General features: G+C 44.8%; 1 protein-coding gene across 1 annotated transcript; it reads left to right on the top strand.

The window, feature by feature from the left end:
* The first annotated feature begins 40624 nt into the window (after positions 1–40624).
* Positions 40625–99363, top strand: SLC27A6 (solute carrier family 27 member 6). The gene is made up of 10 exons (XM_083151551.1): positions 40625–41509; positions 47738–47947; positions 49360–49518; positions 55771–55895; positions 69146–69340; positions 71625–71715; positions 78341–78539; positions 86044–86141; positions 89903–90033; positions 95142–99363. The coding sequence occupies exons 1-10, from the start codon at positions 41029–41031 to the stop codon at positions 95316–95318; spliced, it is 1866 nt and encodes a 621-aa protein (XP_083007677.1). The 5' UTR covers positions 40625–41028; the 3' UTR covers positions 95319–99363.
* The last annotated feature ends 44816 nt before the right edge of the window (positions 99364–144179 follow it).

The raw sequence follows: 144179 nt of genomic DNA, 5'->3' as shown, positions 1-144179 counted from the left end.
CCCTGGTAGTGTAGTCAGCAGTTTATTCTCCCATCAGGGTCACGCCAACGCGTTTCAACCAAAGGTCTGGTCTTTATCAAGGCTCCTGAGTGGTTTGTGTGCTGTCTCCAGTGGGGTTTAAATACCCACTGTCTGAATCTTACTTCCGTTTCAAACGTGGGACCGGAAGTTTACAGTTACCATAGTTACCGTCTTTAACTATGGGAACCCTCCACCCCCTCCCCAAAATACAAAAAAGGGGAAGTATCTTGACTTATTTATGTTTTGAAGCGCTGGTGAAGGGTACTCTGCCTGCTTTTGTGTATAAAAAAACTAATACTGCCATAAATACTGTATAGTACCTACAGTACATGTCATTTATTCTTCATCATTCACTTTGCTCTATTTCTCCAATCCTTCTGTAAGGGATGAACCATGCATCTTGTATTTCACAGATTACTATCAGTTCACTGTTCTGTCATTTTATTAATGAATTATATATTAGTTAAACCACAAGTTTTTCCATTTGGTCATTTTCAGCAATCGGATTAGAGTGCAGGATGTTCCCTGTACAGTATTTGTCCTTTAGGAGGCTTGCCACCTAACAACAGCAGGTGTGTTAGGCAGCAAGTGTCCTGGAAATGCTGAGACAAGGGGAATGAATTTGCACTTTTCCTTCCATAGAGCGGAGAAAGCCAGCACGCATGCGGGTTCTGTGGATACTGTCAGGTTCTGGGTCTGCTGTGTTCCCGACCCTGACCGTGGTGGACCAGTGGAGGGCGCTGTGTAGCGGAAGGCCGGAGGCCTGATGAATGACATGCACAGAGGCACTGCCTTGCGTACCAGAGTGTTGGCTGGAACCAGAAACAGAGGCGCGGAGTCTAACCTGCCAGCGGTATTCACCAGAGACCCCCGCAAGGGGATATGGACTTCGCTGCGTCTGACAGGCAGGTCGCGGCCCTCTGCCCTGGTCCTCTGGACGTAGGCGGAGAGTGGTAGTGATATTGGAGACACTGGGAATAGGAATAGTCTCTGGAGGGCACAGTGTGAAAGTGTCAACACTGATGTCGACAGCAGGGTCGATGAGATCACTCAACTGCACGATGGTTATTTTGCAGGAGGCTTCTGGAGATGGTATGCCAGGTAAAGATGGTAACAGGAGTAATACTCGACTGCAGAGTGGAATGGCAGGAGTCTTCTGGAGATGACAAACCAGGTAGTATGCAGGAAACTGCGAGAGGTACACGGGGAGACCGGATAACCAGGAGCCTTTGGAAACAGCTGAACACAGGAGGGACTGAGGTCAGATGAACACATATTCAAGGCGATGACTGTGAGTTAGAAGCCGGAATATATCCCCCTTGCTGCGCACTGATTGGTTAGCGTCAGCAGCACCAATCAGTCCAGGGAAAGAGTGAGTACACCTGAGAGGTGTGCAGGTGTGTGGGTCAGAGGTCACCCTGGCTGGACCGTGGGATTGGACCCTCTGGTCAGCTGAGCGCATGTGTCATGGCGGCGCCCATGACGCGCGGGCTCCAGCGTGCCGGCATGTCGATTGCACGGGTCAACACCAGCCAAACATGGGACATCTCGCCAGGCGCTGACAGCTACCAGAGGCCTTACTCTCACCGCGGACCACCGGGAAGGTAATGGACGTGGTCTCAGACGGGGCTGAGACCCACGGTTTGTGACAGTACCCCCCCCTTTTAGGGTGGGCACCGAACACCCTTTAGGCTTGGACGGGTTCTCTTCGTGAAATGCTTTGATTAGTCGGGGGGCATGTACATCTTCTGCATCTGCCCAACTCCTCTCCTCAGGACCATATCCTCTCCAATCAACGAGATATTGGAGATGCCCATACCTCCGACGAGAATCAACAATTTTGTTAATCTCGAATTCTACTCCCCTGCTGGTTTGAACTTTGGGTAGTGAGGGTGAGGAAGCATGGAAGCGATTCAGGATGAGAGGACGTAACAAAGAGATGTGAAATGAGTTGGGGATGCGTAAAGATTTGGGCAACTTCAGTTTGTATGCGACAGGATTGATCCTTTGTAGAACCGTATAGGGACCGATGAATCTGGGAGCAAATTTCATAGAGGGAACTCTCAGTCTGAGATTCCGTGTGGAAAGCCACTCTCTATCTCCTGGGTGCAACTCAGGAACAGCTCTTCTCTTGCGATCTGCAAAGAATTTATACCTTGTTGAGGCTTTCGTGATGTTGGAATGAACCTCTCGCCAGATTTGAGAGAAATGGTTAATGGCTGCTGCGGCTGCAGGTACCTCTATCGCTGGTAACATCTCAAAATTGGGGGCACGGGGGTTTTGTCCATAGACTATAAAGAAAGGGGAATGACCAGTGGTTGTGTGGTACCTGAAATTATGAGCAAATTCTGCCCACGGGAGGAGTCTCGACCAGTCATCTTGCGAGGATGATATATATAGACGAAGGAAGGTCTCCAGATCTTGGTTCACCCTTTCTGTCTGACCTTTGGACTGGGGATGATAGCCTGAAGAAAACTTTAATTTGATTTGGAATGCGTTAGACAGGGCTCTCCAGAACCGTGCCACAAATTGTACCCCCCGATCGGACACAATTTCGCTAGGCAAGCCATGACTTCTGAAGATATGCTGTACAAACAGCTGAGCCAGAGTGGGAGCGGACGGTAGCCCGGGTAATGGGATGAATCGGGCCATCTTGGAAAACCTGTCAACTATTACCCATATGGTGTTGTACTCTTGGGATTTGGGTAAGTCACAGATAAAGTCCATTGAGATGTGAGTCCAGGGACGAGATGGAACGGACAGAGGATGGAGCTGGCCGGCTGGGGCTTGTCGGGATACTTTGTGCTGTGCACATTCTGGACATGATGCCACGAACTCTTTTACTTCTTTGCCAATCTGCGGCCACCAGTAGGATCTCTGAAGAATTTTTAATGTCCCTTGAGCGCCAGGATGCCCAGAGAATAATGACTTGTGAGCCCACGAAAGAAGCTTCTGACGTAATTCAGTGGGAACGAAGATTTTACCAGGAGGAGGCACAGGCGACACCTGAGTGGGAGCAAAGGCCATGGGGTCCAGAATGGGCCGATTTTCCTGCAAGTCGGAATCTTCTTGCATGGAACGTGACAAGGCATCTGCTTTCACATTCTGAGTGCCTGGACGGTATAACAACTTGAAAGAGAAACGAGAGAAAAACGAGGACCAACGAGCCTGTCGGGGGTTCATACACTGGGCAGACTGGAGGTACAGGAGGTTTTTATGATCTGTGAAGATCGTTACAGGAAACTTAGCACCTTCTAAAAGATATCTCCATTCTTCGAGAGCTAATTTGATGGCCAGTAATTCTTGGTCTCCAATGGAGTAATTTCTTTCTGCTGGAAGAAACTTGCGAGAGAAGAACCCACAGGGGTGGAGTTTTTCATCACTGTTCTTTTGAGATAGTACAGCACCGACTCCTATGTGAGAGGCATCTACCTCAAGAAAAAAGGGTTTGTCGACATCAGGCTGGGACAGGATAGGAGCAGTGACAAAAGCTTGTTTTAAAAACTGGAAGGCTGCGATGGCTTCAGAGGGCCAGTTGGCTGGATTAGCCCCTTTTTTTGTGAGTGCGGTGATGGGTGCAATCAGCGTGGAGAAGCCTCGAATGAATTTCCTGTAGTAGTTGGAAAACCCTATAAAGCGTTGGACTGCTTTGAGGGAAGTGGGTTGTGACCACCCATTAATAGCCTCTAATTTCTCTGGATCCATACGTAGGTCGAACCCAGAAATGATGTATCCGAGGAAGGGCACAGAAGGGACTTCGAAAGTACACTTGGAAATTTTGCCATACAGTTTGTTTCTGCGAAGACGAGACAATACTTCCTTGACCTGAGTTCGATGAGAGGATAAGTCTTTTGAAAAAATGAGGATGTCATCGAGGTATACCACAAGGCAAACGTAGAGCATGTCCCTAAAGACCTCGTTTACAAATTGCTGGAATACTGCTGGGGCATTACAAAGACCGAAAGGCATTACCAGGTACTCGTAATGACCATCCCGGGTGTTAAATGCGGTCTTCCACTCGTCACCTTCACGGATTCTTATTAAGTTGTATGCCCCACGGAGATCCAATTTGGTGAAGACTTGGGCACCACGCACTCGGTCAAAAAGTTCTGTAATAAGAGGAAGCGGGTAACTGTTCTTGACTGTGATACTGTTTAAACCCCGGTAATCGATGCACGGGCGGAGGCCTCCATCTTTTTTCTTTACAAAAAAGAAACCTGCGCCTGCTGGTGAACTTGAGTGCCGGATGAAACCTTTCTGAAGATTCTCTTGTATGTATGCCGACATGGCTTGTGTCTCAGGAACGGACAATGGGTAAGTTCGACCTTTAGGGGGGAATTTCTCTGAGAGAAGGTCAATTTTACAGTCCCAATCACGATGAGGAGGAAGCGTATCAGCGGACTGCTCGCAGAACACATCAGCGAATTCACTATAGACTTCAGGGAGACCAGGAAGAACTTTTACATTGGCTGAACGAGTGGGCACCACTGACTTGATACACTGCTGTTGGCAATGAGAACTCCATTGCTCGATCTGTAGCGTCTTCCAATTGATGTTTGGGTTATGAAGACGAAACCAGGGAAGACCAAGGACGATGTCATAAGAAGATTTGGGAATAACGAGGAATTTGATCTGTTCCTGGTGCAGCATGCCGACTCTGAGGGTGAGGAGACTGGTACAGAAGCGAACCTCACTGCCTGGGATTCTGCTGCCGTCAACTGCTGTCACAGCTAGGTGTGGAACTAATGGTTCCATTGGAATCTTCAGTTTAGTAACCAGGTCTTGAGAAATAAAGTTCCCGGCCGAGCCGGAGTCTGCCAGGGCGGTACTGGAATGGGTACCAGTAGGGGTATCCAAGGATACGGGTAAGACAAAGTCATATTCTGGAGGAGATTTTGCCACTTGACCCAACCTGACTCCTCCCTTGCAGGTTAGGCCCGGTCGTTTCCCGAACGCTCGGGACAGTGGTTAATGAAATGGCTGGGAGCAGCACAATATATGCACAGGCGATTGCGCTGCCTACGGGTGCGTTCTTCGGGAGTCAGTCGTGATCTACCCACTTGCATTGGTTCTTCACGCGTAGGAGACTCAGAACGAATCTTGGGAGAAACTTTGGGAATTAACTTCTTGTGTTTTTCTAGTCCTCTTTCACGAAGACGTAGATCAATCTTGACACATAGAGATATGAGATCTTCCAAGGGGGTAGGAAGGTCGCGAGATGCCAGCTCATCTTTGATCCGGTCAGAAACTCCTAACCAGAAGGCAGCTGACAGGGCTTCATTGTTCCACTGTAATTCAGACGCGAGAGTTTGAAAGTGGATTACATACTGCCCCATGGGGCGGGACCCTTGCTTAACCTGGAGGATGTCGGTAGCTGCTGACACGGGTCGACCTGGCAAGTCGAATATGCGGCGGAAGGTCAGGAGGAATTGGTCATAATCTGTCAGCAGAGGATCTGCTTTTTCCCATAAGGGTGATACCCACTTCAGGGCCGAGCCAGTTAATAATGACACCATGTATGCGATTTTAATTCTGGCCGTAGGAAAGTTATGAGGAACCAATTCGAACTGAATTTGGCACTGGTTGATAAACCCTCTGCAGGTCTTGGGGTCACCATCGTATTTGGTGGGTGCTGGCAGGTGGAGACGGGATGATAAAGCTGGTGTTGCTGATCTTACGGTAGTGGTTGACACAGAAGTCGACAGGGACTGTTGCAGGGTGTCCAACCGACTGGACACATCTTGTAAGAATTTAATCACCTGTTGCTGAGTAGCTTCTTGGGTCTCCATTCTGGCAGCAACATTTTGAAGAACCGCTGGTCCCACACTTGGGTCTTGGGCCGAGTCCATCGGCCTTGAATATACTGTCAGGTTCTGGGTCTGCTGTGTTCCCGACCCTGACCGTGGTGGACCAGTGGAGGGCGCTGTGTAGCGGAAGGCCGGAGGCCTGATGAATGACATGCACAGAGGCACTGCCTTGCGTACCAGAGTGTTGGCTGGAACCAGAAACAGAGGCGCGGAGTCTAACCTGCCAGCGGTATTCACCAGAGACCCCCGCAAGGGGATATGGACTTCGCTGCGTCTGACAGGCAGGTCGCGGCCCTCTGCCCTGGTCCTCTGGACGTAGGCGGAGAGTGGTAGTGATATTGGAGACACTGGGAATAGGAATAGTCTCTGGAGGGCACAGTGTGAAAGTGTCAACACTGATGTCGACAGCAGGGTCGATGAGATCACTCAACTGCACGATGGTTATTTTGCAGGAGGCTTCTGGAGATGGTATGCCAGGTAAAGATGGTAACAGGAGTAATACTCGACTGCAGAGTGGAATGGCAGGAGTCTTCTGGAGATGACAAACCAGGTAGTATGCAGGAAACTGCGAGAGGTACACGGGGAGACCGGATAACCAGGAGCCTTTGGAAACAGCTGAACACAGGAGGGACTGAGGTCAGATGAACACATATTCAAGGCGATGACTGTGAGTTAGAAGCCGGAATATATCCCCCTTGCTGCGCACTGATTGGTTAGCGTCAGCAGCACCAATCAGTCCAGGGAAAGAGTGAGTACACCTGAGAGGTGTGCAGGTGTGTGGGTCAGAGGTCACCCTGGCTGGACCGTGGGATTGGACCCTCTGGTCAGCTGAGCGCATGTGTCATGGCGGCGCCCATGACGCGCGGGCTCCAGCGTGCCGGCATGTCGATTGCACGGGTCAACACCAGCCAAACATGGGACATCTCGCCAGGCGCTGACAGCTACCAGAGGCCTTACTCTCACCGCGGACCACCGGGAAGGTAATGGACGTGGTCTCAGACGGGGCTGAGACCCACGGTTTGTGACAGATACTATGTCAGGTGGACACCCATGGGTCACGTGCATGCCTGCGATATGTGGGCGTGTGCCAGAATGCCACTGGTCTAATTTTTTTTGTCAGTGCAGGATAGGGGACACCATTTCTCTCACAGGGGTAAATTTACCTCACATGCCCCTTTCAGACCGAACTTTTTACCCGTTATTTTGCCGTATTTTTTACCATTTTAAAACGGCAATTTGTGCAGTCTGAAAGGTGCAGAGTGAATTTACTGGTTCTATTGAACTGGTATTTCTAAACGGTAATAAAGCAGGGCCGTTTCAGACCCATTTTTTTCATCCACTGTTTTCTATGTGTTAAAACGGGTTCCAGGGGCAAACGCAGGATTTTCAGAAGGGGGTTTCCAGAGGGGCGGAGCAAAGCATGGAAATGGACACTTAGGTGACCCAGTATATGTCAGGTCAGTTAAAGTATTATAGATAAACCAAATGTATATAAATAATAATAATAATTAAAAGAAAAATAATAATAATAATAATAAAAAAATATATATATATATATATATATATATATACACACATACATATATATATATATATATATATATATATATATATATATATTATATATATACATACATACATACATACATACATACAGGGGCATCAACAGCAGTGTGGGCCCCTGGGCATAACAATGTATTGGGGCCGTTACCGATCCTCCAGCGGTAGGGGTGGGGGAAGCTTTGATGTCCCGCAGGTGGTAGGGGTTATTATATCAACCGCCCAGCATTTAGGGCCTGGATTAGTAATTTCCACTAATTACCCCTTTACTGCACAGATGGTGGGAAAAGGGGGCATTGGGCTGAATGAAGGGGCCCTGATAAATAACTTCCAGGGTGGTAGAAGATGTTTAATATGCAGAGGAGGGGTGTATAGTGGAGTGGGCTTATTATTCATAATTTTCGGGTGGGAGGACAGCTTGCTTGACTGCAGATATCTCCAGTTCCTGGAAATAGATTTCTTAGATTTTAATGGAATTAAAAACTAGAGAATCCCACCTACCAAATGATATTGGGGACTAGGGGATCAGAGTTTAGGAGGCAGAACAATCTGCCAAAAAGCATATAAAACTACATACCAGGTGTGTGGAGCTGGAGCAGTAACCAGCTGCTGGAAGGTTGATATCTCTGGTTCTGGGAACAGAAGAGACAAACTACTAGTGTCCATCAAATGAGGAGAGTCCCAACTTTTCCTCAGAAAAACTCTAAATCAGATAGAACCTGAAATATCTGACTGGGAAGAGCAATTAATAGGCTTGGATGGGGACCACTGCTTTGAAGTCAGATATCTCCGGTTCCCAAAGGCCGGTTTTTACAATTCTTATACCCATGGAAAGAGGGGACCCTCAGCTTTGGGCCTAGGGTCCTAAAGGCCCCCATACACTATGCGATTTTTGGCCGATTTCACCCGATTTCGGCCCTTTGTGCCGATAAATCGGGTGAAATCGGCCGAAAATCGCAGGTGTTTGACATCTGATCTGATGCGCGGTCCCGCGCACATCGGATCGGATCACGGCGTCGGACCTGCTGAACATCATATCGGAATCTGACCCATCATGGGTGCTTTTTAGCACCCACGATGTTCAGATCCGATATATCTGTGGGTACCTGGGGGGCGGCAGGCGAGGACCGCAGGCGGCGCAGATGGAGACCGGGGGCGCGGCGGGAGAATAGGAAGAAATCCTATTCAAAAGATCGGGCGGCCGCTGATTGGCTGAGCTGTCAGCCAATCAGCGGCCGCCCGGTCTTTTGAATAAGATTTCTTTATGTTCTCCCGCCGCGCCCCCGGTCTCCATCTGCTCCGCCAGGTAGCCGTCAATGCAGGTGGGGGGGACGCTGCGAGGCGGCTGGGGGGACGGACGCTGCGGGGACGGATGCTGCGGGGGACACAGAGGCGGCAATTACTTACAGCTGAGCCGGGCAGGGGGAGCCAGGAGCTGTCACTGTCAGTACGGAAGGGGAAAAAAAGCCCATACAATGAATGAGCAGCCTGTGATTGGCTGAGCGCTCTCTCAGACAGTCAGCAATTGGCTGAGAGAGCGCTCAGCAGCCAATCACAGGCTGCCCATTCATTGTATGGGCTTTTTTTTTTTCCTTCAGTACAGACAGCTCCCGGCTCCCCCTGCCCGGCTCAGCTGTAAGTAATTGCCGCCTCTGTGTCCCCCGCAGCGTCCGTCCCCCCAGCCGCCTCAATGGCCCCCTGCCCCCTGCTCCCTTCACATTGCAGCTCCCCGGGAGTTGCAAATGATACATCGCATGCGATGTATCATTTGCAAAACTTGGCACATCAAGTGCCAAATCGTGTGTCCCCCTCCCGGGGAGCTGCAGGGGGGAATCAGGTCCGACTTGTCCTTAGGACAAGTCGGACTAATGTATGGGGGCCTTTAGACTCCTGGGGGGTTTCTGGGTACTCAGAACCCCCCCTGCATGCGCTACTGGGTTCAGTGTTGTGAAGGAACAAAAACTGCATTGAAATACCGTTTAAGGACTGAAATACAGTTTAAAGACATGCGGTGTGAAAGTGGTTTTAACTGGCAGACCCATTTTTAGAAACGGTTTAAAATACCTGGTCAAAGCCAGTTTTGTGGTCTGAAAGCAGCAACAGAGACAGGTTCTCGCAACAAATTCTCTGCTGTTTGCTCACAAAAGCTGGAAAATGGACAAAAACCCATACATAAATTGTTTGAATCAAAAGGATTAAACCAGTTTGGGTACTTGTTTAGTTTCACGGCGGCAGCGGCCGTGCGTCTGGGTCCCCTTGCGGGGCTCGCTTCGCTCGCCCACGCTGCGGGCTCGGTGGCTCGCTACGCTTGCCACGCTACGCTCGCCACGCTATCTAAAATCAACTCTATGCCAACGTGGATAGTAGGGGTATGAACTATGTACGTTGCCATAGAGTTAATTTCCTTTATTTTAGATAGTTTGGTGAGCGCCGCACCCGGAAGTTCACGGCGGCCATGCTGCCGCCGTGAAACTAAACAAGTGCCCCAGTTTGTCTGGAAGACCATATACTTTATGTCTGTTTTCCATTTTTGGGAGCAGTCAATTGACATTTGCTCACAGAAATTACCAAATTTTCATTCTAACTAGTCAGATTGGAAACATAATCTTATAGTGAGATTGGAAACATAATCTTATAGTGAGATTGGAAACATAATTTTATAGTGAGATTGGAAACATAATCTTATAGTTTGTATCCAGTTTAACTCTCATAATAGTTCAAACATTTTGTTCATATTGGGGCAGTATGGATGGTGTAATGGTTAGCATTAAGCCTCACAGCACTGAGGTCATGGGTTTGATTCCCACCATGGCTCTAACTGTGCGGAGTTTGTATATTCTCCCCGTACTTGTGTGGGTTTCCTCTGGGTACTCTGATTTCCTCCCACAATCCAAAATATACTGGTAGGTTATTTGGCTCCTAACAAAAATTAACCCTAGGATGTCTGTGTGTGTGTACATGTGGTAGGGAATATAGAATATAAGCTCCACTGGGGCAGGGACTGATGTGAATGTTCAAATATTCTCTGTAAAGCTCTGCGGAATATGTACAGTAGGAAACTGTTTATAATAATAATAATATTACCAATACCCACAGGTTAACTTGGCTGACAGTAAATTTTTTTTGGACCATAGTTTTTGTCGGTCAAAACATGGCATGAAGTCCGAAAATCCTTCTCAGACCTCCTAAAAAGGAATGAGCATTTTAAAATGCCCTAGAAAGGCGTTATGCACAGATGTAATGATGCCCCATGAGGATCAGCCTCAAAGCATAATGCCGCTGGAAGAGGCCACAGCTGTAATCCTTGCTGTAAAGCACCTGTATTGCAAAAATTGCATATTAGTAAAAATACTCTCTAGAATCTTAGGTAACATATGACAGGGTTACCGACTTTTCAGCTCTCCGGGAGAGGGCAGCCAGCTCAATCAAGTAGGGGGCGGGCCCGGCAGGCATGACACAAAAGGGGGCGTGATTAACCGAATTAAATTGCAAGCGGTACTCACCGCTGCCGCTCCAGCTGCTCCCACTCTCCTCTCCCTGCTGCCAGTCTCTGCGGCAGCTGTAATCTAAAAGGACAGCGACGCCGGGCGCTGCTGACACCTACCCCCGGCACTCTACTTTATCAGCAAGAAGGCTGAAAAACCGGGAGGATCCCAGGACCTTCCGGGGGACCAGGAGAAAGAGTCAAAACGCGGGAGACTCCCGCTAAAAGCGGGAGACTCCCAATAAAAGCGGGAGGGTAGGCAACTATGACATATGATAATACTGTACCTCATTGCAAAACTAAGAGTTCATGTACAGTATTAACCAGTGAAAACAGTGAATAAGTTGCCCATACCACTATAGCAGCTGTGCAATAGTTGACTTAGTGGTTATGAAGATATGTCCCACAATGAACCTGTCTCTTTAAAACATATTATTCAGATGAAGGTGAAAAAGGGCAAAAACTGTGTAGGGAGACATGGATACACCTTTGACTTTTCTAATCAATAGGAAACATCAATAAAACAGGTCTGATGAGTAGTCATTCCCAGAGTATATAAAATATTCCTCATGCCACTGACCAGTTTTTATGTTACTGGTACAGGATGAAGCACAATCTATGTATCAGCTTAAAGAACATTTCTGCATGCCTGATTCAACGAGACATCTTGAAAACAAGTGCAAAACATACTGTAGTTGCCCAGACAATGATTTTTTTAGATCATCTTCCCATTTGAGTTGAGTGAGACATTTATAATACAAATAGGTGTGATTGGAACTAGTTGTGCAATAAATTGGAAAAAGCAGCCTTTAATTCCATCTGTCAAGGAATACCTTCTATGTATTCAATAGAAGGAGTAGGAGAAAACAATGGATATATATATTGCTAAATACAGAAAGTATGTGTTCAATACATAACCTTATTACCCAAAATGCAATAGGATATAAAACATGGCTCATACCCATGTAGATGTGCAGATGTGTAACAGGCTGAATTCCAGATGCCCAGTCTGTATAGCAGCATAAACAGTCACATGCATACAAAACAAAGATTTTTTCTGAACCTAGCACTGTGCAGCAGGTCTCCTTAAATAGGGTTAACGCCCAACCCAAACATACATGTTTACAGAAAAAAGGTTTAAGGAGCCTTGCGCTTTGAGAAATCCTAATGAAAGGCTTCTCACAGAGGATGAATCAAAGTATTTAAAAATTGATGATCCATCTGTCCCTGTGATATATGTGCTACCTAAAGTGCATAAAAGCACTATTAATCCTCCAGGGTGCCCCATTGTGGCCGGAGTGGGGTCCATAACTTCCAATTTGTCCCACTTTTTGGACCATAAAATACAACCCTTGGTCAAACTGACCCAATCTTACACTAAAGACACGGCTGCAGTAATTAATAAACTTGCGGACTTAAAATGGGAAGAGGGAGACTTATTGGTCACCGCAGATGTTAGGGCACTTTATACTATAATTCAACATGAACATGGTATCGCAGCCACTGAGTATCATCTTATTAAAGCCCATATGGAGGAAAAAGAGAGGGAATTTGTGCTGGAAAGGATTTCCATGATCCTCAATTATAATTTTTTCTGGTATGAGGGGGACTTCTACCTCCAGACGGCAGGCACTGCTATGGGCACAAGGCTGGCACCCAGTTACGCCAACTTATTCATGGCAAGGTGGGAGGACCAACATGTTTGGTCCGAACACCCCTGGAGTGCCAGCCTGGTGCTATGGATCAGGTATATAGATGATCTCCTGTTCGTCTGGAGGGGAGGAGAAAAGACCCTTGAAGAATTCTGCCTATACCTCAATAAAAATGATCAGAATATTGAGTTAACATACACAATAAGCCCCACCTCTGTAAATTTCCTAGATGTCACTATTCTTTGTTGAAAATCAAAAAGTGTGCACTAAAAATTATTCGAAACCTACTGATTGCTGCTCCTATATCAGTAGAGAGAGCAATCACCATATAAACTGGATTAAAAGCATACCGTCCAGCCAGTTTTATAGATTACGCAGGAATTGTACTCATATTGAAGACTATAAAGTTCAAGCAGAAGATATGAAAGACAATTTTAATCAGAAGGGCTATAATCAGGAGTGGGTAGAAGAAGCCTATACGAGGAACCTATGTGAGACCATCTCTAATGCTGGGTACACACCAGGACGACTAGGGCCCGATTCGCACAATCTAGATCCAATTCCGATCAATTGGATGTAGATTGTGTGCTGATTGGGCCCTTTTCTGACCTGGTGTGGACCGATACCGATCCGATGCGCGGTCCCGCGGGTCGGTCGGTCGTTATTGAGATCCTACCTGCTGCAGGTAGGATCTCAATGACGACCATACAGCCGGGTGCGGGTCGCCATCGGATCGGACCCGCTCACGGTGCACATCGTGAGCGGGTCGTGCCCCACCGCGTCATCGTGAGCGGGTCGGACGAGACACTGACGACCCGCTCACGATGTGCATCGTGAGCGGGTCGTCCTGGTGTGTACCCCGCATAAGAGAGGGGATACAAAAGAGAAAAAAAAGATGGAGGAAGTCCTCTTTATAACGAAGTATACCTCACAACACAAACAATTAGAGAACCTCATTAGTAAACATTGGGGGATACTTGTAAAAGACCCCCTTCTAAAAGAATATGTGGGCCCACGTCCTAGATTTGTATAACGCAAGGCGGACAACCTCAGCAATATTCTTGTGAGGAGTGCCCAGGTGGTACCTAAAAGAACCACAAGAATAGTGTCTAAGGGGTTTTACCGCTGCGGGGTATGCCCTATGTGCCGTGCATGTAAAACTGCACAAACAATAACGGAATACAAATCCAATGTCAATCAGGAAAGTTTTCCCATCAGGGAATTTATGACTTGCAACTCAAAAAATGTCATATATTTATTAGAGTACCATTGTGGGGAACAATATGTAGGGCGCACAAGCAGACATCTAAAAGACCGCTTAGCGGAGCATGCCCGTAACATTAAAAAAGGGTATGAGATGCATAATGTTTCCCTACATTTTAAAACTAAGCACTCATGTGACCTAAAAGGACTAAAATCTTTTTGTGGCCTTATGACATGTAAATCTGATTGGAGGAAACATAATGTTGAAGAGAGATTAGCAACAATGGAGATGAAAATGATTTTTACCCTACACACATTGACTCCTAAGGGGTTGAATGCTGATTATGAATATAAGTGGTTGATATAAATCTTTCCCATTTTTTATATTCTTAACATGTTTTATCTCTCTCCTTTTCTCTCTGCCCGGCTTCATATGAGTTTATTATAATTACTATATGGAATAGCTTTGCTGTGTATGAATTATGTTTAAGTGCATACTATGTATTTTAAATGTGATAAATTATTTTAAATGTTTTAAATTGTTTTTTAATTTGTTTTTAAACATTGTGGATTTTTAACAGTGTTGTATATAGGATGTTAGCTTTTATCAATTGTTGCAATGTTCCTTTAATATGTAACATATGGGAGAGTGCAATAGAGGGTTAATTGCTCTACTATTAAAAGCCGGGCATAGGTGAAAATCTATAGGCCAACGGGAACCCATGTGACCCTGCCGGCTACCGTTAAATAATCCACAAGTAAAGAGGCGGATCACCTTGAAAAAGGATACAGACGATATCCGAAACGCGTTGATGACCACTGAACACGGACCGCCGCACAGCTTGAAGTGACAGAGGAGACCAGCGTCCCGTCTACATAACATCTGACGGAAGCGAGCGCGGCTGCTTCCCAGCTGCTCCTTGCCTGTATCTACGTGTCTGCAGCACAGAGATTGCAGGTGGCTGGAAACCTGTTCACCTGTACCTTTCATTTGGCTTTTATATCCTGCTTTTTCTACACCGCTGACTCTTGATTGGTGGATAAAGAAACTGTCACATGGGCCCTTATTCTGATCGGTGCGGCCGGATCCGAATATGCGGCCAGGACCGTGCGTGCGAAACCCCGCCTTCCATACGGATCGCCAACTCCGTCCGTACGCGGTAAGAAGCTGTCCGAACGGACCACACGTGTATTTTTCATGGAATACGCCTCCTCCATCTCAGGGAACCTCCCCCATCATTCGATGGTCTCAGAACATCGAATGCAGGACCGAGTGGCCCACCAGCTCCCGCAACCTCAAACCACACGGACATTTTTCCGTGCAAAAGCAGGGATCTGGGCGGGCAGCTGACATCCGGCGATGTCATATGTCCGCCCCCTACACGTGCGTCACGGCCGCATTACCATACGTACGCCCAGCGTTTGCATGGGAACGCCCATGAAACGCGGGGCGTACGCATATGGTAATGAGCCCAAATAGCCCTTCACGCCCCTCTCCACCCCCTGTTCGGAGTGTTCACATTTCATGCGGGATTTGGCCGTACGCCCTGCTCGCACATGCGCAGAGACGCCTCTGCACATGCGCAGACACAAAACATCGGCGGCACGAACGCACGCGGATATTACCGCACCAACCAGAATAAGGGCCATGATCACATGTCTTTCCTGTCAGGAGTCACAACACCAGGCTCCATGTGTGACCTCCTCTCATGTGGGGAAGAGTTCAGCATGTAGTAGCTACTGCCCATCATACAGAGGACTGAAAACTCCTCCCCCACTTGAGCTGCCAGTACATGGAGCGATGACAGTAATAGCTTTCCAGCAGGAAGCCATTGTGTGCACATCACCAGAGCTACGGTGCTTCTATGGGCTGCTGCCTGTGCAGCCCAGCAGAAGCAAATCCTCTGCAGTGAGCATGCCCAGACTTCAGTGAGTCACTCATACCCCTTTTACACCAAAATCCCTGGTCGGACCCTGGTCTTTGAACATGGAAGTTTCCAGGCTTGGACCCTGCTTCATACCCCATTTACACAGCACTGTGACCCAGGTCGGACCCAGGTCTGCACCGTTTACACTAAACCTGGGTCAGCACTGCTTTTCCCTATGGATGACATTAGAAATGTCCATTTTAGGATAAACTGCCATCCAACTTTCCCTCAATTATTTAAAATAAAAATGAAAAGAAATGACAAGTTAGCTTTGAAAAATGTTGGTTTGTTTATTTAGTAAAATATTTTTCAAAAAGTTTTATTCACTGCTCAAGCACACATAGCGGTATAAAAGTGCAGCATCATCCATGAGCTCTCCCCAGCCCCTTCCCCTGCAGCCGCAGACCGAATCTCCCATGTGCTCCCCCAGCCCCCCCAAAAAAATATAAAAATAATAATAATAATAATAATAATAATATAAATTATACTGCATCCAATTATCCAATTATGATTTATGTGTGCACTGCCCGTATCCTTCCTGGCTGCTGTCTTTTGCCACTGCAGCGCACTGTGGAAAGGCGTCCAGCACTTCTGGTATCTTTTCAGCACTACCCTGATGTCCCTGGGACCATTTACACCACCCACGACCCAGGTCCAACCAGTGTTGAACCCTGGTCAGGACCTGGGTAGGAGACCAGTGTTACTGAACCTGGGTTGACCCATTTTACACCAACGCGGACCTGGGTCCGACCTGGGTCCAACCTGGGTTATTCCTTGGTGTAAAAGGGGTATTAGTGTGATGCAGCTGAAGGAAGGTATGCATTGCACCAGAGAGGTGCATGGAAGTTTTTGTTATTTTTATAATATTTCAGCCTCTGTGAATAATAATTATTTAAACTATTATTTGTGTGTAGATCTTTAATAGGAGTATAATTTTCTGTACTTTAATTAATATTTATTCAAAGTGTGTAATTTGCTCTGTACCTGTGTTTGTGTGCATATGGGTACAGAGCAATCACAATCAAGGTTACTTTATTCCATAGTTTAAGGTGATTTAAAGTAGATTACCTCTATGTTGTGTTATGTTTGCAATGAGCAGTACCCAGGCAATTGCAGCCCCCCTTAAGTCTAAAGGAAGGAGCCGCCACTGGTTGTATGTGTTTGGAGTTTTTAACTGCCATGCCACTATAGTGACTTAAACCACCCTCAAGGAATTTAATATATGAGAGCAATTACATATTGGGATCAGAGGCATCACTGGGTCCGGTGACACCTGATACACACTCCTTATATTTCACAGCGCATCTCAGGCACGCGCAACAACCGAAAAGAGGGCATGGACTAACGTAAACAGGCATCATGGAAATTCCTAGTGCACCCCTCTGAGGGCTTGGCCAACATACCCAGAGGTGCTAGGCTGCCCCTTGGAGACTAGTGCCAGCACTGTGCTCTGTGACAGGGGCGAGAGTGCTGCAGGAGAATGTTGCACTGCAGCCCATGACTTCTGTCAGAGAAGATAGCATTTTGGTGTTACCCCATCTAAGGGTAACCGACATGTGGTGACAGGCGGTATTTCATGCCCTACCATCCACTAGGGTGTGGTGGGAGAATAAAATAGTGTGTCAAGCATAGCGAGGAACCATGCCTGAAGCATGGCGAGCACAGTGAGCCATGTGAGGGGACGCAGTGCTACATTTCAGTGTCCATGTCAACGGTGTCGACATTCAGGACAAAAAAAAGTGAAAAACCCCATATCAACCTTTTGACTGTTGACCACCCCCATGTTGATCTAATACTTGTCGACCTAATGACCCTTTCGACCTAACCCGTGTCGACCTTCATGCATGTCGTCCTTCAGTCATGTCGACCTTCATGCATGTTGACCTAGTTGCTGTTTTTCCAATGATCCATACCCTTTGATCTTTATGTTGTGTAGCAGGTGACAGCATACCAGATGAATTACATAAGCGTAGTTACAGGCAGCAGCATACAGGTAATCACAGCATAAACAGACTCTTGCAAATGCTCCATTGGTCCATTGGTCCCTACCATATCCCACACCCTGGCCTATCCACCATAGAGAGAATTTGCACCCTGCCCTGGAAACACCTATATCAGGAAATCACAGGTGCTGCTGATTACACACCGGGTTTCCGCTACTGCTCCAAAACCTGGTCTGGATCCTCCACATTACTCTCATGTCGAGATATGCTGTCTCTGCCACAGTATTATCTTCTAGCAGGTGGTGCTAAAAAAAAATAAGAAATAGATTCTTGCCCATAGCAACATCCCATGTGAAATAAAATTCCATGTTAGTAAATTTCCCCCGTAGTGTCTGAAATCACATACAGATGGGTCAGGTCCCATCTTTGCAGGGGATGGCGCTGGCGTCGCCAGCCGCCATCCCCCGCCAGCGCCATGGCGATGGTGAGAAGGGGACGCGCGCGCACGAGCGGCGCGCGCGTCCCCTTCCGACGGCGCTTCGATCCGTTCCCCCGGGTCCCCGCCGGCTTGCCGGCGGTAACCCGGGGTCCCCGCCGCCTGCCCACACCCCCCCCTAACCCCCCCTAACCCTGTCCGTCTCCCTGAGGCGGAGACGGACAGGGTTTCCGTCGCGCCAGCGACGGAGACTGAGACGCGTGTGCGTGTGAGACGCACGCGCGTCTCAGTCTCCTCGCTGGCGAGGCTGCTGGCGGGTCGCCAGCGCGTACGTTCTGGCGACCCGCCAGCAAGGATGTATACAGTAACATACTGTATGCAGATATTATTATATACCGTATTCAATACAAAATTATTTTACTTACACAGAAAGTCATAAACCAAACTACACCAACATACATATCTTCTCTTATCTCAAAGTATCTTCCAACCCGACCTCTACGCTCCTCACAAGATCTGCGTCTATCATACACACTTATTACTCGCTCCCATTCCCGATTGCAGGACTTTCTTCGGGCTGCACCCACTCTGTGGAATGCCCTCCCAAGCACAATAAGACTCTCCCCGTCTCCAAACCTACAAGCGTTCCCTGAAAACTCATCTCTTCAGGCAAGCTTATCATATTCCAGAACCAGTCACAGAACCTTGCATTCTGGTGGAATTGATGCAATAAAGAATACAGTATCTATCCTTATGTATCAATGCCTATTTCCCTATAGATTGTAAGCTTGGGAGCAGGACCCTCATACCTTTTGACTGTCTGTAAATACCTTGTTTGTTGTATCACTGTCTCCTTTTGTAAACCGCAACAGAATATGCTGCGCTATATAAGAAACTGCTAATAAATAAATAAATAAATAATACCTCAAAAAATGCTAACTTAAATAATAGGGTTGGGACTAACAAAAATAACTGTGATTTTATTTAGGTGTTTCTAGCACCTTGGTGATCAGGTGAGTCTCCATATTTTAGTTGGCTTGTAGGGATGTACCCTTTAACCCCTTCCTGACAGAGCCAGTTTTTGCGTTCCTGACAGAGCCCTTTTTTTCAAATCTGACATGTCTCACTTAAGTGGGGATAACTTTTTTTTGCTTTTACTTATCCCAGTGATTTTGAGATTGTTTTTTCGTGACACATTGTACTTCAAATTAGTGGTAAATTTGGGTCGATACAGTCTGTGTTTTTTTGTGAAAAATACCAAAATGTCGTAAAAAAATTGAAAATTTAGCAATTTGCAAAATGTTAAATTTTCTGCTTGTGAGACAAATAATCATACCACTCAAAATAGTTAATAACTAACATAGACCATATGTCTACTTTATGTTTCTATCATTATTTCAACTTCCTTTTAATTTTTTTGGACACTAGGAGGCTTACAATATGAATAGCAAATTCTCAAATTTTCAAGAAAATTTCAAACACTGATTTTTTTAGGGACCAGTTCAGTTCTGATGTGACTTTGAGGGACTTGTATGTGAGACACCCCCATAAATGATACCATTTCAAAAACTGCACCCCTCACAGTATTCAAAACAGCATTTTGGAAGTTTGTTAACCCTTTAGGTGTTTCACAGGAATTAAAACAAAGTGTAGGTGAAATTTCAAAATTTCATTTTTTTTGCAGATTTGCAATTTTAATACATTTTTCTAAGGAACACAGTACATTTTACTAGAGAAATGTGACTAAAAATTGATTCCCCCAATTCTTTTGTTTTCATAAATATCCTATATGTGGCCCTAGTGTGCACGTTGACCAAATCACAGGCTTCATAATAGAAGGAGCACCTACTTGATTTTGGAGCCTCCTTTTTATGAGATTATTTTTTAGGCACCATGTAGGTTTCTAGGCACCATAAGATGCTAAAATTTAGGAACCCCCCCCACAAGTGACCCCATTTTGCAAACTACACCCATCAGGGAATTCATCTAGGGGTATAGTGTACATTTCAAACCCCCAGGGGTTTCACCAATTGTGGTACAACTGGGCAGTGAAAATGAAAAATTAAATTTTTTTACACAAAAATGCAGTTCTGGCTCAAAATTTTTCATTTTCAGAAGGTATGAAGGAGAAAAAGCACCCCAAAATCTGTGCCCCAATTTCTCCCGAGTACAGCAATGCCTCACATGTGACCAAAAAATACCAGTTGGGTGCATGGCAGGACTCAGAAGGGAAGGAGTGATTTTTGGATTTTGCAGCACAGATTTTGGTGGAATGAATGGTGGGTGCTATGTTGCACCAATACAGTGGAACCCCCCCACAAGTCACCCCATTTTGCAAAGTACACCCCTCAGGGAATTCATCTAGGGGTATAGTGTACATTTCAAACCCCCAGGGGTTTCACCAATTTTGATACAAGTGGGCAGTGAAAATGAAAAATTACATTTTTTTACACAAAAATGCAGTTCTGGCTCAAAATTTTACATTTTCAGAAGGAATGAAGGAGACAAAGCACCCCAAAATCTGTGCCCCAATTTCTCCCGAGTACGGCAATGCCTCACATGTGACCAAAAAATACCATTTGGGTGCATGGCAGGACTCAGAAGGGAAGGAGTGATTTTTGGATTTTGCAGCTCAGATTCTGGTGGAATTTTGGTGGGTGCTATGTCGCATTAGCAAGACCCCCCAAGCACCAATACAGTGGAACCCCCCCACAAGTGACCCCATTTTGCAAACTACACCCCTCAGGGAATTCATCTAGGGGTATAGTGTACATTTCTAACCCCCAGGGGTTTCACCAATTTTGATACAACTGGGCAGTGAAAATGAAAAATTACATTTTTTTACACAAAAATGCAGTTCTGGCTCAAAATGTTTAATTTTCAGAAGGTATGAAGGAGACAAAGCACCCCAAAATCTGTGCCCCAATTTCTCCCGAGTACGGCAATGCCTCACATGTGACCAAAAAATACCATTTGGGTGCATGGCAGGACTCAGAAGGGAAGGAGTGATTTTTGGATTTTGCAGCTCAGATTCTGGTGGAATTTTGGTGGGTGCTATGTCGCATTAGCAAGACCCCCCAAGCACCAATACAGTGGAACCCCCCCACAAGTGACCCCATTTTGCAAACTACACCCCTCAGGGAATTCATCTAGGGGTATAGTGTACATTTCTAACCCCCAGGGGTTTCACCAATTTTGATACAACTGGGCAGTGAAAATGAAAAATTACATTTTTTTACACAAAAATGCAGTTCTGGCTCAAAATTTTTCATTTTCAGAAGGTATGAAGGAGAAAAAGCACCCCAAAATCTGTGCCCCAATTTCTCCCGAGTACGGCAATGCCTCACATGTGACCAAAAAATACCAGTTGGGTGCATGGCAGGACTCAGAAGGGAAGGAGTGATTTTTGGATTTTGCAGCACAGATTTTGGTGGAATGAATGGTGGGTGCTATGTTGCACCAATACAGTGGAACCCCCCCACAAGTCACCCCATTTTGCAAAGTACACCCCTCAGGGAATTCATCTAGGGGTATAGTGTACATTTCAAACCCCCAGGGGTTTCACCAATTTTGATACAAGTGGGCAGTGAAAATGAAAAATTACATTTTTTTACACAAAAATGCAGTTCTGGCTCAAAATTTTTCATTTTCAGAAGGAATGAAGGAGACAAAGCACCCCAAAATCTGTGCCCCAATTTCTCCCGAGTACGGCAATGCCTCACATGTGACCAAAAAATACCATTTGGGTGCATGGCAGGACTCAGAAGGGAAGGAGTGATTTTTGGATTTTGCAGCTCAGATTCTGGTGGAATTTTGGTGGGTGCTATGTCGCATTAGCAAGACCCCCCAAGCACCAATACAGTGGAACCCCCCCACAAGTGACCCCATTTTGCAAACTACACCCCTCAGGGAATTCATCTAGGGGTATAGTGTACATTTCTAACCCCCAGGGGTTTTACCAATTTTGATACAACTGGGCAGTGAAAATGAAAAATTACATTTTTTTACACAAAAATGCAGTTCTGGCTCAAAATGTTTAATTTTCAGAAGGTATGAAGGAGACAAAGCACCCCAAAATCTGTGCCCCAATTTCTCCCGAGTACGGCAATGCCTCACATGTGACCAAAAAATACCATTTGGGTGCATGGCAGGACTCAGAAGGGAAGGAGTGATTTTTGGATTTTGCAGCTCAGATTCTGGTGGAATTTTGGTGGGTGCTATGTCGCATTAGCAAGACCCCCCAAGCACCAATACAGTGGAACCCCCCCACAAGTGACCCCATTTTGCAAACTACACCCCTCAGGGAATTCATCTAGGGGTATAGTGTACATTTCTAACCCCCAGGGGTTTCACCAATTTTGATACAACTGGGCAGTGAAAATGAAAAATTAAATTTTTTTACACAAAAATGCAGTTCTGGCTCAAAATTTTTCATTTTCAGAAGGTATGAAGGAGAAAAAGCACCCCAAAATCTGTGCCCCAATTTCTCCCGAGTACGGCAATGCCTCACATGTGACCAAAAAATACCAGTTGGGTGCATGGCAGGACTCAGAAGGGAAGGAGTGATTTTTGGATTTTGCAGCACAGATTTTGGTGGAATGAATGGTGGGTGCTATGTTGCACCAATACAGTGGAACCCCCCCACAAGTCACCCCATTTTGCAAAGTACACCCCTCAGGGAATTCATCTAGGGGTATAGTGTACATTTCAAACCCCCAGGGGTTTCACCAATTTTGATACAAGTGGGCAGTGAAAATGAAAAATTACATTTTTTTACACAAAAATGCAGTTCTGGCTCAAAATTTTTCATTTTCAGAAGGAATGAAGGAGACAAAGCACCCCAAAATCTGTGCCCCAATTTCTCCCGAGTACGGCAATGCCTCACATGTGACCAAAAAATACCATTTGGGTGCATGGCAGGACTCAGAAGGGAAGGAGTGATTTTTGGATTTTGCAGCTCAGATTCTGGTGGAATTTTGGTGGGTGCTATGTCGCATTAGCAAGACCCCCCAAGCACCAATACAGTGGAACCCCCCCACAAGTGACCCCATTTTGCAAACTACACCCCTCAGGGAATTCATCTAGGGGTATAGTGTACATTTCTAACCCCCAGGGGTTTCACCAATTTTGATACAACTGGGCAGTGAAAATGAAAAATTACATTTTTTTACACAAAAATGCAGTTCTGGCTCAAAATTTTTCATTTTCAGAAGGTATGAAGGAGACAAAGCACCCCAAAATCTGTGCCCCAATTTCTCCCGAGTACGGCAATGCCTCACATGTGACCAAAAAATACCATTTGGGTGCATGGCAGGACTCAGAAGGGAAGGAGTGATTTTTGGATTTTGCAGCTCAGATTCTGGTGGAATTTTGGTGGGTGCTATGTCGCATTAGCAAGACCCCCCAAGCACCAATACAGTGGAACCCCCCCACAAGTGACCCCATTTTGCAAACTACACCCCTCAGGGAATTCATCTAGGGGTATAGTGTACATTTCTAACCCCCAGGGGTTTCACCAATTTTGATACAACTGGGCAGTGAAAATGAAAAATTACATTTTTTTACACAAAAATGCAGTTCTGGCTCAAAATTTTTCATTTTCAGAAGGTATGAAGGAGAAAAAGCACCCCAAAATCTGTGCCCCAATTTCTCCCGAGTACGGCAATGCCTCACATGTGACCAAAAAATACCAGTTGGGTGCATGGCAGGACTCAGAAGGGAAGGAGTGATTTTTGGATTTTGCAGCACAGATTTTGGTGGAATGAATGGTGGGTGCTATGTTGCACCAATACAGTGGAACCCCCCCACAAGTCACCCCATTTTGCAAAGTACACCCCTCAGGGAATTCATCTAGGGGTATAGTGTACATTTCAAACCCCCAGGGGTTTCACCAATTTTGATACAAGTGGGCAGTGAAAATGAAAAATTACATTTTTTTACACAAAAATGCAGTTCTGGCTCAAAATTTTTCATTTTCAGAAGGAATGAAGGAGACAAAGCACCCCAAAATCTGTGCCCCAATTTCTCCCGAGTACGGCAATGCCTCACATGTGACCAAAAAATACCATTTGGGTGCATGGCAGGACTCAGAAGGGAAGGAGTGATTTTTGGATTTTGCAGCTCAGATTCTGGTGGAATTTTGGTGGGTGCTATGTCGCATTAGCAAGACCCCCCAAGCACCAATACAGTGGAACCCCCCCACAAGTGACCCCATTTTGCAAACTACACCCCTCAGGGAATTCATCTAGGGGTATAGTGTACATTTCTAACCCCCAGGGGTTTCACCAATTTTGATACAACTGGGCAGTGAAAATGAAAAATTACATTTTTTTACACAAAAATGCAGTTCTGGCTCAAAATTTTTCATTTTCAGAAGGTATGAAGGAGACAAAGCACCCCAAAATCTGTGCCCCAATTTCTCCCGAGTACGGCAATGCCTCACATGTGACCAAAAAATACCATTTGGGTGCATGGCAGGACTCAGAAGGGAAGGAGTGATTTTTGGATTTTGCAGCTCAGATTCTGGTGGAATTTTGGTGGGTGCTATGTCGCATTAGCAAGACCCCCCAAGCACCAATACAGTGGAACCCCCCCACAAGTGACCCCATTTTGCAAACTACACCCCTCAGGGAATTCATCTAGGGGTATAGTGTACATTTCTAACCCCCAGGGGTTTCACCAATTTTGATACAACTGGGCAGTGAAAATGAAAAATTACATTTTTTTACACAAAAATGCAGTTCTGGCTCAAAATTTTTCATTTTCAGAAGGTATGAAGGAGAAAAAGCACCCCAAAATCTGTGCCCCAATTTCTCCCGAGTACGGCAATGCCTCACATGTGACCAAAAAATACCATTTGGGTGCATGGCAGGACTCAGAAGGGAAGGAGTGATTTTTGGATTTTGCAGCTCAGATTCTGGTGGAATTTTGGTGGGTGCTATGTCGCATTAGCAAGACCCCCCAAGCACCAATACAGTGGAACCCCCCCACAAGTGACCCCATTTTGCAAACTACACCCCTCAGGGAATTCATCTAGGGGTATAGTGTACATTTCTAACCCCCAGGGGTTTCACCAATTTTGATACAACTGGGCAGTGAAAATGAAAAATTACATTTTTTTACACAAAAATGCAGTTCTGGCTCAAAATTTTTCATTTTCAGAAGGTATGAAGGAGAAAAAGCACCCCAAAATCTGTGCCCCAATTTCTCCCGAGTACGGCAATGCCTCACATGTGACCAAAAAATACCAGTTGGGTGCATGGCAGGACTCAGAAGGGAAGGAGTGATTTTTGGATTTTGCAGCACAGATTTTGGTGGAATGAATGGTGGGTGCTATGTTGCACCAATACAGTGGAACCCCCCCACAAGTCACCCCATTTTGCAAAGTACACCCCTCAGGGAATTCATCTAGGGGTATAGTGTACATTTCAAACCCCCAGGGGTTTCACCAATTTTGATACAAGTGGGCAGTGAAAATGAAAAATTACATTTTTTTACACAAAAATGCAGTTCTGGCTCAAAATTTTTCATTTTCAGAAGGAATGAAGGAGACAAAGCACCCCAAAATCTGTGCCCCAATTTCTCCCGAGTACGGCAATGCCTCACATGTGACCAAAAAATACCATTTGGGTGCATGGCAGGACTCAGAAGGGAAGGAGTGATTTTTGGATTTTGCAGCTCAGATTCTGGTGGAATTTTGGTGGGTGCTATGTCGCATTAGCAAGACCCCCCAAGCACCAATACAGTGGAACCCCCCCACAAGTGACCCCATTTTGCAAACTACACCCCTCAGGGAATTCATCTAGGGGTATAGTGTACATTTCTAACCCCCAGGGGTTTCACCAATTTTGATACAACTGGGCAGTGAAAATGAAAAATTACATTTTTTTACACAAAAATGCAGTTCTGGCTCAAAATTTTTAATTTTCAGAAGGTATGAAGGAGACAAAGCACCCCAAAATCTGTGCCCCAATTTCTCCCGAGTACGGCAATGCCTCACATGTGACCAAAAAATACCATTTGGGTGCATGGCAGGACTCAGAAGGAAAGGAGTGATTTTTGGATTTTGCAGCTCAGATTCTGGTGGAATTTTGGTGGGTGCTATGTCGCATTAGCAAGACCCCCCAAGCACCAATACAGTGGAACCCCCCCACAAGTGACCCCATTTTGCAAACTACACCCCTCAGGGAATTCATCTAGGGGTATAGTGTACATTTCTAACCCCCAGGGGTTTCACCAATTTTGATACAACTGGGCAGTGAAAATGAAAAATTACATTTTTTTACACAAAAATGCAGTTCTGGCTCAAAATTTTTCATTTTCAGAAGGTATGAAGGAGAAAAAGCACCCCAAAATCTGTGCCGCAATTTTTCCCGAGTACGGCAATGCCTCAAATGTGACCAAAAAATACCAGTTGGGTGCATGGCAGGACTCAGAAGGGAAGGAGTGATTTTTGGATTTTGCAGCACAGATTTTGGTGGAATGAATGGTGGGTGCTATGTTGCACCAATACAGTGGAACCCCCCCACAAGTCACCCCATTTTGCAAAGTACACCCCTCAGGGAATTCATCTAGGGGTATAGTGTACATTTCAAACCCCCAGGGGTTTCACCAATTTTGATACAAGTGGGCAGTGAAAATGAAAAATTACATTTTTTTACACAAAAATGCAGTTCTGGCTCAAAATTTTTCATTTTCAGAAGGAATGAAGGAGACAAAGCACCCCAAAATCTGTGCCCCAATTTCTCCCGAGTACGGCAATGCCTCACATGTGACCAAAAAATACCATTTGGGTGCATGGCAGGACTCAGAAGGGAAGGAGTGATTTTTGGATTTTGCAGCTCAGATTCTGGTGGAATTTTGGTGGGTGCTATGTCGCATTAGCAAGACCCCCCAAGCACCAATACAGTGGAACCCCCCCACAAGTGACCCCATTTTGCAAACTACACCCCTCAGGGAATTCATCTAGGGGTATAGTGTACATTTCTAACCCCCAGGGGTTTCACCAATTTTGATACAACTGGGCAGTGAAAATTAAAAATTACATTTTTTTACACAAAAATGCAGTTCTGGCTCAAAATTTTTAATTTTCAGAAGGTATGAAGGAGACAAAGCACCCCAAAATCTGTGCCCCAATTTCTCCCGAGTACGGCAATGCCTCACATGTGACCAAAAAATACCATTTGGGTGCATGGCAGGACTCAGAAGGGAAGGAGTGATTTTTGGATTTTGCAGCTCAGATTCTGGTGGAATTTTGGTGGGTGCTATGTCGCATTAGCAAGACCCCCCAAGCACCAATACAGTGGAACCCCCCCACAAGTGACCCCATTTTGCAAACTACACCCCTCAGGGAATTCATCTAGGGGTATAGTGTACATTTCTAACCCCCAGGGGTTTCACCAATTTTGATACAACTGGGCAGTGAAAATGAAAAATTACATTTTTTTACACAAAAATGCAGTTCTGGCTCAAAATTTTTCATTTTCAGAAGGTATGAAGGAGAAAAAGCACCCCAAAATCTGTGCCCCAATTTCTCCCGAGTACGGCAATGCCTCACATGTGACCAAAAAATACCAGTTGGGTGCATGGCAGGACTCAGAAGGGAAGGAGTGATTTTTGGATTTTGCAGCACAGATTTTGGTGGAATGAATGGTGGGTGCTATGTTGCACCAATACAGTGGAACCCCCCCACAAGTCACCCCATTTTGCAAAGTACACCCCTCAGGGAATTCATCTAGGGGTATAGTGTACATTTCAAACCCCCAGGGGTTTCACCAATTTTGATACAAGTGGGCAGTGAAAATGAAAAATTACATTTTTTTACACAAAAATGCAGTTCTGGCTCAAAATTTTTCATTTTCAGAAGGAATGAAGGAGACAAAGCACCCCAAAATCTGTGCCCCAATTTCTCCCGAGTACGGCAATGCCTCACATGTGACCAAAAAATACCATTTGGGTGCATGGCAGGACTCAGAAGGGAAGGAGTGATTTTTGGATTTTGCAGCTCAGATTCTGGTGGAATTTTGGTGGGTGCTATGTCGCATTAGCAAGACCCCCCAAGCACCAATACAGTGGAACCCCCCCACAAGTGACCCCATTTTGCAAACTACACCCCTCAGGGAATTCATCTAGGGGTATAGTGTACATTTCTAACCCCCAGGGGTTTCACCAATTTTGATACAACTGGGCAGTGAAAATGAAAAATTACATTTTTTTACACAAAAATGCAGTTCTGGCTCAAAATTTTTAATTTTCAGAAGGTATGAAGGAGACAAAGCACCCCAAAATCTGTGCCCCAATTTCTCCCGAGTACGGCAATGCCTCACATGTGACCAAAAAATACCATTTGGGTGCATGGCAGGACTCAGAAGGGAAGGAGTGATTTTTGGATTTTGCAGCTCAGATTCTGGTGGAATTTTGGTGGGTGCTATGTCGCATTAGCAAGACCCCCCAAGCACCAATACAGTGGAACCCCCCCCACAAGTGACCCCATTTTGCAAACTACACCCCTCAGGGAATTCATCTAGGGGTATAGTGTACATTTCTAACCCCCAGGGGTTTCACCAATTTTGATACAACTGGGCAGTGAAAATGAAAAATTACATTTTTTTACACAAAAATGCAGTTCTGGCTCAAAATTTTTCATTTTCAGAAGGAATGAAGGAGACAAAGCACCCCAAAATCTGTGCCCCAATTTCTCCCGAGTACGGCAATGCCTCACATGTGACCAAAAAATACCATTTGGGTGCATGGCAGGACTCAGAAGGGAAGGAGTGATTTTTGGATTTTGCAGCTCAGATTCTGGTGGAATTTTGGTGGGTGCTATGTCGCATTAGCAAGACCCCCCAAGCACCAATACAGTGGAACCCCCCCACAAGTGACCCCATTTTGCAAACTACACCCCTCAGGGAATTCATCTAGGGGTATAGTGTACATTTCTAACCCCCAGGGGTTTCACCAATTTTGATACAAGTGGGCAGTGAAAATGAAAAATTACATTTTTTTACACAAAAATGCAGTTCTGGCTCAAAATTTTTCATTTTCAGAAGGAATGAAGGAGACAAAGCACCCCAAAATCTGTGCCCCAATTTCTCCCGAGTACGGCAATGCCTCACATGTGACCAAAAAATACCATTTGGGTGCATGGCAGGACTCAGAAGGGAAGGAGTGATTTTTGGATTTTGCAGCTCAGATTCTGGTGGAATTTTGGTGGGTGCTATGTCGCATTAGCAAGACCCCCCAAGCACCAATACAGTGGAACCCCCCCACAAGTGACCCCATTTTGCAAACTACACCCCTCAGGGAATTCATCTAGGGGTATAGTGTACATTTCTAACCCCCAGGGGTTTCACCAATTTTGATACAACTGGGCAGTGAAAATGAAAAATTACATTTTTTTACACAAAAATGCAGTTCTGGCTCAAAATTTTTAATTTTCAGAAGGTATGAAGGAGACAAAGCACCCCAAAATCTGTGCCCCAATTTCTCCCGAGTACGGCAATGCCTCACATGTGACCAAAAAATACCATTTGGGTGCATGGCAGGACTCAGAAGGGAAGGAGTGATTTTTGGATTTTGCAGCTCAGATTCTGGTGGAATTTTGGTGGGTGCTATGTCGCATTAGCAAGACCCCCCAAGCACCAATACAGTGGAACCCCCCCACAAGTGACCCCATTTTGCAAACTACACCCCTCAGGGAATTCATCTAGGGGTATAGTGTACATTTCTAACCCCCAGGGGTTTCACCAATTTTGATACAACTGGGCAGTGAAAATGAAAAATTACATTTTTTTACACAAAAATGCAGTTCTGGCTCAAAATTTTTCATTTTCAGAAGGAATGAAGGAGACAAAGCACCCCAAAATCTGTGCCCCAATTTCTCCCGAGTACGGCAATGCCTCACATGTGACCAAAAAATACCATTTGGGTGCATGGCAGGACTCAGAAGGGAAGGAGTGATTTTTGGATTTTGCAGCTCAGATTCTGGTGGAATTTTGGTGGGTGCTATGTCGCATTAGCAAGACCCCCCAAGCACCAATACAGTGGAACCCCCCCACAAGTGACCCCATTTTGCAAACTACACCCCTCAGGGAATTCATCTAGGGGTATAGTGTACATTTCTAACCCCCAGGGGTTTCACCAATTTTGATACAACTGGGCAGTGAAAATGAAAAATTACATTTTTTTACACAAAAATGCAGTTCTGGCTCAAAATTTTTAATTTTCAGAAGGTATGAAGGAGACAAAGCACCCCAAAATCTGTGCCCCAATTTCTCCCGAGTACGGCAATGCCTCACATGTGACCAAAAAATACCATTTGGGTGCATGGCAGGACTCAGAAGGGAAGGAGTGATTTTTGGATTTTGCAGCTCAGATTCTGGTGGAATTTTGGTGGGTGCTATGTCGCATTAGCAAGACCCCCCAAGCACCAATACAGTGGAACCCCCCCACAAGTGACCCCATTTTGCAAACTACACCCCTCAGGGAATTCATCTAGGGGTATAGTGTACATTTCTAACCCCCAGGGGTTTCACCAATTTTGATACAACTGGGCAGTGAAAATGAAAAATTACATTTTTTTACACAAAAATGCAGTTCTGGCTCAAAATTTTTCATTTTCAGAAGGTATGAAGGAGAAAAAGCACCCCAAAATCTGTGCCCCAATTTCTCCCGAGTACGGCAATGCCTCACATGTGACCAAAAAATACCAGTTGGGTGCATGGCAGGACTCAGAAGGGAAGGAGTGATTTTTGGATTTTGCAGCACAGATTTTGGTGGAATGAATGGTGGGTGCTATGTTGCACCAATACAGTGGAACCCCCCCACAAGTCACCCCATTTTGCAAAGTACACCCCTCAGGGAATTCATCTAGGGGTATAGTGTACATTTCAAACCCCCAGGGGTTTCACCAATTTTGATACAAGTGGGCAGTGAAAATGAAAAATTACATTTTTTTACACAAAAATGCAGTTCTGGCTCAAAATTTTTCATTTTCAGAAGGAATGAAGGAGACAAACCACCCCAAAATCTGTGCCCCAATTTCTCCCGAGTACGGCAATGCCTTATGTGTGACCAAAAAGTGGCAGGACTCAGAAGGGAAGGAGTGATATTTGGATTTTGCAGCACAAATTCTGGTGGAATGATGGTGGGTGCTATGTCGCATTAGCAAGACCCCCAAAGCACCAATACAGTGGAACCCCCCCACAAGTGACCCCATTTTGCAAAGTACACCCCTCAGGGAATTCATCTAGGTGTATAGTGTACATTTCAAACCCCCAGGGGTTTCACCAATTTTGATACAACTGGGCTGTGCAAATGCAAAATTACATTTTTTACTCAAAAATGCAGTTCTGGCTCAAACTTTTTCATTTTCACAAGGAATGAAGGAGACAAAGCACCCCAAAATCTGTGCCCCAATTTCTCCCGAGTACGGCAATGCCTCACATGTGACCAAAAAATACCAGTTGGGTGCATGGCAGGACTCAGAAGGGAAGGAGTGATTTTTGGATTTTGCGGCTCAGATTCTGGTGGAATGAATGGTGGGTGCTATGTGGCATTAGCAAGACCCCCGAAGCACGGTGAAATTATGAACCTAATAATCCATAGATGTGTGGTATATTTTAAAACACTCCTTTATACATAGGCCGGGTTTGTCGGGGCAAGTGTCACACTGGAAAATAGTTTGCTTTCTTATTCCCTTTTTATAGCAAACTTTGCACCTTTTTTGTGTCCTGCCCTTTTTTCCAGTGGAGGGGATTTCATCAGGAAAATGCTGCCCTGGTACAATACGGGGGCCAGTACTAGAAGTACTGGGGCCCTCTGCCTGCTGGTTCCCAAATATTAGGCCCTTTATGACTTCCTCTTGAAAGTGCATAAATGTCCCCCTCTGGCCGGTAGAACGGAATAGCATGTAAGCGTTATACAGTGCCATCTGGATGATATACACGGCCAGCTTCTTGTACCAGATTTTTGTTTTCCGCAGGGCACTGTACGGCTTCAGTACCTGATCTGAAAGATCCACTCCGCCCATGTACCTATTGTAATCCAGGATACAATTAGGTTTTGAGGTGTGGGTACTGGTACCTCGTACAGGGACGGAGGTGGTACTGTCTCCGTGAATTGTTGTCAGTATAAGGACATCCCTCTTGTCCTTATATTTGACCAACAACATATTTTCGGTGCATATTCCCCTGCTTTCACCCCTTCTCATTACTTGGGCAATGTGCGTTTTTGGGAGGCCTCTTTGGTTCTTGCGCACAGTACCGCAAGCTGCTGTACCTCTTGAACCAAGGGCCTTAAACAGGGGGATGCTAGTGTAAAAGTTATCCACATAGAGGTGATAACCTTTATCCAGGAAGGGGTGCACGAAATCCCAGACAATTTTTCCACTAACACCTACGAGGGAGGGGGGGCATTCTGGCGGTTCAATTCTTGAATCCTTCCCTTCATATACCCTAAACCTGTGAGTGTACCCTGAGGTGCTTTCACACAGCTTATACATTTTTATGCCATACCTTGCCCTCTTACTGGGAAGGTACTGGCGGAATTTAACCCTTCCTTTAAAATGTATAAGGGACTCGTCTATGCAAATGAATTTATCTGGGATGTACATGTCTTCAAATTTGGCACTGAAATGATCAATGACCGGCCTGACTTTGAATAGCCGGTCAAAGGTGGGATCATCTCTGGGTGGGCACTGTGCATTATCGTTGTAATGCAAAAATTTAAGGATCGTCTCAAATCGAGCCCGGGGCATGGCCATACGGTAAAATGGGGTGCTGTACAGAACATCTGTACTCCAATATTGCCTAATTTCTGGCTTTTTTACTATGCCCATATGAAACACCAGACCCCAAAACGTCATCATCTCTACTGCATCTACAGGGGTCCACCTAGCAAATGATGATGTGGGGTTTTGAGCAATAAACTGCTGGGCATATAAATTAGTTTGGTCCACCATTAAATTTATAAAATCATCAGAGAAAAATAATTTGAAAAAGTCAATTTCTCTGAGACCTGTGGAATCAAATTGGATTCCTGGCATGGCCAAAAACTCAGGAACCTGGGGCTCAAAATTGTCTGGTGGTGGGGTCCATACGAGATCAATTATTGGGGGGGGGGTCTCAGCTGCTCTACGGGGGCGTCTTTGAGGGGGTCCCTCATCACCAGAGGAGGAAGAGGTGCTTAAGACGAATCCTTCAAATTCCCTGCTTGCCTCACTGGCTGTGTCAGAGTCAGAGGCAAGCATGGCATATGCCTCCTCCACTGAATACATTCTTCTGGATGACTGGGACTACATTTGGGATGACATTTGGGATGCCATTTTTATTTTTGTGTTACTGGTAGTGAAATGTTTCAACACGTGTATAGTGTAGGGGGGGGGGGGTACAAACTTTATTTCAATACGGGGGGTATGTAGTGTGTAGTGTGTATGTAGTGCAGAAAAAAAAAATACTTTATACAAAAAAAAAAAAATTGAAGGGGTTAAAAAAAAAAAATTGAAGGGGTTAAAAAAAAAAAATTGAAGGGGTTAAAAAAAAAAAATTGAGCACAGATGTTGGTCAGTAACGTCCGTCACTGAACAGCGCTCAAAGGCAACAGGAATTTGATAAAAAAAAAAAAAAAATAGATCAACCCTGTGCCGAAAAAGCTGATCAGTGATGTACGTCACTTATCAGCGCACAGTGGCCACAGGACACCCACAAAATCACAGTGTGTGTAAAATTTTTTTTTAAAAAAGACCCCACAGCACCCACAAAAAAAAAGGTGATCAGTGATGCGACACTGATTACCAGTGAGGGGCAGCAGGTGCACAACCTTTGGTGCAACTGACAGTGCAACTGGCAGCAACTGACAGGTATATATAAAAAAAAAAACCTCTGCACCCCCAAAAAGTTGCTGATCACCTCAGATATAGTGATCAGCACAAAAGGCGGGGGCAGCAGACACAAAATTTAGCACTCTCTATCACTCTCTATCACTCTCTGTCACTATCTCTCTCTATCTCTCACTATCTATCACTCTATGACACTGCAGCAGCAGCAGTGACAGGTATATATATATATAAAAAAAACCTGCGCCCCCAAAAAGTTGCTGATCAGTTAATTTATACTGATCAGCACAAAAGGGGGGGCAGCAGTCAGTTATATAAAAAATATATAGCACAATCTGTCACTATCTCTATCTCTCTCTCTATCTCTCTCTATCTCTCTATCTATAACTATCACACTGCAGCAGCACCAAATATAGCACTCTCTGTCACTAGGCCTCTCTATCTCTCGCTATCTCTCTCTATCTCTCTCTCTCTATCTCTCTCTATCTCTCTCTCTCTATCTCTCTATCTATAACTATATCACACTGCAGCAGCACAAAATATAGCACTCTCTGACACTATCTCTCTCTATCTCTATCTCTCTATCTCTCTCTATCTAACGCTATTACACTGCAGCAGCACAAGTTCACAGGACGTCACAAGTAACAGGATCCAGGAAGCAACCAGCACACTACAAGCAGGATCCAGGAAGCATCCAGCACACTACAAGCAGTGATCAGGCAAGGTATTTTCAAGGATCAGGTAAGTATTTGGCAAGGTTCAGGTCAGTATACTGCGGCAGCTAGGCACGGTGACCGCACTGCACGCAATTCCAGACCGGAATGGCGTCTGCAGTGCAGTCACCGTTAGTTTAAATCCCCCTCCTTGGCTGTGATTGGTCCGTCGGTCCGACGAACCAATCACGGCCTTTGGGGGCGGGCGGGGTGAGGTGGGGTGACACCAGTGTCACCCTTACACCCCGCGGTGATTGGTGCTGTACTTTACAGCACCAATCACCTCCGATCCCGTGTCACCGGCGAACGTTATTCGCCGGTGACACAGGAAAACGCTGTGAATGGCTGTTCACACTGAACAGCCAATCACAGCGATCGCCGACGGGGGGGCGGCATCGCAGCCCCCCCTGGGCATGCACGGACATGTCTGCTGTCAGGGACAGCAGACATGTTGAAACTGTCACCGCGTCTATAGACGCGGTGACAGTTACAAGCCATGACGTACATTTACGCCATGTGTCGGGAAGTACTTCCCGACCATGACGTAAATGTACGTCAATTGTCGGGAAGGGGTTAAAAACAACATACCACTATGGTGAGTACCTCAAGTCACCAGCAGATAGCATCAGAGACATTGGGCGGTATTCAATGAGCCTGATTCGCCATGTTTTTATGGCGAATTTGTGCTGTTTGGCGAATTTCTGACTAAAACGGTGAATCACCCTATTCAATGACCACATGGCGAATACATTTCAAGGTTTTTTTCACCATGATTCACCGAGTAGCAATCGCTATCTTTTTATGGTGAAGTGGAATGTGAACTTTTAAAATAAAGTGTTTTGTTTTTTACATTTGGTGTAAAAAAATCAGGAATTTTATTCTGAGGAGGGGCATGCTATTTTTATTCATGTGCTGTAAGCACATGAATATATATTTAATGAAAAATTTTTTTTTTTATTTTTTTTTACACAGCATCCAGCAGGGGGCGCCGGAGCCGAGCCGCTCATTACATATTCATATATTCACTGCACCCGATCGTTACGATCGTGTGTAGTGAATATACGCTCCCCTGCTGGCACCCCCGGGGGGGCAGCCTGTGCTGCCTGGCACCCGGGGAGCCCACCTACCCCCCACAAAGTTCTGGGGCAGGCAGAGAGACTACCATCTCTCTGCCTGGCACCGTCCTCAGGCTCCCTGCGGCAATCGCCGCAGGAGCTCATATTCGCCAGTCAGGGGCAGCGAGCCCCTGACACGTTGAATACCGGAGCCCGCCGGCTCCGGAACGTGGCGAATGTGCAGCGAATCCTAAAAAGGATTCGCTGCACCTCGCAGGTATTCTCATTGAATACCGCCCATTGACTTTATACAAACTTTAATAGACAGAACTAGTATTGTCCTATCTAGGCTAGGGATGACCATCGCCATTGCCATCAATAGTTGCCATCAATGTCAATAGTGCAACTGCCATCGATAGTATTAAAATATGCAATTAATGACCATCAATATTTTTTACTATTGATGGTCATCCATTGTGTTTGCCTAATTGGCCTGTGGGCCAATTAAAACACCGGGCAGGGCTTCGCAGGTATCAGGAAAAAAAAAGAAGCAAAACATAATTTTTCTGTGCCATCGATGGAGGGAAACCATCTGGTTCTCCCCCATCGATGGCAAAAGTATTAAACATCGGCCAATGTTTTTGAATCATCAAGGTTAATGGCCATCACTAATCCAGGCTAACTTGTTTACTGGAAGAGCACTATATCACAGCCCTCATTCAGGCCATTTCGGTATCCCCCAGGTTTCTTGCCCTGCCAGTTTGTTTAAAAGGTCACCTTTCCTTTCATCCAACATCACATGTTCAATGCCTTTGAAATAATTTTAAAGTTCTTTAAACCTGAGTTTTGTCATACAGAAAAATGCTGTGTGACACGCGATACGCCGCAGCAGTGTTTGGCCATCCAATCCCCCTTGAGCTACCCGGGACCTCGTATGCAGATCTTTTACATGTGATGTATCGCATGCGACCCTGTTCCCCATCACAGAGTGGGGGGCCAATTCAGAGGTCAGACGGGAAGCAGGTCTGACCTCCGGTTCTGATCAAATGTGCACGGACCGCGCATTGGATTGGTTGTCATACACATGTGGTTTGGGACGATTTCACACGGTTTTTTGTCCGATCTGTCAGAATCGGGTGAAATCGGGCCTTTAGATGCAGATCTTTATTAAGTATACTTCTTTTGTGTTCCAAAACATGTACATTAGTTTTATATGCCTCAGTTTTTCCAATATATTTAGTACCGCATTGGCAAACTATCATATACTGTATTTTACATTACATGTTTGGCAATCTTTCATTATTATTCTAAATGACATCCTTTTCTTGCTTACAAACTGACAGAACATTTATTGAATGGTATATTTAGCCATATTTCGTCACTGACAGTCATAGGAAGAAGACTTGGGGCCTGATTCAGGCTAGTGAGCAAGCAAGCGCCACCCCTACCAACCCACCCCCCCCCCCCCCGCCACCTGAATCACTAACATGCGTGGGAACAGAGGCGTAACTAGATATCAGTAGCACCCATAGCAAAAGTTTGTAAGGGCCCCCATTTACCAACTGATGGTGATAAATGTATGGAAAACATTAATTAGACAGTAAAGATGGGCCCCCCTCAGCTCTGGGCCCCATAGCAGCTGCACCCCTTGCACCTATGGTAGTTAGGCCCTTGCGTGGGGATGTGCTTGCTAACACATGTAGTGGCACCATCACGTGTGTGCATACTGAGCCTTGGGGGAGTGGTTGGTGATGCCGTTCATGGAGTTATTGTCTGACTGCTTACAGTCACACAGAACAACTTCCAGAACCAGAATCAGAATCAACTTTATTGGCCATGTGTCCTTGCACACACTAGGATTTTTTTGTGGATATGCAGTGCAGCATCAAGCAGGGATGAAGGGGGGGGGGGGCATTACATACATTACGTTGAGACATTACATGTGGGGAAAACATACCCGCCGAGCTGCACAGCGCCTAGGCAGCCATCAGTGGAGCCACTAGTCAATGCAGCAGCCAGGTAAGTAACAGTATGGGCAAAGACATTGCAGTTAAACAGAGACAGTACAGTTAACACACAGGGGACACAAGATTACATATGGCTGAGTGCAGCCATTTGCGGTGCCAACTTCCTGTAGGAGAACCACAGTAGCAGAAGGGCTCAACAGCACACAGCAGGATGGATCCTTAGGTTGTAGGGGGGGGGGGGGCTGGCTGGACCTGCAGCTGGGAGGGGAGAGCCAGCGTGCAGGGAGAGGCATACCTCCCAACTTCAGTGATGATGAAATAGGGACACTAGCGCCCAAAAAGGGGGCGGGTGTATGCAAATGAGGACGCGGCTTATGCTAATTAGCCGCAACCTCATTTTCATACGGGAATAGACGCTGTGCACGTGCGCACAGCGTCTATTCTATTAGATTGGGGGGTCTCCCAACTGCCACCCCCCGCAGCGGGACAATGCCTGCCGCGGGTGGGACAGCGGGACAGGACCCGAAAATCGGGACTGTCCCGCTGTAATCGTGACAGTTGGGAGGTATGGAGAGGGGGTATTCAGAGAGAGTCAGTGAGGCTGGAGCTTGGGATGGAGTCCATTGCTGGGCACTGTGTGTTTGCGGCCTGGAAGCACGGTGGGGGTGTGTGTTTCATGGTGTCTGTATTGTGGGGGGGGGCATTGCGGCCTGCGCCGGGGGGGCATCCTCCTCCCTCCTCCGTCTCACCCCACCTCTGGCTAAAGTGTCTTCCGGTCGAATGCAGTGGGGGCAGCATCCTGCCGTTGCCAATGGGGGGGGGGGGCGCATCCTCGTCCTGCACTGGGGGCCGCAGTTGCGTTTACGCCGGGGGGGGGCGCAGCTGCATCCTTGCCAGTGGGCCTCCTCGGATCTTGAGCTGTGGCTGGGGGCCTCCTCCGACCTCCTCTACTGCCGATCTCTGCTCTATCTGCGGTCCCCTATCTTCTTGCGCCACGGCCGGTGGCCTCCTCCGGACTCTCCTCCTGCCGCTCGCTCACCACTCTCTGCGTTCTCCGGATCTCTGGGTGGCCGGGGATATGGGCTTCGGGTGATGGAAGCCGGGAGCCACCCAAGTGCGTGGGCATCCCCGGCCTTCACCGGAAGCAATAAGGCTCTTTCCAATGTGGCTCTTTGCCCCATAGCTCTTTTTGGAGGCTGATAAGCACATATTTGTTTGCCCCTTAATTGCCTGAATGATATCTAGCAGGTGCATATCAAGATTATTGGCCATTCTGTTCTGGTGCCCTGGTTCACTCTGGTGACATTTGTTTACTGTCTAAGTCAGTGCGCTCGCCGTGCTTCGGACATGGTGCCTCGCTACACTCGGCACACTATTCTATTGTCCCTCCACGCCCTAGTGGATGGTAGGGCATGAAATGCCACCTGTCGGCTCAAAAAAAAGGTTTTAACTATCGACCTAGCCATTGTCGACCTAATGCTTGTGTCGACCTTCCAACCCTATCGACTTAGCCATATCAACCTATTTTATCTGTCGACCTAAGCCATGTCGACCTTCAGTGGTCGACCCAATGCATGTCGACCTAATATGTTTCGACCTAACGACCGTATACCGCTGGTAGTGCAGCCTTAAGTTTATCGTTGCTGAATTTAAATAAACCTGTTATTCTGTTGTGTTCATTGATCTTTTTGTCAGAGCAAACAATTATAGTAGCTGCCATTGATAGTGAGAACATTTGTAGTCAACCCTATACTTACAGTATAATCAAATCCAGTAACTCAGACAACGGGATGGAAGGAACTGGGAATTTTGGAATCTGGGGCAGTGGACTTTTGTTTTATTATTAAAAGTATGCTGAATGTAGTGATACTGTATGGGTGCCAATCTCTCAGGGTTCATTATACCTGTACTCAGGGCTATTTTTCTGCAGGCTCCAGAAGGAACTGTGGCCCTTATTCTAGTTCACTCTTTCTGACAAAATATTTCTTAGATGGACAAAACCATGTGCACTGCAGGTGAGGCAGGTGTTACTTGTGCAGAGATAATTAGATTTGGGTGGGGTTTTACACCTGCCTCACCTGCAGTGCACATGGTTTTGTCCATCTAATGGAGCCCACACACGCACCGAACCCAGCGTGCGTTGTGGGCTTAACTAGCATACATAGCATCGCATCGTATGCCTTGTGCATACGATGTGCATGCGATGCGATGCGATGCTATGCTAGAAAAGGCTAGTACAAAAAGTATGTGCAGCACATACTTTTTGTACTGTATGATGAGGTGCCGCGGGAGTGCGCACCCCACCGTACAGCATCGCACCGCCGGCAACGGTGCGTGTGTGGGCTCCTTAAGAAATTTTTTGTCAGAAAGAGTGAACTAGAATAAGGGCCACAGTTCCTGCTGGAGCCTGCAGAAAAATAGCTGTGCCTGTACTACACCCCCTCACCCTCCGCAAAGGACTGACACCTGCTGAACATCATTTATCATTTATTAAATCAATGCAATTAAGAATATAATTTCTCGTTCTACTGGGGAACACCTTGCAAAGTATTGTAAAAGCCAAACGAATGTGACATGTAAATAGGGTTAAACATGGCACTCACTTCATTACGGTACAGATTGTATACCGCATTTGCATGTTTTTTTTTCCCTTTGTTGTGCTTTTCGCAATGTTCTTTTCAATACAGTTTATCCTTTAACATTAGTCTTTGTAAGTAAATGAAAGCTATAAGTAATCAGCTTATTTCCTCTTATTAAAGCCTGAGACCTCATATGTCCTGCACAGTTACCACAATGAGAAAAAAAATATATGTGTGAGAGTTCATTGTATAACATGCAACAGCACTTCCCCTGTGTGTTCAGCTCAGCCCCCCCCTCCCAGGCTGCCTTCCTCAGCAGCAGCAGCCTCCTAGCCGGCTCTGACTGATGGAGGCGTTTATAGGGGTGTTATCTAAGCTTGGCCTGTAAACAAGTAGGCGGTGGTTACAGATTCCTAACTCATCATCTCGGGACCCATCCCCTTTTCTTTTGAAAGAAATAAGCCCATAATGCTTTCCTCTTTCGGGCTGAGTATAGGATAGTTTGCAGCTCTACAGTGCACACTTGCAGGCAGAAACATGACAAGAACAACGTGTTCTACTATCAAGATCTGTATATGACCAGCCCTGGTAGAAGAGAGAGACCTACAGAGACAGTAAAAGTGCACGTGACTTGGATGGATTTCTCTAGACTCAGATCCACAAAGATTACTTTATTACAGGTTACACTTTTGCAGGAAACTCCTGTCATAGTTGTATTTACAGCTGCTGCTATGGCTCCCAGTGGATACACCTGGGTTTCCTCTTTGTGTAAATAGTTTGTGTATTATTATTAGTTTTTCTTTGATCATTCATTTTATGCTTTACTCATTTTGTCTTGTGTGATAACCATGGCTTTAGGCTGGATAACCGGGATAGTGTCAGGCTTGGCAGCGCTGAATTTCCTACAGAAGAGATTTTTCCCGTACTTCTGGCTGGACCTGATTTACTTGTTGAAAGTAATCCGCTATGGCCTCCTAATTGAGAAGTATAAGAGGACAGGTAGTGTCGTGACTGTTGTGGACCGTTTTGTACAACAAGCCCAGCGGCTACCTGATAAGGCCTTTATAATATTTCATGGACAGGTTCACACTTACCGTGATGTGGACAGGAGAAGCAATCAGGTGGGCCAAGTTTTCATGAAATACTCGTCGTTGAAGAAGAAGGACACGGTGGCGATGCTTATGAACAATGAGCCGGATTTCATCAATGTCTGGTTTGGTTTGGCTAAAATTGGCTGCCTAGTGGCGTTTCTTAACTATAACATCCGATCCAGGTCCTTGTTGCATTGCTTTCATAGCTGTGGGGCGAAGATCCTAATTGTGGGAGCAGGTAATGTCATCTTATGTGCTTTATTATACAGAATTATGAAATACAACCTTGAACCTTTTCTAAAATATACCACTAAACGTGTCATTGTGTGTCGGAATCCACGAATGGCCGCAAAATGTATTGCCTTTCAACTTTTTTTTTTTTTTTCTTCAGCCACAAAAGTATCCCCAACAAGTCAGGTTTTCAGGATTTCTGTCTGAAAGCAGGTGGGAAAATTACTGACCAAGCAAATAAATGAAGTCACATGTGCATCATTAAAGAAATTCTTAAAACATGACATGTTGGAGATACTTGAGGTTTGGCATTGAAAACTCTGGTGGATTACAGGTGCTCAAAATCGGTCCTCAGGACCCCTCACAGTGCATGTTTTGCAGGTCTCCTCACAGAATCACAAACTAAATAATTAGCTCCACCTTTTAAAATGTGTCAATGAGTAATGAATGCACGTGTGCACCTGCCGGGTGACCTGGAAAACGTGAACTGTGTGGGACCGAGTTTGTGGATCCCTGCATAGATTGCGTCCATAATAACATATAGGCCATATGTAATTGAATAGCTCCAGCAGACCAATTAGCCTGCAGCTAATTGAATCTGGCTTAATGCATTCATTTGGATGCCAACAAGACCTTTGTGAAATTCTGACTTCTGGCATCCCAAATGCAAGAATGCTGGGCGACATAGCGATAGTCCGGGGGGGATAGGTAATGGTGGGGACTTAGGGTTAGGCTCTGGGAGGGATATGGTCATTAAGTCTACACGATTAAGGTATACTTCCCTACCTGACCCTCTCCATGAGGGAGAAATGCTCTGTTCCTGGCCTTCCCTGGTAATGTAGGATTGTCAGCACCTGTGGTGAGCTAGTTAATTGATAAGAAAGGTGTTTCACCACAGGTGATGGCAATCTTACATTACCAGGGAAGTCCAGGAACAGTATGTATTACAGTCGACATACTGTTGACTTAACGCTTGTGTCGACCTGTTGACCCAACCAGGCATGTGGAGGGGTTAGGGTAAGGCGGGGGGGGGGGGGGGGGGTGTGTGTGTGTGTGTGGTTAGGTTGAAGGAGTGGAGAGTTAGGCTGGTTTCACACACTCCGGCTCCTGCCGGACGGTGAAATCCCGCACGGCCAGGAAGCCGTGCCGCACACATTAGTTGTGAATGGACACTATTGTGTCCATTCACACGGGACGGCCACGACCCGGCCGCACGGTTGCAGCCGGATCCAGCCACTGGAAGGGACGGCTGCCGGGCTGTGGCCATCCCCTCCATGATAAACTACTGTGTGCGGCACGGCTCCCTGGCCGTGCGGGATTTCACCGTCTGGCAGGAGCCGGAGTGTGTGAAACCAGCCTTAGGGTTTGCGGGGGCAGGGAGAAGGTAAGAATAATTACGGGACCCCTGTTAGGCTTCTCTCTATTGGGATGCCAGCATCGGTATTCCAACTGTCTGCATCCCCACCGCAGGTCGTCCGTATGTATTCCATTCATTTTTATCTAGGAGTACATTTTGGTGGGGGACCGCTCTCCGGTTCTGCCACAATTATCAAATTTCATCCTCTTTCTCATCAGTGGCACACAGGAGTGGATATAAGTGGCAGTGAGGAATAGGTGGGAGGTTCAAACACCTGCTCACAGAGTCATATTATCAACAGGCGCCCCTTCCCCCCCCCCCCCCAAGATAAATTACCTACGCAGGGGTACAAATGAGATGTATGTGTGGCATAATAAGAAGTTTGGCCACTACAGTGTGTGTATAATACCTGTGTGGTGCTGGGAGTACTTACACATACTATTTAGTAACATCACTATTGACACTTGTATGGATGCAGCTTGTGACTGGGGGCTGATGCTTTCTGCAATTGTGTTGGTTACGCACTTGGGGTGGGTTACGTGAGGTCATACAGATCTGACAGTTCTTCCCAACACTGTGGGCTGATGGATACATTCCAGTAACAGTGGGGATCTGGGTGAGGGACATCAATGAAGGATTAAATTGGGGCATATGCTTAACTATCTGTGATTGTATAATATGCCTTAAAGTGTATGGAAGTGAAAATAGAGTACGTAACATCACCAAGATTACAACAGCTAATTACTGAGCAGGCTGGGCAATGTAGTTCATCTACGACTGGGGAGCACCTGAGTTATGTCATATCGGATCCTGGCCCAGGGCTTCACAATGTTCCACAGAAATCTTTATCCCTGCACAATTGCCAGCTGCTGTATATTAACCTTATGGTCCACTTGCAGAACACTTTGTAACCGCACACTAATCACTATTACTGACAGACAAAGCTGGACATGATGGCTGGATGACATTGGAGGTTTAGCTGAGCACGCTAGTCCGTCATACATGGTTAAATGCATTGTATTCTGGTCCAACAACCTTTTGTATAAGCAATCCAGGAAATGTTATGTAAAACCTCCTTTGTTTGTTATGGTCACCAGTGTAAGAAAATACTGTGTTAGGCAGAAACATGCCTTTTAATGAAGAAACCTAATATATTATTACATGCATTATACAACATAGTGCAGAAATATGTTTGTTTCCAAGTAAGCACCACAAGCTGATGTGAGGGGTTAATTCACAGTACTGCAGGGCCCCAGCCTGGGGACGCCCTGTTCCTGTGCTCACTGCCATGTGTTTCTTCGGCTATGAATCCCATGCACTGTATGAGAGAACAAAAAACGACTGCACACACGTGCACAGAGAGCGGAGTAGAATTTGGCAGACATGGACCTCTGATACACTGGTGTAGGGATTTCTAAACGCTATCCTCAATGCACCCCAGCAGTCCAAGTTTTAGGGATATCCATGCTTGTGCACAGATGGGATAATCAAACTGGCAAATGTACTAAAGTCACATGTGTTAAAGCATGAATGCTGTGTCTTTAAAACCTGGACTGTTGGGTGACAGGAGAACATAGTTTGGGAACTACTGCACTAGTGTAATAAAGGAGAGTTATGAAACATATAATATTAGTTCCGACCTCAGCAATCTGTATGAAGTTCTGTGGCTATTACCTTTAACGGCATGCATACAGCAGTGATGTAACCATGATGCTTCAGATCATGGTTATACCACTGATGTAGCACATAAGCACATTGTAGAGAACTTGCTTACTTGCCATCTGGGGTTAAAATTTACTAAAGCTTCAAAAGTATAAAGAGGTGCTGTTGTCTATAGCAACTAACCATGTTCTGTCTGTCATTTTATAGGATGCAATAGAGCAGTGGTTCTCAAAGTCAGTCCTCAGGACCCCACACAGTTCACGTTTTCCAGGTCACCCGACAGGTGCACTCATTACTGACTGACACGTTTAAAAAGATTCACAGGTGGAGCTAATTAATTCACATGATTATGCGAGGAGACCTGCAAAACCTGACTTTGAGAACATGTGTACAGGTTCTCAAAGTCGGTCCTCAGGACCGCACACAGTGCATGTTTTGCAGGTCTCCTCACAGAATCAAGTGAAATAATTAGCTCCACCTGTGTATCTTCTAAAATGTGTCAGTCAGTAATGAGTGCACTTGTCGAGTGACCTGGAAAATGTGAACTGTGGGGTCCTGAGGAACGAATTTGAGAACCACTGCTTTAATACATTTACCCCATTTGTCTGTTTACTAGAAGGCTGTTTATGTAATAGTGTTAACATTATTTTTCATGTAACCATATAAATAAAGGTAGATGCCATTACATCTTTATGACATAGTTCCTGTACAAAGGAAAATTAGCATTCAAATAATAGCCTGTGCTTCAGATGGGATCCAGTGTTTTGTGATGACAGTGACAAAGATCTGTAAGAATAGGTAATTGTCTACAGAGATTTCATCCAAGTGCAAACGTAGATCCACTTCAAGCTGACTATACAGTTGCACCATTGTAAAACCAAGGTGTTTGGGGGTATTCAGCATTATACATGGGGCTCCCAGTGTACACATTTCCTGTCCTTTTTGGTACAATATGTACAAATGAAAGTAATACACAGTAGGCCCCTTTTACCAATCAAAGAACCCTCTGCTCCTCCTCAGTGGCATGATGCTTCTGATGCCAGCTTTCTGGAATCGGCATGATTTCACTGATACCCCTTTCACACTAGAAAAAGCCTGCAAGCCGGGTACAAAATCCCTGGTGCGACCCGGCTTGCAATTGCTTTTACACTAGCCATCCTACCCGGGATAAAGCCAGGTGGGTAGTGTAATCAAGAGAGATGTCATCATTTTCCAGGGACGTCTTCAAAGTGCACAGAATCGGACCCGGGTTGCAATGACCTAGATTACCCGTTCACACTGCCCCTGAACCCGCAAGTGTTCCGAGTCCAACCTTGTCAAGATCCGGGTTGAAATCCTGGAATGTTGGACCCGGGACAGTCTCTCATGACCCTTTCACACTGCACGTTCATGTGCAATAACCCAGGAAATCTTTGTCAGTGTGACAGTGGTAGTAGTAAGTGGAGACACACCGATATCACTGCAATATAAACTCAGTACAAAGTGTCTGATCCTGAGTCACATCTTATCTGCCATCCAGAAAAGAACACAGGCACTCTAGCAATTGCATCTTTCCATATCTCCGGGCAAGTCTTAGCCAGATTAATCTCTGCCGGTTCTCTCAGTACTGTACGTGTTTCTGAATGTGTACCTTGCAGCAACTTGGTGGATGCAAGGAATAGAACCACCATGTGATAACGTCATGGGCATATAGCCAATGTTGTGTCCTATTAGCAGTCGTGTGTATGTTTGCCTATTTCAGAAAATTTTCTTGAACTCAGCATAGGGTACTAATGGTTATGGATTCACTAGTTAATGGTAAAAAGTGGGGCAACATTCTGTCAGCAAATTTGCCCTCCTTCATACGCGGCTACATAAGAAGCTGCATGTGAATCTGAACCAGACCCAATAGTTGCAGACACCGTAGTGTAACATATCAAAATGACAACCCAGTAAACTTGTATAAATTTTAGCTGAGTTGATGACATTGATGTCACCATTGTAAACTGTTGTTAGATAAACAAGTGTGTACATAGGAGGTCCAGGATTCAGGGGTGAATTTATGAAGCTTGGAGAAGTGTTATCTATCCCCATAAAGAACATTATGAGCAAGGTGATAATGGTTCAGCCAATCAGCTATTACCTGTCAATTTACATATTGTAGCTGATTGGCTGAACCATTATCACCTTGCTCATAATGTTCTTTATGGGGATAGATAACACTTCTCCAAGCTTCATAAATTCACACCTCAGTTACATTGACAGGAGTGGTGTGCACTAATGCTGCTAATCGGGAAATGCAACACCTCCTGCAGGTACAATTTACCAATTACTGTCAAACAAAAGAGTTTCCTTCATGATTTGTAACAATCAGGAAGCAAATTATGGGAGGCAATGGATGCATTGAGGATTTAAATAGTTAGTTATTAATAAATAGCTGCAAACACTGGTGCAGCTGGATCCAGAGTGATCGGGAACAAATGTACTGGAACTAGAAAGTAGGGAGTCAGAATCTGCCATGCTGCCATGTTATTAGGGATGCCAATCCAGGGGCATTTTTTATTTCAATCCCGGAATCCGGGATTAAAAAAATACTAAAACCCTCCCCGACCGCCCTGCATATTTACTAACATGTGCGGTGCGGATGGGCTTTGGAGCCGAGCTGGCAGGCGGTTGAATCATGCAGCCAGGGCGGGAGGGTAGCGTAGGATGTGGCGGTTGTGTGACCTCTGACATCGTCAAGCTGTGCAGAGCCGCACTGCCTGGGACGGGAGAACCCGGGCAGCGTCAGAGTACCCTCTCAGATGCTGCCCGGCATTAGTCTAATCCCAAAATCTCGATATTGGAAACCCCAATCTCGGGATGGAAATCCCTGCATTTTAGCGGCCAAATCCCAGGATCCCGCCAATTCAGCAGGCAACTGTCTAAGGATCAGCGGCACTGGTGTTGACTGGGGCTGGCAGCTGGGCGCAGCTGCTTGAGAAGGGGGTGCTGGCAGCCGTGTGGGGATATAGCTGCCCTACTCTCTGTCAGAGCAGCCGGACCCGGGACAGTTGTCCCCATAGCAACCCCCTGATGGTGGCCCTGGCCTTAATGCATTACTGTATTGTTGTCACTAAAGACTTTCAACTTTTATTTACAATTACTACCAGGTAAATATGTGATTAATGTGAAATGTTTAGTATTGTTAATAATGTATAATTAAAAAAAAACACTTTTTTTTTTTTTTTTTTCAAGACATGCTTGACTCATTGGAAGAAATTCTACCAAGCCTACAGGAAGACAGCATTGCAGTTTGGGTAATGGCGAAGGAAACCACTCTCCCAGGTGTAAATACTGTTCTAGACAAACTGGAGACTGTGCCTGATGAACCTGTTCCACAACACCTACGCTTTGTCAGTAGCACAAATGCTGCAACTTTGTTCATCTTCACTTCAGGGACTACAGGTAAGACTTCGTACTAGGCACAAGTGGCCAATGTATTAGTATGCAGCGGCTGTGCTAAAATACTATAACGCCACTGGAGACTTCTTGTGCAATTCGTTGCATTTTATTGGCTTCCATAATCCACTGCTGCGTCTGAGGACAAATCATTTGATCATCTGCATGAACATCTAAGTAATCCAAAGGTTACTTGGGATGACCTGGGAATTTACACTGTAGCCAGTGAAGCTACATCCACCATTGGCTTCTACAGGTCCAGAAAACAGCGGACATGCCTCTGTGTTCTGTAACGCTGGCCATAAACGCCTCAGCCCCAAACAACAGCAGCATGCCAATCAATGTGCAGCTTACGACACACTGCAAAAAGCATCACAAATGCAACTTGCTCAGTGCATGATTAACCAATAGGCTAATTAGGCTGCAGCCTAGTGTGCCAGGATTGGGGGGTGCCTTGCAGGTGACAGCCGAGGAATATTCCAGGCTTGTTAACTATCACCTGTTCTGATGTACTGTGTGTGTGTGTGTGGGGGGGGGGGTAAAGTTTTTAAGGTGACTTCCAGATGGCTGTGCCAATGTAACTTACTGATAAAAACATGACTTGACACTTGTGCGATCGGATTTGATGCGACATCGAAGTGCGATGTCCATCGAACCCAATCGCATCTTGTGGTGCTAAAGTGCCCCCTTTACAGCACCCAATGTCACATGCCATCTTGAGAAGGCACATCGATTGCGCTATCGGGTGGCGGAGATCAGTCAGCGGTGGCGGCAGAAGTGTTTAAACACTGGGCAGCCCTCTGATTGGCTGATATAGCCACAAATATTAAGTATCGCCCCAATGTATGTAGGAGGAACCACTGCTGGAATCTCTAATCCCTGATGTGATCCCTCCTGTACCGACGCCGGCCGCCTCCCCATAGGTTTGTATGGGGGATGTGAAGCTGCCTGATATATCAACATCGTGCAGCAGCGCATCGCATCCCCAGGCTGCTGCCATTCTGAGATGGTGGTAGCCTATGGGCTACACACCGTACTGCTGCCGGGGCAGTGCGATCAGCAGGGTCGGCAGGGGGTGAGTGCTTACCGCTCATGCCCAGACCCCCCCAGTGCCCCGGCTCAGCACATCGCAGGGACTGGCTCCTTTCAGAGCCCTGTCCCTGCGTGTCAGGGATGATACATCTCGCCGTTAGGATAGCATTTTACAATGGGCGGTAATATTCCTCCCAGATTGCAGTGTAAATGCGATCCATGATAAATGGGCCCCGAAGTGAGCATGCTTTACATTGACTAAGAGAAGTAGTGTAGGGAGCAGTGGATCACCTAGATCTGAAGAGCAATGCAAAGATGATCTTTCAATGTAGCACAATAAATGGTAGCTGTATTATTGACTTTATGTAATATTTTTTTCTCTGCAGGCCTCCCAAAAGCAGCAGTTATCAGTCAGCTCCAAGCACTTCGCGGTGCTGCTGGATTGTGGGCCTTTGGTGGCAAGCCCGATGATGTGTTATATGTCACTCTCCCTTTGTACCACAGTGCGGCGTCTCTCATCGGGATTGGTGGATGTGTTTATCTAGGTATGTCTGGATTATCACACTCAGTTATGTTCCTCTTATGTAACTATTACCGGTTTAAAGTTGTATCTGTTGCATATTTTGTTAAACCCACACCCAAGGGAGTGTCATTTACCAGTGAGTAGCACTAGCTGAGATTAGAACGTCAAGGCATACAGTACAGGTTCTACATGAGCCAATTTAGTGCACATGTCAGAAGTGACAAACCTTTATAACTACTGTACGCTAGACTTTGATGAATCAATGTAAACGGAAAGCAGAGTAGCCAATAAAACAATAGATAACAATGACATGACCATTATCTTATGAAGACAACATTTCTGTTTGCTCGATTAGATGACAATACTTCCTTTATGTTCTCTCAGGCTTCAGGGTCCATTCAATTACCAGTAAATTAGGTTATCCACGGTACTAGCGTTAATAATTTGATGGGATGGGATCACATGGGATTTTGGATATGTTCCTGGACCCATATGCTATCGTGGGTCTGAAGGGCTGCTTATTGGGGGTTATGCTGCACTGGCCATTTTAAAGTGCATTCCATTATGCTTTCTACAAAAATGTAAAATAAGTAGAACACTCACATTAGGTTGCGTTGTTGCAGCCAAAACAATGTAAATATTTTAGTTGTAGTAGTCATTGTGGAAAATTGTCTGTGCTTTGAGTATGCGGCTTATAAAAATATGTATGATGTTGCTTATCAATATAATGCAGCCAAGAAGAGATCTACAGAAATAAACAAATTCGGAATTAGGCCCTGATTCTGGTTTGCTCAGTAAGCTGCACACATCGCAGCTTACTGAGCACTAGAGACGCTGCCCGTCCCCCTGCCATCGCCTTTCCCCTCGGTAACATGTGACCATTGAATGATTTCTCCTGCATTCACAAATAAAGGTCAGTCTGAACTAACACTTATTTGCGTGTGCCTGGCCGAAGATGGGGTGGACGGCTGATGTCCTGTGACATCATCCGCCCGCACCTGGCAGGCATTGGCTAGCTTACCCATGGGAACGCCCAGTGTTTTAATGGAGATGCCCATAAAACGCTGGGCATTTCGCCATGGGTGATTCCCCCGTCCCTCCCCGCAGTGAGTGGACTGGCCAGTGATCCAGAATCTACAGTCAAAATGACGACAATAAAAAAGCTGACATTCATTATGTCAGCATGGTTTAAAATCTCTACATCTGCCCATTATGGACATTGCCAGAATGTAGACGTCGGAATTGTTGACATTATCACAATGCCGACCTGTCTATTAGGGTAAGTGATAGAAAAACACTTGACACATTTTTGGCATTTTATTAGTGCTAATATGCTGAATGTGAACATGATGTTGTCATTTTGACTATGTCAGCATCATAGGCGAATCTAGAAATTTGGTAATGGGTGGTCCCAGATGAAAGTACCAATATAGATTGGATCTCCGCGTGGCGAAGCCGCGTGCAAAAAAGGGGGCGTGGCCTCTGTGGATGGGGCGTGGCTTAACAGAGAAAGTCACTCGCCCAGTTTTAGGAACATAAGAAAAACATCCTAAGCGCATAGTAGCACTATGTTTGTCAGCATTTACACCTTGTTACACACACACACACACACACACACACATACACACATACATATCGTTTTGCATATACTGTACATATATTCACATTGATGGCAGTGGGTATATACTGCACATAAATAAACAGTGGCAGTGGGCATCTAAATATTTACACATTGGTGGCAGTATACTTACTGCTGTGCTGCGGCTGGGGGGGCGGGTGTGCGGTGAGCGGGCACTTGCTGCTGCTGTTCTTCTCCACCTCCCTGCTCCGGCGTGTAGTGATAAAAAAAAAAAACGAGCAGGGGGAGGGAGCAGGGAAAGTTCAGCAGCCAGACTCTTCTGCTGCTGCTGCTGCCACCGAACAGGGACACGGGGGCAGGGAGAGGACCGGAATCCTGGCCTGCAAAGGACCATGGGAGGAGCTGCGTGCAGTCGCACATGCGCGCAGCCCTCCCATGGCCATCTTTATGGTGGCAATAAGGAAAAAACAGGGGGCAGCGGCGGGCATTAAAATGTAATTAAAGTTAAATGTGCTTTTATAAAATGACAGGGCAGTCTAATGGGTGGTCCGGTGCACCCCCGGACCACCCCCTAGATTCGCCTATGGTCAGCATTTATATGTCAACCTAATGAGCATCAACATTGTGACTATCAACAAAATAGGCCACACCTGAGCAAAGAGTTACCATTAATATTTCTACGGTCACCGGACCTGTTAGATGCACAGATAGCCTCCTAAATACCTCCTAAATAATGTAACTTTAAGACAGGTGGAAGGTAAAACTGGACACATGGCAAAGGGTTAAATCAGGAGCAAATCCTTCTACTCAGCTTTCTAACAAATGTTTTTTAGCAAATCACATGCTATTTGTTCAATACCTTTTGTAGGTTGTACATGTGCTGTAATCAGACCCCACACTCTTGGCCTCCCTTTTATATCAACTGGAGTAGAATTGAAGACCTATTGCAGAGGAGAAATCGGAGTACATGGGAAAGATCGCTCCATAGAAAGTGCCCCCTCAACCCTTTTATCTCATTTATTAGCAAAATGTAATCTCAATTGTACAGTCCCTGTAGTAAATGAGGTGCTCTCATGTGTCGGGATACTGTCATTGGGTCACCAGCAAGTTGTTAGACAGTCATTAGGTCGACATGGGTTAGGTCGATAGGGTCATTAGGTCGACAGTCAAAAGGACGACATGGGATTTTCACAGGTTTTTTGAGCCGACATGCTTACAGGCGGTATTTCATGCCCTACCATCCACTAGGGTGGGGTGGGAGAATAAAATAGTGTGCCGAGCGCAGCGAGGTCCCGAGCCCGAAGCATGGCAAGCTCAGCAGGCCATACGAGGGGACGCAAAGCACTTTGACCTGTGTCCTTGTCGACTGTGTTGACATTCGGGTCAAAAACAGTGAAAAACACCATGTCGACCTTATGACCCTGTCGACCTAGACACATGTCGACCTAAATGCATGTCGACCTATTGACTGTCTAACAACTTGCTGCTGACCAACGGATCCACACCCCATGTTCCCCTCTGTCTGCTATTTAGCAAATGTGGACATTTTGCTCCAGAAACTATGCTCCTGTGACTTTTGCATATGGAAGCTCATGGTGGGTCATAACCTGTTGTGAGGTGGCCATTTTGCCCTGTGCTGTTACAATTCCTAGAAGTAATAAGTAGATTCTTCCTCTTGTAGATCTCAAGTTGTGCACACATTTTTTCTGTGAATAGATTTAGCCGCCTTTTCACTCAGCCTTGAAAACCTCTTTATTCAGTCTCATACGTGTAGCAATGATTGGTTTACTTGTAATTCTAAGGGACATACTCCGTTAAGTGTGGAAGCTCCGGGAGCGATGCGCCTGCTTCTGCCTGCAGCCTATGGAGGTGTGAGCACAATCAGCCTGCTAGAATGGGCAGATAATTGGACAATACAAGCTACCTTAGGCAGCTTGCATTTAAATTAACCGGCCCCATAGAGGGGGAATCGGATCTTTGCGATGGGTGTAAAATGCATCCAGGAACAGTCAGGAGAAGGCACTACGAGACCAGTGATGCATTCATTTTACCCATAGAAGTGCAGAGGAAATATAATTATTTATCTACCTCAATAAACGCTGATGTGCACAGCCAAGCAACCGGGCCGCTACTAACCATCAGATAGCCCCCATTTCTTCTCATAATAGTACCTTGAACATTTTCAGCCCCAGATCCTTAATGGAGCCCATAGTATACAGTATGTACAATAGCTTGCATGAGCTCTATAAAGTCTTCAGCGAAAATATAAAATAGAATGTCTAGAATCAATGCTATCCATCCTTAAGCCCCATACACATTAAATTCCCTGCCAACAACAAATATCAGCCGCAGTGGGGTGCCTGCATCAGCAAGTGCATATACACATGCTGATGCCAGGGGTGCCGGACAGTTTCCCGACAGTCATTACCCTGACGTTGGGATCCCGACAGTCAAAACCCAGACACTCGGGTTCCCAACAGCCACCGGCTATTCTCCCTCATGGGGTCCACGACCCCCACAGAGGGAGAATAGAATAGGTAGCGAGCCACCGTACCCGCAGCGTGGCAAGCGCAGTGAGCCCGCAATGGGCTTTGTTGCTCTTGCGCCGCTGTCTGAGTCCGGCCAGTCGGGATCCCGACGTCGGGCTAATGACTGTCGGGACCATATACCACACCCGATGCCGGCAGGGAGGGAGCAAAGAGGGAAGTGTGGGCTGTTGCTAACAAGGAAGTCCCTTGTGTACTTGGTACATGTCCAGACGATGGAATGGGTCATTAACGATTTACTTTAGTCCCACCAGATAAATGCTAAGATACCCTAAAACAGAAACTTTCGGGAGGAAATAACATGTCCATTTATTAGCTAATTGGGTGATTTTATGGTTAACATACAAACTTGGGAAATTTCTGATGACCGTGCTATAACATCATACATGTAACTAGAGATTCTTTTTTCTGCCAATTTCATGCAAGTTTTTCAATCTATTCTTATTTTTGTGGGGTTTATCAGTGGATATTTAATGAAGAAAAGTTTTCACAATGTGAAAAGTCTGATCTAATCCAGAGGTCCTCAAATTATTTTGATCTGGGACCTCATCAGACATTAAAGTTATTGCAGAATATTGAATATCATCACATGACATGTGTAGTCAGCAGACAGCACATACATGGCAGCATTGTGGAGGCACAAAGTGATGGGAGGAGTCTAATGTAACAGACAATTCTACAGATTTCTCAGACTCCTTGTATCACTGACTGAGATTAGAAATGTCATCAGCCTGATGGTCAGCATTATGGAATCACGACCCCATGCTAAGAAGGCCGGGACCCTCTTTGGGGTCAGGACCCACAGTTTGAGAACCACTGATCTAATCCAATAAATAGGATAAGTTGAGAATTATTGTATGCAGTAGGTTCTGAATTGCAGCAGAATATACTGTATAGAAGAAATGAGTACCCTCTACCTTTATTATAGCGCTTTGCAGGTTCTAACAATTAATAATACTGACAATAATAATAATACTGACAATAATCTGATCTTGCAAGGCCTTTGTCCTGTAACTGGCTTCCACTCTGTGTTTTCTCTAAATTGATGTTGATTCTACAATAGCGAACAATGACTGACAGGTTCATGAGGACATAAATATATCTGTCTGTTGGACCGTGTAAGGATGAGTAAGCATAAGCTTAACTTGTAGCTGTATAATGCCTTGGTCTTTATGAGAAATAACTAAACAAGTAATTCAAGAGTAAAGGTTTCTCCTGTCGGGATTCCGACATCGGTGTAATGACTGTCAGAATCTTGATGAGCAGGACGTCCTACCACTCCCAGATTCCCAGTCTGGCTCAGATTGAAAAAGAAAAAAACAACTAAAATAAATACTCTATTTATGAAATGTATGCAATTAATGTATAAAATAAGTAAATTATAAAATCATTTTGTTGAGAAAAAATAATCAACATTTTTGACGCATCAAAGTAGCCATTTTTTTTTTTTTGTTCAGGTTGGTATTCTTACTACAATGAAAAGCAACACTGTGGCAGAAGTTCCCACAAATGGCTTGCACTTGTACTTTGGTTTATATTAGTATTTAGACTTCTGTCCAGTTCATCCCATGGGGCTTAAGTCTGCGACTGGTCTGGCCTTTTCTTGATTTGAAGCCTACTGCCTTGTTCTTTTTTTATTATTATTCCAAGGGTCTGCACTTCAACATTCTGTCCATTACTTTCAAATTGCAACCAAATAAAGCATTGGGTCCAAAATCCCGACAGTCAGGATGCTGACTGTGGAATCCCAATGGAACCTGTTGTGTAGTTTAAGCCTATCCTTCCCCAACCACAGACTGATCCCACACTTCCCCTCCCACAGCCTAATGGCCCCATACATCAGCAATCACAATTAATTGTTTCTCAGATCCAGTGATTGTCACAATTAATTGCTGATGTATGGGGCCCATAACCCTCCCCCTAGTGCCTAACCTTAGCCTCTGTACTTAACTTCAAAATCCATTGGGATTCTGACCATCAGGATCCGGCTGTCGGTATTCTGACTGTCGGGATTGTGACTGCTGGCATCATGGCTACATCCCCCAAAGAAGGTAGTCAATGTAACTGCTTTGCTGATGACAGATGTCTCTAAAATCTTTATGAATGAAATATCACAGTACTGCTGATCTATAATATTTTTTTACTTCAGGTACAACATGTGTATTGAGGAAGAAGTTTTCAGCAAGCCAATTTTGGGTTGACTGCAAAAAATACAATGTCACAGTGTTTCAGTACATTGGGGAACTGTGTCGCTATCTATGCAAACAACCTTTGGTAAGTCTAAAGTGCTATGACATATTGCATATTTGTTTTTAACCTGGTTTTTCCTAAAGGCAATTAAATACATGTACTTTTATTACTGTTAGCATTTTGTATTAGCATTGCTGTATTAAAATAGCATAGTATGTGATTTGGAGATTTTACTGAGCTACTGTAAAGGGCCCTACATACGCAGAGATGTGTGCCAGAGATACATAACGGGAGATTCAGCACAAGAGATTTCACTAATTGGCTCATTTCAGACAATGAGCCACATACAGAGAGATTTGTGTCAGATTCAAATTGGGAGATTCAGCACGGGAGATCTCAAATCTGTCACGACTGGACATTGTGCAGCTGGCTACTCTGGATGTGCCTGCCCAGACTGTGCTATATATATAATATATATATATATATATATATATATATATATATATATATATATATATATATATATATATATATATATACACACAGTATATATATATATATATATCCCCTTCATGACAGAGCCAGTTTGTGCCTTCATGACAGAGCCCTTTTTTTCAAATCTGACATGTCTCACTTAAGTGGGGATAACTTTTTTTTGCTTTTACTTATCCCAGTGATTTTGAGATTGTTTTTTCGTGACACATTGTACTTCAAATTAGTGGTAAATTTGGGTCGATACAGTCTGTGTTTTTTTGTGAAAAATACCAAAATGTCGTGAAAAAATGGAAAATTTAGCGATTTGCAAAATGTTAAATTTTCTGCTTGTGAGACAAATAATCATACCACTCAAAATAGTTAATAACTAACATAGACCATATGTCTACTTTATGTTGCCATCATTATTTCAACTTCCTTTTCATTTTTTTGGACACTAGGAGGCTTACAATATGAATAGCAAATTCTCAAATTTTCAAGAAAATTTCAAACACTGATTTTTTTAGGGACCAGTTCAGTTCTGATGTGACTTTGAGGGACTTGTATGTGAGAAACCCCCATAAATGATGCCATTTCAAAAACTGCACCCCTCACAGTATTCAAAACAGCATTTTGGAAGTTTGTTAACCCTTTAGGTGTTTCACAGGAATTAAAACAAAGTGTAGGTGAAATTTCAAAATTTCTTTTTTTTTGCAGAGTTTCAATTTTAATACATTTTTCTAACGAATACAGTAGATTTTACTAGAGAAATGTGACTAAAAATTGATTCCCCCAATTCTTTTGTTTTCAAAAATATCCTATATGTGGCCCTAGTGTGCACGTTGACCAAACCACAGGCTTCATAATAGAAGGAGCACCTACTTGATTTTGGAGCCTCCTTTTTATGAGATTTTTTTTTAGGCACCATGTAGGTTTCTAGGCACCATAAGTGCTAAAAGTTAGGAACCTCCCCCACAAGTCACCCCATTTTGCAATCTACACCCCTCAGGGAATTCATCTAGGGGTATAGTGTACATTTCAAACCCCCAGGGGTTTCACCAATTTTGGTACAACTGGGATGTGAAAATGGAAAATTACATTTTTTTACACAAACATGCAGTTCTGGCTCAAAATTTTTCATTTTCACAAGGAATGAAGGAGACAAAGCACCCCAAAATCTGTGCCCCAATTTCTCCCGAGTACGGCAATGCCTCACATGTGACCAAAAAATACCAGTTGGGTGCATGGCAGGACTCAGAAGGGAAGGAGTGTTTTTTGGATTTTGCAGCACAGATTTTGGTGGAATGAATGGTGGGTGCTATGTTGCACCAATACAGTGGAACCCCCCCCACAAGTCACCCCATTTTGCAATCTACACCCCTCAGGGAATTCATCTAGGGGTATAGTGTACATTTCAAAGACCCAGGGGTTTCACCAATTTTGGTACAACTGGGATGTGAAAATGGAAAATTACATTTTTTTACACAAACATGCAGTTCTGGCTCAAAATTTTTCATTTTCACAAGGAATGAAGGAGACAAAGCACCCCAAAATCTGTGCCCCAATTTCTCCCGAGTACGGCAATGCCTCACATGTGACCAAAAAATACCAGTTGGGTGCATGGCAGGACTCAGAAGGGAAGGAGTGTTTTTTGGATTTTGCAGCACAGATTTTGGTGGAATGAATGGTGGGTGCTATGTTGCATTAGCAAGACTCCCAAAGCACCAATACAGTGGAACCCCCCCACAAGTGACCCCATTTTGCAATCTACACCCCTCAGGGAATTCATCTAGGGGTATAGTGTACATTTCAAACCCCCAGGGGTTTCACCAATTTTGGTACAACTGGGATGTGAAAATGGAAAATTACATTTTTTTACACAAACATGCAGTTCTGGCTCAAAATTTTTCATTTTCACAAGGAATGAAGGAGACAAAGCACCCCAAAATCTGTGCCCCAATTTCTCCCGAGTACGGCAATGCCTCACATGTGACCAAAAAATACCAGTTGGGTGCATGGCAGGACTCAGAAGGGAAGGAGTGTTTTTTGGATTTTGCAGCACAGATTTTGGTGGAATGAATGGTGGGTGCTATGTTGCACCAATACAGTGGAACCCCCCCCACAAGTCACCCCATTTTGCAAAGTACACCCCTCAGGGAATTCATCTAGGGGTATAGTGTACATTTCAAACCCCCAGGGGTTTCACCAATTTTGATACAACTGGGCAGTGAAAATGAAAAATTACATTTTTTTACACAAAAATGCAGTTCTGGCTCAACATTTTTCATTTTCACAAGGAATGAAGGAGACAAAGCACCCCAAAGTCTGTGCCCCAATTTCTCCCGAGTACGGCAATGCCTCACATGTGACCAAAAAATACCAGTTGGGCGCATGGCAGGACTCAGAAGGGAAGGAGTGATTTTTGGATTTTGGAGCACAGATTTTGGTGGAATGAATGGTGGGTGCTATGTTGCACCAATACAGTGGAACCCCCCCCCACAAGTCACCCCATTTTGCAAAGTACACCCCTCAGGGAATTCATCTAGGGGTATAGTGTACATTTCAAACCCCCAGGGGTTTCACCAATTTTGATACAACTGGGCTGTGAAAATGTAAAAATTTAATTTTTCATTTTCACAGCTCAGTTGTATCAAAATTGGTGAAACCCCTGGGGGTTTGAAATGTACACTATACCCCTTGATGAATTCCCTAAAGGGTGTAGTTTGCAAAATGGGGTCACTTGTGGGGGGGTTCCACTGTATGGGTGCTTCAGGGGTCTTGCTAATGCGACATAGCACCCACCATTCATTCCACCACCAAAAATCACTCCTTCCCTTCTGAGTCCTGCCATGCACCCAACTGGTATTTTTTGGTCACATATGAGGCATTGCCGTACTCGGGAGAAATTGGGGCACAGATTTTGGGGTGCTTTGTCTCCTTCATTCCTTGTGAAAACGAAAAATTTTGAGCCAGTACTGCATTTTTGTGTAAAAAATTAAATTTTTTTACACAAAAATGCAGATCTGGCTCAAAAGTTTTCATTTTCACAAGGAATGAAGGAGACAAAGCACCCCAAAATCTGTGCCCCAATTTCTCCCGAGTACGGCAATGCCTCATATGTGACCAAAAAATACCAGTTGGGTGCATGGCAGGACTCAGAAGGGAAGGAGTGATATTTGGTGGTGGAATGAATGGTGGGGGAGGGGGGCTGGCGCTGCGACTGGTGGGGGGTGGGAGGGGTGCTGGCGCTTCGGCTACCGGGTGGGAGGGAGGGGGGGCTGCCGGGTGGGAGGGGGGGGGGCTGGCGATCGGTGGTGATCGGTGCTGTACTTAACAGCACCGATCACCACCGATCACTGTGTTACCGAGCGACTTAGCCGCCGGTAACACAGAAAACGCTGCAATTGGCTGTTCACATTTGAACAGCCAATCGCAGCGATCGGCGGCGAGGGGGGGATGTCTGCTGTCAGGGACAGCAGACATCTCCAAACTGTCACCGCGTCTATAGACGCGGTGACAGTTCAAAGCCATGACGTATATATACGTCAACGGTCGGGAAGTACCTCCCGACCATGACGTATATATACGTCATATGTCTGGAATATCTATCTGTATATATATATATATATATATATATATATATATATATATATATATATATATATATATATATATATATATATATATATATATATATATATATATATATATATATATATATATATATATATATATATATATATGTATGTATGTGTATATATATATACATATATATATATGTGTATATATATATACATATATATATATACATACATACATATACATATACATATATATATATATATATATATATATATACATATATATATATATATATATATATACATATATATACATATATACATATATATACATATATATATATATACATATATATATATATATATACATATATATATATATATATATATATATATATATACACATATACATATACATATATATACACATATACATATATATATATATATATATATATGTGTATATATATATATATATATGATTTCATTTTATTCCTTTTGAAGTTTTTTACATGCGGGGGGGGGTTTGAGCTGGGGGGGAGCGCTGCTGCTGCTCCTTGATGACAGTGACAGGGAGCGAGCCAGCGAGGTAGGGGGAGCTGCTGCCGGAGTGAGCGCAGCTGCCGGGCGGGTAGGAGGGAGGGCTAGAGCGGCTGCCGGGCGGGTGGGAGGGAGAGCTGCGGATCGGTGGTGATCGGTGCCAGCACCGATCACCGCCGATCCCTGTGTTACCGAGCGGCTTAGCCGCCGGTAACACAGGAAACGCTGAGATTGGCTGTTCAGATTTGAACAGCCAATCACAGCGATCGCCGACCGGGGGGGGCACCCCTGCCCCCCCTGGGCGACGAGGGGGGATGTCTGCTGTCAGGGACAGCAGACATCTCCTAACTGTCACCGCGTCTCTAGACGCAGTGACAGTTACAAGTCATGACGTACATGTACGTCCAATGTCGGGAAGTACTTCCCGACCATGACGTACATGTACGTCAAATGTCGGGAAGGGGTTAAATATATATATATATATATATATATATATATATATATATATATATATATATATATATATATATATATATATATATATATATATATATACATACACATATATATATATACATATACATATATATACATATACATATATATATATATATATATATATATATATATATATGTATATATACACACAGTATATATATATATATATGCATACACAGTTTAATAGTTTTAGTCCCCCATATAAAAAGTTTAATCGTTGGTGGTATAGTGTGGCATCCCCCTCTCCCCTCAACCGTTGGTGGCACAGTGTAAAAAAAAAAAAAAAAGAATATACTTACCAACTCCGTTGTCTTCCAGCGTCGCGTCCTCTCACTGCAGCTTCCATCTGACTGCAGAGGGCGGGCGCGGCACCCGGCAGGTCCAGGAAGCGTCTCTGCTGGGCTCCGGCGGCGGGGCTTCCAGGCGGCGGCGGGGCTTCCAGGCGGCGGCAGCGGGGCTTCCAGGCGGCGGCGGGGCTTCCAGGCGGCGGCGGCGGCGGGGCTTCCAGGCGGCGGCGGCGGCGGGGCTTCCAGGTCGGTGGCAGCGGGGCTTGACAGTCACAGTCACCGGCATGACAGTCGCTCAGATGGCCCTGCTCATCCCCGCGCCACACATGCGGGAGATGAGCAGGAGCTTCTGAGCGACTGTTATGAATTGACTGACCGGGCCATTCTGAATCTTGTGCAGATTCAGAACGGCGGGGGCGCGCATGTAAATCGCTGTGTGGGCTATATACACAGCGATTTACATGCATTTTCAGGCATTTTCTGAGCGATTTAGTAAAATCGCTCAGAAAGTGCCTGAAAATTGTGCTGTGTGTGGGGGCCATAAAACACTTCTTCAATCTGGGCCTTTGTTGACTTGGAGATACAAAGATTATCTCTCTGACAGAGAATGTCACTGTGCTCTCTGAGGGTGACTGTCACTGTGTATGCTCAGTCTGTTCCGGTCTGTAAAGAATGTATTGTATCTAACAGAACACAATGCTACCTCCATAGTCAAATGTGTCTTTGCACATATGACATGTGTACCCATTTAAGTTTTTGTGTTTGAAGAAGGTTTTCACATCTAAGCTCATAATGTTCATTTTGCGAAATATTATTATTGGATCATTATTTTGAGGCGGGTACCGGACAGTTTCCCGACAGTCGGGATCCCGACACTCATTATCCCGACGTCGGGATCCCGACAGTCAAAACCCTGACATTCAGGGTTTCCCGGCGGCCACCGGCTATTCTCCCTCGTGGGGGTCCACGACCCCCATAGAGGCAGAATAGAATAGGTGTCGAGCGTAGCGAGCCACCGTTCCCGCAGCGGGGGGGAGCGCACCGAGCCTGCAAGGTGCTTTGTTGCACTCGCCCCGCTCTCTGAATCCGGCCAGTCGAGATCCCGACTGACTGTTGGGATCCCGACTGTCGGAACCAGTGGTCGAAGTGGAAATTTTGAAGTGGGGGTATGGAAATTTTGAAGTGGGGGTATGGAAAAGTAAAGAGTGAATATAGTGCGCACCTTCGGACACCCCCCTGTCCATCAACGTCCCCTGCCAGACTGCCCCGTTGTACAGGGGTATTACAAAAGCACAATATGCGCTGCTGAGTGATCAGAGAGCATCCTGAGGGGGAAAAAAAGTTTTTTTTTTTTATCTTCAGATTAAAGTGGCGGTATGGCATACCCCCGTATACCGACCCACTTCGACCACTGGTCGGAACCATATACCACAACCTTTTGAGGCATCTTCCTCACTTGATGGAACAATCTTAGGAGACTCTGCTTGGCCTTAAGCTAGCTGGAGGAGCTGCTGCTGATGGAGCTATATCCTATCACCTAGAAACGGCTCCAGGTACTGACCTGGTGCATGTAGCACTGCAGCAAACTGGCCCAGCTTAATTTATTCCTCTTAAAAACAAGAAAAGCAGCGCTTTTTCAATGTAACACATTCACATAAATTCCAATATATTTTACTGAATAGTTTTGCATAGTTATACAACACATAAACACAATCATAAAAATAAAAAGGAATGATTAAAACATTACAAGCTATATACAAATGCCACACTTGGGGATTTATGCTGGCCAACTGGTTTTGGAGAGCAGATTGAAACCAAAGTCCTTAATAATGGTGCAACAGCAAATAACCTCTGAAGGAAAGGTATGGTATGGGTAGTGTCCCAGAGGGTCCCGGTATCATGTATCCTCTCTATTACTCACAGCAAAGCATGGTAGGCTGCTATGTGGTCCGGTAGCTTTAGGACAATGCCAGCATGGTCACTTAGGAGTTTGTAGGTTGGTCACGTTTGGACTATGCAATACAATCAGCAGGGAAGAGCTGTATCAAACCTTTTTTTTAAATATGTGAAGATATTGATCATTTTATAGAATTTACTTGATATATGAGACCTAGAAGCTGATTGGATGCTAAAGGCAACCTGATTCCAAAGAAGGTTTGAAACCTAACTCCTTAATTCCTTGTATTACTTCTTTTTTTTACATCAATAGAATTTATTGAGTTTAAAGGTGGATAAGGGGTACAGAAAAAAAGAAATAGGAAGGGGTGAGGGAACATAATAAGAAACAGGAACAAACATCTGGATATAAAGTGAAAGGTAAATATAAATATAAAGAACGTAAGCATAGAAACATTGTATGGTTCAATGCAGCAATATAAAAAGAAAGGAAATCTCCTTTCTTAAAATATAACAAAATAGATTTAAAGCACCCGCATTACATTAGTACAAAAACATCAATATAAAGAGTAGAAATCAATCAGGGCGAGTCGGGAGGGTCAGCAGCCTCCTCATTGAGACTAAATTGAAGGGGTCCACACTGGGGATGGCTAGAAATATACTGTGCTCTGTCTCTCTCTGTCATAAATAAATGCCAAGAGTTCCAGTGAACAAGTGGGGACGTGTAAGAGTAAGAAAAAGGCATATATGCTGATTCCATGGGAAAGTGGAAAATGGTTTTCTGAATAACTTTATGGTCGGGGAGTTGGGTTGTTTCCACTTTTTAGCCAGAGCTGCTCGAGCCGCTATAAGCATATGATGTAACACATTTCTTGCATATGTAGTAATGCCAATATGGGGTCAGGAGAGCGGGTAATATGTAAAACTTTGAGGATCAGGGTGAAAACCTCTATCCAATAATTATGTATCATAGGGCACGACCAGAAAAATATGATATGTGACCTACCTATCCACATCGCCTCCAGCATACTCGAGAACATGATGGCCAAAAAGTGTGCAGTCGGTCAAGTTTTAGATCTAATCTATACAGTACGTTAATATGTATCACAGTGTGGTTAAGACATCTGGACATCGAGTATGACGTAAGGAAAATTTTCTGCCATTGGTCAGGAGATAATGAGCTATTTAGATCTGATTCCCATTTCTGTTGGGCATTGGACTTGGGGACAACTACAAAGTCGAGGAGAGTCATGTACCAAAGGGATATGTCCCCCTTTGGAGTTATATTGTGAGTCTAATAAAAAATTTTTGGTAAATCATATCCATAGATATGTGCAGTGTGGGTAGAGATCCCACCATAGGCAATTTAAAAATAATGGAGAATTCGAGACCGATAAATAAATTTTTTGTTGCAATTGTAGAAAGGGCAATAAAGTGAAACCTTCTAGAATATCCCCAAGTACTACCACGCCCGAGGTAATCCATCTGATAAGATTTAAATTGGGGATCAATTGTATGGATATACTCGCTAATCCAAAGGCCAGAGAGGGTATATTGGCTGAAAATTTGTCCCATACCTGTAGAGAGGCCTTAGAACAGGGACATTTGGTCTGAGATATTTTGGAATCTTAAAGAGATCTGATACAGCGACCCAGCCCATTATATAGTTTGCAGTAATATTTAAGTTGAGCCAATATGCAGGCCTCGTAATATACTGTAGGGTCAAATCTGGTAGGCTATACCTCCTCTAGCCTTTGGTAGGATCAATCTAGAGCTAGCTATTTTAGGGGAACTCCTGGACCAAACATATTTGGTTAAGATGGAGGTACAAGCAGTTTAAGCCCTTTTTGTCTTCCGGGAACAAACCCCATTCAGTTTGGGTGGACCAGCAATGGCAAGAATTAGAGTTAATACGTATAGCTATTACTTTAGCGTACAATTGAATACCACAGTTAAATACCGGCCCACAGCTTTACTTAGGCTGAGTCTTTTCCAGGTTTTGGCAAAGTTATTATGCGTGCCTCCAACATTTCTTGAGGGGGGAACACTGAGGGAGGAGGTTGTGTTTTAACAGCTCAGACAAGGTGTTAAAGTGTCACAAAATGTTGAGTAAATTTAATTTACAAAACCATCTGGCCTAGGGGCCTTATCCCTTGTATTACTTCTATACATACAGTATACTGCTCATACCAGTAGAACCATAATTTCTGGCGGCACTCACAAACCCTGACTTAGGAAAATATTACAGGGACTAGTACAGATCATAGTTTGCTGTCCGCTTTAGTATAGTAATAATTTCCCAGTGCCACATTAGTCTCTGAATGGAAAACTTTCAGCTTCACAAGTACAATAAATAGCATTTGAATTATTGCATTAAAAGTACAGTATACAATTAAAACTTTATTTTATTACATAAATAGTTAATTATTGTATGTTGATTCCAATAGACTTGTAATTTCTTCAGAAGAGGTAGGTGTTTGTGTCACATGTGCCAGCTGCTGTGGCTGAAAGCCCCTTTGTTGTTCACTGTCAGTAACATAAAATCCTCCAGTGTATCATGTCCAGGAATGCTGACTCCCGCACAGTGAACCACAATGTTGTTGTGGCTGCTATCTGGACTTTTATCTATTGCAGTCATGGGCAACAGCCTCTTCCTGCTTTATTGTTAGATTGTTTGTTGCACCTTGTAACACTTGTTTAAACTGACTGAAAGGCACAGATGGTTCTAGATTCTAAATAGTCTCTAGGTAAGATGCTGGTTCTGTCTCCTTTCTTCCACCCTGTTCATCAAAAACAAATAAAAAACTATATATTTTTTTAAAGCCGGGGTACACCAGGGCCTTGGTAGCCAGGAGCCTAGTATTCCTAATGGAGGAATAGGATCTTCTGATAGGTGTCTTTTTTTGTTTTGTTTGATTAAATAGATTAATTGAATTTATTAAGGAGATTAAAGTCCATATGCTGCCCATTTGATCTGCAGGCATGCACTAATCTGCAGGAGATTTTTATGAACAATGTATGTGTGCATTCATAGCTCTATACAAACATTGTAACAGGAACATTACTGAGGGTACTTGTGTATTATAGCGGCGCCCCCGATGTTGGTCGTGCAATGTTTTTATCGCATTGCATGCCATACACCCGATGGCATGTGATGCGATGCGATTTTTGCCCCTATACGTTGAAAAGTTGTATAAGCACCCAAATGGATGCGTACAAGGTTAAATGCACCCCCACGCGACCCCCCCACTATAAACGTGAACCCGAAGCGTGGCGAGCACAGCGAGCCCGCGAGGGGCGGCGGTAGGCATCCTACGACCTTTTCATACCCCGAAGCGTGACGAGCGGACGCGGATACCTTCACAGGTATCCGCTTCCCCTCACGTGCTTCACAGGTATCCGCGTTCCCTCATGGGGCTCGCTGCGCTCACCACGCTTCGGCCTCGGTGGCTCGCTGCGCTCGCCACACTTTATAAAATCAACTCCACGCCGACGTGGATAGTGGGGGTATGAAAAGGTCGTAGCTCGCCGCGCTTCGGGTTCACGTTTATAGTGGGGGTGGCGTGGGGGTGTATTTAACATTGTAAGCACCCATTAGGGTGCTTATACAATTTTTCATTGCATTGTATGGCATTGTATGCCATATACAATGTCATACAATTTTAAAATTGTATGACATTGTACAACATCGCGCGATATCGCATGCCTTTTGGTATGCGATGCGATGGGCGCCGCTATAATACACAAGTACCTTACTGAGTCCTACTGAAGAAATAGCGCTATAAAAATATTATTATTATTTAAAATTCCAAGGCATCAATACACATGCTTTTACTGGAATAATTTTCTCTAGTTAAAAAGTATATAAAGAATGACGGAATTGCAATATATTGGTTCAATGACCCTCGCTGCCTGCTCTGTGTAGTTGCATTTGCACTTGGGGACCTGTTTTCAGTGAAGTATTCTTCATTATAGAATTTTAGAATGTGTCATACAAATTGTCACAGGGATGTGGCTAAAATAGCACCGGTTGCGATACCGGCAGTTAAAAGACTGGCACCAGAGTACCATCATCAAAGGAGATGCCTACTCCAGAATCCTGAGTGCCGACATCCCAATCTTAAGTATTCCAGGGCAGGTTAGTGTTAGGCCGCATGGGAAGGGGGGCGAGGGGGTTAGGAACTTAGGGTTAGGCTGCAGGGAGGAGGGGAGGTTAGGCTGCTGGGACAGAGGGATAAGGTTAGGCACTTAGAAGGGGGGTTAGGTTTAGGCTGCAGGGGAGGGGGTTAGGGTGCAGGGTAAGAAGGTTAGGGTTAGACTACAGTGGGGGGGGTTAGGCAGTGGGAATGGAGGGTTATGATTAGGGGGACAGAAAGAGAAGGTAATTATACTTACCGGACTTCTGTCTGTATTGCCTTCATTGGCATAGTGGTGTCGTTATTCTGACCATCCATATGTATTCCGGTCACAGAATGTGTAAAACTGGAGCAAGTTACAGATAATTGGCCTCTCCTTGTAACCTAATAATAACTGTGGGCATGAATCAGATTTAAGAAAGTAAATATGCCAAGTAGAGTGCGCTGCCAAATAACAGGCACTTACAGATACTCTGACTGGTATGAACTTGTGGAGAACACAGAGCCAGAGATCATCTGTGTGGAATCCAAAATCTCACATGTAGATGTGTAGTAAATAGGCATCTCCAACAACAGAACAAGTGCAGGCAAACCCAGCAAGTGTGCAAAATATACAGTCCCAAAATCACATACAATGCAGTCTAATCATTAAGAAATGGTCATTTACATATTAGACCAGCAAATATAAGGATAGAACAGTGCAGAAAGAAAATAGTTACATGCCAAGGTGCCCAGCTGGTGATGGAATTGATTTTGTTACTCTCTGAAGACCTGCACCAAGGTTAAGACACCAGAGCGGTATTCAATGCCCTAACGGCGAGCTATCAGCACATAGAAGTGCCGATAATACACCGTCAGGGAATTCAATAAATCTGGTTCACTCTCCATTTGCCTCCTCGTCTGTTCCCTGAGGCAAGGTGGAAACAGCGAGTGTGGCCATTAAAATTGCGAGACTCGCCACAAAATGCGGCGGTTCCCCGTTTACAGGGATCCTCGCCGGCCTCTCACGGCTAGGATTCGGCCCTTACATTGAATAAGCTGAGGGGGTTTGACGTTGAGGATGCCATCCTCGCCATACAAACCCCCTTGTCGGTGGCATTGAATACCACTCACTACAGTGTTGTAGCAAGGATATACTGTATTTCAGTGAGGAAGAACCTCGGCACTTCAGCTGCTGTTTAACTACACATCTTAACATGCCCTGCTACAGTTTTGCTATGGTTCTCCATCAATGATAGATATATATATATATATATATATATATATATATATATATATATATATATATATATATATATATATATATCATATATATATATATATCTGTTTTGACCCTCACCTGCCCATTCAGGTGGTCATAGTGTTTTCAAACGCTACCAGTGGGAACTGCAGAGTGCAAGGGAGTTATACCTAGAGGTATAGAAACCGTAATACTACCTTAAGGTACTTCTCTTTCCAAGCTCCTTAACTATTGGCTTATTTTTAAACTGTTAAACCTTCCTTCCTCTCCTTCACCAATGAGGACTAATCAAAATTACATAGATTTTATGATACACCATAAGGGCCATGTGCAGAGGATAAAGTAAGGAAAATAAAACTTGATGCCAGTGCAATGCCTATGGGGACTTCTTGAGCCTGGATCAGTTAGCATTCTGAGTCTACTGCCCATGTTATGCCCTTTGGGGGTGGTGCTATAGTTTTCATGTTTAGAGGGTTTGCAGAGTTTACCAGTATTTTTTAGAACACAAAATGATTGCAACCTTTAAGTATTTTAACAAACCTGGCATAGCTACAACATTAGATTTGCTTTATTTTGATTATTTTCTAGAATAAATTACATCTCCAAGCTTTTTCTAATCTGATTCTTTTAGTTTTGATGTATATTATACCCAATGCATTCTGCTTTTTTGGTCATTATACAGAGTGAAGGAGACAAGGATCACAAGGTGCGCATGGCTGTTGGAAATGGCGTTCGGTGTGACGTGTGGAGAGAATTCATCACGCGGTTTGGTGACATAAAAATGTGTGAGCTGTACGGTGCCACTGAAGGGAACATTTGTTTCATGAACCACACTGGAAAAATTGGATCTGTTGGACGCAGCAATTTCTTTTATAAGGTAATGTGCTCCATTTTCAATGGAACCAATTGTTAATACTGTGGTGTAAGTGTTTATCAGCATATCCAAAATGTTGTTAATAGTCTAAAGTGAGTAATATAAACTATTTTTCTTCATTTTATTTTGTATGGTTGTTTTTTGCTGTTAACGTTTTCTTTCCATTTGGATAAAAACACGAAAAATAGATTAATTAGGTTTGTTCCATGGACAAAGGTCTGCGAGAGGGTAGTGGTGAATTGTAAGACTGGTTCATGTGGATAGAAGGCGACAGTTTCGCAAATAGCCATGAGTTACTGCAGTAATACAGTATACAGAAAAACATGCACAACATGTGGAACCTGGGCTCCAGCAGCAGCATTCTACACTGGGTTCCACTACCAGTGCCTGAATAATCAATAGGCTGATTAGGCTGCAGCCTAGGGTGGGGGGTGTGGGGGGCACCTTGCTGAGGAATAAAATTAAGGCCTCATGTATTCCATGCTTGTGAGCTATCACCCGTCCCGATGTACTGTGGGGGGGGTGGGAGTTCTTAAGGTGACCACCAGATGGCTGTGCCAATGTAACTTACTGATGGACCATTATTTATGTACATTGTCTTTAAACGCCAGCTGGGCAGCCTAATGCCAAAGACTCCTACCCACATCACAGGCATTAGATCATACATGTTCGTTGTATACATTTCATTACATGCGCTTGGGCTGTATAACTGAGTCCCTGAGCACCCATACATGTGTTTTTAGCAGCAATACAAGGGGAGATACACGTGTGTTAGCCCAGGGCACCTGGAACCTTTAATCAGGCCCTGTCCACTGCTGGCAGCTAAGAACAGGAAACTTAAGTTATTATTGGCACAGGCTCCCCAAATCCAGACACTTGAATAATAAAGAAAACGTTTGGTCTAATAAATCAACATTTCTGCTGCTATATGCAGATGCCAAATTCTGGATCCAACTTGCATTGTGTTAACATTTTAAACATAATTTGGTGGTACAGTATACTGATGTGTGGCATGCATTCTTGATATACACTAGGAACCTTAATTGACCAGTGCACCAGTATTGTTGCTGAACATGTGCCTTTCTTTATGATCACAGTCTTCTCAACGCTCCTTTAAGGAAGATAGGAAGATAAAGCTTCATGTCATAGCCAACATAACTTCAAGCTGGTTCCACGAACATGACTACTTCCAATAGCCTTCACTGTCACACTGTCACCATATCTCAATCCAATAGAGCCCCTTTTGGGCTGAAGTGAAATGGGTGATTTTCAGCATGAATGTGCATCTGATTTACCTGTAACAACTGTGCAGAGCCGGCTCCAACTAGTTTGGCTGGTGCCCACTTGCATTTAATCACTAGAGGTGACACTTGATGGGAGGAGGCACAGCATAGTCACACTTGCATTAGATCCTTGCTTGGACTTTTTTGTATTTGTTTATTTTGAAACTGGTGCGGGAGGGAGTTGAATGGTCCATAAATTGTGGTGTGGGGGGGGGGGGGGGCGAGGTTAGTGTAACTCTGGCAGTCAGGAGGCCCTAATATGAAGGGGGCACTGCCGTAATTGTGGGACAATTGATAATGTTGTGCTCAAGGGTGGCCAGACCCCAAAATTTGCCCCTGCTCACTACCAAACGTAATGTTTATACACTAAAACCACACACTGACCTAGTCCCTGCTCAACTCACAGCACTTGCTGACCCTCCTCACAGCACTACATACTGCCCTCTTCACTTGCTGCCTCACAGCGCAGCACCCCAGTAACAGTGTTGGCACCTATTCCTGCTGTGTGCCTATATTCATGGGGAAGCCTGGAGCTGCAGCTCCGCCCATAGCATTGCTATGCCTAGGGCTGCATCTACACATTGCATTTTAGCAGGATGCAGTCTAACAGGATCCTGTTTAGCAGGATGAAGTTTCTTGTGTCTACACATTGCGATTTAGCAGAATGCAGAAGGCTTGTGTATATATACTCTTGAGTAAGCATCCTGCTAAACAGCTCCTGTTCGACTGCATCTGGCTAAAAATGCGATGTGTAGACGCAGCCTATGGCTGACTCTGACTCTGTGAATCTGTCATGTCACTATGGAGTAGAATCTGTAAGGAATGCTTACAATACCTTTTTTGTATCCATGCCTTGAAGAATTCAGTCTGTCCTGGGGGCAAAGGGGGATTCCGGCCCAGTACTAGAATGCTGCACATAATTATGTAGCCACTAAATGTATATTTAAATTCTATTTCATCAACAAAGCATGCTAGTGACAATATATGATCTATTTTGTCCCCAGATTTTGTTTCCTTTTGACTTGATAAAATATGACATTCAAAAAGATGAACCTATAAGAAATAAAGAAGGCTGGTGTGAAAGAGTCAGAAAAGGTAAATAGTGAATATTATTAATATTATTGATATATTTATATATAATGCCTTTTAGGAAATACCAAACTGATTTCAACAAAATTAAGTAAGCACTTGCCATTGAGTGCTTAGTATGGGTAGTACCCATTGGGGCAGATGTATTAAGCCTTAACAAGAGATAAATGCAAGGGTGATAAGGAGAGATAAACGTCCAGCCAATCACCTGCTAACTGCCATGTTACAGGCTGTGTTTGAAAAAAAGGCAGTAAGGAGCTGATTGGCTGGACGTTTATCTCTTGTTAAGGCTTAATACATCTGCCCCAAAATTAGATATGGAATACTTAAGCCAAATCCAAGAAGAAGAAAAAAAAAAAGTTAAACATTTACATAAATTTTTTTTTTCATTGATCAAATATAAGTGAATATGTGTGATATAATAGCAATTCCACAGAAAAAAACTGAGCCTGATTTTGAGTCGAGTAAATTTTAAGAAAAAGTACCGTATATACTCGAGTGTAAGTCGACCCGAATATAAGCCGAGGCACCTAATTTTGCCACAAAAAATGGGAAAACTTATTGACTCGAGTATAAGCCTAGGGTGGAAAATGCACAGGGTCTAGGGGCACACTGACACACACACACACACACACACACACACACACACACACACACACACTACAGGGCATAGGGGCACACTGACACACACACACACACACACACACTGACACTGAGGGGAGATTTAAGTTGTGGGGCCCTTGGTAGAGGGGTTAACAGTGAGGAGAAAGTGATTGATCCAAAGATGGCTGCTGTCACTGTGAAGGAAGCAAGTCCTCCACAATGCCTCTCACCTCTCTTGTCCAGTGCCCAGCAGCATGTACAGGGAGCCAGGCACCAGGTAAACCTTAGCAGAGTAGTCAGTCCCTCAAGGTCCGGGGTCAGTAGGTGCAGCGCCGGCTGTAAAAGTCTGTGATTTTCGGCATGGCTCCGAAATATAGGCCCCGGCTTACCAGTCATGGTAGGCCGCAACAGCATCATTCCCAGACAAAATCATTGTACAAACCTGCCAATCCACGCACTATACAGATGTGTCCTCATACCTCCTAGTTTTAATGCACCACAAAGTGCAGTGGCGTAACTATAGCTCCGCAGCCCCCGCGGTGGCGGGGGGGCGCAGAGAAATTGGGGGCGCCGCCGGGGGGCTGCGGGGCTATAGTTACCCGCGGTCTGCGTCTCGCCCGGCTCTCTGTCGGGACCTTCCTGACGTCACGGTCCCGGCCGGCTCCTGCTGCAATGAAAACTGACAATTAGAAAATGGCTGCCCCCATACTGCAGACAGTTTTCTGTCTGCAGTATGGGGGCAGCCATTTTCTAAGAGTCCGTTTTCATTGTAGCAGCAGCAGGAGCCAGCCGGGACCGTAACGTCAGGAAGGTCCTGACAGAGAGCCGGGCGAGACACAGACCGCGGGTAAGAAGGGGGGGCGCCGAATAAACGTGCGGCGGGGGGGCGCTAAATAGTTAGTTACGCCCCTGACAAAGTGAGAGATTCCTGGTGGGGGTGAGCTGATATGTTCACTGCAACTATGCTATCAAAAATGTGTCTAAGTTGCTGCAGGATGTGTCTATGATGCACCAGGAGTCTGTGATGATTCATTTGATATGCAACACTTGTATATCTGCATGCAATTGAGTCTGTATGTGAAGCATAACAGAACTTGGTGTTAAAAGAATACCTAGGTACTGCATTAAATACGGTTTTACTTGGATTTGCACAGATTTCAAAGCGAGATCTTATTGGCTATCCAAAACACGTTACAGCTGATAGCGAATCGGAAAAATCCAAACTTGCGATAATTTGTCGATAAGAAACAAGTAAATTCGACCCTACAGTATATCTCTATACTGCATCATAACAGTTTGTATGCATATTACAAATGTCACACAGTCTTACATCGAAGAAGCATTTTTGGCAAAAAATACACATGAAGCCAGCAAAACCTCACAGGACCTGGTGTGTCAAGAGGAGCTGTTTGGTGCAAAATATTGATTGTCATTTGCCCAATGTGTACCTAGCCTTACTTTATTCCCAACTCTATAGATATCTAGTAGCTAATATTTTATTACCCGGGGTTTTAGAATGTGCCAAATACAAGTGAAAATTCATAGAAAATATGCTTCAAACCATGCTTTTTGTATAACAATTTCCATACACCATACACTAGTCAAATGCAAAGGTAGGAAAAACTAGCAACCCCAAAAATATTTTCTTTGGCAGAATATAGACAAAAATGTCACGTTCCCATACTAACAAACAATGGCGGCTTCAAACATGGGTCAGTGCAGTTCAAAATTCAAATAGGGAGCCCCAACTCCCAAATGCTGCCAAACACAGGTCGTTGGTGTGACTTTCTTGTTTGACTTTTTGAGTGCACAACACTTTTGTTGGTAAGCTGCTCAATCAGAGGTGTGTCACTCATACTGCTTTCCCACTGCAGACCAGTTTAAAGTACTGGTAATCTTAAATGGTATTTAAAACGGTATTAGCATTCCCACTGCAGTAGATTACCGTTTTAAATACCATTTAAGTACCATTCCCATTGCAGTGAACCATGTAAAATGTAGCGTGCCTAACCCCCCCTTCCCCCAGTGTAAAGAGTGCCTAATCCCCCCCCCCCCAGTGTAAATAGTGCCTAACCCAATGTACCTGCCCTGTGCCCCCACTTCCCCTCCCCTTGTACTTACCTGTGGGCAGTGGGGAGGCAGCGGGGGTCCATGCAGGATACAGGCAGTCCCAGTGCCTGATAAGACCTAGTAGTTCTCACTTTGCGCATATGTAATGAGTGCATGTGCATACTAATGAGCCGCTCATTACATATGCGCATATGTAATTAGCGGCTCATTATTATGCACGTGCACACATTACACATGCACAAAGTGAGAACTACTAGGTCTCATCAGGCACTGGGACTGCCTGGAGGCTAAATAATGTTTAAGAGGCATTCCCACTGCCTCTTAAACGTTATTTTAACGGGTAGGACTCTGCTTTAAAAACGTGTTGAAATACCATTTAACTTTAAACGGTATTTCAACTCTGTCACTTTCCCACTGCAGCCTTAAAACGGTAAATTGCGCTGAAAATCGGCAATTTACCGTTTTTTAGCTGCAGTGGGAAAGGGGCATTAGGTGCCAAAAGGGAGGGGTAATTCTGGTTAGGAAAACAACATTTTGTATCCCCATTGCACACTGAGTGAGAGATATCTACACAGGGGTTAAAGTGAGGGGGAACTGGGGGGAACTGAGTTCCACCACCTCTAATGGTAGGGGGAACTAGTTCCACCTCCACCACAGCCCTGCACAATAATTCCAACAGCTTTCTTTTCTGGCAGAGCATACAGTATGTGATTTCAAGCTGTCACAATGTACTATTGCTGTGGGCAACATGTGTAAGGGGCTGTACTTTTGTTGGCATTGTGTATAAGAAACACTACTGTGTTGCATACATGTATACAGAGTACTACTGTGCAGCGTAACATGAAAAAGTGAGTAAGGGGCACTACATGTGGTGTAATGTGAATGAGATTGTGCTACTATGTAAAATAATTTAAATTGGGAGTACAATTGTATGACCACTGTCCCTTCATAAAGAATGGGAGGTAGGGCATAAACTTATAGTTTGCAGGGGGTGCCAAAAACCCTGGCACTGGCCCAAGTTCGCCTAATTCGGGGGGGGGGGGGGGGGGTGTTTGATGGCAGGAGAAAGGAGTTCCACCACCTCTCCGTGACCACTTTAAGCCCTGTATCTACATAATAATCAGATAATACGGAGATCTTGGTTGCATATATCTGCAGATATAGGGCTAAGCCCCCAGGCCGTACGTCAAGGCATCTCTGTCACTGGGGGTCCCTAATACCCAGGCAGAACGTAAAGGCTTTTAGAGTGTCCAGTGCCAACATAGCTAGCCATCTCTAGAGAAACATGTAGGCAGTCATTTTTTGTAAACTCTCACCAAAAGGATAAATGGTGTTCTTAGGCACAACTGGTGTTCATAGAATCTTAAATTAGCTTATCACATTGCACCACAAATGCATGAATGTACATGTACTGCACTATGGGCCTTATTTTGGTTCATTCTTTCTGACAAAATCCTTCTTAGATGGACAAAACCATGTGCACTGCAGGGGGGGCAGATGTAACATGTGCAGAGAGAATTAGATTTGGGTGAGCAATTTTGTTTCTGTGCAGGGAAAATACTGACTGCTTTATTTTTACACTGCAATATAGATCTCACTTTGAAGTAAAACCCCACCCAAATCTAATTCTCTCTGCACAAGTTACACCTGCCTCACCTGCAGTGCTCATGGTTTTGCCCATCTAAGAAGGATTTTGTCATAAAGAATGAACCAAAATAAGGCCCCATGTGTCTACAATCCGTCCCCAGTATGGCTTAATCCATCCACATCTAGCTGCATTTATGGTGTGCCCATTTATGGTCCATGCCATGGACATGTGACAGGCATGTCCAAACTATGGCCCTCCAGCTGTTGTGAAACTACAAGTCCCATCATGCCTTGCTTGCCACAGTTTTGCTATTAGGGAATACTAAAATTATGGCAAGGCATACTGGGATGTGTAGTTTCACAACAGCTGGAGGACCACAGTTTGGACATGCCTGGCATACACCCTTTGACAGTGCCAGGTACAGGGGTGAAAAGGTAGCAGTGCCCCTCTCCCAGGGTCTTGTGGTCTTGGGCAACAGCACTGCTCACACACCCCTAGTTACTGCCCTTCCAGTGACGTGCGGTGAGGTTTGTGGTTGGTGAGGCACTGGCTTGGTGGAGCCAGTGCCACCAGGCTCTGTGGGGAGCATTGGGTTCGGGCTGTTTCTGCACTGACAGGCAGGTGCGGTAGCTGCCCCCTGCATAAGCAGCAGAGACCTGCCAGAGCAGCACCTGGACCCAGCGCTCGGCACAGACCTGTCGTCGCTGGCTCCACCAAGCCTCCATGGGGTCTGCCCACATACCTTTTCACTTAAAAAAAAAAAAAAAAACATGCAGCCAAATGTACTAACTAGCACTAGCCTCTTAAGGGACAGACTTGTGTGTGTTTGTGTTGTGACAGAGGTGTGTGTTTGTGTAAAGTGACAGAGGTGTGTACGGTTTCTGTGTGTTGGTGTAAAATAAGTATATTTTTAAATGAAGTACTAGCGTCTGAGTTCAGTGTCCGTGCGGGGTGATGGCCGAACTCTGAGGTTTTTTTTAAAAGGTCAATCAATGCATGGTTTTGCTTGTAAATGTCTGCCTCTTTAATAGAACCTCTGAGTTCAGCCAGCACCCCGCACAGCCAATAAACTCAGAGGCCAGTACATTGGGCCAATATACTTTATTTAAAAAACACACAAAAACAGTGCACACCTCTGTCACTTTACACAAACACACACCTGTCACTTTACACAAATACATACAGATACACACCTCTGTCACAACACAAACACACATGTCTGTCTCATAACACAAACACATATAAACCTACAGTATGCCACTTTAGGAAAAAACACAGCCCCCACCCTCCATACACAAACACAAATTACCGTTTAGCGGCAGCCCAGGCACCACTTATGGATACCCAGGCAGGCAGCAGACTGCACGGCAGCTGTGACGGCAGCGTCTCATCCCGGGACAGGCACCCAGGCACAGGACCGAGCGCCAGGCAGTGAGTCCCCGGACGGACAGTAATGGGGAGCAGAGCGGGTGCCGGTGCCGGCTGGTGGCCAGATAACAGCGGGAGCTGGCAGCTCGGCTCAGCCCAGCTCCGCCCCCCACACCCGGCAATACAAGGCAGCAGAAGAGCTGTGCAACGGTTGCACGGCTCGTCCACCTTTAAAAACACTGTGCTATAAGCGGCACCTCACCTATAGGAGCCATGGTTCAGGGACGCGCTTTCTGCCTTTATGAAAGCTGCCCCTGTCACTGAGACAGCACCACTGTGTCCAATCACTTCTGCCTCAGTGACAGGGGTGTGCTTTCCTATAGGCAGAATGCACGTCCCTGTCACCGAGGCACTGCTATAGGTGCCGCCTATGCATCTTTTTTAAACAAGCTTTTAACTGAGCTCGGTTCTCAGCCCTGCCCACTGCCCGCCCCTGTCTTTGTTACTTTAATATGTACAGCGGGAGGCACCGGTCTTGGTGCCTCCTAAGCTAATAATTTTTTTTAAAAAGCAGTAAAAATGATTGCAATAATACAAAGCATATACTTATGACACATAATATGTGTCATAAGTATTTTCTTTGTATTGTATTATTATATTAAACATTAATGACAGGGGAGGCTCTGCCTCCCCTGACTGCACGTCCCTGTGCCCTTCATTTTTGATCTCTTAAAATAAGGACTGGACTGCATTTGATGGGTGTTATAGCAAATGAATACTTTCCAAATTCTCATATTAACAATTGGAAATGCACAGAGGCAGGGAAAAAAGATTACAAAGAATCCATGTCTACAGAGACGAAAATATTAATTTCCAAATTTTCTGAATTGTATGGCTTTTGTTATATAAGCCTTTTAATGCTCTCCAAGAAGTTGCATTTATCTTTATATATGCTGATCTTTACATTTAACTATTTATATTTAATATATTGTCCACCCACAGGTGAACCTGGACTTTTATTATCCAAGGTTAATCATGCCAACCCTTTCTTTGGTTACGCTGGCAATAAAAAGCACACAACTAAGAAATTATTGTGTGATGTGTTTAAGAAAGGAGATGTTTATTTCAATACTGGAGATCTGATGGTGCAAGATCACGATAATTTTCTGTACTTCCGTGACCGAATTGGAGACACATTCAGGTCAGTAAAATCAGAATATGTACTAAAGTAAAGTACTAGTCTAATCTGTACTGTGATTACTGACAGATTAGACTAGTACTTTAAAGATGGCAACCATTAAAAATCACATTGTTTCAAATGTTTATAAAGTATATATGTATGCTCTACATATGAATACAAACAGTGTAGCAGTCATCTGCTATCGGAAGGCAACTCTCACTTTGTGCTATGTTCCTGTACAGAGTACATGCACCAGGTTGTTATATGTATACAATACATACATTGGCTGCTACAGATCCCAGCCCAGACATGATTGCACATGTGCCTCAGAGCCCCTGCGTGGTCTCAAGACATTTGCAGTGATTTTTAGAGTAAATGGATGAAGACCAAGTGTGATAGAAAGGGAGGGAGACCTTGTGTGATAGACTCCTATGTAATCCCTGGACACAGTACTCCAGTATAAAGGGCACTGAAGGGAGTTGGAGCAACACACTGGAAATACTATAATGCATCCATTGGAAAGATGGAGGTTACATCGCCGAGTTTGTGAAGCAAAAGAGGAAGTGACATCAAAATCCTCCATGGAAAAGCAAATTAACCCTAAGGAAAGAGGTGAAGTTGAGCACAGTCAGGGAAGAATGCATGGCCATTGCTGTGGTGAATTCGAAACTATACACAAGGGGCCTGATTCTAATCAGTTTGCTCCCCTGCGCGTTCGCACAGGGGATTGATGTTTTCCTAATGCACATTTGCCTATGCTGGGTGCGAGCGGGCATGATGAACTACTAGTCTGCCATCCCGTTCGCACCCTCCAGTGTGGGCGGGGTCCTTGGCGAGGGGATGCGCCCATGGGAACACAGAGGGTTTCATGGGTGTTTCCATGAAATTTGCAGCACTGTGTGTGGACCAGAATAAGGTCCAAGATGTAGATCCATACCTATGAAACCTGCATCAAATAACAGAAAAGAGGCATAGCCAGAGAGAAAGCTGATAGAGGGAGATGTACAGTATCAGTATAGTGTGGCTATATGCCAACAAGGGGGTATATTGTCATAGACGTATCTGCTACAAGGAAAGTTGTGAGAGTGAAGGCTGCTGGGTGAAGAATTGTCCATATACTAAAGAAAACATCCATTATCCCAAAGAAAGTTGTAATCATCAGTGAGAAAGTTTGACAAGAGTCGGGCTTCCAGTTTCAGAGAGAAATCTGCAATGATTAGAGAGAAAGGAGAATGCTAGCCTGATGCTCTGTCCAAATGTAGTTCCCATTTTATGTGTGCAGATGGAGTCCAGATCCTGTCCATTGGTAGTCAATATTTGCTAGATGGGAGGTTTCTGTCCTCCTTGAGCTTGGCAAATTCAGTCCACTTGTCCAGAGTGACTGTAGTTTCAGTTGAGGTGTCCAAAGGGAGTCCACAACTGTCTAAGGGCTATTTCACACGCTCAGGCTGCTGCCGGGGTGGCAAAACCCCGCACGGCCAAGAAGCCGTGCCGCACACAGCAGTTTACAATGGTGGGGATGGCCACAGCCTGGCAGCCGTCCCTTCCAGTGGTGACAGCCGGCTGCAACCGGGCTGTGGCCGTCCCATCTGAATGGACACAATCGTGTCCATTATTAACTACTGTGCATGGCTGCAGGGTTTTGCTGCCCGGCAAAAGCTGGAACGTGTGAAATAGCCAAATGTCTATAGGTAGGGATAGTGGTAGATGCTCAATTAGTTCAGTAACACCACTCGGGTGCATGCAAGGGAGGGGTTAATACTGAGTAAGTAAAACAAGACATAGTTCCCCCAGCACACTGAATGGTATTAGTAACCAATCTTGAACACTACATTCTAATAGAATTCAGAGATATTGGTTACATATACCTGCGCAGGTGTATGATATGCCCCCAAGCCACGTCAAGGCTTCTCTGTATATTGGGGGTCCCTAGCGCTATATCTAGGTGCAGGGAGCGGCACCCCAAAAAACTAGCATAAGCTAGAAAGCCCAGTGCGGCATGCCAGTGAAAACTATAGTGCTAATAAATATTAGTGGTAAGAAGCCGAAGATATATATATATATATATATATATATATATATATATATATATATATATATATATATATATATATATATATATATATATATATATATATATATATATATATATATATATATATATATATATACACATATAGAGAGAGAGAGAGAATTAAAATATTAATGAAATAGTGTTAGTGAGGGGAAAAAAAAGTGTTAATAGAATGTAGGGGCATGCGGCACTAAAGCCACCCAGCCCAACCAGTCCAGGGGCACCGCACCCCACACCACGTTACCCTAAATTGGGTCTACGATTAACAAGCAAGAAGCCACATGATAATGGCTCCTTACTTGATATATCCAAACTAAGAGTTACCTACCTTGGAGCAACCCCTGACTACTCCATGTGGCATATCAGGACCCACATCTCCTCCTAATATGGGCTCCCTTCTGCCTCTCACAACATACATATGGATAGTGGTAGATGCTCAGTTAGTTAAGTAATACCATTCAGGTGCATGCAAGGGAGGGGTTAATACTGAATAAGTAATACAAGATATATTTTCCCCCAGCACACTGAGTTGTATTAGTAACCAATCTTGAACACTACATGATAATAGAATTCAGAGATATTGGTTACATATACCTGCACAGGTATGGGGTGCGGTGCCCCTGGACTGGTTGGGCTGGGTGGCTCTAGTGCGGCACACCCTTACATTCTATTAACACTTTTTTTCCCTCACTAACACTATTTCTTTAATATTTTAATTCCATTTCATTTTCTCTCTCTTTTGGGGCGCCGCTCCCTGCACATAGATATAGCGCTAGGGACCCCCAATATACAGAGAAGCCTTGACGTGGCTTGGGGGCATATCATACACCTGCGCAGGTATATGTAACCAATATCTCCGAATTCTATTATCATGTAGTGTTCAAGGTTACGAATACCATTCAGTGAGCTGGGGGAATGACTTTATCATCTGCAAAATGCATAACTGGAGCCACTTAAAATTTTCTTTGGATTAGTCCCTCTTGTCATAGCTATCAACTTGCTGGGCTGTCCATTTCCAGCTCTATTAATAAATTTGCTAAGTGTGTTGACACTTCCACCTGTTGTATTTGTGTGTGCTTGTGTATCTAGAGTTAAGGCCCATACACACTGGACGACTTTGAGCTGAAAGTCACTCAAAACAGCTGGGCTCAAAGCCGCCCAGTGTGTATGGCCCGGCGATGAGCAGTGAGCGCTGCTGTGTGCTCCCGCAACATCGCCGGGAAAGCCGTTCATCAAATGGTTATAGCAGCAGATGAGCGGCTGTCAGGACGGCTTTGCATAACGCTCCGCAACGCAGTTCCCCCCCCTCCCTTCGTCGACACCGGGCAGAGGGAAAGCCACTCAGTGTGTATGCACTGAGCTGCTTTCCCCGCACATCATCGCTGTCCATACACGCTGAGCATAGTCGCCCAGTGTGTATGGACCTTTAGGGTTTAATGCTACTGCAGGTATTATGCCGGAGAAGAAGTGAAATTTGCCCTTAGCTGCTTAATACCTCATCTTCTATATGTGCTGGTACCAGGGTCTGCTTAGCGAGTCCGTTAGAATGGAATGGGATCATTGGATAGTCATACATAGGTCTCCAAGCATTAGTTCTACCACTGAAGTTCAACATGCATGGAGGTCGACATGACTGAATGTCAACATGTCGTTAGGTCAGCATATCGTTAGGTCAACACAAGCATTAGGTCGACAGTCAAAGGTTCGACAATATGGGTTTTTACTTTTTTTTTGTCCCGAATGTCGACACAGTCAACATGGACACTGAAAAAGTGCACCACGTCCCGCCACATGACTTGCCATGCTTTGTCATACTATTTTATTCGGTACTCTTTACCTAGAACGGCGCCCACGATTGAAATCGCGGGCATCGCGGGTAAAATCGCGGTAATCGCGGCATCGCGGGTAAATCGCGGGTAAATCAAAATCGGGTACCCGCGATTACCGCGATTTTCCCATAGAGAACAATGTTAAAAAGCCTGATTGACCGCGATTTTAGCGTTAAATGCCTCAATGCCCGCGATTTTCCCATAGGAATCAATGTTAAATGGGCTACAGAGCCCAAATAGCCCCAATTAACCCTTAAATGTCCCCCCAAATTTTTAACGCCACCCCACGATCAACGCCAACCCGAAGCGTGGCGAGCGCAGCGAGCCCGCGAGGGGCGGCGGTACGCGTCCTACGACCTTTTCATGCCCTACTATCCACGTCGGCGTGGAGTTGAGAATAGAATAGTGTGGCGAGCGCAGCGAGCCACCGAGCCCGAAGCGTGGCGAGCGCAGCGAGCCCCGCGAGGGGACGCGGATACCTTCACAGGTAAGCGCGTCCCCTCGCGGGCTTCACAGGTGTCCGCGTGGCCACGGACACCTGTGAAGCCCGCGAGGGGACGCGCTTACCTGTGAAGGTATCCGCGTCCCCTCGCGGGGCTCGCTGCGCTCGCCACGCTTCGGGCTCGGTGGCTCGCTGCGCTCGCCACACTATTCTATTCTCAACTCCACGCCGACGTGGATAGTAGGGCATGAAAAGGTCGTAGGACGCGTACCGCCGCCCCTCGCGGGCTCGCTGCGCTCGCCACGCTTCGGGTTGGCGTTGATCGTGGGGTGGCGTTAAAAATTTGGGGGGACATTTAAGGGTTAATGGGCTCTGTAGCCCATTTAACATTGATTCCTATGGCCAAATCGGGTGGATTGAGGCATTTAACACTAAAATCGGGTCCATCGCGGCTTTTAACATTGCTTCCTATGGGAAATCGGGAGCATCGCGTCGCGGGCATCGCGGGTACGTTTATGGCCGGCCGCGACGCGACCGACGCGATTTTTCAGGTTTAACATGGTTTTCAATGGGAAAATCGCGGGCATCGCGTCGGTCGCGTCGCGGGCAGGCATAAATGTACCCGCGATGCCCGCGACGGGCGCCGTTCTAGGTAAAGAGTACCTTTTATTCTCCCACCACACCCTAGTGGATGGTGGGGCATGAAATACCGCCTGTCAGCACAAGTCGGCTCAAAAAAAAAGTGATTTATTAGAAACATTTTAACTAAAATCAATTCAGGTTTTAAGATCTCAATCTGACTGACTACCTTGGTTTCATCTGACTAGTATTACAGTACAGTGTTGCAATATGGACACCCCAGCTTTGTCCCACGCCTTGTCCCTGGATTACCTCTCTGACTACCTGAACTGTTCCCAGTAGCAGCCTCTGTGCTTTATTATTTGTGAAGTTTATCTGCAGTACAAGTTCAAAGTTCACAGATAGTGTTCTGCTGACACTAATCTATCATAACACCGTTGATTTGGCAGCTTTATCGTAGTCCCTCAACACTTGAAATTTTAAGACCGGGTCGGAAGGTCGACACAAGCATTAGGTCGGCAATGGGAAGGTCGACAGTCAAAATCTGTGCTCGCCAGGCTTTAGGACACTATTATATTCTCCCACCGCATTGTGAAAAATGTAAAAAAACTTATGTCAACCTTTAATATTTGTACAACATTCTGTACACAAAGGGAGCAGATCAGGTACTAAACTGCTTTGTTGTCTGCAGCCAGGGGCGGATCCAGGATAAAATGACAGGGGGGGCACCATGATAAAAAAGGGTTTAGGTGGGGGAGGGGCGGTGTTAGTGGTGCCAGTGTACATGCTAAGAGAGCGGCAGAGAGAGGGTGGGAATGGGATTAAAAATAGGCACTGGCATTTAAAGTACGCAGGCCCACCATGGCGACAAAAGTGAAGGATGTAGTTGTGCGCTCCGGAAAAGGGGGTGTGGCCACCCAACAGGGGGCGTGTCCTTGAGTGTAGTGTACCACACCATATACAACTTCTACACATTGTGCAACAAAATACTAGACCCTATTTTACTTGCCCCTTACACATAATGCCAAATGGAATGAGCCAAAATTCACATAATGCCACACAGATTGTATCAAAATTCACATAATGCAACACGGATTGAGCCAAAATTCACATAATAACACACGGATTAAGCCAAAATTCACAGTACGCTTCATAAACAGGGACATTGTCCGCCAAAGGCGCTCATTAAACATTTACACCATAATGTCCATTACACGTTAAGTTACACGCCATTATATCCATTATGTATTGTGCCAAACACCATAATGCCTATTAAAAATTATGCTACATAAGTGCTGCTTATCTACATGCTCATTGCCAAGGGTTCCATGCTCATTGCCAGAGGTTTCATGCTCGTTGCCATGTGGGATTACATGCTCATTGCCAAGGGGGAATTCATGCTCATGGTAAATGGGGGACAGCCGCCTCCAAGCAGAAATGATATCCACTGACAGTGGCAGAGCCTAGCTGTATTCAGAGCACTGCAGGTCCCAGCTATTTGAAATGATACCCCTTTCACACCAGAAAATGCATTCCCAGGTTGGCCCCTTTTACACCAGCCTAGTCCCTGCATTTTCTGGTGTGAGGGGTAGAGAAAACCACCCCTCCCCCCTTTAACCAGTTATCTAATTTAACCGGCTATATCTTTGAAACCAACTGACCCATTTACATGAGACAAGTATCATATTGAAGAACTTTTGAGTGGGCTTTGAATGATTTTGGTCCTGTGAAACTGGAACGTTTGGTTCCAGAGTAATCTGCCCTCAAAGAACATGAACAGCCATGAAATTACACTTCAAAAATAAAAAAATCTGTTTATCCGCAATATCTCTGGAATCGATGGACCGGCCTGGTATCATATTGAAGGCCCAGCAATTGGGAATTGAATGAGATCAACCACAAGCTTCTGTGATGCCAGAGGGGGGAACTGGCAGCCGTCGGAACCGGGTGGGGGTCGGAATTAACGGGTCCCATATTATCCTATGGGGAAAAACGTTACAGCATTGCTAGGCAATATCTCCGGTTCCCAGGGGGCTAGAGACACGGAGCTGGGCTCGTTGGAAAGCCCTGGTCCTCAGATACAACAAAAATAAGAGGGGGGGCACGTGCCCGGGTGCCCCCCCCCCCCCCCCCCCTGAATCCACAATGTCTGCAGCAGAAGTGATACTGTATTTCACATGAATACTCTTCATAGAATATTAATAATGTAATCATTTTGAGTATGCAACAATGTTTTTAGTTTACAACTAGCTTACTCATACAGAATGTGCAAGTCCGTTTCATGACCACAATGTTCAGATTGATCCTAAATCCTGTGGATAACCTACAATCAGCACACATTACGGGTGAGATTTGATAGGATGAGCGATTCAGAAAGTGAGAGATTTGGTAAGAAATCTCCAGGTTTTTTTAAAGCGGCAATCACTTACACTGCAAAATCACACTGGTTTTGCAGTGTACATGATTGCCGCTTTAAAAAAACTGGAGATTTTTTACCAAATCTCTCACTTTCTGAATCTCTCATCCTATTAAATCTCACCCTACATGTTACAAACTCAATGTCCATTTATTGCAATTACCCACAATTGCTTCTTTTTCTAGGTGGAAAGGAGAAAATGTCGCTACCACGGAAGTCTCTGATATAATTGGGATGTTGGACTTCATACAGGAGGCTAATGCCTATGGAGTGAGTGTTCCAGGTAAAAAGGGGCACTAGTGAATAATGGCGATGAATTTAGGGAATAAACATTGTATATAAATTCCATTATGTATCATAACAAGACTAGTAAATGTATAAATGTCAACAAATGATGTAGACTGTACTAACCAACTGGCCGACCGCTTACACTTCCCCTCGCATGCGGCTGCACAAATGAAAAATATGTCAATGGTCACCGACCATCAAATTATTATAATTTTTTTTCATTTGGAAATAAGTCAGTCTAAAATAACCTTTATTTCTGATGGAAATGGCTGAAAAGGGGGCGGGCACTGATGTCATGTGACATCAGCCTTCTGACCAGAGGAGACATCGGCCTGCCTGCTTTCCCAGGGGAACGCCCAGCGTTTTTATGGGGGCACCCCTGAAACGGCAGGCGTTCCCCTGCCCGTGTGTACGCCTCGAAGAGTGTACTATTTGCTGAAGGTGTTCACACAGGGGGTGCGCACATATTTGGGCATGCGCAGACCGGCACAATTGGAAACAGGGCCGGACTAGGCCCCAACCGATTGGGTCTGAATTGGGCCCCTTATTACTGATGCTGTCACTCCTATATGGAAGCAGATCCTTTTGGCAGTTTGTTCTGTAACATTCAGGTTTCTTTAACAAGATCAAAAAACACCTGCAAATATAGCTCAGAGAACCCATTGTTGCTGCCCATCAGTCTGGAAAGGGTTATAAGGTCATTTCCAAGTCTGTTATTCTCTACGGGGAGAAAGATTACTTACAAATGGAGAGACCTTTTGCCAATATCACTTTGCGTTGTAATCCTGCACTATTCATACAAAGGGCGAGTATGGTGATCTTTAAAATCCTAAAGAGACCAAAAGCCACATTCCAAGCCTCTGCCAGCAGGATAAGAAAGAGTCTACAATGAGAAAAATGTAAACAACCCAGTACAGTAGATATATCATATGGCTGGTAGACTTTCTGGGCCAAATGTAATAGGGTGAGAGTTTCAGAAAGAGATTTTGGGAGAGTTTTCCCATGTTTTTTAAAGCAGCAATCAATTACATGGCAAAATCAACCTGGTTTTGCAGTGTAATTGATTGCTGCTTTAAAAAACATGGGAAATCTCTCACTTTCTGAAACTCTCACCTTATTACATTTGGCCCTCTGTGTGCCCTCCAAAATTAATTACTCAAGATATTTAGGCCTTTTCATATAAAAAAAAATATCTTCTGAGGAAACTGTCAGAGAGAAGTGACAGAGAAATGCGTGAAGAGTGAGAGTACAGCATCTTCCTTGCGTACCCTGCGCTATACCTCTCCTCTAGCATATCACCTGTGAGGAGGCCGATTATTTTACACCTGCGCTAACACCCCTCTGCCAACTAAGTGGGACTGTGCATACAGTACCTCCATCCGGTGCCTGTCACAATACTGGTGTGTGACGCCAAGGTCCACCTACTGTCAAGCGGCTTACGGAGGTAGAATGATCTACGCTACCACCATCTTATTGGCATTGCACCTGCCTCCATCCGGTGCCCGCTGTGACCGCAGTTTTAGATGGCTTGCGGAGGTAGACGTAGTGGACGACACAACAGCAGGTCGTCGGCTCCCTCTGCTTAGGCAGCCTAATCCATAGAACCTCTATAAGATCTGCTACGGTCATCATATGACATCTGAGGGGCCAGCAGAGAGGAATCAGTGCTGTGGAACTACAGGTACCAAAAGGCCTTATACAGCTGTCTAATATACTTACAAAGTTCTGGACTGCACTGCATACTCCATTAAAACATTCATTGGAGTGAGACTATCATTCAAAGTGAAAACACTTACCTTATCTGGATACAAATCTACTTACCGTCTATTAAAGGGACATAAGTGATTAGAGAGGCAAATACGCTGTCTGTGAGTATAATTAGTGATATCCCAGATTTTGGTACACAAGGACTATGCTCTTAACCATTGTTTACATGTATGAATTATATGTGCTACATTGAAGATTTTTAATTAATTTATTATAAATTTTTTACAAATTTATTTTTATATATGTACTGGTATTGATGCGCTCTCTTTAAGTGATTTTGTTTGTTTTGCTATTTGGCTATGCTAAAACTGTTGCAGGGCATGCTGGGACACTTTTGACCGATCGTCAGTATACCAACAATTCCAGTAGTATTAACTATCTTGATATCAGTGTTTTCCTCTTTTTTACTGGCATTATCTGGCAGGGGACAATGCTCTACATATATTCTGTTGGCTAAAACCATAGGGTCTATTTACAAAGACTTGGGTGGAGATAAAGTGGGTGGAGATAAAGTGCTATCTAGTCAGCTCCTAACTGTCATATTACAGGTTGTGTGTGGAAAATGGCCGTTATGAGCTGTTGGCTGGTACTTTTATCTCCATCCACTTAATCTCCATCCAAGGCTGAGTTAATAAATACTGTACTTATTAGTCTTTACTTCGGTAGGGGAGGAAGGTGTAGGATTTTAACTTGCTACTCCAGGACATGAATAGTACCTATTACTAAATAGCACTGTTTGCTTCCAAATATCGGACAACGGCCAAAAACTGATTCGAGCAATTTGTCTGAACAGGTTATGTCCCTTTTCCATACATTACCGGATTCTCATTCCAAGCAGCCAGAGATGGCCAATGATCTTCCAGACAGTTGTATAGTGTATGCCCCAGCTTAACAATTTATATTCGCTCTCATTTCATAATGTATTTTTATCCATCTAGCACTGTAAGCTTTCTGCAAAGTCTATGGGACTGAACTCTATTGCATCTAAACAATTAGACGGAACAAATGCAAAAGCATTATATCATCACAGGCCCTATAAATTATTACAGATAATTTGTTTTGCTTTTAATATTAAGTATCAAAGTGACTTGAGGTTAACAATTTCCTAAATGTAGAAGTTTGTAGGCTTATTTCATTTGTCCAGCAATTTTGGAGATTAGTTCTCTTATTTACAAATGAATGAGGGTTGATATTAACGGTCTGGTAGAAGCTTCATATATTGTATTAGGGACACCACACCAACAATAACATTTAGGGTCAGATGCAAAAGTAATAAAATGGAGAGTGATAAACAGTCAGCCAATCAGCTCCTACCTGGCATGTCACAGACTGTGTTTGAGAAATGTCAGGTAGGGGCTGATTGTTTATCACTCTCCATTTGATCACTTTTGAAGCTTAGTGCATCCGGCCCATAAGCATCTAAATGACAGGAGAAAGGAAAATATATTTGTTCCTGTCATTCCGCTCATCCTTCCTTCTATCGGGTAGGGGTCATTGGGTCGACACTTGAAATAGTTTGACATGGCTAAGGGCAACCAGGTGGAAAGATCGACACAAGCATTAGGTCGACAATGGGAAGGTCGAAAGTCAAAAGGTCAACTATGAGTTTGTCATGATTTTTTTTTATCCCGAATGTTGACAGTCAACATGGACACGTCAGAGTGCACCGTGTCCCCTCGCATGGCTCGCTGTGCTCAATATGCTTAGGCACGATGCCTCGCTATGGCACACTCTTTTATTCTCCCACCACGCCATAGTGGATGGTAGGGTATGAAATACCACCTGTCGGCAAAAAAGCCATGAAAAACTCATGTCGACATTTTGACTGTCGACCTAATGCGTGTGTCGACCTAAGCCCCGACGACCTTCAGTGGCCGACCCAATGACCATATATGCAGCTTTAAGAAACCTATCCATTGGAACGGTCTATATAGTGCGTAATGTGAGTAACTTACATTCTCAGCTTTGTATATGTGCGTTTTCTTTCAGGGCATGAAGGAAAGGTGGGAATGGTATCTATTATTCTAAAGCCTGGTCAATCAATAGACCTGAAGAGCACCTATGAGCACACAGCGCTGTATCTCCCTGGTTATGCGTGTCCACGATTCTTAAGACTGCAGGTAAGGAAAGAGCTATGATGAATACTGATGTAGAACCTGCGCCATCATGTAGTACAATTAGAGGGAGAAATACTTTTGATTTCCAGATTTTACAATTAATAATGTGATTTTTAATTTGTAGAGGGATTTATTATGAAAAAAAATATAGTTAAACAATCAAGGTGCGCGATTAAATGCACTGTGCAGCTAGGCTTGTCAAACACCAAAAGCTATACATCCAGTAAGAACACCTTAGATCGAAAGAAAATGGTACAAAGTGGTGCAACAAACAAATAAGCGCTCAGTGTATATCCAGACAAATAAAGGATTTATATCACCATAAGTAATCCAAATTTTGTTTCCAGCTGGTTTAAGGTGATAACCTGTAATGATAACCTCCCTTTCGCAGGATATGCGACAAGGGGGTATAACAAAGAAAACAGAATAGTGCAAATTATCCTTTAAAAGCACAAAATTTTAATAAAAGTCCACACTTACAAACTGTAGACGTAAAAACAGCATATGGTTTCCAAACAGTGGCAAAACAGCAACGCAGGATAGAATAGAGACACCCTCCTAAAAGTCCAAAAGCAGCCCGTCCGGAACAGGAGACTTGGAGACCAGGGATATGATGTCTTGCAGCTGTCCGCCTCAGGTGGAACCATCCAGCACACTCAACGCGTTTCGAATGGTTTCTTCTTCAGGAGTGTTCATAGATGGGGCACTCAAGCCCTATATTTGTAGTCTACAAATATAGGGCTTGAGTGCCCCATCTATGAACACTCCTGAAGAAGAAACCATTGGTCATCGCCTTTATTCGCTGTTTTCTTATGGGAAATTTGTGTACCTCGCCATTTGTGTATTCAATGCAAAAATGAAGAACGATGTTCACTGGTTTTTTTTTTGGGCTTGCCTCTCCGTTTTGCTCTTTTTTAGGTGAACTGAACTTATGTACTTATAAAAAAAAATATTTTCTTTTTGGTGTCTGCAAGTGTATTTTTTTTTTTTTATTATTATTTGAAGGATCTAGATTATTTTTTTTTTTCCTTTAGAAGTGCCACATTAATATATTTAAATTTTTTTGTTTTAATTTTTTTTTCCCCATGATGCATTTTTTTTCTCACTGTATATTCTACCCATGATTCACCTCTCCTTCCTCACTCATTTGTTTGGCGATACACAGGTTTTCACACAAAGCTGGAATTGTTTTTTAAGGCTAATTTGCGTTTTCCTGCATACTGTATATCTGCAATATTTGAACACTAGCTACAAAAGGAGCCTTTAATTCCTTGTACGCCGCATTTGTCGATGCTCGCCATCAGGGGCAGGGGGCAGCTGACACGTTGAATAGGGTGAACAGGAGTCATGGCAAGGGGTAGAAAAAATGGAGAATGCACAGTGAATGAAAAATTAGCTAATTAGGAATGTCTGCTGAAATAATCATCCAGTCTAAAAGAAAATTAATTGTGCCTAAAGAAAACCTAGTGTCTGCTTTTGGTCTTATTTGTCCCGTCCAAAAGCAAACACAGTACTGATTCAACATTGTGAGAGTGAACACGATATACAGCAAAGAATTAAGAAAACTGTGATGCTATAGCATTTTCCATCCATGTTCACTGTAAAGTGAACAATCTGAAAAAGAAAGACCCCAAGCTTCTATTAACAATCTGAAATATTCAATGTTCATCACTACTATTTCTACACTGCTCATTTTAGATGGAACAGGGCTTACCATAGGTTTATATATAATAGGTTTAAGTAAATCTTCTGGTGACCTTAGAGGTTGTGATTTGAACAGTATTAAAACTTATTAAAGAGCAAACTGGATTAACTGTTTAGGCTCCAGTCTTACATAAGGAATGAATAGTGATGAAATACCATACTCAATTATGTGTTGCTTATGTAAAAAAGATTTTAAAGTATGCTACTGTATATACTTAAACTTAGGCATATGACACAGTTCCACACTGCAAACTGCTAAACTAACTCGAAAGTGTGGCATTGGATAATAAAGCAGTGGAATGGATAATAAACTAGGTGCAGGATATAAAACATGCATCTAATGGCGTGCATTAAATGGAGGGAAACATTACCAGCAGACTACCCCAGGGATCTGTACTTGGACCAGTGCTCTTTAACCATGGTGGTATGCCCAGAAATTTTCTGGGCTGAGCTGTGTTGCAGAAGCAGGCTCTCCTGGGAGATTTTCAGGCATGCCACTGCGCAGCACTGGTGCACCGCCTCTAGGGGCACACACAACCCCCAGTAAAATAATTGATTTATGATCTACGTAGGTAAACTTGGGGAATTGTCAAGTATGTTGCAACTACAGTTTAATACTAAAATGCTAAATCATTCCCTTGAGTCTCAAAACCCAAAGTCTAAATATTGTATCAAGGGTATTTTTATGCAATTAACTGAGAAGGGAAGGGATTTCCAGTACCCTAAAGCGGGGAAGCAATGTAACAAAGCAATGAGTAAGGCAAGTAAGATGCTCGGTTGCATAGAGAGGAATCCGTAGCAGAAAAAAAGAAGTAATAATATCACTGTATAAGTCAATTGGTACAACCTCATCTAGAGTATTGTGTCCAGTTCTGGAGACCTATCTCCAAAGGAATTTAAATACCTTTGAGGGCAGAATGGCAAGTAACATATTGCATAGCCTACACAAAACCCAGAAAGACTAACCGATCTTAGCATGTATAGTTTGGAGCAGAGAAGGGAAAGGGGGGACATGATACACTTTCACATATATCAATAATATATATTTAATAGGGTCCAAGAAGGAAACATTCTTAAAGAAAGTGTGCTGAAACTGGAGGGAGGTAGGTTCAGGGGAAATGTAACACAAAATGAATTCACAGAAAGTGTAGTGGATAAGTAAACAGCCTCCCATCAGAGGTGGTACAGGCTAATGTAGTAGAGTATTCTTAAGAGCTAAGGATCAATTAAGGTTGAGGTTAAAAAAAGGGGCAGACTAGATGGGCCAAGTGTTTCTGGTCTACAATCCATTTAGGTGTTTCTATGTAAATTCATAGACATACACTCATTTTAATTAATGCATATTTGGTTATCAAATATTTGTGTAAAACCCATCTGAATTTTATGTTCTACTTCTTAGCTTATTTATCAGCAGAAAGTCCCTTTAATGCTACATGAAAATAATCTCAACCTGACTATTGCGTACTGCTATGAATTATAATTAGTGAAGTCATGAAATAATGTGATCTCCATCTAACCTTTATATTTTATGTTATCACTGATATATTGGAGGTTTGTCACAGTAAATGTTTAGTAGCGTCTGTCACCTTACCCACCTAATCGTAAAGGGGCCATTCTTCTCTATGCTTTGAAAAGGTTACTTCCTTTGCATAGTTGCTACTTAAACCGATACAGTATCTCCATCTACACCATTCTATTAATGTTTTGCAAATTAATATTGAATTGGTAGCTTACCAAAAAATACTTTGGTGAAGTTACCGTCTGTAATAAGAAGAGTATCAGCTTTAACAGATTCGGAGAACATCTTTTAACAAAGGACTGCTTAATGGAACTCTGTGGAGCATTAGACATTTGTAGTAATGTGCGGATGGAATCAGGCTACTAATTAGAGACCAATAGCCACCTTCATTTGACAGTTTATATTAACCGCTCTGCTTCAAATCTCTTCTGCTCCATAGAGACCTGAGACACTTAAAACATGTGATTGTCAGAGGAACCAGTTTATTATGAGGATCATAATTTTCCAAATGCATACAGCTGTGTTGGTACCAGGAGAGACATCCCCACAAAAGTATTCTTGTTGCCACCTACCCACAAACGTATTCTTGTAGGGATGGGAGATCGGGTTTAGGTCCAGAATGCCTGTTTCTCTTGTATAGTTTTGTGGATCTGATTGAACAGACTTATTTGAACCAACAGTATCGCAACCTGGCATATCGCCACATAATTGAACCTAATTATGACATACAATCATAATTTACTTAATTTAATAATTTTTGCAGAATTTCACAATAAGAAACTTTTGGCATAAGGGTGCTTTGAAAAAAAATGTGATACCCTATAATGTTATGATTCATAAAAGTTTGGGAATCACTGGTATAGATACAGTATATTCTGGGACAAAGGAGGCAATAAACCAAATGTTCCTACTGTATATAACACCAGCATTTATGTGAGTCTGCTGTTTTTAGTATTCTATGCGGAAAAATGGATTTACATTATATTTCTATGTCCATTTATTTAAAATCGTTTTATTCAATAAGTATTGAAATTTTATTTTCCTATTACATTGGTTTAGGTTCGTAACAAGTTCACATTAGTTGGCATTTGTAACAATATATTTGTGAAGTGAATTGTTTTATTTGTAGAATTTTAATATTTGAATGTGATTATATTATGGGATCAAGGAGTAAATGAAGACTGCTGAAGTGTCACTTTAAAATTAAATATTAGTGGCAATGTTTTGTTTGTAATAGATTGTGAAATGTTTGTATTTTTCCAGTAATTTTGAAATACCATGTAATGTTTTTATTTTTATATCCTTATATCAAATATGCCCATTCATTGTACCTTGTTGTGAAACTTTTAGACGTGTTTCATATTGCTAAACTCCTGTTTGCTAATCTGAGGTTACTTATTACTAGAGATGAGCAGGCTTGGTTCCCAGAAAACTGAGCCTAGCCGAAGTTCTGGGATCTGAGGGAATCCAAGCGGCGGGTATAGTTTTCCCATCTTGCTTGGATTCCACATCCAGCAAAACAGGAGCGCATCCACTAGACTGCCAGGGCATTCCTTTACGGGTGCACTACAAAGGCAGCATTTATTTATTTTTTAATTTAATACCAGTAACCATTAAGTTTAACCCTTTATTGTTGCACAGTCTAACCGTTGCTTTAACTGCCTAGAGCTCCTAATACAGAGCCATTAATTATCCCTTGGAGCACTGGTGGAGCAGCATTTATTTTATAATATTGGACAGAGCACTAAAAATGCTATGTGGGTAATCTAAATCCTATTAAAAATCTCCAAACGTATCAATGTATGTGAACATTTTCGTCCTCAAACAAGATTGTACTGCCACAATTTTAATGACTGATTAATGTATATTTTGTTTTTTTTTCTCTCAGGAAAACATGGAAGTGACTGGTACATTTAAGCAGCAAAAATTCCGTCTTGTGGAACAAGGATTCAACCCGTCAGCAACATCGGACCCAATGTATTTCTTAGATCATTCCGTTAAATCCTATGTACCAATGACTAAAGACATTTATGACCAAATCGTTAGTGGTCTTCTGAAACTGTAATTTCTTTACATGATTCATTTTTTCAAACGGCTGAAAACACTGAAACTTGATATGTATAACCACTGGCAGTACAACTTTATCCCATAAAATAAGTCCTCACATGTATGCTATAGCAAAACTAACGTTATCAGCTAAAATATGGGGTAGGTATGTCATACTTACATAAAAACTGTATTCAGAGAACTTTTTTTTACACATGGACAATGATGTTTAAAAATTGTAAAAAAACACTAACATTGTTCTTATTTTCCTTTTTTGTAATAAATGAACTGAATAATAATATACACAGTATGGTGTAGGGTTCTCTCTCTACTTCTTAAATCCTCTATATCATTTATTGTTATTCTTATTCCCACATTGTAATTGTAATACAAAAGAATGGGGTGTGGCCTAGCAGCAAGAGATGTTTGCTGTCATTGGGCAAGATGGAAGGACATCTCTTGGGGGTTTGACTAGGTTGGAACTGACCAAAGATATTCAAGAGGAGAGGACGCACCACAAAGATTGCTCATACAACACATGCATTGCGCTAAAATGTGCTCCTGTTTTTGTCTCACTGTTGTCAATAGCTGAAATTCAGTAATATTTTCTGCAAGTTTTACCCCCCTAATGCTTTTGTCTTGACTGAAGATAAGCTACAGTAATAGCGATAACACAGAACTATTGCATTAGTAACTTACAGTGCCTACAGGTTATTAAAAACATGAAAAAAATAGCAGTACTGAACACTATGGGCTTGATTTGCAGACTCGGAAGGCAAGTTATTGCAAACCACATATGCCCAGCCTATGGTTAATCGAGTGGCAACTTGGTCAGCTCTGTCTTTCTGAGAAATATGGCTTTTTGGACCGTGAACTGGGCAGTGGCAAAATGATCACATGGAACAGCCCTGACTTGTGGGAGAGTCATGGGAGTATAATAGGCTAGTATCAAAAGCTCATAGCGTATAGGGAAGCGGAGCTTGTATATAACAGATCACCAGCACCAAGCATGAAGCTGGTGAAACTGGTCTGGAACGGGTTTCGGCAGTGGCGCACAGTGTTTAAGTACTTTCACATTTTCTTTTTACCTGTGACCTAATCCCCAAGGTGCATACAGCATACTTTTTTACATCTGAAGTATAAATAATGGCATGCTTCCAGATAGTCTACATCATTATCTCATGCTATGGGCCTAGCCTCGTCCTCATGTTGAAGATGTAATGTTTCTCCTGGGGACAACTTTCACTTCCACAACCACTCATAACTCCAAACACCTCCCAATAATCCCAGATAAGGAAACAAAAGTCCTGGCAGATAGAAGAGTCATTTAGAGTTAGGAGAATCCCAACTAAATCAAGATAGTTGTGGGTATGCTGAAGTGTAGTTGCATCAACAAATGTTTGCATATTGAGAGCTAATGCCTACTTTAGGCATCCCAACCTCCGTCCTCAAGGCACACCAACAGTGCAGGTTTTAGTGATATCCTCTCATAGGATGCCGGTTCATTTGTAATCTAAAATTCTCTCTAATTGTTGAAAAATTATAAGTGTGTATGGCAATAGAAAACATGGCAAGAGTATGAGACCTATATGTTAGGAGATTTCCCTTACCAGACAATATAGAAAGTATATGGAATATGTGATTTACAGAAATAGCTAGGGACCTCAATAAATGGAACTCACCTTTTAATTGAAGAATTATTTTTTTAAAAGATCTATTTATTGGATATGGTAACATATGAAGATTACTGCATTAGTACAGGGGAATCCGGATACCATTAAACACACATACTGTAAGTGTCTGATATTTAAACATATAATAAAACAATAGGTAGAAATTAAGAAAGATGTAAGAACTGAGAGAGTCTGCTTTGCTGCCAGACAAATAAACCAAAAGAGAAATAAATGCAGAGAGAAGTGAGAGGAAGAACAGAACATGAAAGTAATAGAGAAAAAAAAGATGGGAAGTAGAAATAAAGGAAGAGAGAGGGAGAAAGAAAGTAAAGGGCGGGCCCTCGTTAGAAGCTCCAATCTGGAGCTACACCTAATGGAGGAATATAAAAAAAATGTAAAAAAAATAATTATATGTAAGGGTCTATGTCATGTCAATAACAGTTATACATGGAAAGGAGACAAAATTTGCTGGGTGATCAACCACAGGGCCCCAAATTTTATGAAAGGATTTAGAGGATTTGTTAATAATGCTAGTCTTGAAGAATTAATTTAATATGTATCACAGACACAACCCACTGAGATTTGGGGGTAAACATAATAGGGTGTGGGAGTTTGTCCAAGAATGGGCATATTTTTAAAGCAGCAATCATTTACATGGCACAACCAGGTTGGTTTAAAATAAGTTGGTTTTGTCTTGATTGATTGGTTGTCTGAGAATGGCCATATTTTTAAAGCAAACTCCTGCACCTTCTATTACTTGCACTTCATTACATTGACCCCTCCATCTGTGTCTGTCATATTCATATATATATGTATACATATGGTACTGTATGTGTACAGAATGAGGCGTCTTTCTATCAGTAAGCTCGCTCTACTGTCAGCTTTCTGTCCATTTGACCTAGATCCGTGGTTCCCAACCTCGGTCCTTCAGTACCCTCAACAGTTCTCGTTTTCCAGGTCACCCGTCAGGTGCACTCATTATTCAATGACATATTTTAAAACATCCACAGGTGGAGCTAATTATTTCATTTGCAATTCTGGGTGGAGTCCTGGAACTGTTGGGGGTACTTGAGGACCCAGGTTGGGAACCACTGACCTAGATCATCAGGGTCCTGCTGCATCACTACATTTTACTTTTTCAGTATTATTTTTGATGTTTCTACATAACATTAAAATGTTGAATATCTTAAATATTTTTTTAACTTTAAAATGTAATTTGTTCACAAATGGTTGCATGTAGGTGTCTTACTTTTACCTCTGCCCTACCCTTTCTGTAATATTATGGATATGTGTTTAAAATGTAAATAAAATGTTCATTAAACAAAAAAGAGAAGCATTTGGCCAAATATGGTTATGGTATAAAACCTAGACTGATGATAGACTCATGATAGACAGTCATATGGTCGACCACTAATGGTAGACACACATCACAAAGTAGACGGTCTAAAGGTTGACAGGTATAAAGGTCGACATAGAAAATGGTTGACATGAGTTTTTAAAATGTTTTTAGGGTGTCTAGGACATGGACACTGTCTAAGTGTACCGCGTCCCCTCGCATGGCTCGCTTCGCTCGCCATGCTTTGTGCTCGGTGCCTCACTGTGCTCGGCACACTATTTATTGTCCCTCCACACCTTAGTGGATGGTAGGGCATGAAATACTGCCTGTCGGCACATTCCGGCTGAAAATTTTGTCAAAAAATGCATGTCAACCTTTTGACCATGTCAACCTTTAAACCCTGTCAACCTTTAAATCTTGTCCACCTTTTGACTGTCGACTATCAGTGGTCGACCATATGACTGGACGGTATCTGGACTGATCATAGACTGACTCATGATAGACAATGTTACATCTAATATTCCTGTTTGCTACAGATGGTGTAAAAGTATTTGGAGATTATTTGGGGAATCTTCTTCACTATCAAACATCAATCACATGACGCGTCAGTCAGGCCAGTCTACTATGACCATGTGGCAATGTTGCATTTTGTTCACAGTTCTTGGGTTAAAGAACCATTGTGCAAAAGCATCCAGTTCTCCGTATGTAGGAGAAATGATCTGCAGTTCTGAAGCAATAGTTAGTTATAATAACTGATAATGTTACAGCTGCTTTATAACCCTGTTTTACAACAGAGTGAACTTTTGCATTTTATGCCGTTGATGCAACATATCGTAAATCTCAAACTAGCAATAAATAGCATCAACTGGGTATAGTGTCCAGTGTCTGTTTATTGAATATTTACAGCATGGTATGAGGACACAGCACTTAGAATTGGCTGAGACACTGCTAACTAAAGCATGACAGTTGTTTTGCCAATTTTCTTATTTATCATGTCATATTGTGAAATCTCATTTCAGACGTAGTTGTGTAATGAATAAAACATCCAAATCACATGTGCATCTTGTTTTGTTGCATAAAGTCTTGTGATTGTCATGTGATCCAGAAACCCTACTTGTCTTGGCAATTCTCTTTTTCTAGTAACATATGGGTTACATGCGGATGTATGGTTAATTGAACATCCTTAAATATATCTAATATTCATCACGTTCTATGCAAAGAGAGATGACCAGTTTCCCATTCCTTTATTAGAGGGAAAAGCTGTATTTTGAGGACTACAACAGTGAAAGAGAAGCCACCAAATGTGATCTGTTAATGTCATGTGTTAGCTACGTTCTATGCAACCAACAGCACAATATGTCTGCCAGTGCAAGGTCCTGATATCTCAGGGTTGCCGACTTTAATATTCTCCTGTCCAGGAGAAGCCCAGAGAGGAGAGTTTCAGCAGCTGCTCGGGGTGGGGCTTGAGCGTGACGTCACTAAGCCCCGCCCCCATGATGGTAAACAGTTGAATTTGTGGATCTCCGTGGAGGGGGCGGGGCTAAAATGACGCGATTTTGCCATTTTAGCTACGCCCCCTCCTCTGAGACCCGTGGATTGCGGCATTTAAATGCCACGATCAGGGGCGCAATTGTGGTGGTAATTGCCACCTGTGCTCTGTTTTAGGTTTTCAGTTACTGCAATCAGAGCCGGCCTTAGGCATAGGCCAACTAGGCAATTGCCTAGGGCATTTGGAATGCCTAGGGGCATCAGCAGCTTCTGCTGATTAAAATGATATGCAGCATGCCTATATTCTGTGTGTGAGTGAGGCTGTATCTGCATATGAAATAGTGTATTCATGGAAATCACTGTAACATAGCATTCCGTATGCAGGTACAGCCACAGTCGCTCACAGAATATAGGCATGCCGCATATTATTTTAATCATTGGAAACTCCTTGTGTGTGCTGGTCATAACAACGCAAATAAGACGAATTTTCAGCAAAAAAGGCACCCAACGTTAGCAGAACTGGCCAGGAGCTGCATGGCCTATTGAGTCAAGATGTATGAGGAAACATCTGTATCCAAGCAGAGGCAGAGGTCACAGTGTTAGCGGCTGTGCGAGTGCTGTCTGCGGGTGGGTTGGCTGTGCAATAGTGTTCGGCATATGTGTAAGGGGCATTATTTGTGTCAAGTATAAACGCATTATTAATGTGCGACATATGTGTAAGGGGCATTATGTGTGTCATGTGTATAAGGGCATTAATAATGTGCAACATATGTGTAAGGGGCATTATGTGTGTCATTATGTGTATGAAGGGCATTAATAAAGGTTGGCATAATGTGTAAGGGGCATTATGGTTATAAGGACATTAATAATGTGTGTCATGTGTAAGCGGCATTACTGTGTGGTATTATCAGGGATGCTGAGAGAAAGGGGTAGGGGGTACAAATTACCCAGGCCAAAGTCTGATGGAAGGGCCCAGTGGGGGCCCCGGGCCCCCTCCCCTTAAGTCAGCAGCAGCTGAAGCTCTTCTCCTCTGCCCAGCACACACTGCTTTGTGCTGGGTTGCAGTGTGGCCATGGAGGTGCTTAAATTACAATATTTTCTCAGGATTTTTTTCTAAGGGTATAATGTGAGGAAAAATGTATATAAGGTAAAGTGGTACTACTGTGTGATGTAACGTGAATAAGGGACACCATCGCATGATATAATGTGAATAAAGTTGCACTACTGTGTGACATAATGTGAATTGGGGGTACTATTGTGTGGCCATGCCCCTTCCCAGCAAAAACACACCCCTGTTTGGGCTGTGCACCAAATGTTAGCACTGTTTCTATTTAAAATATTGCGGGTAGGAGCACCAAAATGATGACTGCTATGATGATTGTTGATGGTACTGGGAAAGGGGAGCAGGGTCAGAGGCGGAACTAGTGGCGGTGGTAGGGGGCACCAACCAAAATCTTGCCTAGGGCGTCATTTAGGCTAGGGCCGGCTCTGACTGCAATGTTTACTTCTGTTTACTCTGTATTGCTCTAATGTGTGCCCTATGTAACGTACTGCGACTCACAAAGAATCATCCTTCAACACTCCGGAGAGGAAAAACCCCCTGGCAAATAATGCATCTGAAAGGGCACGTACATCTTCATGTATTAAGTTGCTTGAATAGACTCTCAGACTATTACTGTATATTTACCTTTTAGTCTATTAATGGCGATAAAGTCCAAAATCTCTACACATTTTATCTACTAGAATGTTTTATAAATTTTGACAATTTTTAGGCACCACTTATTATGGTGCTAAAGTATAAAATACACAATTTACTCTGTAGTGAGTGACACATATACAGTGATATGTATTTTTGTGACATTAAGGGCGGTATTCAATGACTTTTATCGCCAGTCACGGCGATACTGTTTTTAGATTCGCCATCAATTCGCCGGCTTTTTTGCGGCGATTCGCCATGCATGGGGATTCGCCGGGACTCGACGAGTCGCCCTATTCAACGTGGCTGAGATTCGCCGCCCCTAACAGCGAATCTCAGCCAATCCGGCGTATCCCTAAACAGCTCCATTACTGTAGTCAGTGTTTAAGAAATTGCAGTGAAATGCAAAAAAAATGCAAATTACCCTGAAAAAACTATTCCAATACAGCAGACTTCAAAAGCTGTGTAATCTCCTCAATGGCCAAACGAAGGAGTGAGGTGGGGAGGAGATTCATGGGTAATTGAGGTGAATCATGGGTAATAACAATGCATTGTGGGAGAAAAAAAAATACCAGAAAAAATTAAATATATATTTATATAGCACTTCTACAACCATAAAATCACACAAGGGCAGCAAATAATATTATGCCCCTTTCCCACTGCAGGCTTTACACGGTAAAATGCAGTTTTTTTAGCCTTTTTAAACGGCTAGAGCTGCAGTGGGAAAGCTCCAGGTTGCTTTACACGGGTAACAAATACCAGTTTTTGTTACCCGTGTAAAAAGCAGTGTTTTTAACGTGTAAGAGCCGTTTTTTCGGCAGTGGGAAAGGGGTAGCCCTTTACACGTTAAAAAAAGAAAACGGCATGGGGTCCCCCCCCACTGCCGTAACCAGCACCAGGCTGAAGGAGCCGGGGCTGGTATTAAAAAAATCAGGAAACCCGACAAATAGGGGTTCCCTGATTTTTTACAACCAGCCCCAGGCTCCAGGTCCGGGGCTGGTTCCCAAAATACGGGGGACAAAATGACTAGGGGTCCCCCGTATTTTAAGAACCAACCCCAGGCACAACCAGCCAGCAGGGTAATGCCACAGCCGGGGGACACTTATGATATAAGTTCCCGCGGCCAAAGCATTAACCCTACCGACCAGTCAGCCTGGCCAGGGGCCCTGGGGGAGTGGGGACCCCCCCAATAAAGGGGTCCCCCCCCTCCAGGACTTACCTGACCAGGCTGAAGCCTGGTGCTGTCCTTGATGCCCCTGGGCGGTGGGCATCGAGCTGATGGTATGGTGTAAAAAATAGAATAAAAACCATTGTCTTTTACTGGTGAACTATGAGTCCCAGCAAGCCTCCCCCGCAAGCTGGGACTTGGAGAACCACAATTCCCAGCCTGCGGGGCATTAAAGGGCCCGCTGGGTCTTGTAGTTCCACAGTAAAAGAAAGAGTTAAATAAACACACTGACACACGTGAAAAATAAAAGTTTAATACATACATAACACATACATACTGATACTTACCTATCTTCTTCCCGTAGCTAGCCCTGGTCCTGATGTCCTGGTCCGTGTCGGCGTCTGTATCCATGTCGGCATCCCTGTCGGCGACGGCGTCGGCGGTCCGGAGTCCGAAGAAATCCATTTGGGAAGCTGTGGAAGGAAACCATACTCACCTGTCCCAGCGCGACGTAGTCCAGGTAAGGTCTTTGCAAAAAAAAAAAAACGAACACCCGAACCAAGCGAACAGGCAGAGAGCCGCACGGTGTGTTTACATCGTGCGGCTCCGCCCCCGAATGCCGCTATTGGCCGCCTTGCGGCCTAGCGGCCAATAGCGGCATTCGGGAGGCGGAGCCGCACGATGTAAACAAACACCGTGCGTCTCCCTGTCCGGTCTGGTTTCGCGTTCTCGGTTTGTTTTTTTTGCAAAGACCTTACCTGGACTACGTCGCGCTGGGACAGGTGAGTATGGTTTCCTTCCACAGCTTCCCAAATGGATTTCTTCGGACTCCGGACCGCCGACGCCGTCGCCGACAGGGATGCAGACATGGATACAGACGCCGACACGGACCAGGACATCAGGACCAGGGCTACCTACGGGAAGAAGATAGGTAAGTATCAGTATGTATGTGTTATGTATGTATTAAACTTTTATTTTTCACGTGTGTCAGTGTGTTTATTTAACTCTTTCTTTTACTGTGGAACTACAAGACCCAGCAGGCCCTTTAATGCCCAGCAGGCTGGGACTTGTGGTTCTCCAAGTCCCAGCTTGCGGGGGAGGCTTGCTGGGACTCATAGTTCACCAGTAAAAGACAATGGTTTTTATTCTATTTTTTACACCATACCATCAGCTCGATGCCCACCGCCCAGGGGCATCGAGGACAGCACCAGGCTTCAGCCTGGTCAGGTAAGTCCTGGAGGGGGGGGACCCCTTTATTGGGGGGGTCCCCACTCCCCCAGGGCCCCTGGCCAGGCTGACTGGTCGGTAGGGTTAATGCTTTGGCCGCGGGAACTTATATCATAAGTGTCCCCCGGCTGTGGCATTACCCTGCTGGCTGGTTGTGCCTGGGGCTGGTTCTTAAAATACGGGGGACCCCTAGTCATTTTGTCCCCCGTATTTTGGGAACCAGCCCCGGACCTGGAGCCTGGGGCTGGTTGTAAAAAATCAGGGAACCCCTATTTGTCGGGTTTCCTGATTTTTTATTACCAGCCCCGGCTCTTTCAGCCTGGTGCTGGTTACGGCAGTGGGGGGGACCCCACGCCGTTTTTTTTTTTAAAATTCTCCCCCCCCCCCTATCTTTACACTGCTTAAACGGGTTTTTAAACGGGTAAGTGTGAATGTGACAAAAACAGCTTTTAAACGGTAATTTACCGTTTAAAAGCTGCAGTGGGAAAGAGTCTTTATGGCTCTTACCCGTTTAAAGACCCGTTTAAAAAAAACGGGTCATTACCCGTGTAGGCAGTGGGAAAGCAGCATTAGATTACACTTGCAGAGTTAAATTGAACACTTAAAACCAATTATTTCAGAAGTTCATATAAAAGTTCACCATAAAAAGATGACGAGGGAAACTCGGTGAAGAACGGCGATAAGAATCAAGAAATAGATTCGCCAACTTCTCATTGAATACACTATTGGCGAATCATGGCGAATCCCAATGAAAAATCTTATTGACAAAGCCGGCGATTTGCAGCGAATAACATATGGCGAATTGTCCTTCATTCGCCGGTCGCCATCGGCGATTATAGCTCATTGAATAGGGTGATTCGCTTTTGGAGCTCCAAAAATCTCTGACACACACGAAAAAATCACAGATTCGCCAAAAAACTTGGCGAATCTGCCTCATTGAATACCGCCCTAAGTCTTGAAATGCATACAGTTACTTCTATATACCATCTATACACTATTATATGAAATGCAAAACATCTACTTTGATGTAGGCTCACATGTGATATGTAATGCACCTCTACCTTATTAATGTAATGGGTTAGATTAATGCCTTCCTCTCTACCTGCGGTAGCTGCTTCCTGATGCACTGTCATATCCACTACATCCTTTTCAGCTAATGTATCCTGCTGCATATCCTTCTTTAACTTCATCCTCCCCCCCCCTCCCCCTGACTCTAGGTCGACAGTCATTTGTTCGACCACTAATGGTTGACAGTGGGTAGGTTGAAATCTTTAAATGGTCGATATACTCAAGGTTGACATAAACACGGTCGACACGTGTTTTTCAATTATTATTTTTTTAGACCAGAGCTAGCCAAAAGGTCGATCGCGATCTACCCGTTGATTGCAGAGCTTCCACGGGTAGATCACGTTTAAGTTACATGTACATAAGTATGTACATGACAGAACAGAGGCTTCAGCGTTCCCAGAGATGCTGTGCGGGTGCACGGGTGACGTCACCCACGCACTGCAATTGAGGTGTACCTGTTGCACAACCAGTGTGATCCAGCGGTAAGGCTCTGCGGCAGCGGGACAGCTACAGTGGCAGCAGCTCTAGCCTCTCCGTGTCAGCAGGAGGCTCAGGATCGGTGGGACAGATACAGAGGCAGCAGCACTCAGTGGCAGCAGGAGGCTCAGAGCAGGACAGGACAGTCACAGCGGTAGCAGCAGGAGGCTCAGTAAGTTTGCTAAGTGCACTGCATATGGGGGGATAGCATTCTCCACAGTCCACTTGTTGTTTTTATATATGATGTTATGTGTTCTCTTTACACATGTAAGTTCATCACAGATTCTGCCTGAGACAAAGTTTTGTGCCCTTTTTTAAGGGGGCACAAAACTCCATCATAGGCAGAAACTGGGATGAACTTACATTTGCAAAGAGACCACCTTCCCCCACCCAACACATAAAATAATGAATGTTGCGTCATCATGTGAATTTTGCGTAATTCCGTGAGGCATAAGGTGAATTTTGCATCATTCCTGTGGTATAAGGTGAATTTTGCGTCATTCCTGTGGTATAAGATGAATTTTGCGTCATTCCATGAGGCATAGTGTAAATTTTTGGGTCATTCTGTGTGGCTTAAAATAAATTTTGCGTCATTATGTGTGGCATAAGGTGAATTGAGCATCATTCCGTGTGATTTAATGTGAATTTTGTGTCATTCCGTGTGGTATAGTGTCAATTTTGCGTCATTCTGTGTGGTATAAGGTGAATTTTGCATAATTTCATGTGGCAATGTCTAAGGGCCGTAATTGCACTGGGGGGGAGATATTTTGCACAGGGAGAGATGGCGGTAGATCACGGCTGAGTAAGTGTACAAAAAGTAGATCCCAGGTTACAAAAGTCCGGCCACCCCTGGTTTAGACCAACTTGGTTCATTCTTTACCATCCAAATGGATATAGGAGGTTATTCTGATCGGAGCGGCCAAACGTGCGTACGTTCGCTATTAACGTACGCTAGCCGTACGCGGCCGTTAGGGTTAGGTCCACCCACAAATCAGCCGCTTACGTACGGGCAGAAATACCGTAGAAGGGGAGTGGCGTACAAATGAGCGTACGGCAACGTACGCGGACGGCCCAGCCCTGCACTCCGACAACTGGCGTACAACTGAGCGTACGGCTCCGTTTACGGACGTCTTTCGTCCGTCTTCCCACCGACTTCTTGCGGAGATCTGAGCGTACGCCAGCTTGCACGGACGGGTCCCTATTGTTTTCAATGGAAAACTCAGCTTATGTCACCGCTCGTGAGAGTGAGCGTACGTCCGTGCACGCTGGCATACCCTTCACATATATGGACCTGCAAATCTTGCCTTTCAACTATAATTATGAAAATTAATTAATTGATTGAATTAATTAATGTGCAAAATAGTGGGCATGGGCTTCAAACATTGCTGAAACATCCTTTGTAGGTGTTAGATGTGGTTTATGTTATTGTATCCTAAATACAAAACCTATGTTAGTATTAGAGTGAACACGTTGACACATGTCGACTTGTGTAGATTGAGTGTGCTACTGCGTAAAGTCTATGAAAGCACGTAGTGAATGTGTCTAACTGTTTAGCAAATACCTACCTTAGCGTATAAAAAGATTCTTACCTTAAATTAAACAAACCTTTAAATGTGGAGAAGTATAGAAACATAAGCTTCCAATGTGTTTGCGTGCTGTGTGTGTGGCTTGCAGGCAGTGAAATCATGGTTTGGACTTAATAGACTGCAGCATTGCTTATTACATTCAGGTGTATGTGTTTGAGTAGTAATCAGCGTTAATTAGCCAACTCAGGCGCACGCTGGCATGCGGTATCTGTAGGGGTGGTTTGAGCTGGCGGTTGGCGGCCGCCTGTTTGGTGTCCGAAATGAACGGTGCCTTAGTCGATCGTGCGGTAGTAGCACCGCTCATTTTTGGTGCACACCCCCGTGTACGCCCATATTTACGCCCATTTTCCCTCATTATTTCGGCCGCTCCCATCAACACGCCCCTATGCCGCCCCATTACCCGTACACTCGCGTACAGGTTTTTTCGCATGTTGAGACCCCGGCCGTAAGCGTTGTGGAGTGTTCGCGCCGGCGCATTAGCGTATCTGCACATGCGCAGATCATGAAAAACCCCGGGACGTACGCGTACGGCCCGGCCGCTCCAACCAGAATAAGGCCCATAGAGTGAGAGTACAATAGTGTGCCGAGTGCAGCGAGGCACCGCGCTCAAAGCATGGTGAGTGCAGCGAGACTTGCGAGGGGACGTGGTAAATTTATACAGTGTCCATGTTGACATAGACACACAAAACCCATGAGAAATGTGTGTCGACTTTTTGCTTGTGTTGACCTGTCAATGTCAGCCTTGAGTATGTCGACCATTTAAATGTGTCAACTTACTCACTGTCCACTATTAGTCATTGACCCAGTGGCGTAGCTACGTTTTGGGCACCCCCCCGCCAAGCACTCCTACCCCCCTGCCCCGCCGCCCATGCAACCCCCCCCCCCCCCCAATCCCCCACAGCCTTACCTATCGCGTTGGTCCGTTCTTCTGCTGAGGACCACCACAAAATGGCCGCCCCCATACAGCAGACAGTGTCAGAGAACTGTGTGCTATATGGGGGCGGCCATTTTGTGGTGGTCCTCAGCAGAAGAACGGAGCCGCCGGGACCAGCGAGATGGGTAAGTCTGCGGGGGATTGGGGGGGGTTAACTATAGCACTGCAGCCCCCGGCGCCCCCACATGCACAGCGCCCCCCCCGCGGGGGCTGCGGTGCTATAGTTACGCCACTGCATTGACCTAATGACTGTCGACCCTAGAGTCAATCTATCATTTACACCATAACCCTCCTACAGCATGCACGCCACCTTAACTTTATTTTCCATGCACCAACTCTTCTGGTAACATTTTGGGAGCATGCCCTCTGCTTCAGCTTCATCTTTGTTTTATTAAAGCCATTTTCTTCTATGTATATACTGATATCAGTATATATTGATATTTATAATCATTTGGACAATTAAGGTTAATTAAGTGATGACAGACCTATTAACTCTAGCCAAATAATGATAAACCTTTTCAGTTACATTCATGGATATAGAGTCGAACTTATCTTAAAATGAATGTAATTACTCAAACTACCATATATATTATTTCTAGAAGGTGATTTTTGGAGACGATCCCTTTTCACCCTTCATACTTAACCAAAATCAATAAATGAGGTACCATTTTAAAGATTAAGGTTGGTTTGCGAAGCACATTTGGGTACTTGTTTCCTAGCACACGATGCCCGCGATTTCCCCATAGGCTTCAATGTTAAAATATTTTAACATTGAAGCCTATGCGCGTCTGACGCGATGCCCCCGATTTCTCCATAGGCTTCAATGTTAAAATATTTTAACATTGAAGCCTATGCGATGGACCTGATTTGTCCATAGGCTTCAATGTTAAAATATTTTAACATTGAAAATGAGTGCATTTAACATAGGAAAAAATGGGAAATGGCCCAATATGGGCCATTTCTCATTGGGTATGGCCCCGGCATATGTGTGTAAAAAATAATGGCCCCCCATTGTGACCACCACCCCCACAATTGACGCGAACCCGAAGCGTGGCGAGCGGCGGCGGTGCGCGTCCTCCAACCTTTTCATTCCCCTACTATCCACGTCGGCGTGGAGTTGAGAATATATAGTGTAGCGAGCCACCGAGCCTGAAGCGTGGCGAGGGGACGCGGATACCTGTCAAGCCCACGAGGGGCGTCCCTCGCGGGCTTGACAGGTATCGGCGTCCGCTCGCCACGCTTCGGGCTCGGTGGCTCGCTACGCTCGCCACACTATATATTGTCAACTCCACGCCGACGTGGATAGTAGGGGAATGAAAAGGTCGGAGGACGTGCACCGCCGCCGCTCGCCACGCTTCGGGTTCGCGTCAATCGTGGGGGTGGCGACCACAATGGGGGGCCATTATTTTTTACACACATGCCGGGGCCATACCCAATGAGAAATGGCCCATATTGGGCCGTTTACCTTTTTTTCCTATGTTAAATGTACTCAGTTTCAATGTTAAAATAATTTAACATTGAAGCCTATGGAGAAATCGGGTACATCGCGTCGGTCGCGTCGTGTGCGTTTTGGTATGCACCCGACGCGACCGACGCAATTTTTTTTCCGACACGACCACCACGATATAAATCGTGGTGGCCGTGCTAGGAAACAAGTACCCAAACTTGGTTTGCTAATTGACAAAACCATGTGCACTGCAGTTGGGGCAGATGTAACATGTGCAGAGAGAGGGTTACATTTGGGTATTATTTTGTTTCTGTGCAGGGTAAATACTGGCTGCTTTATTTTTACACTGCAATGTAGATATTAGTTTGAAGTATACACCCCACCCAAACAGGGCTGCCGCTTGAAATTTTTGTAAAGCCTGTAAGCTTTAAAGCTTGTAAGCTTACTGTCGATTTGATGCTGGCAGGCTGCAGGATCCAAGAGACGTGCCTGCATCATGCTCCTCTCTATCCCCAGAGAGCAACACTCCAGTCCATGGGCTCCAGAGTCCACACATCAATGGAACCCGCCTCCTCCTTATGTGCAGCCTGCGCACCCAGCCAGTTACTAAGCCGCAGGCTGCTGCTTTAGCCTCTATAGGACAGCTGAGAAGGCAGTCACTCAGCTGTCCTGCTCTGCAAAAAGGTTCCCATGGCGGCTGTCAATCAGGGGTGCGGGAGCGCAGCTGCAGCGCCGCAGATCGGATCGTAGTAGAGATCCAATCTGTGGCAAGTGATCTGATCTGGCTCTGGTTGGGGGTGGGGGTGCAGTGGGCAGAATGAGTGGCCCCGGTCCTCAAAGAGGCAGGGTATGGGACAGCTGTACCAACAGCGCTCCGGTGTCGGCGGCCCTGCACCCAAATGTAACTCTCTCTCTCTCTGCACATGTTACATCTGCACCACCTGCAGTGCAGATGGTTTAGTTAATTACAAAAACAAATGTGCTTTGCAAACCAACCAGAATCACCCCATAAGTTCTCCGCTTCTGAAAAATTGTTATTTTAGAATAGCACATTGTATTGGTTTGCTAATTGACAAAACTACAGTATGTGCACATTTGGGTGTTATTTTGTTTCTGTGCAGGTTAAATACTGGCAGCTTTATTTTTACACTGCAATATAGATAAAAGTTTGAAGTACACACCCCACCCAAATCTAACTCTCTCTGCACATGTTACATCAGCCACACCTGCACTGCACATTGTTTTATTAATTAGAAAACCAAATGTGCTTTGTAAGCCAACCTTGAATAACCCCCGAAGTTCTCCACTTCTGACAAATTGTTACTTTAGAATTACACATTGTATTTTTTGTTTAAAAATCAAAGTTAAAAATTCAACATCAAGGTTGCTTTTGACCATTAACAAAACGCAGGGACAGACTCTTGAGAGGGCTGGATTGTACTGATACCCCTTTTTCACTAGCAACCTGGGTCAGACCTGGTAAATTGTACCCGGTTCAATGCCGGTTTGGACATGAGTAAAATACACATTTCCACTGCAGTGCTACCCAGTAAATTGCCAGATCAGTCCTGTTTATACATAACTCGGGTAAGGCCTGTTTTTTTTCTATAGATTACATAAGAAAATGCCTTTTTAAAGTGCTTTACCAAGGGGGAGGTCACAAAACAGGGCCACCATTACACCAAAAGGGCCACCATTTAAAAAAAGATTACCATTTTAAAGAAGAGACCACACTAATTTGAAAAAACATTGTTTTTTTATTTTACTTCTAAAAATTCAATCCTAAAGCATTCACAAAAGTCATGTAAAACTTTTTGGTAAAATGTTTGCCATATACCTGAGCCTTTGGTATACGTAAACATGAAGAAAGTGCCCATAAAATTGTAAAAAGTGCAAGGTGTAGGGTTAACCAAACTGTGTCCACAAGACGGCTGAACAGACCAGGGGCCAGATGTAATAGCAGTGTCAGAGTTCAGCAGCCATGTGGGATGCAGGCCAAAGTTGGAAGTTTTTAGAAAGGGGCAGTCATGTACAAGGCATGGTTTGGGCTTGTAAATGGTTGCATCATCCCTAGAAAACTCCAAGTCTGCCCGGCATACTGCATGGCTAATGAATTTGGACACTATTACACCGGGCCCCAGGGGAACAAGATATACCAGCTACCTATCCTACCTGGTCTGTCCAGCAGACACCCTAAAGTGCAAACATCAGTTATGAAACCATTAGTGAAGCAATGCAATAAGAAATTGGACACCAAAGAAAAAACAGGTATTTCTTAGGGCAAACAGTGAATTCAGGGGTACTTGTTTCCTAGCACGGCCACATATCTTATGGATCGTGTACCTTTAGTTAAGGTACACGATCCATACGATGGACCAGATTTCCTTTGAAATCAGGTCCATTTGGCCGGCTAGGACAAAATATCGGGGGCATCGCGTCGGTCGGGACCGTTAACAATGGTCCCGACGCGACCGACGCGATGCCCGCGATTTCCCCATAGGCTTCAATGTTAAAAAATATTTTAACATTGAAATCGTGTCGGGAAAGGTAAAATATCGGGGGCATCGCGTCGGACGGGACCATTAACATAGGTCCCGACGCGATGCCCCCGATTTTTACATAGGCTTCAATGTTAAAAGATTTTTTAACATTGAAATCCTGAAAAAATGTGAAAAATGTGAAATGGGCCAATATGACCCATTTCACATTTTAGATGTCCCCGTCGTCACCCCACGATAGACGCCAACCCGAAGCGTGGCGAGCGCAGCGAGCCCGCGAGGGGCGGCGGTGCGCGTCCTCCGACCTTTTCATTCCCCTACTATCCACGTCGGCGTGGAGCTGAGAATAGAATAGTGTGGCGAGCGCAGCGAGCCACCGAGCCCGAAGCGTGGCGAGCGCAGCGAGCCCCGCGAGGGGACGCGGATACCTTCACAGTTATACGCGTCCCCTCGCGGGCTTCACAGGTGTCCGTGGCGACGCGGACACCTGTGAAGTCCGCGAAGGGACGCGTTTACCTGTGAAGGTATCCGCGTCCCCTCGCGGGGCTCGCTGCGCTCGCCACGCTTCGGGCTCGGTGGCTCGCTGCGCTCGCCACACTATTCTATTCTCAACTCCACGCCGACGTGGATAGTAGGGGAATGAAAAGGTCGGAGGACGCGCACCGCCGCCCCTCGCGGGCTCGCTGCGCTCGCCACGCTTCGGGTTGGCGTCTATCGTGGGGTGGGGTGTACGCCGTGACATTTGGGGGGGTTGGGAATATTTTACATTGAATCCAATGTAAAATCGGGTCCCAGGGACCCGATTTACATTTAATTAAAAAAAAAAAATCGGGTCCAAAATCGGTCGGTCGCGACGATCGCGACGATCGCATCGCATGCGACCAAATCGCATGCGATGCGATCGACCCGATTTTTCCGACACGACCACCCCGATGTAAATCGGTGTGGCCGTGCTAGGAAACAAGTACCAATTCAGGGGAGTCTAGATTTGGCGGCAGTGTAGTAGGCGTGTTATCATGGCTAGGGGGGTTTGGCCTGCTATACTCCATGGCTTCTGGGTTGAGTGGGGCAATGGTAGCAGTGATGGAGGCATAGCTAGTGGAAGTGCTTGGGGCGTAGCTAGCACCAGTGCTGGGGGCGTAGTTAGTGGAAGTGGTTGGGGCTTAGCTAGCTTTTTTTTACTTGGCGCATGTTGTAAACTGCAATTGGGACAAACAAAAAAACACTATTAATAAAAAAAAATAGACTAAAATAGCAGAGGTGTTTGCATATAAGTGCTTGTGGCCCTATCCCACCTGCACACTAGTGGCACTCTGCAACATATACCTTTTGGATAACTGGGAAAAATGTTTGTAGCATTTTAGATTTTTTACTTACAGATGGAGTGTCCCTTGTTCAGGCAGGGGCTGGTGAAAGTTTTGCCAGCCCCCGCCAGCCGCCAGCTCCCGCCAGGGAGTGCGCGCACACGAGACGCTCGCTCGCCTTGTGGCGATGGAGCGACCCTGGGTCCCTGCTGCCTTACCGCCCCGTTCAGACGCTTCCCCCCATCTCCCCGCACCCCTCCCTAACCAACGAGGATGACAATGAGACAGGATTACTCACAGCTATGTTGCAGAAGGAGGATGACAATGCCACATGATTACTCACAGCTGTGTTGCAGAATACACTGTAGCATAAATCGTAATGGACCCAGTCGATAAACGAGGCACCACTTTTTTTTCCTGTTCTGGGCAGAGAAGTTGGTGAACTGCCTCTTCAGTGATTTTAATTTGTTAAGCACTTGCTGGTGAGAGCAGTGTATCCCTCCAGCATCTGGGCAATATTTTGGTACACAACCGTGTCTTTTACGGTACCAGTCACCTAGCGCTTGATTTTCTCCTTTGCCCTAATGAGCAGCAGCGGTGCTGTAGGCAAAGTGAAGGGTGGCTGCTAGAGCCGCCTGTGGTGCAGCAGGGGAAAGTCAGGAGGACAGACATGCAGCACATGTGCACAGAACGCTGTCCTTCCTACCATGTACGCTGTCTGCGGAACTATGAGTGATGTCATCTTTCACCAGCGCCTCAGCAGCACCAATCAGTGAAGATTTTAACATTCCCAGTCAAAAAAGCCGGTTAGGGAGCATTTTCACTACCCTTGAATCCAGGTGTTAACCAGGTACAACCCTGGTGATTACCTGGGTTGGTTTGCCAGGGAATCCCAACCGGGTTATTTGACAGGGGAGTATTTCCACTAGCAGAAAACCCGGTTTGATGCGCGCCCCCTCGGAGATTACCGAGTTATTTCTGCTTTTGGAAAAGGTGTATTTCCTGACCCTGTCTTCTCGCACGGACAGTTACAGTATATGTGGCCTTTTCTAGAGTAAGGTGCTTTTCAGATATTTTTGTTTCTATTAAGGAAATATTTAGTCAAAAAGTTACATATTTTGACCTCAAATATTGTGTTATGTTATGTAAATATCACATTTTCCACAAGTTTGTCATACTTACCTTTTACTATTATCTACACATGTGTTTTGGTGTGTACATCTCTCATATTCCCCTGTTTTGTGGTATGCTTCACCTCCAATATTGTGTCCAAAGGTATTATGTAATTTGTTTTATATTATCCTTATGCACCATTGTTATTTGACAAATAAACAATGGCTACAAATTAACTGGTTCTTCTTTCATCTGACTAAAAACCACCAACCTCGCTATAAAATGAATCGTATTTTATTTGCATGCAAAATTTCGCACAGGCCACCTAGTATACCTAACTAGGCCACAAGCTTGCAGCTACATGTTTTAGCAGCAAGATTGTGGCCTTCCTTAAACTGATGGATGATCCTCAGAATACAGTGTATCACATATTCAATTCTAATGATTGATGTATGTATTGCCTATGGAAAGACCTCCTTCCAATCTTTACAAATTGATGCACTTAGGGCGGGATGTATTAAAATACATCACCGCCCATCGCGGCCCCCCCGCCGCGATGCCGCCGCATATGTACTAACATATGCGGCTGGCATCGCGATGCGGTGACGGAGGCCCCCCGCGATACCTGGAATGTGGTGTGCGGGGGGTCTCCGTCACCTCTCTGCCCCCTTCTGCATCCCTCACGCCGGGGACAGCTATGCAAGCTGTCCCCGGCGCCTCTTCCTCCCCCCTGCAGCCGGAAGGACGTCCGGCTGCGTCACTAGGGGGAGAAAGATGTTACCTTCCGGGTCCAGGAGGACCTGGACCAGGTAAGAGAGGGAGGGGGAGAGGGGGGTCGGCGGGTTTTTCGGCGGAGGCGTCGGGCGGCGAAAAGAAGCCCATAGGCTTCTATAGGGTATCGCCACCCAAAGGTGGCGATACCCTACACTGCGGTGACGGTGCGGTCGGGTAATAGTACATAGGAAAATGCGGTAAAACGGGGGTTTTACCGCATTTTCCCTTTAGTACATCTCGCCCTAAATGCTATAATATTCTTGTTGTTCTGCCAATATGACTACTGTTAAGGGGTTGGGATCGTTTGGTCGAATGCATTATGGTCGAATGTCATTCCATCGAATCCATTAGGTCGAATTGCTAAAAGGTCGACATGACTCTAGGTCGACATGGGAAAAGGTCGAAATGATTCTAGGTCGAAAGATCATTAGTTCGACAGGTCATTAGGTCGACAAGGTCATTAGTTCGACATTGTCTAGGTCGACATTCACAAAGTCGACATGGGGTTTTTCACTGTTTTTTTACCTGAATGTCAACACAGTCGACATGGACACAGTTTAAAGTGCACTGCATCCCCTCGCATCGCTCGCTGCGCTCGCTATGCGTCGGGCACGGTGCCTCGCTACGCTCGGCACACTATTTTATTCTCCCACCACGCCCTAGTGGATGGTAGGGCATGAAATACCGCCTGTCAGCACATGTCGGCTCAAAAAACAGTGAAAAACCCCATGTCGACTTTGTGAATGTCGACCTAGACAATGTCGAACTAATGACCTTGTCGACCTAATGACCTGTCGAACTAATGACCTTTCGACCTAGAATCATTTCGACCTTTTCCCATGTCGACCTAGAGTCATGTCGACCTTTTAGCAATTCGACCTAATGGATTCGATGTAATGACATTCGACCATAATGCATTCGACCAAATGACCGCATCCCATACTGAATATAGAAAGAAAAAAAGTTTTTTAAATCCATTACTAATTGTGCATCTGATATTGGCCACAAGGTGGCGCTCAAGCATTTGCTATAGTTCTGGACTTACTTTATATAGCAATGTAGCTTGTATGGCACAGTCTAGTTTATTAAAAAGTTACAATTTGCTACTAATTCTAGCTGCTGTCCTCATACACCAGGGGTGGGGATCTCCGACCCGCGGGCTGTAAATGGCCCCCGAAGCCAATTTGTGAGGCCCACCCGCCCGATGGTCAGTCCTGGAGATGAAGGGACTGGAAGTCTTGCGTGGTGTGAGTGTGACGCGGACGGGTGTCCAGACCAGCAGCAACAGCTGGCTGCAGTTATTAATCGGCAACGGGAGGGGAGATACTGTTGGTCCGGCCCCCGGAAGACCTTTCCAACAATACAAATGGCCATTCAATGAAAAAAAGTTCCCCACTCCTGTCATACACTAACTGTAGCTGTGTCCTCATAAGTAACTGCAGCTGTGAACTCATACACTAAAGCATACCCTCCAACATGACCCATTCCATTAGGTACAAAATGCTCTGTTCCTGGACTTCCCTACCAGTGGCAGTTACAGAGGTTGGACTCCAGCACAGTCCACAATTCAATGAGGGGGGTCACATCAACTGCCAGTGAGTCCAGGACAGTGATGTTTGGAGCGGCAGTAGGTGTGGCTCCCCTTTTTGATTATTGGACTGTGCTGCAGCCCCAACTCTGCACCTGTCACTGGCAGGGAAGTCCAGCAACAGAGCATTTTGTACCTAATGGAACGGGTCATGTTGGAGGGTATGCTAAAGGTGCCCATACACGGTGAGAGGGTGCTGTGCGATGAGATGCGCGCTCCCACGCACATCCCATCACACAGCACATAAAGTCTGTGCAGCTTGTGCTTTTTGAACTAGCTCCGTATTGCATTGCATCACATTGCGATTTGCGTGCAATGCGATGTGATTTAGTTCAAAACACATTCAAATATTGTACTGTGTATGGGCACCTTGGTACTTGTGTATTAGCTGGGCGCCCGATTTTTTTCATTGCATGCCACTACTTAAGGCATGCGATGCGATGCAATGCAATGCGATTTTTCATTGTAAAGACCAGATTTTTAATTGTATAGTCACCCATGGGTGATTTCATACCCCCACTATCCAACTACGCATGGAGTTTATTTTATATAGTGTGGCGAGCACAGCCAGTCACCGAGCCCGAAGCGTGGCGAGTGCAGTGAGCCCAGCGAGGGGACGCGGATTACTTTACATGTATTCTGCGTCCCCTCGCGGGGCTCGCTGCGCTTGCCACGCTTCGGGCACGGTGGCTCGCTGCGCTCGCCACACTATATAGAATGAACTCCATGCGTAGTTGGATAGTGGGGGTATGAAATCACCCATGGGTGAATATACAATTAAAAATCTGGTCTTTACAATGAAAAATCGCATCGCATGAATTGTATGCCACTATATTGCATGCGATGCGATGCAATGAAAAAATCGGGCGCCCAGATACTACACAAGTACCGGCACCTTAACTGCAGATGTGTTCTCATACACTAAAGCATCTTTACTGCATGCTCGGAGCAACTGATATGTTGCATAACATATTTTTCTTCCAATTTTGCAGGCATACAGTTTTTGGTCCGATCTGATGATTGTAAGCAAATTGTCCCTATAAGCGCATAATCTGTAGCTGCGACCGAAAGCAACTATCAGTCTGCCAGACATGTCAAATTGTCCGGCATATCCAACAGATTTGATAATTTGTCAGCCACATCTGGCCAAGTGGCCAAAATTTCTGCTGTTCCTTCATTGGGTAGGAACAAGGACATGTCTCCTTCCCAGGGGAAAAAGTAAAGGTGCGTACACACGTACAGATTTTCTGTCTGATCTATCTGGTGGGAACAAAAACCTGGAAATGTATGGAAGCAACTGACAAACAAAAAATTGTTCCCAAACACTTGAAAACAGACAGTGATCAGTCAGACAAATTGTTTCATCATTCTGATATAACAAATTTATCAAAGCATATCTTTTTTTTTCTGTTTTCCTGCATTTGGGTGGAAATTTTTGATTGTCATATGCTCCCATACATTTTCAGGTTTTCGTTCCCACCAGATAGATCAGACAGAAAATCTGTACATGTGTACGCACCTTAAGAGTAACAAGATAGTCAACATACATGTGCAGTTGTAACACCTTGATGAGAAAATGAAGCATCATCCCCAGCATGGAGACTGTGCAGTAGCGCTCCCCTTTTCTAACACAAGTATATGAAATAGCAATTTATTTCTATACTGAAGTAACACCAGAGAGAAGCATCCCCTACTATGTTTGTGTGGCATATTTTACTGTGCCAGCACATTTATTTATTTCTCTGATATCGCCTTAGCTAATGCACTAGATCTTATTTTGGCTTCTACACTTGACATGCCGGCTTGTAGATTGGACAAGTAAATATTCCTTACAAAAAAGTTGCTAACTAAGAAAATGTCCAATAAGATGCAAGACTTCACCTTCTCTATTTGAAATCCAACATCTTTATTGAAACAGAAAACCATTGGCATGGACGTCAACCATCAATTCGGGACTTGATGTCTTCTGGAACTTATAAAGTGAGTGCACTTACTACAAGTGTGTACTATGTTTAAAAGTCTCCAGTGCTTTGTTTAAAATTAGACCTATACCTTGTATATACAAGTGCTTTAAGGTGCACCTACTGTATGTTCCTTTTTTGCTATATGATGAATAAAATTGTTGAATGTTGGTGACAATAGATTGGTGTACTGTAGCTACAAGATATTGGGGCACTTCCATAGTATGTTCTATGGTTTCTCATATATATTTGTAATGAATCGATGGTAATTATGGTGGTCCTTGTTGTTGTGGAGTTCCTCTTTCCCTCCATTGCAATGTAAGGTAATGTCCTCATCTGGGTCACCATCTATCCTCTGCTATGGAGCTTCAGTTGGAAGTAGTGAAGGTCCAATTAAATAAAATAATCTGTGTAAAATCTGAAATTAGGGCCAAATTACGGCTTGGTAAAACAACAACTGTGCATGCTTACTGTACTCAAAGCTCATGAATTGTAAACGTAATCCTCTCGCAGTTTGACTGACAGAAAGCCATTGTTTGGGGGTGGTTATCTGCCTTTTCTGGGTATGGTAGAAAAAACGCAGTCGTATCCATGAGTTTTTGAGGAGGGTCAGTGATGTCAGCGATGACGACTTCCACCCTGTCTCAGACACAGATTAGTAGAAGCCTCAAACCTACTCACACTGAGCAGACAGCAAAAAAAGTTCAATGGTCCTAGAATTGCGTATGAATTTGGGAGTGGATGGCAATAAATGATCCATTTGCAATTCTCTCACAATATAGCATGGAGTGTTGTCTCTTTCTGTCTGGGCGGCGGCTTACTTCCCGAAGTCCACTGCAAATTCTCACATGCATGTGTGATCCAGTGCTGCATCAGCTCCATCTAGGAAGATCTTGATTGAATGATTGAGATGCAGGTCTTGGCACTCCCACAAAAAAAGAGGAGACCCACCTCCATTTTCAAAAATGACTGCCTTCAACGCCAAAGCACGTAGGTAAGCAGCACTTATGTAACATAATTTTGAATTGGCATTATGGTGTTTGGCATAATACATAATGGAAATGATGGTGTGTGGCTTAACATGTAATGGGCATTATGGTGTAAATTTCTAATGCACGCCTTTGGTGCGCAATGTCCCTGTTTGAGAAGCATATTGTGATTTTTGGCTCAATCCGTTTGGTATAGTGTGTAATTTGGCTCAATCCATGTGGCAAAATGTGCCTTAATCTGTGTGGCATAATGTGAATATTGACTCAGTCAGTGTGAATTTTGGCTCATTCCATGATAATGTGTGAGAGGCAAGTACAGTATTAGGGGGTTACTATTGTGTTGCCTGATTTGTATAAGGGGTATATGGTGTGGTAAACTTAGGTGACCACATAAAAGGTGCTAAAATGTTGTCTACCAAGTTTTGGCTTTCAGTATTTTTTTATGACTCGAAAGCAAGTATCATAGGACATCGGCGACCTGCGGGTGCACCTTTGGAGGGCACCCGACATCCTGTGAGTGTCAGAATTTGTAAGTATAGTCTCATTGACATTTCTTGTTCCACAGCATCATTCTTTGGTCAGTGTATAGTATATGCTTATGCTGTACAGGTTGAGTATCCCGTATCCGAATATCTGTTATCCGAATTATTCAGAAAACCATACATTCCAGAAAGTGAAGAAAAATCATTGTTTTTTGCTAAAAACTTACTGGGGACATCTGTAACAGCACTACTGAGGGAATGATATGTAACTGGCACTATATATGTGCAAGACAATGATTGCTTGATTGCTTGATTACTTTGTTTCATGTTTTGAAACCTTGTTTTATGCACAAATAAAATATATTTGTGTTTATTTCATGTGTTTTATGTATATGTACAACATAAATGCAAGATACATCATTGAAATATTAAAATATTCCGAAATACGGAATAATCCGTTATCCTATATTCTCCTGGTCCCGAAAATTTTGAATAAGGGATACTCAACCTGGATAACTGGAATTGGATCATTGATGGCGTCATTAGTGTCATTAATGTGAGTAAAAAGTTGGAATTTCGCTTATGCATTTTTTAATGTTGTAGTGACAATAATATGACGATTTGAAATTGCACAGCTAAATGTGAAATAATGAGAATATTTTAGTTTTAAAAGGTCTGAAATCTTTATGTGGCCACTAGGGGGAGATAAAGATCCTATTTTGTTTAGTTGTATTGTACTGTATTTTTGGCTTATTCTAGATATACAGCCCAGACTGCTTCTTACATTGAAGCATACTGTAGGTTATTTTTGGATTGTAACTATTTTTTATGAAAGGGATGTTTAAAGTAGAAACAAAGTGAATTGAATTATGGAGATGCTAAAACTGCATCACCTCAGCAGCAACCACCCTGGTCAGGATGGGTGTGGTATATGGTCCCGACAGTCGGGATCCCGACAGTCATTAGCCCGACGCTGGGATCCCGACTGGCCGGTCAGCATGGCGAGCGCAACAAAGCCCCTTGCGGGCACGGTGGCTTGCTACGCTCACTACCTATTCTATTCTCCCTCTATGGGGGTCGTGGACCCCCACGAGGGAGAGTGACTGTCAGGATCCCGACTGTCGGGAAACTGTCCGGCACACGTCAGGATATTCATGTGGGACATAGATACTCCTCAGCTTACACCACTGGTTGCACCCCCAGTAATACAGACCTGGTAAATGACCTTTACTGACCAATAAATGTGATACTGTAGTCTTTAAAAGACCATCAAAACCTGAAAGCTTGTCTGTTGTGCAGCATCCCATTTACTTTCTGTACTAAGGATGTGTGACCTGTAAATACATTGATGGACTAGATAAAACAATGCAAGCATGAAACAATACATGAATATTTATGGACAATAAGGAGCTGCACAATCTATTGTTCTGTAGAATACTGTTAATTACTTGAGCTTCCTTCCTTGTGCTGAGCTCTGCTTGGTGGAGCTCATCATATGCTTCTCTGGCCCATGGAGGACAGCAGCAGCGGCCTTGTCATGGGAGGGTTATTAATTAGAAGCAGCGCTATGCCTGTCAGGGCTCCTACAGAGAAAGGTACAGAAGGACAAACACAGGCTTTTCATGTGGTATTTTATATATAAATTTATGTTTATATTAATCCCTCCCCCCCGCCACAACCTACAGTTACTATCCATTGACCATGTTTATACTACCTTTACTCTGTGTTTTGACAATGTAATATTCTCCTGTGCAGTTTGCGGCCAGTAATAACAAGTGGGAGGGGGCCCCCCTGTCTAAAGTGACCCTCTGCCCCCAGAGGCTTAGTCCAGCCCTGGTCTAGTTTATTGCTCATATTACAGTCTGTGCTCTATAAAATTCCATGAAGGTTCAATGACTGTCTGACAATGCTGCTTTCATAATCCCCATACACGCTAGACAATATAGTTTAAGAACTATATAGTTAGCGATTTCCCTTGAAATCCCAAGCAAATGATAAAGTGCATACACACTGAATAATATTGTTAACAATATCGTTCAGTGATGTCATCCTGCACCCACTCTGTACATGCAGTCACTGACAATATACAGTAGTCAAAATTGAGCTGCATATACAGATGATGGAGGTCATCGTTAATGGCCTGCGGGAGTGCACATCATTAATGATATTGAGCGCACATACTAGACAATATTATTACAAAAAATATCGCTCAAAAGGGCCAAAATGAGCAATATAATCTGTGATATTGCTTAGTGTGTATGAGGCTTTACAGTGGCTACACCGACTTTCCCAACAATAACTTTGTTATTCCACATGTTGACCTTGACCCATGTTGACCTAAACCCATGTCGACATTGCTGCCTGTCGACCTAGTGGTGTCAACCCAATGCTTGTTGATCTAGTTGTTGTAGACCAAACGATCCACACCCCTTGCTTATGTAAAAGGTTTATGCATGTTCTATTATATATTAAGGGAGACATTGGGGCATATAGTGCATGGGTTCTACCTGCCTATATGGCACTGTCCACACCTTCTCCACTTCTTCAAATAGGCCCATGAACATTTTCAGCTCCAGGCCCCTAAAGCCCTTTATCTGGCACTTGGTATGGGTAGCACATCTTTACCTTCTATTTTCATTTCAGTGTGCATAATTTGTATTATAAGTCTTTCAATGTACAATAAGGTATAATATGTCTGCTCTTTATAGATTGATCCGGTTAATAACAGTTCTTACCGGATCAGCCAAATTCGGCCAGTATTAGTAAATTTGCCCCTTAATGGCCTTTAATTTTTGGTAGCTGTTGAATAGGTGCACTGACTTTTTTATTAATATGTATATGGGCAAGTGATTATCACAAGAAAAATTCTAAATATCAGCTTATACGCTCCTTGTGTATGCAGATGCCAATGCTAGGGAAGTGATAAAGATACCCTACTTAATTTTGGTGAGTCTGGAGTTAGTCCGGAAGTAAGGAATAGAAATTAACACTGAATATCACTATAATTCTTGTCATTACAGTTGAAAATTGTAGGACAATGTTGTGGATAAGAACAACTAGAAGGACTGAATACCTCCCTGTTTGACTCTAACAGCCGTTTTGGGTCAATCTGTTGTGTTACATGTCTGTTTTTCCAGAATGAGTGCTCTTGTCAGTACGAACTAAGCTGTGGTTCATATAATCACTTCTAGTATGGTTTTACCTGGAAATGCAAAACACCATACCTGCAGGGAAGCGAAGATTGGCTTAATAAATTTAGCTTCCAGTACCCATTTACCTAGTTGTGTCCATCCAATTGTACTCTACTTTCCTTCAAATCAGTTGTGGCCAAACAAGCGGTGTAAGTATCAGCATTAAAGCTGGATATACAGTATCTCATGTCTGGATTTCATCTGCTCGCTTTGAATTTGAATGACTGGTATTGTGCCAGACCAAATGCAACAGGAGAATTTAGAGTAGTTTGGCATATGGTAAGATTACAATTTTGATGTTGAAAGCAGCTTAAGGGATTTTTGTGAGATAGTAGCTCGGCACTGCAATGTAATTTACAAGAGGAAGTTTATATGCTTATGTGAATTAATCACAGCATGGTTCATTTTCCATTTCACGGAGAGGTAGACTACCAAAGAAATCCACTTGATAGAAAAAATATAAACTGGTAGACGCATCGTATGTACAGTATCTAATCAGTCACTACAGAATGTAGGGAACATGCTTTACATTACATTACAGTTGTTTATGGTTTCGATGAGAACAACAAGAAAGTAATACACAATAGTAGGCTGACAAGAGTGCGGAACACAATGAATTATGCATGGAAGTATAATCAGTGTTCGTACTTTTCATGCCTACAGTTGCTGTAGCCATACTGTATATCCAGTCCTTTCATTAGATATTGTCAGATTCTATTACAAAATAAATTCCTGTCACAATTGGCTCCTGCGAATCGAATCGGCTTAACACTTTCATGTGGGATCCTATCATCTCTGTAGTTCTCTGCATTCCATGTCTCCTTGATCACCCAGGACATGCCATTCCTTGCTTTGCCTCTTTCCATTTTGACAATGGGACTAGGCCTAGCAAAGCATGGGTGCAGCCAGGGCCAGATTAAGTCTTTGTGGGGCCCGAGTCACTTTAGAAAGGGGTTCCCTCTCCCTCTTGTTATGACTGGTCACAAACTGCACGGGAGAACATTACACTGTCAAAATACAGAGTAAAGGTAGTATAAACTTATAGACCATAGAGTCGCTAAAATAGCAGATAAAAGCAAGTGGAAATATTAGCAGCAAAGCCTTGCATGTAGTTCATACATATGTATAATGTCACTGACTTGTTCAAATTAATTAGGAGGCAAGTTGAAATGTAAGGACATTGTCACACCAGGGGGGCTCAGTCGACGAGACTGAGACCTCTGGTGGGGACCTGGACCGGTGAGGTTGGAGAGGACCCTTGCGCATGGAGGGCGCGACAGTGCACCCAGAGCCAATAAGCAGTCAGAGGTAAAATACAACCGGAGTTTATTTGCAGATGGTTGTAGTATAACAGACAGTAAAGCATGCAGGATAAATGACAGAGTTCATGCAGATTGCAATACTTTACAGATGTGATGATATGTGGGATCGATGGTGGAACATCGGATGTGAAGACTGTGGGTCCGGAATGACGGACGGGAGATGACTGTGGGTCCGGAATGACGGACGGAAGCAGGAGATCCGGAGTATCGGACTAGCGATGAAACATCGATGGTGGATGATGCTGGAGCATCGGAAGGACCAGAGTCCCGGAGCTAGGCTTGGTCGCTGGGCTGAGAGGCAGGATCACAGGCGGTGGAATAACCTGGACTTCACAGGAGATGGAACAACCTGGAACACACTGCAGCATGGAAGACAACACCAGCAGAGAATACACTTGTACAGAGACAAGGACAGCTGACCATACACTGGAGACAACTGAAGCACTAGCAATGGTTCTGAGAGCTCCCAGCATACTTATCCCCACTGGGTGGCCAGGATTGGCCGAGGAAGTATGACAGGGAGATCACACCCAACAGGATTGGACAGCACAGACATGTGACTGGGAAGAACATGGCAGCCCCCATGTCTGCTATGGCGGGAAAGTGTGTTTGTGCACACCATGCTGGATACTGGGAGCAATGGCGGCGGACAGGTGGATTGCCGTGCACTGGGGACTGTCACTGGGAGACAGGAGGCCGGCAGAGATGACGTCTGGACCGCAAGCTGAACCTGCGGAGGCACTTAGCCGGTAAGAAAGTCTGTCTGACAGCTCGGATCGTGACAGCACCCCCCCCCCTTTAAGGGTGGCCCCAGGACACCTTTTAGGCTTGCGGGGAAACTTGGAGTGGAACGCCCGGATGAGTCTGGGAGCATGGACATCGATGGCATTGGTCCATGATCGCTCTTCGGGGCCGTAGCCCTTCCAATCGATCAGATATTGCAGACGACCATATCGGATGCGAGAGTCCAAGATCTTACTGACCTCATATTCTGTTCCACGCTGGGTGCAAACCTTAGGAGCCTTGGGGAGCTTGGAATGAAAGCGATTCAAGACCAGCGGCTTGAGCAGCGAAATGTGGAATGTAGCTGGCACTTTCAAATAGGGCGGCAACTTGAGTTTGTAAGCTACTGGATTGACGACTCGCTCAACTGGGAAAGGACCAATATATCGGGGAGCGAACTTCATCGATGGCACTCTCAATCGAAGATTCTTAGTTGACAACCAGACACGATCTCCTGGACGGAGGGCTGGCACAGCTCTGCGTTTCCTGTCGGCAAATTTTTTGTACCTGCTTGAAGCCTTCAGAAGTGAAGAACGAATGAGCTTCCAGGATTTGACGAATTGCCGGATGGTCGTGTCGACCGCTGGAACAGAGGACACAGGTTGCAGAGTGAAGTCAGGAACTCGAGGATGAAACCCATAATTGGCAAGGAATGGAGTGACATTTGATGAAGAATGATATTGGTTATTATGGCAGAACTCTGCCCATGGAAGGAGTTGAGCCCAGTCATCTTGGGAAGAAGAGACATATGTGCGGAGAAATGCTTCAAGGTCCTGATTCACCCTCTCCGTTTGGCCATTGGTTTGAGGGTGGTAGGCTGTGGAAAACTTTAACTTGATTTGAAGCAGGGAGCACAGGCTTCGCCAGAACTTGGCTACGAATTGGACTTCTCTATCGGAGATGATTTCAAGAGGCAGCCCATGAAGCTTGAATATCTCTTTGATGAAGAGCTGGGACAGCTTGGAAGCTGACGGAAGACCGGTGAGGGGAACGAAGTGAGCCATCTTGGTGAACCGGTCAACAATCACCCAGATGGTGGTGAACTTGTCAGACTCTGGAAGATCAGTTACAAAGTCCATAGAGATATGCGTCCAAGGACGATGTGGCACTGACAGTGGCATCAATTGCCCAGGAGGAGACTGACGACTGGTCTTGTGCTGAGCACATTTAGCACAAGAGGAAACAAAGTCCTGTACATCCTGTTTGAGGGACGGCCACCAGTAGGACCTGGTGATAAACTCGTAAGTTTTCTGAATGCCTGCATGGCCAGCGAATTTTGAAGAATGCGCCCAACAGAGCAACTTCTTTCTTAGAGCTGGCTTTACATATCTTTTCCCTGTAGGGGGCGTGAGATTTGAAACTCTCGTTGCGGAGAATGCCACTGGATCAATAATAAAGTGTTGATGTGTGGACTTAGACTCACTTTCTTGCTCCCATGAGCGGGAAAGGGCATCAGCTTTTCGGTTTTGTGTCCCTGGACAGAACGACAGCTTGAAACGGAACCTGGAAAAGAAAAGTGTCCATCTGGCTTGACGGGGATTTAAACATTGAGCAGACTTGAGATACAGAAGATTCTTGTGGTCTGTGATAATTGTGATCTCATGAACAGCGCCCTCTAGAAGATATCTCCATTCTTCTAATGCCAACTTGATGGCGAGGAGCTCTTGGTCACCGATGGCATAGTTACGCTCTGCAGGCAGGAACTTACGGGAGTAGAACCCACAGGGATGAAGACGACCATCGGGCGCTTTCTGCGAGAGGACTGCCCCAACACCCACGGAGGAGGCATCAACCTCGAGAATAAAGGGCAAGGTGGTATCAGGTTGTCTTAAAACAGGAGCGGAAGTGAACCTCTGTTTCAACAGATGGAAGGCTTCGATGGCTTCTGCCGGCCACTTCGCTGGATTAGACCCCTTTTTAGTCAAGGCAGTGATGGGAGCCACAATAGAAGAGAAGTTACGAATGAATTTTCTGTAATAATTGGCAAAACCCAGGAAACGTTGAATACCTTTCAGCGAAGAGGGAATTGGCCAATCTTGGATGGCCTGCAGTTTTCCTGGATCCATTTGAAGACCAGAACCGGAGACAATGTACCCTAGGAAGGGTATAGACTTCACCTCGAAGACACACTTCTCCAGTTTACAGTAGAGATGATTAGCTCGCAGCCGGGACAGAACCTCTTTGACCCAATAACGATGTTGAGTGATGTTATTGGCGTAGATTCAAATGTCATCGAGATATACAACTACATGACGATACAGAATGTCCCGAAAAATCTCATTGACGTAGTGCTGGAACACGGCTGGGGCATTGCTGAGCCCAAAGGGCATGACAAGGTACTCATAGTGACCGTCTCTGGTATTAAACGCCGTCTTCCACTCGTCGCCCTCTCGTATGCGGATGAGATTGTATGCACCCCTCAGATCGAGTTTCGTAAAGATGGTTGCACCGCTGACACGGTCAAACAGCTCGGTGATGAGGGGCAACGGATATCGGTTCTTTACTGTAATGTCATTGAGGCCGCGATAATCAATGCAGGGACGTAGGCCTCCATCCTTCTTCTTGACGAAGAAGAATCCTGCGCCAGCAGGAGAAGTCGAAGGACGGATGAATCCCTTTGCCAGATTTTCCTTGATGTAATTGGTCATGGCTTGAGTCTCTGGAAGAGAGAGAGGATAGGTTCTACCTCTGGGTGGTTCTTTGCCTGGGATAAGTTCGATAGGGCAATCCCACGGTCTGTGAGGAGGTAGGACATCAGCGCCAGACTTGCTGAATACATCTGAGTACTCTTGGTAGGGAAGAGGCGGAAGGTCTGCTGCATCGGCTGAAGAATGACGAGCTGGGAGTACCTTTTGGAGACAGGTACCGGAGCAGGAAGGATCCCAGGAAAGGATTTCCGATGTCTTCCAATCAAGACGAGGATTGTGAAGACGGAGCCAGGGTAAACCCAGAACCAGAGCATGAGTAGCTCGGGGTAAAACCAGGAAGGACAAAAGTTCAGTGTGCAGGACTCCCACTTTCACTGTAAGTGGCAAAGTTCTGCGGGAGACTGTCGCATCAGGAATCCTACTGCCATCCACAGCAGTAAGGAAGACAGTCTTGGAAAGACTTTCAGTGGGTAACCCCCACTTGCGGATCAGTTCTGCAGTAACGAAGTTGCCAGCGGCACCGGAATCAAGAAGTGCGGAGACAGTCTTGAAATGCTGACCAACCTGTAGGGAAACTGGAAGGACACAATCAATTGCTGATGGAGAGGACTTAATTACTCCTAGCCTACCCTCTCCTTGACGGGCTAGGAGGAGGAGTTCTCCTTGACGCTTTGGGCATGCAGAAATTTGATGTGCAGGATCGGCACAATACAGGCAGAGCTGTGCCAACCGTCGACGTCGACGTTCTCCTGGAGACAAACGGAAACGGTTTATCTCCATTGGTTCTTCTTTGGAATGGACCGCAGGAGCAGTGGGTAAAGAAGGCGGAGGAGTTGGCACTTTAACTGGAGCGCTCTTGTGACGTTCTACAGCCCTTTCTCGGAAGCGTAGGTCTACTTTGATACACAATGAAATAAGGTCACTTAGACCTGAGGGTAAGTCTCTGGTAGTGAGTTCATCCTTGATATGATCGGATAGGCCATGCCAGAAAGCTGCGTATAAGGCCCCATCACACCAGGAGAGTTCAGACGCCAGAATCTGGAACTGGACCAGATATTGCCCGACGGAGCGGGATCCCTGTCTGAGACGGAGGAGTTCAGTGGAGGCAGATGCTGATCGCCCCGGCTCATCGAAGATACGTCGGAATGTTGACACGAAGTCCTTGTAATTGGACAGGATGGCATCAGATCTTTCCCATAAGGGAGACGCCCATTCTAACGCTGCTCCACACAGGAGGGAGATGATGTAGGCGATCTTGACCCTTTCAGTAGGGAAGTTGCTGGGTTGCAGCTCGAAGTGAATCTCACACTGATTGAGAAAACCTCGACAGGTCTTGGGGTTCCCATCATACTTGGTGGGGACAGACAGATGAAGGCGAGGTGCAGCAGCCATTACAGGAGGATGAACTGGACTTGGAAGTTCTCTGACAGGCTCAGGGCCACTGAGAGTGGTCTGTAGCTTATCCAGCCGGGAAGACAGATCTTGCAGACAATGAATCACTTGGCTCTGCGCAGCCTCTTGCTGATCCAAGCGAACAGCCAGTTGCTGTACAGGGCTGGGTGGAGATGCTTGGTTTGCGGCTGGATCCATTTGGCTAGTGCTTACTGTCACACCAGGGGGGCTCAGTCGACGAGACTGAGACCTCTGGTGGGGACCTGGACCGGTGAGGTTGGAGAGGACCCTTGCGCATGGAGGGCGCGACAGTGCACCCAGAGCCAATAAGCAGTCAGAGGTAAAATACAACCAGAGTTTATTTGCAGATGGTTGTAGTATAACAGACAGTAAAGCATGCAGGATAAATGACAGAGTTCATGCAGATTGCAATACTTTACAGATGTGATGATATGTGGGATCGATGGTGGAACATCGGATGTGAAGACTGTGGGTCCGGAATGACGGACGGGAGATGACTGTGGGTCCGGAATGACGGACGGAAGCAGGAGATCCGGAGTATCGGACTAGCGATGAAACATCGATGGTGGATGATGCTGGAGCATCGGAAGGACCAGAGTCCCGGAGCTAGGCTTGGTCGCTGGGCTGAGAGGCAGGATCACAGGCGGTGGAATAACCTGGACTTCACAGGAGATGGAACAACCTGGAACACACTGCAGCATGGAAGACAACACCAGCAGAGAATACACTTGTACAGAGACAAGGACAGCTGACCATACACTGGAGACAACTGAAGCACTAGCAATGGTTCTGAGAGCTCCCAGCATACTTATCCCCACTGGGTGGCCAGGATTGGCCGAGGAAGTATGACAGGGAGATCACACCCAACAGGATTGGACAGCACAGACATGTGACTGGGAAGAACATGGCAGCCCCCATGTCTGCTATGGCGGGAAAGTGTGTTTGTGCACACCATGCTGGATACTGGGAGCAATGGCGGCGGACAGGTGGATTGCCGTGCACTGGGGACTGTCACTGGGAGACAGGAGGCCGGCAGAGATGACGTCTGGACCGCAAGCTGAACCTGCGGAGGCACTTAGCCGGTAAGAAAGTCTGTCTGACAGCTCGGATCGTGACAGACATGTTATAAAGCAAAGGTAGGAACATTAAGCTAAGAGAGTACATGTAAACGCCAAAGTTGGTGGGAGAGTACATGTAAACGCCATGGGTAAGCGGACTAGTTAGGTCATCTGGATTATCAGAGAAAGAAAACAATCCATGGTTTCCCTCAGCTCACTGAATGGCATTAGTAACCAGTCTTGAACACTACACAATAATAGAACTCAAAGATATTGGTTACATATATTTGCGCAAATGTATGATAAGCCCCCAAGCCATCATCAAGGCTTCTATGTATATTGGGGCCCCTAGCTCTATATCTAGGTGCAAGGTGCGGCACCCCAAAAAACCAGCACAAGCTAGGACGCCCAGAGCAGCACACCAGTGAAAATACTATAGTGTTAATAAATATTAGCGATAGGAAGCTGGAGTTATATATAGAAAGTCAGAGAGAGACTCTGTCCCTCTGTGCCTTGCTCTGTAGGAGACCTAATCATAGAATGGTTGCTCCTTTCGGGAGCTAGAAGTGTACCTATGCGCAATGGCGTTTGATGTCTTCAGAATGACATGTGACTGCCAAACGCAATTCTGATTGGTGACTCTATCAATAAATATTTCTCAGTGGGGACACCCCCACTTGCGGATCAGTTCTGCAGTAACGAAGTTGCCAGCGGCACCGGAATCAAGAAGTGCGGAGACAGTCTTGAAATGCTGACCAACCTGTAGGGAAACTGGAAGGACACAATCAATTGCTGATGGAGAGGACTTAATTACTCCTAGCCTACCCTCTCCTTGACGGGCTAGGAGGAGGAGTTCTCCTTGACGCTTTGGGCATGCAGAAATTTGATGTGCAGGATCGGCACAATACAGGCAGAGCTGTGCCAACCGTCGACGTCGACGTTCTCCCGGAGACAAACGGAAACGGTTTATCTCCATTGGTTCTTCTTTGGAATGGACCGCAGGAGCAGTGGGTAAAGAAGGCGGAGGAGTTGGCACTTTAACTGGAGCGCTCTTGTGACGTTCTACAGCCCTTTCTCGGAAGCGTAGGTCTACTTTGATACACAATGAAATAAGGTCACTTAGACCTGAGGGTAAGTCTCTGGTAGTGAGTTCATCCTTGATATGATCGGATAGGCCATGCCAGAAAGCTGCGTATAAGGCCCCATCACACCAGGAGAGTTCAGACGCCAGAATCTGGAACTGGACCAGATATTGCCCGACGGAGCGGGATCCCTGTCTGAGACGGAGGAGTTCAGTGGAGGCAGATGCTGATCGCCCAGGCTCATCGAAGATACGCCGGAATGTTGACACGAAGTCCTTGTAATTGGACAGGATGGCATCAGATCTTTCCCATAAGGGAGACGCCCATTCTAACGCTGCTCCACACAGGAGGGAGATGATGTAGGCGATCTTGACCCTTTCAGTAGGGAAGTTGCTGGGTTGCAGCTCGAAGTGAATCTCACACTGATTGAGAAAACCTCGACAGGTCTTGGGGTTCCCATCATACTTGGTGGGGACAGACAGATGAAGGCGAGGTGCAGCAGCCATTACAGGAGGATGAACTGGACTTGGAAGTTCTCTGACAGGCTCAGGGCCACTGAGAGTGGTCTGTAGCTTATCCAGCCGGGAAGACAGATCTTGCAGACAATGAATCACTTGGCTCTGCGCAGCCTCTTGCTGATCCAAGCGAACAGCCAGTTGCTGTACAGGGCTGGGTGGAGATGCTTGGTTTGCGGCTGGATCCATTTGGCTAGTGCTTACTGTCACACCAGGGGGGCTCAGTCGACGAGACTGAGACCTCTGGTGGGGACCTGGACCGGTGAGGTTGGAGAGGACCCTTGCGCATGGAGGGCGCGACAGTGCACCCAGAGCCAATAAGCAGTCAGAGGTAAAATACAACCAGAGTTTATTTGCAGATGGTTGTAGTATAACAGACAGTAAAGCATGCAGGATAAATGACAGAGTTCATGCAGATTGCAATACTTTACAGATGTGATGATATGTGGGATCGATGGTGGAACATCGGATGTGAAGACTGTGGGTCCGGAATGACGGACGGGAGATGACTGTGGGTCCGGAATGACGGACGGAAGCAGGAGATCCGGAGTATCGGACTAGCGATGAAACATCGATGGTGGATGATGCTGGAGCATCGGAAGGACCAGAGTCCCGGAGCTAGGCTTGGTCGCTGGGCTGAGAGGCAGGATCACAGGCGGTGGAATAACCTGGACTTCACAGGAGATGGAACAACCTGGAACACACTGCAGCATGGAAGACAACACCAGCAGAGAATACACTTGTACAGAGACAAGGACAGCTGACCATACACTGGAGACAACTGAAGCACTAGCAATGGTTCTGAGAGCTCCCAGCATACTTATCCCCACTGGGTGGCCAGGATTGGCCGAGGAAGTATGACAGGGAGATCACACCCAACAGGATTGGACAGCACAGACATGTGACTGGGAAGAACATGGCAGCCCCCATGTCTGCTATGGCGGGAAAGTGTGTTTGTGCACACCATGCTGGATACTGGGAGCAATGGCGGCGGACAGGTGGATTGCCGTGCACTGGGGACTGTCACTGGGAGACAGGAGGCCGGCAGAGATGACGTCTGGACCGCAAGCTGAACCTGCGGAGGCACTTAGCCGGTAAGAAAGTCTGTCTGACAGCTCGGATCGTGACAGACATGTTATAAAGCAAAGGTAGGAACATTAAGCTAAGAGAGTACATGTAAACGCCAAAGTTGGTGGGAGAGTACATGTAAACGCCATGGGTAAGCGGACTAGTTAGGTCATCTGGATTATCAGAGAAAGAAAACAATCCATGGTTTCCCTCAGCTCACTGAATGGCATTAGTAACCAGTCTTGAACACTACACAATAATAGAACTCAAAGATATTGGTTACATATATTTGCGCAAATGTATGATAAGCCCCCAAGCCATCATCAAGGCTTCTATGCATATTGGGGCCCCTAGCTCTATATCTAGGTGCAAGGTGCGGCACCCCAAAAAACCAGCACAAGCTAGGACGCCCAGAGCAGCACACCAGTGAAAATACTATAGTGTTAATAAATATTAGCGATAGGAAGCTGGAGTTATATATAGAAAGTCAGAGAGATACTCTGTCCCTCTGTGCCTTGCTCTGTAGGAGACCTAATCATAGAATGGTTGCTCCTTTCGGGAGCTAGAAGTGTACCTATGCGCAATGGCGTTTGATGTCTTCAGAATGACATGTGACTGCCAAACGCAATTCTGATTGGTGACTCTATCAATAAATATTTCTCAGTGGGGACACCCCCACTTGCGGATCAGTTCTGCAGTAACGAAGTTGCCAGCGGCACCGGAATCAAGAAGTGCGGAGACAGTCTTGAAATGCTGACCAACCTGTAGGGAAACTGGAAGGACACAATCAATTGCTGATGGAGAGGACTTAATTACTCCTAGCCTACCCTCTCCTTGACGGGCTAGGAGGAGGAGTTCTCCTTGACGCTTTGGGCATGCAGAAATTTGATGTGCAGGATCGGCACAATACAGGCAGAGCTGTGCCAACCGTCGACGTCGACGTTCTCCTGGAGACAAACGGAAACGGTTTATCTCCATTGGTTCTTCTTTGGAATGGACCGCAGGAGCAGTGGGTAAAGAAGGCGGAGGAGTTGGCACTTTAACTGGAGCGCTCTTGTGACGTTCTACAGCCCTTTCTCGGAAGCGTAGGTCTACTTTGATACACAATGAAATAAGGTCACTTAGACCTGAGGGTAAGTCTCTGGTAGTGAGTTCATCCTTGATATGATCGGATAGGCCATGCCAGAAAGCTGCGTATAAGGCCCCATCACACCAGGAGAGTTCAGACGCCAGAATCTGGAACTGGACCAGATATTGCCCGACGGAGCGGGATCCCTGTCTGAGACGGAGGAGTTCAGTGGAGGCAGATGCTGATCGCCCAGGCTCATCGAAGATACGCCGGAATGTTGACACGAAGTCCTTGTAATTGGACAGGATGGCATCAGATCTTTCCCATAAGGGAGACGCCCATTCTAACGCTGCTCCACACAGGAGGGAGATGATGTAGGCGATCTTGACCCTTTCAGTAGGGAAGTTGCTGGGTTGCAGCTCGAAGTGAATCTCACACTGATTGAGAAAACCTCGACAGGTCTTGGGGTTCCCATCATACTTGGTGGGGACAGACAGATGAAGGCGAGGTGCAGCAGCCATTACAGGAGGATGAACTGGACTTGGAAGTTCTCTGACAGGCTCAGGGCCACTGAGAGTGGTCTGTAGCTTATCCAGCCGGGAAGACAGATCTTGCAGACAATGAATCACTTGGCTCTGCGCAGCCTCTTGCTGATCCAAGCGAACAGCCAGTTGCTGTACAGGGCTGGGTGGAGATGCTTGGTTTGCGGCTGGATCCATTTGGCTAGTGCTTACTGTCACACCAGGGGGGCTCAGTCGACGAGACTGAGACCTCTGGTGGGGACCTGGACCGGTGAGGTTGGAGAGGACCCTTGCGCATGGAGGGCGCGACAGTGCACCCAGAGCCAATAAGCAGTCAGAGGTAAAATACAACCAGAGTTTATTTGCAGATGGTTGTAGTATAACAGACAGTAAAGCATGCAGGATAAATGACAGAGTTCATGCAGATTGCAATACTTTACAGATGTGATGATATGTGGGATCGATGGTGGAACATCGGATGTGAAGACTGTGGGTCCGGAATGACGGACGGGAGATGACTGTGGGTCCGGAATGACGGACGGAAGCAGGAGATCCGGAGTATCGGACTAGCGATGAAACATCGATGGTGGATGATGCTGGAGCATCGGAAGGACCAGAGTCCCGGAGCTAGGCTTGGTCGCTGGGCTGAGAGGCAGGATCACAGGCGGTGGAATAACCTGGACTTCACAGGAGATGGAACAACCTGGAACACACTGCAGCATGGAAGACAACACCAGCAGAGAATACACTTGTACAGAGACAAGGACAGCTGACCATACACTGGAGACAACTGAAGCACTAGCAATGGTTCTGAGAGCTCCCAGCATACTTATCCCCACTGGGTGGCCAGGATTGGCCGAGGAAGTATGACAGGGAGATCACACCCAACAGGATTGGACAGCACAGACATGTGACTGGGAAGAACATGGCAGCCCCCATGTCTGCTATGGCGGGAAAGTGTGTTTGTGCACACCATGCTGGATACTGGGAGCAATGGCGGCGGACAGGTGGATTGCCGTGCACTGGGGACTGTCACTGGGAGACAGGAGGCCGGCAGAGATGACGTCTGGACCGCAAGCTGAACCTGCGGAGGCACTTAGCCGGTAAGAAAGTCTGTCTGACAGCTCGGATCGTGACAGACATGTTATAAAGCAAAGGTAGGAACATTAAGCTAAGAGAGTACATGTAAACGCCAAAGTTGGTGGGAGAGTACATGTAAACGCCATGGGTAAGCGGACTAGTTAGGTCATCTGGATTATCAGAGAAAGAAAACAATCCATGGTTTCCCTCAGCTCACTGAATGGCATTAGTAACCAGTCTTGAACACTACACAATAATAGAACTCAAAGATATTGGTTACATATATTTGCGCAAATGTATGATAAGCCCCCAAGCCATCATCAAGGCTTCTATGTATATTGGGGCCCCTAGCTCTATATCTAGGTGCAAGGTGCGGCACCCCAAAAAACCAGCACAAGCTAGGACGCCCAGAGCAGCACACCAGTGAAAATACTATAGTGTTAATAAATATTAGCGATAGGAAGCTGGAGTTATATATAGAAAGTCAGAGAGAGACTCTGTCCCTCTGTGCCTTGCTCTGTAGGAGACCTAATCATAGAATGGTTGCTCCTTTCGGGAGCTAGAAGTGTACCTATGCGCAATGGCGTTTGATGTCTTCAGAATGACATGTGACTGCCAAACGCAATTCTGATTGGTGACTCTATCAATAAATATTTCTCAGTGGGGACACTCTCGTTGGCCTTGAAAAAGCTGTGTCAGCAGTGAAACACATGTCAAATCTGTGCACTCCCGTTAACAGTCCCTTTTTCTCTTTTTGCATAATCTGTAGGATACCTCACAGGCTCAGCACTGCCTCTGATAAAAACCCTCCAATGACGAGGCTGCTGGTTCAGCTGTCCTCCACGGGCCTGAGAAGCATTTGATGAGCTCCACCAATCAGAGCTCAGCACAAGCCTCTCAGCCTCTGACCTTTTGTGTAAAGTCTCCTGAGACTTTGTCAACTCCCAGTAATGCACTACACTCTTGTGCAGTCAGTGTGCCTCGGCTCCCAATGCTCAGCACCATTAATCATTATCACATGAAAAAAAACATGCTGACCACAGGGGGGCCTAGATAGAGGGAGGCCCAGGGGTACTGACCCCCTGACCCCCCCGCCCCCCCCCCCCCCCCTAATCTGGCTCTGGGTGCAGCCATCTTAACTCTCATATTGTGATCTATCTGGCAACACTATTATTCCACATGATCACTCAGCTCCCAGGAAAGTCTACTTAAAACCTTACAGTTCACATATGCATTGCCAGATCAGCTACAAATTAATCAGTACTAAAGTCTCCCCATTGCTTATAGCTTTTTCTCCTACAGTTCTAAATTATTTATTGCTTCTTCTCAGCTGGGAATATCTCTCATTAAACCTGCTTCTTACCTGTGGTGAATCAGCTTCAATTTATTTCAGTGTGCATAAGTCTGCTACCTTCAAGATTATGCAGTGTGTCCTATTTATTCAGCCGCACACTACTTCTCTGGACAAGTACATTACAGCATACAGTGGATTCCCTCTACTCTTTTATATGTAGTAACCCATTATAGTCCTACAAGCAAGATCTATATTGAGGGTAGACCAATGCCCCCAGTCGGGACAATGGCCGCCTGCGCATCTGGGTTGGGCCTGACGCGCTGCGGGAGTAGTCTGGCCCTGCTAAGTCATCTCCTCCTGGCCCTACGCAGGGGAGACATAGTGGATCCGACAGATGGCCGCTGGGGAGTTAAGGGCAACAGCCCCCCCCCTACCCTGCGCCTGTAAAGCCTGAGCAGATGCAGGCAGCATGAGCGCTGGCTGCGCTGTGGCCAGCCTCCTGGCCAGAATGGGGATAGCAGAGGGAGGAGGGTGGTCATCGAGCCGTCCCGTGGCCCCGACCCCGGGCACCTGTGGGGTGCCACCCCATGTGGGTGCCCGGCGGCCATCTTGGCTCGCCCGGTTCGCGCTCTGTGTGCCCCCCCCGCCGCCCCCTTTGGCCTGCGCTGCGTCTACCGGTGGATCTGGAGCCCCAGACCCCTGCTGGTGTGGGCACGCCGGGGGTGCTCTTACTACCCCCAGCGGAAGCGCTCGCGGGTCGCGGCCTAGTCGCGCGGGTGGCAGCATCAACTGCAGATGACACGTCACCGTCAGCAACCCGCCGCCGCAAGCCCGCTCTCCCCGCCGTCCTCCCGCCCTGCCCGGCAATCACTGCGGCAGGCGGGGACAGAGCAGTGGGAGAGCCCGGCTGTAAGAAGCAGGCTGGGGGGCGGGAGACTCTGCGCGGGTGCGGCATGGCTAGGCCGTACAGCAGCAGGCGGGCTCTCTGGGGACAAAAGCTGACAGTACCCAAGGGGAAGGAAGGCAGAAGGAGAGGAGAAAGGAAAAGATAAGGTACATAATTTAAAGAAGAGCTGTGAATAATTAGCGATAAAGGGGGTTTGCAGGAGCAAGAAAAACCAACCTTCTCCTTGGGAAAACAGGCCAGAGAGGCAGATCACCTGACTTCCTGGCTATTCCTAACTATAGGAACTCCTCCCCTGCTCCCTAATTGGCTAATACTTTATCATCATAGCCCCTAGCAAAAAACACACAACCTAAAGTGCAGGCAGCTTAGAATCCTTCGGTAGTTTATGTCACCTCAAGCTTAATCAGCCTTCAGTTTTCTGTGTAACCAGAGCAATCCAGCAAATTGTAGCTCAGCTATCCATTGATGTACCAAATCTTCTGTAACCTGTGGAATTATTGCTGCATCCTTCTTTGTTTAGTGTTCTTGTAATGTACAAATATTAGTATTTGAATGCACTATGTGAAGCTGTAGAGTGCCGCTTTCTAAAACTCCCTGTCAGTATAAATGACATATTTTGCTACAGATACAGCCCTATTGTCTTTTATTCTCTGCCATAAAATCCAATTGTATAACTCAGCACTAAACCACTAAATCAGCCCTGGCCTTTCTAAGAAAAAAATGACAAATATGAATCAAATTCATTGGTAGGTCAAAATATTTAGTTCTCTGGGAAACAGACCATACAGTATTGCTTCTGACGGTAAGAGAGAGAGAGAGAGAGAGAGAGAGAGAGAGAGAGAGAGACATACTGTATTTAAGTGCTGTATGTTACATGTAATAGCATCTAGTCACTAATGTAAATGTAAATGCACTGATTCCATTTATTAGCACTGCCTGCTCAGGGTCTGGTATGCAGGTTTTTCAAGGATTGCAGTGGCAAACACAGGATTTTCATGGGGTGTGGTGTAGGGTTCCGAAAGTTGGGATCCCGACAGTCATTAGCCCGACATCGGATCCCAACTGGCCGGACTCAGACAGCTATGCATGGAATAGCTACGCTCGCCACCGATTCCACGACCCCCATAGAGGGAAAATAGCCGGTAGCCGGTGGCCGGCGGGAACCCGCCTGTCTGTGTTTTAACAGTCGGGATCCCAACGTCCGGTAAATGACTGTTGGGATCCCGACTGTCGGGACCCCGTCCGGCACAATTTTCATGGGGGGTTCTAATAAATATATATTTAACAAAACAATATCACTAAAAATTGCGCTAGATATAGAATACGGTCGCCAATAACACTAGACCCCCTACTAGAGGAATCTACACAAATCAAAACACAACCCAATAGTGTTATTCAGCGCCCATAAACAATTCTTTAGTGAATTCACTAAAGAATGAGATTATGATACACTCATAAACGGTACAGGGTTACCATTTTAATAGAGGAAAATTGGCACAGTGTCCTCATTTTAATAGAGAAAAATTGAAGATTGCTAAAAATCCTGATTTAAAGAATTAACACAGTAAATACTATCGTCCCACTGAGAAAAACTACTGTGAAAAATTCATCCAATTTTTTTAGGAATTATAACAACTTTAAAGATTCATACTATAAGTATCAATACACCTGATGAAGTCTCATAAATAGACGAAACGCGTTGGGCACTTGGTATGATCCCAATCCCAAGAGGATACTTCTATTACAAGAGCATTTGTTTTTTTATATGTTTTATAATAAATATTTTATATCTAAGAAGAATTCTTGGTTGATAATTTTATAATTGTACAAAGTGTGGAAGGACTGAATTCACTAAAGAATTGTTTATGGGCGCTGAATAACGCTATTGGGTTGTGTATGTGTATATATATATATATATATATGTATATATATATATATATATATATATATATATCTTGCCCTTTGGACATTGGAGAGTTCACATGCTCAGTCTACATTAAGGGGATTTCTAATTTCGCCCCTAAAATTAGAAAAGTGATTAGGTCACCAATCCTAAGGCCAAACACTGCTGCTTGCTATTATACCCTTATCTTGACCCTAAAAATCAATTAAGGAACCGTCTATTGGAGATTAAGGATTAAGGGATATTACCACAATTGGCCACTCTTATCCAACCAGGCTTGAGCCAAACCCTTCTAGGAGACACATTTCTGTGAAAGCCCGTTAACAAATGCGATCATATGTATTCTAATTCACAAATGGTCCAACTTTATTATTATTGAAATAAAGAAATCTAATGTCCTAATTAAAGGACAAACAACAGGTACATTTAATTCTCTAATTAAAGGACAAACAACAGTTAATGTACCTTTTGAACATCCAGTGGAAATAAACAATTTTCTTAAGAGTAAAAAACATCTTTAATCCTTTGAAGATTCTTACTATATGTATCTAACCCCTGATGAAGTCTCATAAAGAGACGAAACGCATCGGGTACGGGGTACGATCCTAAATCCAAGTGAATACTTCTACTCCAAGAGTATCTACTTTTTATATGTTTTATAATAAATGTTTTGCACTTGAAAAGAAGTCTTGGTTGATGATTTTACAACAAGCGGAAAGACTGAATTTACCTTATTGATTAATTGTATATGGGCGCTGTTTAACACTATTGGTTTATATATATATATATATATATATACAGTATACACACACACATACAGTACATACACACACACACACACACACACACACTGTGCCCATACACACACACACACACACACACTGTTCCCCAATACACACACACAAACTGTGTCCCAACACAGACATTTGATAAGCTGGACTCACCCTCAGCAACAGGAAGTAGACGGCATTGCGCCTCCCTACCGCTGCTCTGCCTTTACCTTTTCTTCCCCCTGCTGCATAACCCTCTCCCCTGCAACTGCTGTCCGGCAATAGAGGGTCCTGTCCTCAGTTCTGGCGGCAGCGGGTCCTGTCCTGAGATCCGTCCGAGCACGGTGGCGTACACTCATATGAATATGCTATGTGAGTACGGTACGTCCTTCTAATACCATCTGGTGGAGGGAACTGTCATTAACATCACAAAGTGACCTGGATTAAAGATACCTTTATGCACAGGTTCTCACTCTTCTTAACGTGAGTGAGGGTACGCATTTCTGGGCCCTATATAACCCCTCTGAGTATGATCTGAAGTGTAGACGTACTAGACATTGTATTGTTCTTTTCTCTTCCACATATATGGTTGATTGCGAGAGCTAAAGAGGAAATATTGGTGTAAGAACAACCGCCATCGCCGTACGCCTGATTTTTTGTGAAGATTGTCGTTGAAAAAGGACTGTGTGGTGGTCCTAATTTGAAGGCTTGGCAGAAGGTGTTGGGTAGCGCCTTGGGACTTTTCCTTTCTCCTTTGTTTGCACTTGAGTACATCTTCATTGGTAAGTGGAAGTATCTGCAGAACATAGTTTTAATTGATTTTGGTGTACCACACTAACATGTACATCATTCTTTCTTTGTATTCAATACATAAATATGTTTAAAATAGGTTCACCAATGATCAGATATAGGATTTTCACTCACTTGTCATCTAATTTTCCAAGACAATGGTTTTCTTCTTTCATACACGTTCTCCAAGTTGTAATGGGACAGCTTGAGCATCCAAGTTATAATTTCATTCTTGCCATTGGTGTGTAATAACAATCCTTTGTTCTACTGCTTCTCCTGCAACTTTGATTCGTTGTTGATGTTCTTAATCCCAATCGGTTTTGGGTATTAAAGAGTCATCTAGTATGGGAAGTAATTCTAAGTCTCTAGGTAAATTCCCTTTTCTACCAATAATAAGAAAAGATGGAGTAAAGCCAGTTGAGCAATGCTCAGTGTTGTTATAAAGATAGGTAAGTGCTGGTAAAATACTAGGCCACTGAAACCTTTTCTGAAATAGAAAACTTCTGATCATTTTGATCAAGGTTTGATTGATACAATACATTATTTTGGGGATGGCAAGTGGTCGTCCTTAGTTTCTTACAGTTGTACATGGCACAGAGTTCATAAAATTGGGTGAGTGCGTTCCGGCCGCCTTTGTCCCATGTATGGCCCATTTTCCAACTTCAATGTTTTACCATTTTATTGTTCCGTTTTTTAAATAAATTGAGTTTGTGGAATATTTGGGAGCATCTCTCCATTTTTTGAGTGCAAAGGACCAGGAAAGAAACCGTGATATAAGGATTCGCAGAGATTGCAAGTAAGCTTAAACGTGAGCATTTATCTTGACCTATGTGTTGAAAATATACAAAAGATACCATTATTTGTATGGTGGCGTTTTGTTTAATGTAAGCACAGTGTAAGCAGACCTGGCTCATATGACACAAGGGTGATCCTTAAAAATTATATTTTCACACCCCATAATAACGATAGCAAGGCCAGGTGTGGAGAACTACCTCCTTTTGAGATATTATACTCTGACACTATCCCACCCCATTTGTATTTTACTATCCTTACTTGAGAGGAAAAGCAAAAAAGAGGAGACCATAAGAGAGAGAAGATAGTGAAAGATACCTTTATATGCATGGTGGCATCTTCCTTTATGTAAGCAAGTGTAAGCTGAAAATTAAATAACTTGACACTACGGTGACCCCATAAGGATTTATGACTTCACGCCCTGTAGTGGAACCTATGGGAACTTTGCCCTGAAATCAGTTGTCAAGACTTGCTATACTATTGTGTTCTCTTTTTTCTTATATGGTATCCATGTGGGAAGGAACCCCGAAAAGAACAGAGAACTAAGAACTTTGAACTTTAAACCCTCCCCATTTTTTTGGATAGAGGTGGTAAGAGCGCTGTTTTGAGAGAAATACCTATTTGTTTTTGTATATTTGTTCTAGTGGGTTTGGCAACGCTCTTTTTTGGTATTTCTATTTGATAGCTGCTCTAAGCGCAGTCTAGATTGTCATCTATTGTATTATTGAGTTCAGAAAATTGTTGAGACTCAACAATGCAGCCCCCTGATCTGTTAAGATTTGCTCTGGGTAAACATAGGGGCAGACAAAGTGGTACTTGTGTAGTTTCACGGCGCCAGCATGGCTAGTGGGGGTATGAACTATCCATGTTGGCATGGAGTTAAGTTAGTTTATTTTAGATAGTTTGCCGAGCGTACAAACCGGAAGTAGCACGGCGCCATGCTGGCACCGTGAAACTACACAAGTACCGACAAAGTTTTTAAAAAGACTGTGGCAGTAGTTTTTGCTGGTCCCTTACTGGAACAGCCACTATACATTTACTGTAATGGTCTGTAATGGCCAAGGTGTATTGGTATCCTTGAGAGCTTCTATCTTATTTGACATGATCAAGGGCCCCAATTTCAAGTGAATAACTGCTTGTGATGGGATGTAAATGTTATTGTTTCCGCCTGGGCGCTGGGTGAAACTACGGGAAGCAGGGAACTGGAGGTCAGGCATGAGCCTGTAGCTGGGACTGCCGGTTAGGACAGCCACAGCAAACCCTATACTGACTATTGAGTACCCCGGGCAGATGACAAACCTCTGTGGGAACTAGGCTTCACCTGTGGCCGCCGCGATCGAAGGAGCGAGTTAGGCACGCTCCAACCTCGATGCAGTCAGGTCTTATGGATGGACAAAAGGTGAGCGATCATCCGGGGTAACTCAAGAGGATGATCTTACTAACGGGCCTGACTAAAAGATACCCCTATCTGCCGGCACCTGGCCAATGACGGGAATGCGACCCAGTCGCAGGCACAAGAGACAGAGTACGGGGAATCTCCACACAACAAAATGACAAGGCTAGAAGGCGAATCCCCAAAACAAAACCAAGACAGAATGGGGAGGCCCTGCCTATCAACTGAATATAATGGTCAGGCAAAAAGGGAAAGAACGTAAATAACTGGTAACCACCAGAGAGGGGAACGAGCTAGGCCTAACCAAAACTAAAAACACAAGGAGCTAGGCAGAACTCCAGAAAGAATAAATAGTGAAAAACCAGGCTCCACAGGATCGCTTACGTGATCCAAGATGGTGAGGTAGTAGTGGAGCTGGCCTGCACACAGGAGCTGATGACAACATGATGATACAAGGAGCTGAGGCAGGATAC

The sequence above is a fragment of the Crinia signifera genome, chromosome 1 (genome assembly GCF_055691185.1).
Source record: "Crinia signifera chromosome 1, ASM5569118v1, whole genome shotgun sequence".
Taxonomy (NCBI): Eukaryota; Metazoa; Chordata; class Amphibia; order Anura; family Myobatrachidae; genus Crinia; species Crinia signifera.
The sequence above is the reverse complement of the archived record's forward strand: the minus strand, read 5'-3'. Positions and strand labels throughout refer to the sequence as shown.

Excerpts from the sequence above, each read along its gene's own strand:
- SLC27A6 (XM_083151551.1), top strand. The coding sequence starts at position 41,029 with ATGGCTTTAGGCTGGATAACCGGGATAGTGTCAGGCTTGGCAGCGCTG. Across the intron at positions 49,519-55,770 it reads TGGTGGATGTGTTTATCTAG|GTACAACATGTGTATTGAGG; the intron begins GTATGTCTGGAT and ends TTTTTACTTCAG. Across the intron at positions 55,896-69,145 it reads ATCTATGCAAACAACCTTTG|AGTGAAGGAGACAAGGATCA; the intron begins GTAAGTCTAAAG and ends GTCATTATACAG.